Source organism: Macaca thibetana, chromosome 6, assembly GCF_024542745.1.
Source record: "Macaca thibetana thibetana isolate TM-01 chromosome 6, ASM2454274v1, whole genome shotgun sequence".
NCBI classification, from domain to species: Eukaryota; Metazoa; Chordata; class Mammalia; order Primates; family Cercopithecidae; genus Macaca; species Macaca thibetana.
Window position 1 is genome coordinate 143,844,787 of NC_065583.1, and position 134,804 is coordinate 143,979,590.

At 38.0% G+C, this 134,804-nt stretch overlaps 2 protein-coding genes and 2 pseudogenes across 4 annotated transcripts; 2 read left to right on the forward strand and 2 right to left on the reverse strand.

Moving 5' to 3' along the window:
- Positions 1 to 299: 299 nt before the first annotated feature.
- On the forward strand, positions 300 to 51,320 carry CCDC152 (coiled-coil domain containing 152). Of its 2 annotated transcripts, none has more exons than XM_050793477.1 (9): positions 300 to 378; positions 2,606 to 2,694; positions 5,920 to 6,025; positions 19,070 to 19,138; positions 29,128 to 29,192; positions 33,112 to 33,214; positions 46,087 to 46,214; positions 48,624 to 48,707; positions 48,918 to 51,320. In XM_050793477.1, the coding sequence occupies exons 2-9, from the start codon at positions 2,608 to 2,610 to the stop codon at positions 49,038 to 49,040; spliced, it is 765 nt and encodes a 254-aa protein (XP_050649434.1). In that variant the 5' UTR covers positions 300 to 378; positions 2,606 to 2,607; the 3' UTR covers positions 49,041 to 51,320. The 2 variants fall into 2 exon arrangements, with proteins under 2 accessions (XP_050649434.1, XP_050649433.1); XM_050793476.1 differs by lacking the exon at positions 300 to 378 and adding an exon at positions 407 to 795 and having other exon boundaries at positions 48,918 to 49,831.
- SELENOP (selenoprotein P) lies at positions 49,126 to 61,137 on the reverse strand. Of its 2 annotated transcripts, none has more exons than XM_050793469.1 (5): positions 61,083 to 61,137; positions 57,400 to 57,615; positions 56,149 to 56,361; positions 53,917 to 54,034; positions 49,126 to 50,578 (listed from the first exon to the last, which is right to left on the reverse strand). In XM_050793469.1, the coding sequence occupies exons 2-5, from the start codon at positions 57,600 to 57,602 to the stop codon at positions 49,967 to 49,969; spliced, it is 1,146 nt and encodes a 381-aa protein (XP_050649426.1). In that variant the 5' UTR covers positions 57,603 to 57,615; positions 61,083 to 61,137; the 3' UTR covers positions 49,126 to 49,966. The 2 variants fall into 2 exon arrangements, with proteins under 2 accessions (XP_050649426.1, XP_050649427.1); XM_050793470.1 differs by having other exon boundaries at positions 49,877 to 50,578.
- Positions 61,138 to 131,012: 69,875 nt separating this feature from the next.
- LOC126956496 (peptidyl-prolyl cis-trans isomerase A-like) lies at positions 131,013 to 131,587 on the reverse strand (annotated as a pseudogene).
- A 2,924-nt stretch (positions 131,588 to 134,511) lies between these two features.
- Positions 134,512 to 134,804, forward strand: part of LOC126956193 (PRELI domain containing protein 3B-like) — a 651-nt pseudogene continuing 358 nt past the window's right edge.

Below are 134,804 nucleotides of genomic sequence, written 5' to 3' on the forward strand. Positions count from 1 at the left end.
TGGAATTTTAAAAGTCAATTTTATAAGTTACAAAAATAGATATGGATAATTATTTATTCAGTGGCGCTGACTCACAATTCAAAACACCCAATGTGATTTATTCTTTGGTTGGGGAAACTATTATTGATCCGGTGTTGATTTGTGTTCTGGAAACCACATGAAAATACCTAAGCAGTCGCAGATGCTGAGGGGAGCTGGGCCAAGTTGGTAAGAACTGCTGGTGGTAGGAGCTCTGGCATAGTGCACAGGGCAGGCCCATAGAGAGGCGGGCCCATTGTTGGGGGATCCGGCTTCCGGAGGAGGGGACGACATTCAGGGTTGTATCAGGCCCCAGAGGCAGCGGCAAGGGAGACTGTGAGAAACTGGGAGCAACGGCAGGTACACTCCGAACTCTATTGACGGTTCGAAATTCCCGCTTTCTCCATAGAGATGCTTTTCTTCGTATTTCCTTACAGTGCTCTGGGTCCATACAGGCTTTTCTTTTCAGACACTTCCGTCACATCCGCGGGTCCTCGGCCTCCATCCTTTATTTTTGCTAGGCCGCTAAGGACGCTAGAAAGCAGTTCGAAACTCCCGCTTTTTCCATAGAGATACTTTTCTTCGTATCTCCTTACAGTGCTCTGGGTCTATACAGGTTTTTGTCTCAGGCACTTCTCTCACATCCGCGGGTGCTCGGCCCCATCCTTTATTTCTGCTAGGTCCCTAAGGACACTAGGATGCCGCGGAGGGAGCCAGGGGACCCAACCTTCAGGACTGAGAGTGAATTCTTGAGGGGAGGCGAGGAGGGAAGAAGAGGTGAGCAGAGCGTGGGGCGGGCGAGCGGCAAAGGACCAACCGTGTGGGGTAGGGGAGAGGAGGAGCTGTGGGACTCAAGCCAGCAGACAGGAGGACCCAAAAGGAAATGGAACTGTCACTGTCCTGTGGGGATGGTTGAAGCCAGCAGGCAAGAGGACAAAGAAGGAAATGGGACTGTCACTTGCCTGTGGGGACGGCTGAAACTGAGCCTTGAAGGTCACAAATCAGTCTATCCTGCTTACTAAGGAATTTTACAAGCACTGAATCACCAGCTTGTCACCGAATTTCACAGGGCAAGACTATATTCACTGAAAGGATCTTGACCTAGAAAATCAGAAGAGCAGACGATTAAGATACCTAGAAATGAATTGCCTGGCTCTGCCAGTATGGCAAAAGGGCTATCATGCAATGATAGCAAATGGAATATTAGTGATGGTTTTGTAAGGAAATAACAGGGTCTTATTTGGGGGAAGAAGTTGAGAGAAAATCAAGCTCAAATTTAAATGTATTTATTTCAAGAGCCAGATTTTGAGACAAAACCCTAGTAACACCTTTTATATTTAAAAGGTTAGGTACCAAAAAAAAAGTTGGGGGTGGAGAGAGCTTCCATTAACTACTTCAGATTACCATATAGCACTATTAAAAAATAACAGTACTATCAAATAGCAATTATTTTTAATTATTTTTAATTATTTTATCATGGGAGGCTATTACAAATATTTTTCTGCTGTAAGGATCAAGTTTTAACTATTTAAGGGATTTTATATATAGTTGTACTTGCATATATCATATATAAGATAATAATTTGAGATAATGATTCAAGAAACAAAATATGCAGCTAAAATTCTCTGAAATTTAAAAACCATTAATAATTGCTAACGCAAAATAATATTTCAAAAGAAGAAAATGAGATATCTTGATGAAGTAACATATTGTCAAGCAATGTCTGTTTGGGTTAACTTCCTTTTAAACAATAATATGCCCCCAAAATGCTTTGAGTAACTACATCAAGAATTTTACTTACATTTTACTTTAGACTAGTTACCACTTTCACACACCATACCTGGGTTCATGTTTTTTCCTCAACCTAACATCCCTAAATTTCAAACTTGTATTTTCGCTTTCTTCTTTGCTAGAGAAAAATCTAAAGACAAGTGTCTCATACTTGTTTACATTACATCTGAAGATGTAAACTCATCCAGTCAGAACAGATAAACTGACTTTTGCAAAGTAACTAGCATTTACATTCTGGGATTCTGAAGAATTTCTTATGATTGGTTTCATAGGACTAAAACTGAAACTCTCATTCTTCAGCAGTTAGCTGGCTATCCCCAAAGGTTAATCCCTTATACAAAACTACAAGACAATAGAAACGCAGAGAGATTGCTTTGAACACATTAATTTCCATGTGTCGTTTATTTACCAGTTTACCAAACAAAATATAAGAAATAAGCATAACAGCTGAAAATATTTGTGACATGATAGTTAAACAAGTATTTTTAACATCTTAATTTAAGAATAATTACAGTTAAAAGTCATGCCTCAGATTTAATATTGCATTAGGTTTTAATGCATTAAGGAAACAAATCTAAATAAGTCAACTGGGGTGTGGGTGGTAAGGAGTGGAAAAGACAATGCATTTGACCACTGTTAATATTGGTTATAACAAAAATTCTCTGAGTGCAATGGAGCCCAAGTAGATGCCCTATGAGTTGAATATAGAAATATTAGTATTTGAGCTATGAACACTATTGTGGTGCTTTAGATCTTATTTATTTATTTAACACTATCTACTGTTTACTACTTTCAGACATGGACCAAAGCAATGAAGGATGTATGAAAAAGATTAGCAGTGTGAATCTTGACAAACTTATTAATGACTTCTCACAGATAGAAAAGGTATGTAAAGATAGAAAACAATTGTAGTATATAGGGATACATGGAACAGATTTTGCCAAGGAAAGAAGTTGGGAAGAAAGAAAAATGTACCAAAAAATGATCAAGATAATAATATATTTTGCTATGCTCTTCTCTCTCACTTTAAAAATCCATGTTTAAAATATATCTGGCTTTGACTCATTTATACTAATACATCAAAATGTCCCTAGGACAGGGGAACAAATAATTTATGTACTTTTGCCAAAGTTAAACAGAAAATGCATATAGTAGTCCCCTTATCTGAGGTTTTGCTTTCTACAGTTTCAGCCACCTGAGGTCAACAGTGGTCCAAAAATATTAAATGGGAAATTCCCAAAATAAACAATTCATAAATTTTAAATTCTGCACCATTCTGAGTAGCATGATGAAATCTTCCATTGTCTCTCTCAGTCCTGCCCAGGATGTGATTCATCCTTTTGACCAGTGTATCCATGTTATATAGACCACTAGTCTATTAGTCCCTTGGTAGCCACCTTGGTTATCAGAAGCATGAGTACAGTACAATGAGATAATTTCAGAGAGAGAGAGACCACATTTATGTAACTTTTACTACAGTATGTTGTTCTATTTTATTAGTAGTTATTGTTAACATCTTACTGTGCCTAATTTATAAATTAAACTTTATCATAGTTAGATATGTAGAGGCAAAAATATAGTATATATAGAGTTCAGTACTATCTGTGGTTTCAGGCATCCACTGGAGGTCACGGAACATATCCCTCCATGAATAAAAGGGAATTGCTATACTTGAAAGCCTACATTGTCCAGGCCAGGCGCGGTGGCTTACGCCTGTAATCCCAGCACGTTGGCGGGCGAATCACGAGGTCAGATCGAGGCCATCCTGGCTACCATGGTGAAACCCTGTCTCTACTAAAAATACAAAAAGTTAGCCAGGCATGGTGGCGGGCTCCTCTATTCCCAGCTATTTGGGAGGCTGAGGCAAGAAAAGGGCGTGAACCCGGAAGGCGGAGCTTGCAGTGAGCCAAGATCGCGCCACTGTACTCCGGTCTGGGCGACAGAGCGAGACTTCGTCTCAAAAAAAAAAGAAAAGAAAAAGAAAGCCTACATTGTCCGTAAATTCAGGAATGGTTTTAGTAAACATTGAAGTAAATGCATATTTCAATCTGTTATTATAACTACTCATTTTTTAGTATTTCCTATTCTATCTGTTCCATTTTCCTTCTCTTTTGCCTAAAAGCAAAGCCATTTAGTCTCTCTCCCCAACTCTGGACAAATGGTAGACCAAACCCACAAGTGTATATTGGGTTTATCCTCCCCCCTCTGCCTTCAACAGCTGTTGAAAAATGTAGATGGTTAAATGAAAGAATTGGGGAGTGACTTTGTGAAGCAAGAGTGGGAGGGAGACTACTTCTATTTTCTCTTCTTTTCTTATAATTCTTTTCTATTCCTTCTTTTCCTCAGCACACACACACACACACACACACACACACACACACAAATGTCATAATGAAAGAATTTTTATGATCGTGGGTATTTTGAAGTAACATGAACTTTTTTTAAACAGTGAAGTTAAGTGTTCTTAACTGAGTGATTCCTAATATAACAAGAGATAAAAGAGAAAGGAATAAGCATTTTTGGTGGGAAAGGAGTTAGTGCAATGATTTTGCAAATTAATTTGGAAATATCTGTCATATTCTTAAACACTTTAAATAAGAAATAATTGTTCATTTTTGAAGTGATGATGGTATTGTGGCCATATTTTGAAACAGTCATCTCTTGTGGAGATGACATATGGAGATTACATATGGATGGTAACATTAACAGATGAAATAACATAATGTCAGAGAGTTGCTTTGAGATCAGTTCAAAAGTGGTGAGACTCGGGAAGTGGATAGAGATACAGATGACATAAGACTGTTCATGAGTTGATTCTTGAAGCTGTTTGAAGAGCATATGGAGGCTTATACTATTCAAAAAAACACCCAAGAGATATGGTCAAGAATGTTTATTCATTACAAAAAGTAGAATATGGCCTCTCTCTCTTTCTCTCTCTCTCAGTAAGAGACTGGTTAAATAAATTACAGCATATTCAAAAATGAAACTCAATGTAGCTGTTAAAAAGAATGAGGTAGGCCGGGTGCGGTGGTTCACGCCTGTAATCCCAGCACTTTGGTAGGCCGAGGCAGGTAGATTGCCTGAGCTCAGGATTTTGAGACCAGCCAAGGCAACATGGTGAAACCCTGTCTCTACTAAAATACAAAAAATAAGCTGGGTGTGGTGGTGTGCACCTGTAATCCCAGCTACTCAGGAGGCTGAGACAGGAGAATTGCTAGAGCCCAGGAGGCGGAGGTTGCAGTGAGCCAAGATTGCCCCACTGTACTCCAGCCTGGAAGACAGTGTGAGACTTCGTCTCAAAAAGAAAAGCAAAAACAAACAATGAGGTAGATCTATGTGGGTTTACATGACATCATCTCCCAGATAATAGTACTAAGCGGAACATCCAAGGCACAGAACAGAATATAATATGATTTCTTTCTATAGCTATACAGTCATAAAATATTTTGGAAACATATATAAGGAATTGTTAACCATGGGACTGAGAGTTGAATAGTTAGAAAGAAAATGGTTCAAGTTAGATCATATTTTTACTTTTCGTTTATAAATGCTAGTCTGTTTTAATATTCTACCATGTTACTTTTTCATTTAAAAATAAATTGGGAAGTGGGCTTATTTAAAATACAGTCATACATTGCTCAATGACAAGGATATGTTCCGAGAAATGCATTATTCGGCAATTTGGTCATTGTGTGAATGTTATGGAATATATTTACACAAACCTAAATGGTGTAGCCTACTACACACCTAGGCTTTATGGTATAGCCTATTGCTCCTAGGCTACAAACCTGGACAGCATGTTACTGTAATGACTATTGGAGGCAATTGTAACATAATGGTAAGTATTTGTATATCTAAACATAGAAAAGATACAGTAAAAATATGGTATAAAAGATAAAATTGGTACACTTGTAGAGGGCAACACCACTATTATATATGCAGTCTGTTCTTGATCAAAATATCTTTATGTAGTACATGACTGTATATGTATTTTTTATTAGACTTTCAAATATTAAGTGGTTTGTATTTTCATTAGTCTGTATATACTTAATAAAAAATTAAACTAGCAGCATTGATTTGTTAATAATAAGTATTCTATTTCTTCTACAGAAAATGATAGAAACCAATGGAAAGAACAATATACTGGATATTCAGTTGGAAAAGACAAACTGTCTATTAAAAGTAATGCAAGCAAAGGAGGTCTCAATTAAAGAAGGTTAGTTATTTGCTGCCTGAGGAATGCTAATTCTAATGAAAGTGTTTTTCAGTACAACAGTGATTGATATTACACCATATATTTGTAAAGTATTTTAAGTCCACATAGAGCTTTCCAGACTATCATCTCATTTATATCCTTATTATAGCCCTGAAAGACATGTAAGATGGGTATTATTACTCTGCCTCACCAATGAAGAAACATAGAATGAGACAAGTTAAATAATCTTTCTGAGGCCGCTCAACTTTCTGAGGTCAAAAGAAATGTCCAATTGAAGTCTCAATACAGGCCTATAAAAACCATGGGGAAAATAATTAAATTGAATTTATACCTTATAATTACATCAAAATAAATGTCAAATGTGTCAAAAATGTGTGTTAAAAGGGAAGTTGTACAAATATATTGATTTGCTCTGTCAACTGAGAGGGCCTAGAGGCAATAATTCCCCACTGACATTGAGCATTTCTGGTTCCCAGATCTTGGTTCCTTACACCATTCTCTAATAAAAGGAACCAAGATTTTTTTGAGACATGGCTGATTATAACACTGGGGCAGGAAAGATGCACAATAAGCTTCAAGTATCTTATAAGGGCAGAAAGTAAGAAAGTCCTCAAAAAGGAATAAACAAACAAAAAGCACCCCACAGTGATGGGAGTATGTTAAAAGGGAGATAAAAGCCAACTGAAAGAACCAATGCTGGAACAACCTGAGCTAGCCCAAAGTGTAAAATAAACATCCATGAATCCTTACTGATATAAATAAATGATTTAATAAATAAGCAATTGGGGAAGAAGAGACACATCTTCTGTGCAGAAGAATTGCAAATGACTTTTGTAGATATTTTGCCCTCAAGGAGGAAGAGCATGGCTCCACACTCATTAATCGTGGGCTCAGTATAGTCAGTTTCTTTACTATAGTGAAGACACAGTATGAAAAGGGTGAGGGTAGGGGAAAAGTAACTACAAAGTGGAGAAGCCTGACAAATACTACCTCAGTTACATGATTAAGGTCAACATAAATAGTTATATCATATTGATAGTATACACTCTTGATATGATATGATAAAGATGGCACTTCTGTGGTCTTCTTCCCAAAACCCATAACCCTAGTCTAATCATGAGATAAATATCAGAAAAATTCTCATAGAGAGACATTACAAAATACCTGATCAGTATTTGCAAAACTGTCAGAGTCATCAAAACTAAGGAAACTCTGAGAAATTATCACAGCCAAGGTTTGAAGATACAGCCCTAAAAAGTAAAGTTTATTAAAAGTTAAAAAGATGAAACCCCAGAAAAACTAGAAGAGAGATGTAGGGTTTTTATTTTTATAATGGAGAATGCCTTTCTAAGTGTATGACACAGCATATGGAAACAATAAAAGAAAGCATTTGTACTTTTGACTCTAAAAAATTAATAACTTTTTGGAACAGTTTTAAGTTGACAGAAAAAAATTGAGTGAAATTACAGAGAATTTCCGTATACTCTCTCACCCCACCACTTCCCTATTATTAATATCTTGCATTAGTATGATACATTTGTTATAGCAGATGTGCCAATTGATCCACTATTATTAACTAAATTTCGGCCAGACAGGGTGGCTCACACCTGTAATCCCAGCACTTTTGGAGGCTGAGGAGGGTGGATCATGAGGTCAGGAGTTCAAGACCAGACTGGCCAAGATGGTGAAACCTCGTCTCTACTGAAAATACAAAAATTAGCCAGGCACAGTGGTAGGCACCTGTAATACCAGCTACTCAGGAGACTGAGGCAGGAGAATTGCTTGTATATTCAAACATTTAAAGAAGAAATAATACCAATCCTACTCTAACTGTTCCTAAAAATTAAGGAGGAGGAGAGAATACTTTCACACTCATTCTACAAGGCCAGTATTACCCTGATACCAAAATCGGACAAAGACACATAAAAAATAATAATAATAACTACAGGCCAATATCTCTGATGAATACTGATGTAAAAATCCTCAAAGTGCTAGCAAACCAAATTCAACAATACATTAGAAAGATCTTTCATCATGACCAAGTGGGATTCATCCCTTGGATGCAAGGATGGTTCAACATATGCAAATCAATCAATGTGTTGCATCATCAACAGAATGAAGGCTAAAAATTATATGACCATTTCAAATGATGCTGAAAAAGGATTTGATAAAATTCAACATTCCTTCATGATAAAAACCCTCAAAAAACTGGGATAGAAGAAACATAACTCAACATAATAAAAGCAATATATGACAGACCCAAAGCTAGTACCATACTGAATGGGGAAAAACTGAAATCCTTTCCTCTAAGATCTGGAACATGACAAGAATTTCATCCACTGTCACACTGTTGTTCAACATAGTACTGGAAGTCCTAGCTAGAGCAATCAGACAAGAGAAAGATATAAAGGGCATCCAAATTGGAAAGGAAGAAGTCAAATTATTCTTGTATGCAGATGATATGGACTTATATTTGGAAAATCTAAAGACTCAACAGGAAAACTATTAGCATAAACAACTTCAGTAGAGTTGCAGAATACAAAATCAACATACAAAACTCTGTAACATTTTTATATGCCAACAGTGAACAACCTAAAATAGAAATTTAAAAAGTAATCCCATTTACAATAGCTACAAATAAAATTGCATACCTAGGAATTAACCAACAAGTGAAAGATCTCTATAATGAAAACTGTAAGACATTGATTAAAGAAATTGAAGAGGACACCAAAAAATGGAAAAATATTCCATGTTCTTGGATTGGAAGAATCAATATTGTTAAAATGCCCATACTATTCAAAGGAATCTACAGATTCAATGCGATGCCTATCAAAATACCAGTGACATTCTTCAAAGGAACAGAAAAAATGATCTGAAAATTTGTATTGAACCACAAAAGACCCGGAATAGCCAAAACTGTCCTAAGAAAATGAAAAAAAAAACTGGAGGAATCATATTACCTGACTTCAAATTATACTACAGAGCTACAGTAAGCAAAACAGTATGATACTGGCATAAAAACAGACACATAGACCAATGTAATAGAATAGAGAACCCATGAACAAATCCATACTGTATAGTGAGCTCATTTTTGACAAAGGTGCCAAGAACATACACTGGGGAAAAGACAGTCTTCAATAGCTGGTGCTGGGAAAACTGGATATTCATATGCAGAGGAATGAAACTAGATTACTGTCTCTCACCATATACAAAAATAAAATCAAAATGGATTAAAAACTTAAATCTAAGACCTCAAGCTATGAAACTGTTACAGGAAGACTTCAGGGAAAATCTCCAGAACATTGGTCTGGGCCAAGATTTCTTGAGCAATACCCCACAAGCACAAGCAACCAAAGCAAACATGGACAAATGGGATCATATCAAGTTTAAAAGCTTCTGCACAGCACAGGATACAACCAACAAAGTGAAGAGACAACCCACGGAATGGGAAAAAATATTTGCAAACTACCCCTCTGACAAGGGATTAAGAACTAGAATATGTAAGGAGCTCAAACACCCCTATAGGAAAAAAATATATATAATAATCCAATCCAAAAATGGGCAAAAGATTTGAATAGATATTTCTCAGAAGAAGACATACAAATGGTAAACAGGCATATGAAAAGGTGCTCAACAACATTGATCATCAGAGAAATGCAAATCAAAACTATAATGAAATCTCATCTCATCCCAGTTACAATGGCTTGTATACAAAAGACAGGCAATAACAAATGCTGGTGAGGATGTGGAGAAAAGGGAACCCTTGTATACTGTTGATGGGAAGGTAAATTAGTACAATCACTATAAAGAATAGCCTGGAGGCTCTTTGAAAAACTAAAAATAGAGCTACCATAGGAACCAGCAATTCCACTGCTGGGTATATACACAAAAGAAAGGAAATCAGTATGTCAAAGAGAGATCTGCACTCTTTGTTGCAGCACTGATTACAATAGCCAAGATTTGGAAGAAACCTAAATGTCCATCAACAGATGAATGAAGAAAGAAAATGTGGCACTCACAAACTATGGAGTATCATTCAACCATAAAAAAGAATGAGATCCTGCCATTTGCAACAACATAGATAGAACTGGAGATCATTATGTTAAGTGAAATAAGCCAGGCACAGACAGACAAACATCATATGTTCTCATTTATGGGATCTAAAAGTCAAAACAAACTCATGGACATAGAGAGTAGAAGGATGGTTACCACAGGCTGGGAAGGGTAGTGGGGGGCTGCAAGGGAGGTGGGGATGGTTAATGAGTACAAAAAAATAGAAAGAATGAATAAGACCTACTATTCGTTAGCACAATAAGGTGACTATAGTCAATAATAACTTAATTGTACATTTTTAAAGTAACTTAAAGAGTGTAACCGGATTGTTTATCACTCAGTTGATAAATGTTTGAAGGGCTAGATACCCCATTCCCCATGATGTGCTTATTTCACATTGCATACCTTTATCAAAACATCTCATGTACCCCATAAATATATACACCTGCTATGTAACCACGAACATTATTTTTAAGAAATACGATTATATTTATTCTAAATCTAATGTCGTTTCAGCTGGATAGTACTTAGCAAATATAAAAGAATGAATAAGAATGACAATGTATGGAGCCAAGTGTGTGATAATTCACTTAGGAAGGAAGGGCAAACTACACATGATCAAATTTATTCAACAACAAAGAATGATATATGGACATTTTATTTTCTACATTTGATGCCAGTCAGATAAAGAATTTCTTTGCCAGTTAAAGATAGTAATAATATTAGTATTGAGAACTAAGTACTACAGAAAACTCTTTACATGTATAATTGCTTTTAATATTTGCAACTATTGTATGAAATACATATTAATATTCATATTGATGAATATTATAATATTATGGGCTCATAATCTTAGAGCCCATATCTGAGCTCAAAATGATTATTGATTTACTAAATTATATAGTATAAGAAATAGCTTAATATTCTGACCTCTGGTTTTTAGTAAGAATTTAATAGACCAGCATTTTCAAATTACATAGTAAAGTCCAACAACAACAACAACAAAACAACAGTGTGGATTAAATTTTGCAAAGAGAATTAAAAGCCATTATTCAAAATTAGTGAATGATATTCTCGTGAAGAATTTATCTAGGTTCAGCCCGCGGCACCCAAGATGGCCAAATAGGAACAGCTCCAGCCTCCAGCTCCTAGCATGAGCGACACAGAAGACAGGTGATTTCTGCATTTTCAACTGAGGTACCAGATTCATCTCACTGGGGCATGTCGAACAGTCAATGCTGGTCAGCAGGTGCAGCCCAACCAGCGAGAGCTGAAGCAGGGTGAGGCATCACCTCACCTGGGAAGTGCAAGGGGGAAGGGAATTCCTTTTCCTAGCCAAGGGAAACTGAGACACACAATACCTGGAAAATTGGGTAACTCCCACCCTAATACTGTGCTTTACCAAGGATCTTAGCAAATGGCACACCAGGAGATTATATCCCACACCTGGCCCAGAGGGTCCCACGTCCATGGAGCCTCCCTCATTGCTAGCACAGCAGACTAAGATCTAACTGCAAGGCGGCAGCGAGGCTGGGGGAGGGGCACCCGCCATTGCTGAGGCTTAAGTAGTTAAACAAAGCCAATGGGAATCTCGAATTGGGTGGAGCCCACCGCAGCTCAAAGAGGCCTGCCTGCCTCTGTAGACTCCACCTCTGGGAACGGGGCATAGCTAAACAAAAAGCAGCAGAAACCTCTGCAGAAGTAAATGTCCCTGTCTGATAGCTTTGAAGAGAGCAGTGGTTTTCTCAGCACGGAGGTTGAGATCTGGGAATGTACAGACTGCCTGCTCAAGTGAGTCCCTGACCCCTGAGTAGCCTAACTGGGAGACATCCCCTACTGGGTGCAGACTGACACCTCACACCTCACATGGCTGGGTACACCTCTGAGACAAAGCTTCCAGAGCAAGAATCAGACAGCAACACTCGCTGTTCAGCAATATTCTGTCTTCTGCAGCCTCCACTGCTGATACCCAGGCAAACAGGGTCTGGAGTGGACCTCAGGCAAACTCCAATAGACCTGCAGCTGAGGGTCCTGACTGTTAGAAGGAAAACTAACAAACAGAAAGGAAACCCACATCAAAACGCCATCAGTACGTCACCATCATCAAAGACCAAAGGCAGATAAAACCACAAAGATGGGGAAAAAGCAGTGCAGAAAAGCTGGAAATTCAAAAAATCAGAGCACATCTCCCCTCCAAAGGAATGCAGCTCATTGCCAGCAATGGAACAAAGCTGGATGGAGAATGACTTTGACAAGTTGAGAGAAGAAGGCTTCAGTCGATCAAACTTCTCAGAGCTAAAGGAGGAACTACATAACCAGTGCAAAGAAACTAAAAACCTTGAAAAAAAAGAATGGATGAATGGATAACTAGAATAATCAACGCAGAGAAGACCATAAAAGAACTGATGGAGATGAAAACCATGACATGAGAACTACGTGACAAATGCACAAGCTTCAGTAACCGACTCAATCAACTGGAAGAAAGAGTATCAGTGATTGAAGATCAAATGAATGAAATGAAGCAAGAAGAGAAGTGTAGAGTAAAAGGAAATGAACAAAGCCTCCAAGAAATATGGGATTATGTGAAAAGACCAAATCTACGTCTGATTGGTGTGCCTGAAAGTGAGGGGGAAAATGGAACCAAGGTGGAAAACACTCTGCAGGATATCATCCAGGAGAACTTCCCCAACCTAGTAAGGCAGACCAACATTCAAATTCAGAAAATACAGAGAATGCCACAAAGATACTCCTCGAGAAGAGCAACTCCAAGACACATAATTGTCAGATTCACCAAAGTAGAAGTGAAGGAAAAAATGTTAAGGGCAGCCAGAGAGAAATGTCAGGTTACCCACAAAGGGAAGCCCATCAGACTAACAGCAGATCTCTTGGCAGAAACTCTCCAAGCCAGAAGAGAGTGGGGGCCAATATTCAACATTCTTAAAGAAAAGAATTTTAAACCCAGAATTTCATATCCAGCCAAACTAAGTTTCATAAGTGAAGGAGAAATAAAATCCTTTACAGACAAGCAAATGCTTAGAGGTTTTGTCACCACCAGGCCTCCCCTACAAGAGATCCTGAAGGAAGCACTAAACATGGAAAGGAACAACCAGTACCAGCCATTGCAAAAACATGCCAAAATGTAAAGACCATCAATGCTAGGAAGAAACTGAATCAACTAACGAGCAAAATAACCAGCTAATATGATAATCACAGGATCAAGTTCACACATAACAATATTAACCTTAAATGTAAATGGACTAAATGGTCCAATTAAAAGACACAGACTGGCAGATTGGATCAAGAGTCAAGACTCATCAGTTTGCTGTATTCAGGAGACCCATCTCACATGCAGAGATACACATAGGCTCAGACTCCCATACAATAATAATGGGAGACTTTAACACCTCACTGTCAACATTAGACAGATCAACAAGACAGAAAGTTAACAAGGATATCCAGGAATTGAACTCAACTCTGCACCAAGTGGACCTAATAGACATCTACAGAACTCTCCACCCCAAATCAACAGAATATACATTCTTCTCAGCACCACATCGCACTTATTCCAAAACTGACCACATAGTTGGAAGTAAAGCACTCCTCAGCAAATGCAAAAGAACAGAAATTATAACAAACTGTCTCTCAGACCACAGCGCAATCAAACTAGAACTCAGGACTAAGAAACTCAATCAAAACCACTCAACTACATGGAAACTGAACAACCCGTTCCTGAATGACTACTGGGTACATAACGAAATGAAGGCAGAAATAAAGATGTTCTTTGAAACCAATGAGAACAAAGATACAACATACCAGACTCTCTGGGACACATTTAAAGCAGTGTGTAGAGGGAAATTTGTAGCACTTAATGCCCACAAGGGAAAGCAGGAAAGATCTAAAATTGATACCCTAACATCACAATTAAAAGAACTAGATAAGCAAGAGCAAGCACATTCAAAAGCTAGCAGAAGGCAAGAAATAACTCAGAGCAGAGCAGAACTGAAGGAGATAGAGACACAAAAAAACCCTCCAAAAAATCAATGAATCCAGGAGCTGGTTTTTTGAAAAGATCAACAAAATTGATAGACCACTAGCAAGACTAATAAAGAAGACAAGTGAGAAGAATCAAATAGATGCAATAAAAAATGATAAAGGGGATATCACCACTGACCCCACAGAAATACAAACTACCATCAGAGAATACTATAAACACCTCTACACAAATAAACTAGAAAACCTAGAAGAAATGGATAATTTCCTGGACACTTACACTCTTCCAAGACTAAACCAGGAAGAAGTTGAATCCCTGAATAGACTAATAGCAGGCTCTGAAATTGAAGCAATAATTAATAGCCTACCAATCAAAAAAAGTCCAGGACCAGATGGATTCACAGACGAATTCTACCAGAGGTACAAAGAGGAGCTGGTACCATTCCTTCTGAAACTATTCCAATCAATAGAAAAAGAGGGAATCCTCCCTAACTCATTTTATGAAGCCAACATCATCCTGATACCAAAGCCTGGCAGAGACACAACAATAAAAGAGAATTTTAGACCAATATCCCTGATGAACATTGATTCAAAAGTCCTCAACAAAATATTGGCAAACTGAATCCAGCAGCACATCAAAAAGCTTATCCACCATGATCAAGTGGGCTTCATCCCTGGGATGCAAGGCTGATTCAATATACACAAATCAATAAACGTAATCCAGCATATAAACAGAACTAAAGACAAAAACCACATGATTTTCTCAATAGATGCAGAAAAGGCCTTCAACAAAATTCAACAGCCCTTCAAGCTAAAAACTCTCAATAAATTCGGTATTAATGGAACATATCTCAAAATAATAAGAACTATTTATGACAAACCCACAGCCAATATCATACTGAATGGGCAAAAACTGGAAGCATTCCCTTTGGAAACTGGCACAAGACAGGGATGCCCTCTCTCACCACTCCTATTCAACGTAGTGTTGGAAGTTCTGGCTAGGACAATCAGGTAAGAGAAAGAAATAAAGGGTATTCAATTAGGAAAAGAAGAAGTCAAATTGTCCCTGTTTGCGGATGACATGATTGTATATTTACCAAACCCCATCATCTCAGCCCAAAATCTCCTTAAGCTGATAAGCAACTTCAGCAAAGTCTCAGGATACAAACTCAACGTGCAAAACTCACAAGCATTATTATACACCAGTAACAGACAAACAGAGAGCCAAATCATGAATGAACTCCCATTCACAATAGCTTCAAAGAGAATAAAATACCTAGGAATCCAACTTACAAGGAGTGTAAAGGACCTCTTCAAGGAGAACTACAAACCACTGCTCAACGAAATAAAAGAGGACACAAACAAATGGAAGAACATACCATGCTCATGAATAGGAAGAATCAATACCGTGAAAATGGCCATACTGCCCAAGGTAATTTATAGATTCAATGCCATCCCCATGAAGCTACCAATGACTTTCTTCACAGAATTGGAAAAATCTGCTTTAAAGTTCATATGGAACCAAAAAAGAGCCTGCATTGCCAAGACAATCCTAAATCAAAAGAACAAAGCTGGAGGCATCACGCTACCTGACTTCAAACTATACTACAAGGCTACAGTAACCAAAACAGCATGGTACTGGCACTAAAACAGATATATAGACCAATGGAACAGAACAGAGCCCTCAGAAATAATACCACACATCTACAGCCATCTGATCTTTGACAAACATGACAAAAACAAGAAATGGGGAAAGGATTCCCTATTTAATAAATGGTGCTGGGAAAATTGGCTAGCCATAAGTAGAAAGCTGAAACTGGATCCTTTCCTTACTCCTTATATGAAAATTAATTCAAGATGGATTAGAGACTTAAATGTTAGACCTAAAACCATAAAAACCCTAGAAGAAAACCTAGGCAATACCATTCAGGACATAGGCATGGGCAAGGACTTCATGTCTAAAACACCAAAAGCAACGGTAACATAAGCCAAAATTGAGAAATGGGATCTAATTAAACTAAAGAGCTTCTGCACAGCAAAAGAAACTACCATCAGAGTGAACAGGCAACCTACAGAATGGGAGAAAATTGTTGCAATCTACTCATCTGACAAAGGGCTAATATCCAGAACCTACAAAGAACTCAAGCAAATGTACAAGAAAAAAACAAACAACCCCATCAAAGAATGGGCAAAGGATATGAACAGACACTTCTCAAAAGAAGACATTTATACAGCCAACAGACACATGAAAAAATGCTCATCATCACTGGCCATCAGAGAAATGCAAATCAAAACCACAATGAGATACCATCTCACACCAGTTAGAATGGCGATCATTAAAAAATCAGGAAACGACAGGTGCTGGAGAGGATGTGGAGAGACAGGAACACTTTTACACTGTTGGTGGGACTGTAAACTAGTTCAACCATTGTGGAAAACAATGTGGCGATTCCTCAAGGTGTAGAACTAGAAATACCATTTGACCCAGCCATCCCATTACTGGGTATACACCCAAAGGATTATAAATCAAGCTTCTATAATGACACATGCACACATATGTTTATTGCAGCACTATTCACAATAGCAAAGACTTGGAATCAACCCAAATTTCCATCAGTGACAGACTGGATTAAGAAAATGTGGCACATATACACCATGGAATACTATGCAGCCATAAAAAAGGATGAGTTCGTGTCCTTTGTAGGGACATGGATGCAGCTGGAAACCATCATTCTCAACAAACTATTGCAAGAACAGAAAACCAAACACCACATGTTCTCACTCATAGGTGGGAAATGAACAATGAGATCACTTGGACACAGGAAGGGGAACATCATACACCAGGGCCTATTGTGAGGAGAGGGGAGAGGGGAGGGATAGCATTAGGAGATATACTGAATGTAAATGACGAGTTAATGGGTGCAGCACACCAACATGGCACATGTATGCATATGTAACAAACCTGCACGTTGTGCACATGTACCCTAGAACTTAAAGTATAATAATGATTTTTTTTAAGTCAAAAAAAGAAAAAGAAAAAAAATGAGAAAATAATTTATCTAGGTTCCATTGTAGAAAATGTGGTGAGCGCGCCCCCTTGTGTTCAAGTTTTGAAAATACACATTTTTGAAACATTCAGTTGCAGAGTTCTGTTTTCAATTTACAGATTACTGAGGTATCTTCAGCTACTATATTCTATGAATCACTGGACTCATTACTCTAAAAGGCACAAAGACAAGTGATGGCAGAGTCTGTCTATGCCTCTTTAATATTTGAATTCTAGCAGCTAGCACAGTGACACTCATGAAGCAGATTCTCAGCTAATTTCTGTCAAATGTAATTTAACCATTATTCTCTTACTGGGAAATAGCAAGATAGAGAAAAGAGATGATGATGAGAACTTTGAGTAGATGGTGGGGATGGTGGGGATGGTAGGGATGGTAGGGAGAGCAGGGAGGAGTGAAGAGCCACAATAGCAAAACCTTGTATCATCACTAAGCTTTAAACTTCTGCAAAATACTTTCATTTCTGTCAGCATAGTTGAAAAAGTACATGAGACTGAGTGCAGAATCTCTAATTAAAAGGTGAAAAATTTTGAATTCTCCCTTCACAGTATTGGTTCATTCAATCGACAAAATATATGTTATTTTCATAACAGAGATTCTCTACTTACCCCTTATCTGCTTCAACTTACTGTTATATTACCTGTCAACCCAATTATCCCTGAACAAATATTTGTGGATTGCCTGCTATGGACCACAAGTGTTCTAAACAGTAGGAAGCAATGGTAAGCAAAACAAAAAATAGTCTCTGCTGTTGTAGCCCTAATAGCCAAGTGGACTTCTAAAGTAATAGAAATTACCACTACTGTTGCTGTCCATCTTGGCTGTTGCTGTTGGTAACCAATAGTCAAGGCTTGTATGTGCATGTCAAGGCTCTAATATTTGCAAGGAAACTTCTGTCTTCTATTATGTCAGCAGTCATTGGCAACAAAGTTGTTGAAGCCTTGGAACACTACTTATTGAGTTTTTACTCCTTTTATTGCTAATCTCTTGCTCTAAGACTCAAGCATAAGTACTAAGAGGACAGACTGGAAGACAGAGTAAGAAAAGCATTCTCTTATACCACACAATTGTACCACACATTGTCTTATACCAAAACAATATAATTTGACTCCCTTTCCTTAGGATGTTCTTTCATGGAAGATTTGCATGGACATTCTTCTTATAGTTCCCCAGACATATGCAGTTATGCCTTACTACTTAGGGCAGAGATTGCTTAGGCATATGGTAGGATCCATACTATTCTGTGCTTTAGGAAAGTCATTACCAAGTTTTGAAATTCATTTGGCTTAATGAGTGAGTTAAAAGTAAAGGCTCATACCTGTAGTCCCAGCACTTTAGGAGGCCAAGGGGGGTGGATCACCTGAGGCAGGTGGATTACTTGAGGTCAGGAGTTTGAGACTGGCATGGCAAACATGGTGAAACCCCGTCTCTACAAAAATACAAAAAGTAGCCAGGCATGATGACGCATGCCTGTAATCCCAGCTGCTCAGGAGGCTGAGGCAGGAGAATCACTTGAACCTGGGAGGCGGAGGTTGCAGTGAGCCAACATCATGCCACTGCACTTCAGCCTGGACGACAGGGCAAGACTTTGTCTCAAAAAAAAAAAAATGTGTTTTTCCTTTATATAATTTTCTTTAAGGTGCTTGGCTGCTTTATTAAGATCTTATAATTTCAAATTAAATATTATTATTATTATTTTTAGAGACAGGGTCTTGCTCTGTCACCCAGGCTGGAGTGCAATGGCGTGAGCATAGCCCCCTGCAGCCTTGAACTCTTGGGTTCAAGTGATCCTCCTGCCTCAGCCCGTTGAGTCTATAGGACTACAAGGCACACATCACCATTGCCTGGCTTAAATATTATTTTAATAATTTCAACTGAAAATAATTCCAAAATGAAAGCAAAGGATTTTAAAATAAATTTATCTTTTATGTTTTAGAATGTGCTACTCTTCATAATATAATTAAAGGGCTACAACAAACCATTGAATGTCAACAGAATTTGAAAGGTAAGTTAGAAAAAACAGTAAAATCTAAAAAAGCTTTGTTTATTTGAGCACTTTTAAAAATGGGAAGCTTTTACATTGTTGATAATAAGTTTCAATTTATCAGCTAAAAGTGGACATCTTACTACTTAAAAATATTTTCCTAGATTATTATGAAATAAGAAATGTTATGCTGAACGGAACAATTCAGTCATGTTCTATCTGATAGTGACATAAAGGGATGTTTTATATAGGTCATATAATTATTACCTTAAAAAGTTTAGAAATAGATTTATTCTCAGTAGCATTGTTGGTCTTTAATAACCTTGTGTTCAGTTTTGAAGAGTGGGTATTACTAGTTAAACCATAATTTTTTATTTAAACCACAGTGATAATTTACCATTTAATTTTTTTGTCATAGACTAAGACTGTATTTGTGCAAGTGAAGTCAACACATTCAGCTTACCTTATCTTTAACAAACATTTTAATCAAACAGGCCTACCATTCACAAAACAGACCAACCAAGTATTTTGTGCTGTTCTGACTCAGCTGTGACGGCTGTGAGATTTTTTTCTACTATATCAGAGATTAAACTAAATTGCCTTAAAGGCCCCTTCCACATAAAACTCACATCAAATAAGCATTTCTCATCTTAGACCTCTGCTTTTATTTTAAAACAAGCACCTTATATATGTGAGATAAAATATTGATCTTATATGTGATTCCTGTAATTTGGAGTGTTAAAAAAGGGCACTCGTTGAAACCCCGTCTCTACTAAAAAATACAAAAAACTAGCCGGGCGAGGTGGCGGGCGCCTGTAGTCCCAGCTACTCGGGAGGCTGAGGCAGGAGAATGGCGTGAACCCGGGAGGCAGAGCTTGCAGTGAGCCAAATTCTGGCCACTGCACTCCAGCCTGGGGGACAGAGCGAGACTCCGTCTCAAAAAAAAAAAAAAAAAAAAAAAAAAAGGGCACTCATGCTCCTATTTCAATGCCAGGGCTCAAAACAACTTTTCCCTTCCTTGTGACTAAAATACCACACCCAGCTGGGTTCTCTATTCTGTTCCATAATCTACATGTCTGTTTTTTTTTTAAACAGTGCTACTGTTCTGATTATTGTAGCTCCATAATATATTTTGAAATTAGGTAGTGCAATGGCTCCAGGTTTGTTCTTTTTACTCAAGATTTCTTGGGCTATTTGAGGTCTTTTGTGATTCCATATGAATTTTAAGATTGTTTTGTCTACTTCTGTAAAGAATGTCATTGGCATTTTGATAGTGACTGCATTAAATATGCAGATCATTTTAGATAGTATGGACATTTTAACAATATTTTAACAATTTTAACAATATTAATTCTTCTAATCTATTTATCTGTGTCTTCTTTCATTTCCTTCATCAATGTTTTATTACTTTCAGTGTACAAGATTCTCACCTTCTTTGGTTAATTCTTAAGTATTTTTATTGCCATTGTTAATAAGATTGTTTCTTAATTTCCTTTCCAGATATTTTGTAATTTGTATATAGAAATGTGACCGATTTTTGTATGTTGATTTTGTGTAGTGCAACTTTACTGAATCTGTTTATTAGTTCTAATAGGTTTTCTAAGTATATAGTCATGTCATCTGAGAATATAGATAATTTTCTTCTCTTCTGATTTGGATGCCCTTTATGTCTTTCTCTTTCCTAATTGCTCTGTCTAGGATTTCCAGCAAATATGTTGAAAAGAAGTGGCAAAAATACTAAACACGCTCCTGAACAATCATTGAGTCAAAGAATCAACCAAAGGAATTTTAAAATATCTGAGACAAATGAAAACACAACATACCAAAACCTATAGGATACAGCAAAAGACATTTTAATGGGGAAGTTTATGGCTGTAAAGCCTAAATTTAAAAGGAAAAATATATATAGCCAATAAGTAATCTATCTTTACGCCTCGAGGGACTAGGAAAAAAAAAAAAAACAAATTAAGCCCAAAGGTAATCAAAGGAAAGAAATAATGAAGATTATAGGAGAAAATAATCAAATAGAAGATTAAAAAAACAGAAAATTTAACAAAACTAAGAGTTTGTTTTTTTGAAAAAATAAAATTGACAAACCCTTGGCTACACTGAAAAAAAAAGAAAGATGTCAGTAAATAAAAGCAGAAATGAAAGAGAAAACGATACAACTGTTGTCTTAGGGGGCGTAAGGAGGATCATAAGGGATTATTAAGAGCATCTATATGCCAACAAACTGGATAACCTAGGAAAAATAGTCAAATACCTAGGAACATACAACCTGCCAAAACTGAGTCAGAAATAGTCAGAACACACCAACAGCAAATAAGGAGATTGAGTAAATAATCAAAAATCTCCCACCAAAAGAAGCCCAGGATGAGGTGGCTTCATGGGGAATTCCATTAAACACTCAGAGAAAAAGTAATACCAATTTTTCTTAAACTCTTTCAAACAATAAAAGCAAAGGGAACACTTCCAAATTCATCTATGAGGCCAGCATCACCCTGACACCAAAATCAGACAAAGACACTGCAAGGAAAGAAAATTACATCCCAATATCCCTGATAAACACAGACTCAAAAATCCTCAATAAAATACTATCAGATAAAATTCAACAGCCCATTAAAAAGATCATATATCCTAACCAAGTGGGATTTATCCCTGGGATGCAAGTATGGTTCTGTATACACAGATCAATCAATGTGATACACCATGTGATTTCTATTTATTATCAAAATGAGTAGGAAAAAAACACACGAACACCTCAATAGATACAGAAAAAGCATTTGACAAAATTCAACATCCACTGATGAATTAAAACTCTCACAAAATAGGTATAGATAGAGAAGATAATAGGCATGGAAGGATCTTGCCTTAACACAATAAAGGCCGTAAATGAAAAGCTCACAGCTAACATCATAAAGAATGGGAGAAAACAGAAAACTTTCTCTTTGAGATCCGGTACAAGGCAGGTACAAGTTTTAAAACAGCCATTCTTGGCCGGGCGCTGTGGCTCACGCCTATAATCCATATCCCAGCCAACATGGTGAAACCTCACCTCTACTAAAAAAAATACAAAAATTAGCTGGGTATGGTGGGCTTGCCTGTAATCCCAGCTACTCAAGAGGCTAAGGCAGGAGAATCACTTGAACCAAGGAGTTGGAGATTGCAGTGAGCCGAGATCACGCCACTGCACTCCAGCCTGGCCACAGAACGAGACTCTGTCTCAAATAATAAAAAAATAAAATAGCCATTCTTAAAAATGAATATTGTATGATGCCTCTTGCAAATAAATGATGATTCATTGAGTTCACTTTCCCAATGCTTTTACAAGCCTTGATTGAGCAAGATGATAGATAAGAACTATCTATATTTGACCATTTTCATCCAATTGATTGCCAAGATAGTATGATTAATCTGCTTATTTAAGCTACCCAGTGGTTTCCTTTCCAATAGCTCTTTTCTCTCCTTAATAGGAAACTGTTTTTCATTTTCAGACATTCACCGTTTATTCACTTAACCATATGCCTCAGGGAAAGCTGATTGCATCCAAACTCCAAGGGAGTTCTTTTGGAATAGTTTTCCTCTCTCCCAAGAGATGGACTGTGTTCTTCTGGTTGTTATAAGACTGTATATAATGCCTAAAATTGTTACAGATTTCTTGTTTCTAGTCTAAAATTCATGCCAGCAGGATGATTTTGGAGGACAGCAAGAAAAGTAAACTAAAAGGATCTGGTTTTTTGGTAACACTATTGAGCCAATTAATCAATTACCCTCTAGGTTTAAGAAACTTTTCAGTTACAATGAGAGAAATGCTACCTTCCTTTAGTCTTATCAATGAATCTTTCCAGTAGGGACTTATGGATTATGTAAAAGATAATTCAATGAGATGTAGAAAAAAATTACAATTCTTATTTATCTTTATTTTTATCTGAAAATTCAAAGCCAGTCATCTTACGAAAATTTAATAACTAGGATAATATTCCTTTTTCTATGTGTAAGTTAATTATATGTCATGCGTGATACACAAGGTTCTTCTTTCTCTGAGGAGAATGGGAGTTCTAAAACTGAACAATTGCATGTTTGCTTTTTCCTCTAGTTTCAGTGTATGGCCATGAAGTACAGTTTATATGTATCTAGATAAGAGGATTGATAGATAAAAGTAGCTAGTTCTAATCAAACTAATCCTTCCAAAATGGACAAGTAGTTTTAAAAAATAAAACATATATTGAGGACAATAATAATTACAATAATGCAAGCACAAGCCAACAATAAGAAATTATGAGAGCTGTCACTTCTCCTACCCCCATACAAGCTCTTTATCAGGCATATTAAGTTAAAAAGTAATCAAAGTCTATTAGACTTGATAAAATGTCAGCCAACAGTGGCCAATTAACTGATTTTGGAAAATTAATTTATGGAAAAACCATTGTATCTTTAGAAATGGTTCCACCATTAAGCAACTTCAGGGCTAAAAATGTGTCACTTTTAAGTATTCTCACTTGCACATAAAACTTGGAAATAGAATTCTAACTTTAATGAAAATCTTTCAAATGCACCTCATGTTTCTGGTAAAACATATAAGGATCTCGGAAGTTGTCATTCCCTGCTAACAAGTAAAACATTGAGCAAACTGAAAAATCAACAATTCTTAGACTCTTTTGATCACAGAAGTGAGGTCACAGGACAGATTGATGCACCTAGAATTGGAGACAGGGAGGCAGATTCAGAAAATCACAACTTACAAGAACAGAAACCTCCCTGTTTGTCAGACCGGGAAACCCTAAAATGTAATTTTGATGAATTGCAGGAGGCTCACCGTGGTCAAGTCTAAGAGATTAAAAATTTCAGGGGACCCAATCCCATAGGGGAGCCCCTACAGTTTTGTAAGTTTTACCTGTAAGAGCTCTGCTAAGATCTCACAGTTAAGATGTGGGGAAAATCCCCTCATGTTGTTGGCCAGAGGAGAGGAAAAGTAACCATTTTGAAATAATCAACAGCTTCTGGTCTTAAGAAAGCCTGACTCAAAAGAAGCTGTTTTATCTGAACCTAAACTACTGGGGTTTTAGCCAAGGATAAGCTGCCTTAGGGGAGGAAAATATCCTATTTCAGCTCCCCCTAGCCTTGCCGACTCCAGCCCACTCTAGTCATTCCATCTCACCAAAGGGGAGAGGGACTGAGAAGCATGAGGGTAGCTCACAGTCCAAAGACACAGGCTTACTGAAAGACTGAGACCTAATCATAGGACTATAGAATGCTTCTCCTTCGCCAACACCTTACCATCAAATCACTAAAGGCCTGTTTACTGGTACTTGGTCATGAGCTTTGTACAAAAATTTACAAGGCACACTTAAAAAAAAAAAAAAAGTAAACGGTTTGAAGAGACAGAGAAAGCATCAAAACCAGACACAGAAATGGCAGGGATATTGGAATTATTAGACCAGAAATTTTTTAAAAACTATGGTTAATATGCTAAAGGCTCTAAACACAAATGAAGAATGCCTTTGTTGGACTCATTAGTAGACTAGACATAGCCTAATGAAAAGAATTTTTCAGCATGAGGAAAGACTCTCTAAGCTTGAGAATATGTCAATAGTAACTTCCAAAACTGAAAAGAAAAAAAAAAAAAGACTAGGAAAAAAGTAACAAAATATCCAAAAACTGTGTAATAACTACAAAAGCTGTAACAAACACTTAATGGGAATACCAGAAGGAAAATAAAGAAAGAAAGGAACAGAAGAAACATCAGAAGCAATAATGACTGAGAATTTCCCCTAATTAATATCAGATACCAAACCACAGATCCAGGAAGCTCAGTGAACACCAAGCAGGGTAAATGTTCAAAAAACTACCCATAGGCATGTCATATTCAAATTGTAGAAAATAAAAAACAAAGAAAAAATTTTGAAACAAGAGTGAGGAAAATTCTTTACCTATAGAGGACCGACCAAAGATAAGAATTATACCCAGCTTCTTCTCAGGAACCATGCAAGCAGTAAAGGAGTAGAGTGAAATATTTAAAGTGCTGAGAGAGATAGAATAAAACGCCAACCAATAATTCTGCATCCTGCAAACTTATTGTCCAGAAAGGAGAAATAAAGACTTTATTAGACAAACAAAAATTGAGAGTATTTGTTGCAAGTATACCAGCCTTGCAGGAAGTGATGAAAGAGGAGAGAAGCAAAATGATATAGGCCAGAAACTTGGATATACATAGAAAGGAAGAACCTTACAGAAGGAATAAGTGAAGGCAAAATAAAAACTTTTATTTTTCTTATTCTCAATTGATCTAACAGATAACAGTTTATTCAAAATATAGCAACAATGTATTATTAAGTAATGATACTTAATGATACTTAAAAACTTATGCATAAGTGAAATATATGACATCAGTGACATAAGGAATGAGAGGAAGGAATTATGAATACTTTAGTATAAAAGACTTGTACTACCTGAGAAGCAGTATAATGGATTTGAAAGTGGACCTGAATTCATTGTAAACGTATATTGCAAACTCTAGGACAATCACTAAAAAAACTAAAAATTGAAGTATAACGGATTTGCTAAAAAAGAAGAGAAAATGAAATAACATAAAATACTCAAAACCACAAAAGGCAGACAAAGAATAGAAGACAAACATAGGATCAAAGAACAAGGTCTATGAATAGAAAACAGTGACAAATACGTTAGATATTAATCCAACTTTGTCAAAAATCACTTTGAAAATCAATAGCCTAATACACAGTTTACAAGACAGAGATTATCAGAGTGGATCAAAAAACATTACCCAACTATATGCTTTCTACAAAAAAGTCTACTTTAAATATAAAGGCACATATAGATTAAAAGCTAAGGGCTGGAGAAAGATATGCCGTGCTAACACTAAGAACACCGGAGTAGCTATATTCATTTCAAACAGCAGATTTTAGAGCATGAAAAATTATCCAGGATAAAAAGGGGTGTTACATAATGATAAAAGGATTAATTCTCCAAGAAGACAAAAAATTATTTTATATATGCATCTAGCAAAGGCATCAAAAATATGTGAGTCAAAGATTGATAGAACTGGAAGGAGAAATAGATGACTCCACTATTGTAGTTGAAGATTTCAACATTCTTCTATCAGGAAATCAGTAAGGACACAGTTGAAATCAACAATACCATCAATCAATTGACTATAATGGGACTATTTCATCCAACAACAGCAGAATACACATTCTCCTCAAACTTAGTGAATACTCACCAAGATAGATCCCATTGTGGCTTATAAAACACACCTTAACAAATTCGAAAGACCAGAAATCATACGGTGTCTGCTGTCAGGCCACAATGGAATTAAAGTAGACATCAAAAACAGAAAGATAGATGAAAAATCTGAAAATATATGCAGATTAAAGAATACTTTTAAATAATACAGTGGTCAAAAAATAAATATCAACAAATTTTAAAATATTTTGAACTAAATAAAACTGAAAATACAATTTATTAAAATTTGTGAAATGCAGCAAAAACAGTGCTTAAAGAGAAATTTATAGCATTAAATCGTGTATATGAGAAGACAAGAAAAAGCTAAAATTAATTTAAGCTTCCACTGTAGGAAATAAGAAAAAGGAGAACAAATTAAATCCAAGGTAAGTAATAAAAAGAAATAATAATAAAGCAGAAATTAGTAAAATTGAAAACAAGAAATCGATAGAGAGCAATGAAACTAAAAGCTGTTTTTTTGAAAAGATCAATAAAATTGACAAGTCTCTAGCCAGATGAACTAAGGAAATAGGAGAGATTACACAAGTTAATGATATCAGAAATGAAAGAAAGGACATCACTACAAATGTCATGTTCATTAAGAAGATAATAAAGGAGACCAGCCTGGCCAACATGGTGAAACCCCATCTCTACTAAAAATACAAAAATTAGCCAGCCGTGGTGGTACCCGCCTGTAATCCCAGCTATTCAGGGGCACAGGCAGGAGAATAGCTTGAACCCGGGAGGCGGAGGTTGCAGGGATCAAAGATCGCACCATCGCACTCCAGCCTGGGGGACAAGAGTGAAACTTCATCTCAATATTTAAAAAAAAAAAAAAAAAGAGGATAATAAAGGAATACTCTGAACAAATGATAACCTATGTGAAATGGACTAATTTCTTGAAAGACACAATCTGACAAACTGAAGCCATCATCAAGATTAAAATTTGTATTAAATATGACCCTTAAAAATGTAACACTTTTCCTATCATTTTCTCATCACAACCTTTGAAAACTAATTGATTTTAGATTTTTACTTAATTTTAATACTTTGATAGAATACCCCTGCAAGTTTTATATGTGGACCCTGTTTCCAAGGCTCTTCTCGATGTTACTGTACTACAGAACAAGCCTTCCTAAAGCGTTGTTCAGATAATGTCAAAAATCTTTACTGATTTGTTGTTGTTTTGTTTAGCTAATTCTTAGTTTTGTTTATAGTCAAGGTTTTAATTTTAATACTGTGATTTAATACCTCTGCAATAGTTTCATAAGTGGACTCTGTTTCCAAGGCTCCTCTCAGCGTTACTCTACTGCAAAAGAAACCTTCCTAAAAGAAGATAATGTCAAAAATCTTTACTGATTTGTTGTTTTGTTTAACTACTTCTTGGTTGTGTTTATAGTTAAGGTTGTAGAGGAGAAACTGTAATAGGATGTCTAGTGAGGCTTTTCCCGTTGACCTGGAATTAGTGACTAGGGCCCATGCCACAATTAACAATAAAATAGCTACATATTTCCATGTTCTAATGACATCTGCTAAAAGGTTGCCAAATGTTGGAGTGAGTCCAGACTCTGCATATATTTGCTACAAGCACCTAAAGGACTGGAACCTCGAAGTTAAATAGAGAATTTTTGCCTCTCCTTATTTCCTGTCTCCATCCCCCAAGAAATGACCCAGAGGAAAGACAGGAAAGAGCAACTGAGGAGCAAACTAAGACTTCTTTCCCACTTCTATTGACTCTTTACAGCTACTGATCTAGCCAGTTGGATAGGGATCATGAAAACTTTCAATCAAATAGGAAATTACAGTTTTAAATTGACCTGGATGTTTAGTAATCAAAATTAACCACAGGGTTTTTAAAATTTGTTAAAAATATTATAAAGGTATTGTTTTCAGTTACCCAAACCAGAAACCTTAAAAGAAAAGTTTCCCCCTTTCTCTTTTGCCTCCTTTAACTAAAGGGTCACTAAATTCCTAGATAATTCTATCATCTAAATAATAATTCTCCTCATTGCTTCCTTTTTTCCATACTGCCACTGACGTAATTTAGGTTCCTGTTATCTCTTACTTGACCTATACTTAGTGATATCCATTCCTCTAGGGTCAAAACGCTCTCATTCATCATCCACATTGCCAGATAATCGTTTTAGCATGTAACTCTCATTATTTCACTTCTGCACTATTCAAAGTTCTTTGATGACTCCCTGTAAATTAAAACCAAAATCCAAAATTGTTCATCTAGAATGTGTCTACCTAGTGATAGGATCCCAACCTATATAGCAGCTCCTGCTCACACTTTACACTTCAACAATACCGAACTTGAATTGTAGTTTTTCCAAGCTGTATTCACTCAAGCCCATGGTCTTCTGTGCAATTTTCTGTATTTAGAATGCTCTCTCTTAACATGGGGTAAGCCTATCACTTAAATCTCATCTCAAGTAGCTTTTCTTCTCCTTTCCTGACTTCAAGCTGCCCTGGGTTTTCTTTTTACAGGTTCCTGTAGTATTTCAGATATACTGCCATTAAAGAGTAATTATCATAGCATATTATAACTACTAACACATTTGACTCAGCACTAGGCTATAAGTTCTTTGAAGAGCAATAACTCTTTTCACTTTCATATTCTCAGTGTCTAGTGTGGTACCTGATGTGTAGCAGCTGCTGGATGCATGTTTGTTGAATGCATACATAATGGAAGCTAAAATGTTAAACATGTTTTCATATTAATTGGAAAGTGCTATATATTATGATCTTTGATTATTCTTACACAGGTGAAAATGAACAACTAAAAATAAGTGCTGATCTTATAAAAGAGAAGTTGAAGTCTCATGAACAGGTGAGTTTATGTATCATTCTATTCAGTCAAGTCCCTGTGGAGATTTATCTTTTCAAATTAGGGGGAAAAAAGAGGTTTTTAAATTAATAAACACAGCCAAGTATTTGTGGGTGTGGGTGTATGTGGAGATATGAGTATATATGCCAAAATCTGTAGTAAATGACAATTTGTTTTCAAAGCAATACAAGTTTTAAGAGTTTTATTTTTACAAAATATAATGTACTAACATATAACATGCATTACTTTTTCTTTCTACCAAAAAGAGATGCAGTTATTTTGCTACATATTTTTCAATTATGTTAATGGAGTTTTTACTCTAGTAAACTCTATTTGTTACTACTTGTGAACTTTTTTATTATAATGTAAATGAATCTGTACTCTTTATGATTTGGGTAATCATTATACCATTCAAATACAGGGGGCATTTCATGTGGATCACAAATTATTTATCTCCCAGGAGCCACCATACCCTCTGATACTTTTCCTTGTCTCCTGTAGGAACAGTGCAGTGATAGCAGTTGTAGAACACATGAACAGTGTCTAAAAATCATAAAAGATACTAAATAAATGTCAGTTCCCTCTACTCTTGGAGAGGTTCATTATACTACCTCATCGCTCAAGAGCTAATATGTCAAATTCTAGCAGACAAAAGATCCTCAAAACTCAATTTGAATCTACAGGAGCCTTCAACTTGAAGAATCTTCTCTAAATTCAGTCTGGTTCCTCATCTGAGGACCCTCTGAAGAAACCTGCCCAGAACTTCTGGTTAATACTCTACAGTAATAAGTAGCATTCTGGCTATGCTCTTAGAAAATGTAGCTTTTCATCACCAATTTTGAGATGGTTTTTAAGTATTTCTGGAATGAATCCTACCCTTTCTCCCCCTTTCTTGTCCTTTTTCCCTTTATTCTTTCCCAATCCCTTTCATATATTGACTCTAGATCTCAACAATAGATGCTAAAGTCAGGTTGTAATTGGGGTGGGGAACCAGGGGGAGAAAATTTTAGCACTTTTCTTTCTAAAACTTCAAGCACTAGGATACTGCTTTGTCATATCATAGGAATGTTCGGAGGGGAAGAAATTAAAGAGAAAACACCACAATCCAAGAGTCTGAATTTCTTACTTAGGGGCTGTCCAAAGCAAACTATGACAGTGCAGATTTGCTAATTCAAAACCTCTGAACACATCTAAAATTCTCCATTGTTCATAGAGAACAACTCCCCAGGAACAAACTCAGGAGGTACTCCATAGCAGTATTTGTGAGAGTAGAAGGATTTTGCAACTTGTATAGAGAGAATCATTGTTTTATATATCAAGAGTGAAACTAGAAGTTATTCCTTGGAATTTAAAGTTCCCAGAAAGCATATGAAAAGAAGACAACCAGTTGTAACCTATTAGGGATTAGTCTCCTTAGAAAAATGAAAAGATTACATTTTTTAGGAATGGCACAGGCTAAAATGGAAGAGAAGATCTAGTGAGATACAGCTTGACTTAACCCAGATAGAATAGTCTTCATGCCTGGAGGCTGGAATGCAAATCCTGGGTCTTACCAAATTACTGCATGCATTCCACTTTACTGGTGACATCTTCCTGTGGCAAAAATCAGTGGAGAGTAAAAAGGTACATAAGTTTGTCTCTTGTGATTTCTCAGAGCAGCAACAGCTTAGTGCACACAGTTGTCAGTAGTTTATAAAAGCTACTCTGTAGTTGCCCATCTAGAAATCTAGATACATAGAAAATGGCAATTTGTGGGATTGCCCACTGGGTTCATCTTCCCAGTTTTAATCAGAGCCAAGAAGTTGAATAGCTTTGTCCATTCCTACAAGTTGCCTGGCAGGATAAGTAGAACAAACAGGAATCCATACTAAATCTCTTGAACTGAGATAATATGGAGGAATGTATGCCTATTTTTAATAGTAGGCATATAAGCCAGTGTGTCTTGACCTGTTTAAAATTTTTTAACCTCCTCAATACCATGAAATATCTACTAAAAGCTATGAATCCTCACTGAGAAAAATGCATGCGTGCACACACACACACACACACAGACACACACACACACAAATAAATACGTGTATAATTTTACATTAAATTTTGGAAGTTGATCAAAAGCCTAATCATGGGATCCAGTTTAAGAGTTCTGACCAAAGTAATTCTTATTGGCACTCCCATTCATTCAAGAAATATACATCAAGATATATGTGTGTGTGTATATATATACATGTATTTACACACAATGAGTTGGGAATACAATGGTGAGCCCCAGCTTTTAGGTATTAGAGGCTTTTATTGACCTCTTGCCTTTATTATTGTCTTTTTACTACTATCATACTTAACTTTTATTCTTCCTGCTTTCCTTTTCTCTTGCCTACATTTTAGGCCTCTGAATAATTTCTTTATGTAGGACCATACCCCTGGTAAAGTTGTAAAATTTATCTTCACAATTGTAGTAAAATAACTGTCTTCCATCACCATTCTCAATGCTCCTCTCCCTGTTCTTAGCATAATAAATCACCCCTATCCTCCAAAAACCTCAGAAGCTAATCTCAGGCAGCTGTTAAGCACTTTGCAAATCCCAAATTCATCTTTCCTTCTATGCCTCCTCATAAAACATACCCTTACCACGGGGAATGCCTAATCTTGCTCTGGGAATTAGGAATATTTATATAATTTTTGGAAACAGAAGTTCAGCCTGCATTCAAAGAGACTCATCTTACATTATAGTAAGCTTGCTAGCTATTGAACAGTGCCTTTTGTTGGCTCTAGTGTGTAGTTTGGCTTATATTGAACATGCCTTAATTCTGTAGCGGCATTTATTCATTTAAATATTTTGAGCATACTTAATATTCTAAACTCTGGTGATGAGTATCCAGAGAGCAAAGATAAAAAAGACATTGTTTCTGTATTATCTTTATCTTATCTCCTTGGATCAGAAATTGATCTTTCTTATGGAATTCATGAAGCAAGAGTAGAGTGGTGGTTAGGCTGTGGTGGAGGGGGCAATTGGAGAGATGTTGATGAAAGGATAAAAATTTTAGTTGGAAAGGAGGAATAGACTCAGGAGAGCTACTGTACAATTTGGTGATTGTTATCAATAACGATGTATCATATACTTAAAAATTGCTAAGAGAGTAGTGTTTTAATGTTCTCACCACAAAAAAGTGATAAATATGTGAGGTATTTAACATATATTGAACATATCCATAATATAGATATGTTAATTGACTTGAGTTAGACATTCCACAATGTATACATATATTAAAACATCATGTTGTACATCACAAATATAATTTTTAATTTTCAAATTAAAATTTTAATTTTTTTTTGAGACGGAGTCTCACTCTGTTGCCCAGGCTGGAGTGCAGTGGTGCTATCTTGGCTCACTGCAAGCTCCAGGGCCTCCCAGGTTCACACCATTCTCCTGCCTCAGCCTCCCAAGTAGCAGGGACTACAGGTGCCCACCACTATGCCCAGCTAATATTTTTCGGATTTTTAGTAGAGACGGGGTTTCACCATGTTAGCCAGGATGGTCTCAATCTCCTGACCTCGTGATCCGCCTGCCTTAGCCTCCCAAAGTGCTGGGATTACAGGTGTGAGCCACCGCACCCAACCAAAAATGTAAATTTAAATTAAAAAATAAATACTTTATACATATAAAAAATAAAATAAAATGGGTCTACCTGAAAGCTGATTATTCAAACAATGAACAACATTTTTCCTTGTAGATATGATAGCTTTTAATTATTAGAAAGGTGAAATTGTTCATTTATATTACATTTATAGTACCTTTTTTAAAAGTAATATAAAATTTTTAAAGTATTTAAAAAGTAATATGAATGGAGAATTTCACCTTTCTAGGAATCAAAAGTTATATACACATATTTAAATTTTAAAAATTAATATATATTTTAATCTTTAGGAATATAAGAATAATATTGCCAAACTTGTAAGTGAAATGAAAATCAAAGAGGAGGGATATAAGACAGAAATAAGCAAACTTTATCAGGACATGCAGAAAAAAGGTAAGTTTAAAATAAACTTGCTTTTGTGTTATAGATTCAAGGGATATAATGTGCAGGTTTGTTTCATGAGTATATTGTGTAATGCTGGTGTTTGGGCTTCTAGTGAACTCATCAATTATATAGTGAACATAACTCATGGTAGGTCATTTTTCAACCTTCACCCCTCCCACCCTCTCTTCTTTTGGAGTTCCCAGTGTCTATGGTTTCTATCTTTATGTCCATAAGTATCCATTGTTTAGCTCCCACTTATAAGTGAGTACATGCAGTATTTGACTTTCTGTTTCTGAGTTATTTCACTTAGAATGATGCCCTCCAGCTCCAACCATGTTGGCAAATAATTCAGTTTTATTCTTTTTTATGACTGCATAGTATTTCATGGTGTATATATACCACATTTTCTCTATCCAATCCATCATTGATGTGCACTTAGGTTAATTCCATGACTTTGCTATTGTGAATAGAACTGTGATAAACATGCAAGTACAAGTGTCTTTTTGATAAAACAATTTATTTTCCTTTGGATAGATACCCAATAGTAGGATTACTGGGTTGAATAGTAATTCTATTTTTAGTTAATTGAGAAATCTTTGTAATGTTTTCCATAGGGGCAAAACTAATTTACATTCCCATTAACAGTGCATTGTTGTTCCCTTTACTCCACACCCCTGACAACATCTGTTATTTTTGTGACTTTTTAGTAATAGTCATTTTGACTGGTTTGAGAAGGTATATCATTGTTGTTTTAACTTGCATTTATCTGATAATTAGTAATGTTGAAAATTTTTTCATATGCTTGTCAGCTGTTTGTCTTCTTTTGAGAAGTGTCTGTTCAAGTCCTTTGCCCACTTTGTAATGGGGTTGTTTTTGTCTTGTTGATTTCTTTAACTTCTTTGTAGATTCTGGATATTAGTCCTTAGGTGGATACGCGGCTTGCAATTATTTTCTCCCATTCTGTAGGTTGTTTGTTTATGCTGTTGTTTCTTTTGCTCTACAGAAACTCTTTAAATCCGATTTGTCTATTTTTGGTTTTGATAAATTATTTGCCTAGGCCAATGACCAGAAGAGTTTTTCCTATGTTTTCTTTTAGGATTTTAATAGTTTAAGGTCTTACACTTAAGTCTTTAATCAATCTTGAGTTAATTTTTGCATATGGTAAGGAATGGAGGTCCAGTTTGATTCTTTTTCATATGGCTAACCAGTTTTCCCAGCACCATTTGTTTTAATAAATAGGGAATCTTTTCCCCATTGTTTATTTTTGTAGAATTTTTGAACATTAGTTTGTTGCAGGTGTGTGGCTTTATTTCTGGGTTCTTTATTCTGTTTTACAGATCTGTGTTTCCATTTTTGTACTAGGACCATGCTGTTTTGGCTATTATAACCTTGTAGAATAGTTTGAAGTAGGGTAATGTGATGCCTCCAGCTTTATTCTTTTTGCTTAGAATTACTTTGGCTATTCAGGCTCTGTTTTGGTTCCATATAAATTTTAAAACTGCTTTTTCAAATTATGTGAAAACTACATTGTTAATTTGATAGGAATTGAGTATGTAGAGTGCTTTGGGTAGTATAGTCATTTTGATGATATTGATTCTTCCTATCCATGAGCATGGAATGCTTTTTCATTTGTTTGTGTCATCTATGATTTATATTATCAAACTGTTTTGTTCTCCTTGTAGAGGTTTTTCACCTTCTTTATTAAATGTATTTCCAGGTAATTTTGAGTGTGTATGGTAATTCTTAATGGGATTGAGTTCTTGATTTGGTTCTCAGTTTGAGTGTTGTTGGTTTATAAAAATGCCACTGATTTTGATGCATTCATTTTGTATCCTGAAACTTTACTGAAGTCATTTGTTAGGTCTAGGAGGAATATTTAGGGTTTTCTAGGTGTAGAATCTTTTAAATTAATCTTTAGGGTTTTCTAGATGTAGAATCATATTATCAGCAAACAGATATAATTGGACTTCCCCTTTTCCAATTTGGATGTCTACTATTTATTTCTTTTCCCTGATTGCTCTAGCTACAGACTTTCAGTACTATGTTGAATAGGGGTGGTGACAATGGATATCTTTGTTTTGTTCCAGTTCTTAGGGGACATGCTTTCAACTTTTCCCCATTCGGTATGATGTTGGCTGTGGGTTTGTCATGTATGGCTCTTGTTATTTTGAGGTATGTTCCCTCAATGCCTATTTTTTAGGGTTTTTATTATAAAGGGTGTTGGATTTTACCAAATGCTTTTTCTGCATATACTGAAATGATCACACAGTTTTTGTTTTTAATTCTGTTTGTGTAACAAATCACATTTATTGACTTGTATATATTGAATCATCCTTGTACCCCTGAAATAAGGCCATTTGATCCTGATGAATTATCCTTTTGATGTGTTACTGGATTTTCTGTTTGCTAGTGTTTTGTTGGGGATTTCTGAATCTATTTTTATCAGGAATATTGGCCTGTTGTTTTATTTTTTATTGGGGGGTCCTTGCAGATTTTGGTATCAGCATGATACTGGTTTCATAGCATGAGTTAGAGAGGCCTCCCTCCTCCCCAACTTTTTGGAATAGCTTCAGTAATATTGGTACCAACTCTTCTTTGTACATCAGGTAGAATTTGGCTGGCCTGTAAATACTCTGGTCCTGGGATTTTGTTCTTGTTGTTGTTGGTATATTTTTTATTATTTATTCAATTTTATGGCACATTAATGGCCTGTTCAGAATTTCAATTTCTTCCTGGTTCAATCTCTGGAGGCTGTATGTTTCCAGGAATTTTTTCATTTGCTTTAGATTTTCTAGTTTGTGCACATAGAAATGTTCATAGTAGTCTCTGAAGATCTTTTGTCTTTCTGTGGTATTAGTTGCAATGTCAACTTTATCATTTCTGATTGTGCTTATCTGGAAACTTCTGTTTCTCTCTGTTTTCCTTGGTTAATCTAGCAAATGATCTATCACTTTTGTTTGTCCTTTCAAAAAACCCAGTTTTTGTCTCATTGATCCTTTGTATGGTTTTTTGGAGTTTGGTTTTCATCTCATTTTCATTTAGTTCTGCTCAGATCTTTGTTATTTCTTTTCTTCTGCTACCTTTGAGTTTGGTTTGGTCTTGTTTTTCTAGTTCATTTAGGTGCAACATTAGGTTGTTAACGTTACATCTATCTTCTTCAGGTAGGCATTTAGTGCTATAAACTTTCCTCCTAATACTACTTTTTCTGTATCCTAGAGGTTTTGACATGTTATGACTGCATTTTCTTTTGTTTCAAAATAAGTTTTTATTTCTGTTTTTTTGTTATTGTCTTTTACCCAAAAGTCAACCAGGAGCAAGTTTTTTGGTTTCAATGTATTTGTGCGGTTTTGCAAGTTTCTTTTGGTACGGATTTCTAATTTTATTCCATTATGGTCCATATATACATTTGATATAATTTTATTAAAAAATTATTGAGACTTGTTTTATGATCAAGCATATGGTCAATTTTAGAGAATGTTGTATGCACAGATGAGAAAAAATGTATATTCTGCAGTTGTTGAGTGGAGTGTTCTGTAGATGTCTATTAGGTTCATTTGGTCAAAAGTCCAATTTAAGTCCAGAGTTTCTTTATTATTTTTCAGCCTCCATGATCCAGTAGACTAGTCTCCAGGCTTTTAAATTATGCCTTCTGCTTGGTCTAGTCTGTTGCTAAAACTCTCAACTGTATTTTAAAATTCCTTTAGTGAATTTTTTAATTCCAGAAGTTTTTGTTTTCTTTTTCTTTTTAAAATGTAGCTACCTCCTCTTTCATATCCTGAATCATTTTCCTGGTTTCTCTATGTTGGTTTTCAACTTACTCTTGGATCTCTTTGAGTTTCCTTGCAATCCATATTTTGAATTCTTTATCTGTCAATGGGGCATTGATAACTCCACTACTATTGTATAGCTGTCTATCTATTTTCTTAGGTTTAGTAATATTCGTTTTATAAATCTGGGTGTTCCAGTGTTGGGCACAGTTAAATCTGCTTGTTAAATCTTCTTGTTGAATTGAAGTCTTTATCATTATATAATAGTAGTTACATAATTATATCTTGCTGAATTGAAGCAATTATCATTATATAATACCCTTCTTTGTCTTTTTTTTACTGTTGTTGGTTTAAAGTGTTTTAATTGATACAAGAATATCAACCCCTGTTCTTTTTCATTTTCTATTTGAATGGTAGATCTTTTGTCACCCCTTTACTTTGAACCTATGGTGTTATTACACATAGGATGAGTCTCTTGAAGTCAATAGATGGTTTAGTCTTGTTTTATTAACCCAATTTGCCAATCTGTATATTTTAAGTGGAATATTTAGGCTGTTTATGATTAATATTTATATGTGAGATTTTGTTCCCATTAGACTGTTGTTAGTGAGCTTTATAGTCTCAGTTGTTTAATTGCTTTATAGGATCTGTGAACTTTGTACTTATGCGTGCTTTTATGGTAGCAAGTGTTGTCCTTTTGTTTCCATGTTTAAAACTCCTTTGAGCATTTCTTGTAGGTCTGGTCTGGTAATGATGAATTCCTTTAGCACTTACTTATTGGGAAAAGACTTTATTTCTCCTCCCTTGTTTGGTGGATATAAAATTCTTGGATGGCGTTTTGTTGTTGTTATTGTTGTTTTCTTTAAGAAGGCTAAAATGAGGACCTCAGTCTCTTCTGACTTGTAAGGCTTCTGTAAGAAGTCTGCCATATAATCATTAGACTATTTAAGGTCAATGCCAAAAAAAAAAAAAAAACCCTCAAAGGCAGCTAGAGAAAATAGCCAAATTACCTATAAATGAAATCCAATCAGGCTAACACAGTAGGCTTCCTACAGAAGCCTTACAAGCCAGAAGAGACTGAGGTCCTCTTTTTAGACTTCTGAACTCAAACTCCCAACCTCAGGTAATCTGCCTGCCTTGGCCTTCCAAAGTGCTGGGACTACAGGCAAGAGCCACCATGCGTGGCCCTTCATCTGTATGTCTCTGGAATAGTAACTGTCCAGATATTTTTGCCATTTCCTTGTTGAGTTGTTTGACTTCTTCTTATTGAATTCTTAGTGTTCTTTATATATTTTTGGATATAAATCCTTTATCAAATATCCATTTGCAAGTCTATGGATTGTCTTTTCATTTTCTTAACAGTATTAAAGAACGTAATAACTTTGATGAAGTCCAATTTATAACTTTTGCCTTTATTGTTTGTGCTTTTTGTTGCTTTCCAAGAAGTTGTGCCTACATGGTCCTGTAGCTTCCATGGACCTGCTGGCTCCCCGTGCTTGCCAAACTCAGAGCAGGTTGTGGGGTATATTTGCAGGGGATTTGGTGGTATGGTGATGCAAAGACAGAGATCCCTTGGGCAGCAGCAGTGGCCCACAACAGGTTCACAACCAGTACAGCACCCACCATCTCAGTCCAGGCCTGAGGCATACACAGGCATGCCTACATGAGCTAGCCACCTGGTTTTCTTTCCTCAGGAAGTTCCTAAATGACCACCAACAGTATTGCCCAGTGTCACAAGGGCAGAGGACCTCCTTAGTAGTTTGACAGTCAGCAGATTGTTGCAGGAGTGAGGGAAGCCAAGAAGTACCCTCACTTACCCTTTCCCTCTGCAGGGCTCTGAGTTCCTTTGGTGTTGATCTCTGCTAGACTCTTGCTGCCTTCGTTTTCTGCACTTTGGCTTCTTCCTGTGGGCTCTCTGACAGGTACTGGCTCTCTCCCCTCAGTTTTCCTTTCAGAACACGTCCATTCACAAGTAACTTTGATCTTTTTGAGGAGAAGTAGCATCCAACATTCCTAGGCAGCCATGTTGGCCAGGGTGGTCTCGAACTCCCAACCTCAAGTAATGCACCTGCCTCAGCCTCCCAAAGCGCTGAGATTACAGGCATGAGTCACTGCACCTGGCCCCTCGATGCATTTTAATTTGGGATTTGTACCTTCCTATACATTTATGTATGTAAATACAACATTTCTAAATTTGGTTCCTAGTATTTACACTTAATGTTATCTAATGTGAAATAGTTTGTATTCTTATAAAATTAAAATTAGTATTAAATGTATAATTAATAATTTTTATGTATATGTAAAGCATATTGAATATAATTTCACTAATGAAATTTTCCTCCGTCAGTAAAGCAGATCTCATAAGCCTATGTTGAGGGTTAATTGGTTTTATATATATGGTTGTTGAAAACCTTCCTTAATGAGCCTATCTTTATGCACATCATATGCAACAATTAACTTAAAATGAGTAATAAGTTACATGTAAAACCTACATCTGTAAAATTACCAGAAGAAAGCATAAGAGATTATCTTTGTGATCTTGAGTTAGGCACAACTTCTTGGAAAGCAACAAAAAGCACAAACAATAAAGGCAAAAGTTATAAATTGGACTTCATCAAAGTTATTAATTTATGTTCTTTAATACTGTTAAGAAAATGAAAAGACAATCCATAGACTTGCAAATGGACATTTGATAAAGGATTTGTATCCAAAAATACATAAAGAACACTAAGAATTCAATAAGAAGAAGTCAACTCAACAAGGAAATGGCAAAAATATTTGAACAGTTACTATTCCAGAGACATACAGGTGAAGGGCTAGGCATGGTGGCTTACACCTGTAGTCCCAGCACTTTAGGAGGCCAAGGCCGGCAGATTACCTGAGTTCGGGAGTTCAAGTTCAGAGACAAACAGATAAAAAAATAAGCCGTGAAAAGATATTCAACATAATTAGTAGGTAGGGAAATGCAAATTAAAACCTCACATCTTTTAGAACAGGTAAAGTCTTAAAAATTATCAGTGCCATGTTGATAATGCCAAATGGAGCAACTGGAACTCTGAAACATTATTAGTGGCACTATAAAATGGTACAGTCACTTTAAAAATAGTTTGGCAGTTTTTAATAAATGCAATGAGTTAACTTGGGTCCTCTGTGAAACAGATGCCAAGACAGGGTTAGACATTTGAGAAGTTTATTGGGGAAAAAATTTGTGAGAGTAAATGGGAAGGGAACCAGGAGAGACTAGGTAAGCTGTCAGTCTGTAATACATGTTTAACCTCCGTGAAGAAGAGAAGAAAGGAAGGAATCTTGGGTAGGGAAAGTGTTAGATTGTGACATATTTCTATAAAAGTTTCAACAAAGTTGAGCCCAATTTGCCTATTAAATGAGTTCTGCAACTTTCAGGAATAAGCTTGCCTTCATAGCCCTATCAAGTTCAGTCATTGACTGGGAGTAGGTCTTGAGAAGTATGACCTCAGCATAAACATGGTCATGAACCCAGTGAGCCAGTTATGCTCTCTGAAATTGGAGATCTGAAAGGTGTATTATCATGGCTACAACACTCCACCTACTGTACTACACTAGTTTCTTCTCTACATGAGTTCATGTAGCAAGTCTTCTATAGTTCTTGTTGGCCTCTCTTCCTAAAGGGATACCTAGAAGTATTTAAGTGTTCTTCCTGGTGACCTGACCATATACTTAGCCAATGGGTTCCAGATCCCAAAATTGGGTCAGGTCTGGAAACCGAGAAAAGAATGATAATTTTTTAATTAAGGCATGTACCCTAAGCCTTGTGTTCTTCCATTTTTGATTTTTTTAAATTATAGTACCTGTTAAGCAGAATTGGTTGTCCATCTATTAACTATCTCTACAACTATCTTCACATCAAGTCTTTTTGGCTACTCTCCAGCCTTCCTGGTAATTTGGTAATTGTGGTCTCCTGCCTTTTGGCAGTTAAGCTCTATCATCTGGCATTTATTACTTTGTGGTGGAGAGGCATCCCATCCCCATGGATATTAATGAATCTAGCTCTATGGCAACCTATTTTACTGTCAACACTGGCTTGCAAAGGAGACTGACCACTGAATTTTTTGTGATACTTTTTTACCCCTCACCAGCACATTTCTGGTGGCCTCGGCTAATAATGTGTCTTCTGGACCATCCTGAAGAACATAATCCTTTTGTAGGTTGACTTACCTCATGTAATATATTCATACTAGCATGCCAACTTTCTACAGCCTCCTTATTTCTTTCTTTACTATCTGTCAGGCAGCTCAGATATTTTCACTTCACTCAGCTTTGATCATTGCTTTCTTTAGAGGTTTAAGGCCACTCTAGCAGAGCATTTGCCACATCTCCTGAGGCCCTTGCTAGGATGTTATGTCTGTTGTCCCTAAAGAGTAATGTTGAGTCAATGAATTCTTGCTTACCTAGTCTTACTTTCTATATTCTTTGATCCAGCAGCCTCAAAATCTGTTCTCAGGGGTACTCACATAGCTCTTCCTAATACAACCTAAATAATTCTTGTTGATACTTTTAGATATAATCACTTTTCTCCCTTATCTCCCAGCCAAGTTATGGTGCATCTTGACCCTAGTTATTGGCCTAGCAGCCAAAAGAGGAGATTGAGGCAGCTTCTGAGAGGAGCCTCTGCATCCTCCACCACAGGGGAATTGCTAGCTTTTACTAGGAAAGAGTGGGCCACCTCTTCAGACTCCAAGTGCTTAGGGAAATCTTTAGAGCTAGCATCCTCAGAGGCATCCATCCAAGTATTTCCATTCTGTTTTTCAGAATCTCAGGTCTTTCCAACCAGGGTCCAAATTTTATCATAGTAGACCTGCTTTGGCTAAGCATTTAAACATCTCTGGAGTTCTTCAAATCTATTAGATTTTTCTGTTGCTTAGTTGTGTTTGATGTTTCATTACCAGAGGTAAGAGCATGTTTGTAAGCTACCAAAGAGATCTCTCACTCTCACATTTATTCTTTAATTCTGTACCCTTTTGCTAGCAGCCCTCAATTTCTCATTATCCTTTAGTAGAACATCAGTTTAATTTAGCAGTAACCAGGTAACTCTACTGGCTTTGTGGGCATTATTTTCATCCATATTTCAAATGTCTTAATGATAATTAATGCCTTGCAAGGCATTCCCCACCACCACCAGGACATCTTTCCAGATTACTTCTAGTGAAATCTGTAGTAATTGTAACACCATTGTATACTAGGAACTACCAGTACTCCACATACCACTAAGGATGGCTTCCTCATTGCCCAGAAAGTGGTAAGTGAGCCAATCTTAGAACCCCATTATACCTGTTTCCTTGTGCTAGTTCAGGTCCTTAAAGAAGGAAACATCAAGATGGGAGTAGACATTCAAGAGATTTATTTTGGGAGGAATGCTTATGAGAAGAAATGGGGAGGGAATTAGAGAAAGCCAGGTAAGCTGCCAATCCATAATGCAGCTCTAACTTCTGTGAAGGAAAGAGAGAAAGAAAGATTAGGTTTTTAAAAGTCTTAGGCTACAGTGCGGTCCTAAGTTAGGTAAAGCCCCTGGAGAGTCATTGATCCAAATTCACCTGTGAATGAATCCCACATCTCTCAAGAATTGGCCCACAGTAATATTCCTTCCATACCTTGTCATTGACTAGTTGCAACCATAGAAGCATGGCCTCAGCTTAAATGTAGGAATGGATTTTAGAGTGCAGGAGCTGGGGCAAGTGATCAGTTAGGATTCCTGAGATCTGAGAGGCTCATTGTCATGGCTGCCACATAACACACCATCTGACCCAGCATTCGCACTCCTGGGTATTTACCCAAGAGGAATGAAAGCATATGTGTACACAAAGTCCTGCTTGTGAATGTTTACAGCAACTTTATTCATCATGGCCCAAACCTGAAATCGAGCAAATCCATTAACATAAATAAACAAATCATGGTACATCCATGTAATAGAAATTACTCAGCAATAAAAGGAACAAACTACTGATACATTCAACAATATGATCACTTCAGAAGCAATATGCTAAATCAAACAAGCCAGACACAAAAGTCCACACACTATATAATTCAGTTTATACAACATTCTTGAAAAAGAGAAAATTATGGTGACAAAAATCAGATCAAGGTTTGCCAGTATTTGAGCAAAAGGATAGATTATAAAGGGGCACAAGGGCTCCTTTTGAAATGACAGAAAAATTTTACCTGATTATGTTGATGGTTAGATTCTTGTATATGGTTCTTGAAACTCATCAAACTGTACACCTTTATATACAGAGAGAGATTTTGCTATATATGAATTATGCTGCAGTAAATCTGACTTTAAAAATATGAAAACCTAAGCAAGCTCAATTATAAACATTTTTAAAAGGAAATAAATTCATTTATGATCCAGATAATGGCATTATCAGATATATAATTTACAATGACTCTGATTAATATAATCAAAGAAGTAAAGAACTTGGGGATTTTTTTTTTTTTTTTTTTTTTTTGGAGACACAGTCTCACTCTGTCACCCAGGCTGGAGTGCAGTGTTACCATCTCAGCTCATTGCAACCTCCACCTCCCAGGTTCAAGCGATTCTTCTGCATCAGCCTCCCGAGTAGCTGGGCCCACAGGCACACATCACCATGCCCGGCTAATTTTTGTATTTTTAGTAGAGATAGAATTTCACCATGTTGGCCAGGCTGGTCTTGAACTCCTGACCTCAGGTGATCCACCCGCCTCAGCCTCCCAAAGTGCTGGGATTACAGGTGTCAGCCACCAAGCTCAACTGGACTTGGGGAATTTTTATGGAGAACTGAAAATTATGCTAGAGAAATAGATGGAAATGTAAGTGCTGAAAACATAGTAGGTAAAAATAAAGTTTCACTGTATTGGTTTAATAGCCAATTAGATACACTGAAGATAGAATTAGTAAGCTGGAGAACAGGTTAGAAGAAAATATCTACTTTGAGACAGGGAGAAGCAAGAAAACAACATATACAGAAAAGAGCATGTGAGACATAGGAACTGGTAGTAAAGTCTATGAAAGGCTGTTGTCTCTCGTCTAGTGTTGGGCCTAAAGTTGCAGTCAGAAAGGCCTGCAGGTAAAAAGAAAAGTTGGATGTCAAGTGGAAATACTGAGAACGAACTGGAATTTGCATCTTTCTTCTACCTCCTTCAACCTTAATGACATGACAACTTGCAGGAAAAGATGGTGCCCTACACCATTGAGCTTCAAGGACACCTGGCCTGAGACTTCTAGCAACTAAAAAAAGAAATCTGGTGGGAGCTTAAGAAGTTGTGGAACCAAATGTTTTTCCTTATCACTGAGATGATCCATTGATAAATGACAACTTGTATAAATTGCAGCGTTCCCTGGGGCTCTACACTGGCCTTCAAAAAATAATAGCTGCTGATTTGGTGAGCCAGAAGGCCAGCAACACCACGTGTGAACTGAAACACTGCCCAGCATCCTATACTAAACATCAGAGCAAATTAGTTCTTGCTATACTTCCATCTTTCAAATCTTGTGGACGTTTCTCTTATGGCTAACTCTACCTTAGAACATATAGAAAAAGGGAATTCTGGGAAACATAGTTCTAATTTAGCTAAATTAACATAGTACAAAAACACCAAAGATAAAAGGGGGAATAAATGGAGTTAAAGTTTTTAAGGTTTGTATCGTGTCCATAAAGTGATAAAACTACTAATTTTATTAAATTCTAATAAGTCAAGTATGCATGTTATAAACTCTAAGGTAACCACTAAAGAAAGAATAAAAGATTATTTATCAAGCTAATCATTATCAATCTAATAAAGGAGGAAAAAAGGAAGTAAAAATAGTTATTCTGTGCAAATGAAGATAAGAAAAGAGAGAGAAATGAACACAAAATGTAAAAGCCAACAAATAATAAGCTAGTTGATTTAAACCCAAATATATTACTAAATGCATTAAATTAAACTTGAATGAATTTCCAATTAAAAGACAAAGATTGCCAGATTGAATAAATATTAAAATCTGCTACTATGCTGCTTTCAATATACCTAAAATACAGAGCTATAGAAAGATTTAAAATAAAAGATGGAAAAGAATGTATCATGCAAATCATAGCCAACATGAAGCTGGCATAGCTATACTAATATTGGACAAAATATGCTTTAAAGCAAGAAGCAATACTAGAGCAAAAGGTGGATATTTTATGATGTAAAGTGTTCGATCTACCATGGAAATAAAACAACAATTCTAAATGTGTATGCACCAAATAAAATTTGCAGAACTAGTAGGTGACAGACAAATCCACAATCATAGAGACTTTAATTCACCTTTTAGTGGTAGAAAAGTACATACAAATATGCAAAATTAGTAATGATATAGAAAATTTAAACAACAAAATAAACAACTGATACTAATTGACATAAATAATATACCCAATAAGTGCAGAATATGTATTATTTTCAAGTGTGCATGGAACATTTAAGAAAGTTGACCATGTCATAAATGAAAAGGCAAATTTCAACCGATTTCAAAGGTCTTAAATCATACAGAGTAGAATCTACAAGTTTATTATCTAAATATATCAGAAAGCTAGGAAGCCCTTCATTTGTGGGGCTTATAGACTGTCTCCTTTCTCGTTAAAAATCAAAGATTTTCTTGAGCCTCTCATCCTAGATGTCATGGTGTCATTAACAGGAATAAGAAAGTTGGGAGAAGAAGAAATTTGATAAAGCATAAAGACATGATGTGAACATGAGAATGGCCTGATCATATGGAATAGTATAGCAGGGACTTCATGTAGCTCTGGTCATCCAGTAGTTTGAGCCTTCATACCTAGAAACTCAGGCTTTGTGTCCCTCTTCAACCACTGTATCTTCCATTTATTTTCTAGTACTTTGATGTTTAATAGTTTAAATTACCTTATTCATTCAAAAATATTTGGCAAGTGACCTGTGTGTCTCAAACATTATTCAGGGTCTTGTAAAAAATATAGAAAAGCTATTCTATACGTAAACCATTTCTAAAATATGTTTCACTAATAAAATTTACTTTCTTAGGAATGATTTTAAGCACTAAAGAAATACAAGCTTATAATACTTTTGAAATTTTTAATGAATGAATTTTATTTATTTCATTTTATCCAGTTGAATTAAACGAAGAAAAGCACAAAGAACTAATAGAGAAAAAGGAGATGGAAATTTCAGAGTTAAATGCAAAGCTAAGAAGTCAAGAAAAAGAAAAGCAAAATGAAATAATCAAGCTACAGCTAGAGGTAAGTGTTTGAGTCTGCTAAACTTGAGGACACACCCCTTAGTCTAAACTGTACTTTGATTGTTTTTCATCACAGTGAGATACATTTTAGGATTAGAAGCAATTCTGTGAGAGGGCTTCACACATGCTTATTCTCCATCAAATGATTGCAGTAATCACATACCATACAATTGTCATCTGCATTGCCTTTCAGTACTTGACCTGAAAGTGGACCCTTGAGTTGTTCCAAAGGTCCTGGTTTTTAGAAAGGATATTGCTTCCTCTGAGAACTTTTCTTCTCAGTGTTTCCCACTTGACATCCAACTTTTCTTTTTAACTGCAGGCCTTTCTGACTGCAGCAACTTTAGGCCCAACACTAGGTGAGAGACAACAGCCTTTCATAGACTTTACTACCAGTTCCTATATCTCATATGCTCTTTTCTGTATATGTCATTTTCTTGTTTTTCCCTGTCTCAGGGTAGATATTTTCTTCTAACCTATTCTCCAGCTTACTAATTCTATCTTCAGTGTATCTAATTGGCTATTAAACCAATACAGTGAAACTTTATTTTAGCTGTTGTATTTTTAGCACTCACATTTCTCCGACAGAAAACTCAAGGATTATCTGCATTTTATGGTAAATTCTATGCGGGTTTCATAATTTCTACCATTCCAGCATGGGAAGAATGTTTGTAGCGCTTCACATTATTCTCGTCCCAGCAGAAATTTTTCGAATCCCAGCAACCAACTAGAAATTTCTTTAGCTTTATTTCTCATAAAAAGGACAAATTTCTTCCTAATGACTTTCTGGAAGAATATATATCCTTGGGGCAAACAAACCAAATTCCTAAAAAAATTTCTTAAAGGGACTTCAAATAGGGCATCTCAAAGGCTGAGTCTCTAGCTCTTTGCTCAAGAGTCTTGAGTAAGTCGGCTGCGGTGGTTCACACCTTTAATCCCAGCACTTTGGCAGGCCGAGGCAGGAGGATCACCTGAGGTCAGGAGTTCCAGACCTACCTGGCCAACATGGTGAAAGCCGCCTGTACTAAAAAAATACAAAAAATAGCCAGGCATGATGGCGGACACCTGTAATCCCAGCTACTCAGGAGGCTGAGGCAGGAGAATCACTTGAACCTGGGAGGCAACTTAGCAGTGAGCTGAGATTACACCACTGCACTCCAACCTGGGCAACAGAACGAAACTCTGTCTCAAAAAACAAAACAAAAACAAAAACAAAAAAACAGTCTTGAGTAGTTCTCTTAACCAGATATCACAATCTCAAATGTACTTTGACAAAATATTTGTCCTTTAAATTTTTTCTAGACTCTATCAATCTACCCTTCCATCATTCTTCCGTTGCTTGCCCCCACCCCAGCTTTCATTTTACCTTGTAAGAATTCACAAGTCTTAATTAAAATCACATACTATTCATATTCCTGAAACTTTGGAATCCCCAGGGTACTTGGTGAGGTACCATGTGTAATCATTGGGCAGAAAGAGGACTGATGTTGACTTTAGATGCTCTTTGCTGCTGCTGCTACCACAAGTGTACCACAAACCACAGGAAAGGCTGAATGGCCAAATGAAATTAATAGGCCATGTTTCAAGATCTACCACCAACTTCTAATCCTCCTCTGTCTGGAAATTCGCATTTTGTTTGCCATTTGGGCCTTATCACTGGTCTATTATTTAACTAGTATACAGAGCTCCTTGTTATTTGTTTTCATTGTACCTAACCATTTCTCTCCTCAAACCAGAACATAATCTCAGAGTTTATTCTTAGTCCTCAGAGAGGCTATGTTAACTAAATCTGAAGAGAAGAGTTATACAATGGAATATTGTGCAAAAACAAAAAATCTGACCTGTAAGAATGGCCTATGAGAACTTTTTAAATCTGATTCAGTTTAATTCAAACCAGCAAGGGTTCAAACTATATCGACAAGATCGTATTCAAATTCTACTGTTTAGCCTCAAAGTTCCTGCAGAAAGCTATGTGAGGTTTTCTCCCATGACTGTTTATTACATTTTCTTCATAATGCACTCATTTTAATGTAAAAATATTTTTACCTATCTTTAAGTTAAACTAGATTCTAAACCCTGACTGCACTGTAGAATCACATGATGTTTTGAGAAAAAAATGATGCTAGCTGCACACCAGAATCTCTAAAGTAGTGCCCAGGCATTTGGTACTTTTAAAAAAAGAAAAGAAAAAAAAAACCTCTCCAGGTAATTTTACCATGCAATAATCTTGTTTTTCTGTTTTTCGCTCTTTCTGAAAAATTATTTCTTAAAGAAAGATTTTTCTATTGTCTATTGTTGTAATTTACACCTAAATTACAGATTACATGTCAAAGGATATCATGGACTATAATTATAGAAACAATTGTTTCTAATTGTCTAGAGTTTCAATAACTTTTTCAATTTGATTCAGTTTGATGCCAAACTAGCAAGAGTTCAGACTAAATCAAAATCATATCCGGATTCTACTGCTTTGCCACAAAGTATCTACAGAAGGGTATGTGAGTTTTCCTCTCATTATTCGTTGCTTAAGAAAACTTTCTAAGCATGTTTCTATAAAAATCATCTAATTCTTATTAACAATGTAAGGTATTTTTTTAAATACCAATTTATAGCAGAAGTGTATCTCTTTATTGTTATTTTGTTGTTCCTTGTACTAAATTTCATTATTTCTGAATTGTAATAACAAATTTTTTGTTTTGTTTAGAAACTGCAACATTTTCAAGAAGAAAAAAACAAGGAGATTGCAATTCTTCATAATACCATTCGAGATTTAGAGCAACGCCTTTCTGTTGACAAAGATTCTCACCTTAAGCGTAGACGGTTTTGAGCTTAGCAGTAAATTCATTAGTTGGTATTTATTTAAAAGCAATAGAAAGTTTCAATATACACATATAGCCTACATAACAAAAAAGTCAGCTTTAAGGTTTTTATTGAATTTATTTGGACAAATCCATACTGTATCCAATTGTGTACTGCATTCTTGCTTAATAGTATTAACCGTAAAGGAGGTCAGGTTTATAGGGTTTGGTTTACCTATTAAACCATCATTGACTATGGAAATACTTACTAAGCAATATAGAGACAGACAATATTCTTTATCTTTCCCCTTATATCTTTTAAGACAGCCACTCAAGTTTTAGATGAGTGTGATACAACATTAGAGAAAGAAAGAGACAAAGGCTTTGTTCATGTGTGATAGTAAAAATGATATAAGTCTTAGATATACAGAAGATAAATGGATATTTAAAACATAGTTATATATGCTTTTATAGCAAAATATTCATGTGCTAAGTATTTCTGGATCTTAAAATACAAAATCCACTTATTAGTTAAAAGTGTAAGATTGAAAAGACAAGGATAATATTGTTTTGAGAGATAAGTAAAGAAAAAAATGGAAAGCATGTCTTTGTTGTTCTTCCTCCATTCTAAATTGCTAACTATCCAACAGAAACCCCTAGGTCATAGTTTACGTTTCTATTCTCATTAAAGCAAATAGAACACTGGAAAAAGAAAAAAAAAGACATATTAACCAAAAGCTGCAATCACCTTTCAGTTGCCCCATCATAAAAAATATGGTTTGAGTCAATATTTCTATGACATAAAATTTAAAATCTGGAAGCCAATCCAGTAGATTTCTTCATGTTTGCACAAATCTAATTTCGATTTCTGGTTTACTAATTTGGTCGTTTCTAAAAGTGCTGGAAATGAAATTGTGTCTAGACTGATTTGGGGAGTATGTCCTATTTCAAATATTTAGTTTGAAGATCATTCTCACTTTTTTGCCTTACTCTTTCAGCGTCAATTGGTACTGACTTCTGTGGGTACAAGCTGCTGACTTATTTGTCAGGCAGCTGGAGGCAAACGTCACTGACAAGATTCAGTTATGTTCTCCTCTGCCAAAAGTCCCTGTCAGCTACATAAAGATGGGAGGTTTTCTTTACACTGTCAGGTGATTGCAGACCCTGTTTTTTCAAATATCAGATGTCGACAATGGCAGCATCAGCTCCTAGGAGCCAGCTCTGAATCTTTGGGCAATTTACAGAGTAATTGATTTATACATCTCTTTCGTCAGAGCTTCTTATGTAGATGTTGTAAACCTTCACTTCCTGGCATATCTCAGCTCTCTGGGTGACCCTGCCTATGTTGACCCTTGTGCTTATGGTGGTGATGAAGGCCTGGAGGAGCAGGATGAGTAGGAGCATCTGGTGCTCCTGGTTGCTGATTCTCTGAAAGCTCACTGCTGCCAAGGTGCTGATGTCCCTGATTGTGATGATGCTCATGATGGTAATGGGGCTGTGGAGCTTCAACTGTTTCATCCACAGTAGCCAAAGATACACTTTTACAAAAGTCTTCATCTTTGAGAGTCTGGAACAAATTTATAAATCACTTATTAGCAAGTTTATAGATATAGGAATAATGCATGAAAAATGATTTGTAGAGCTAACATATGTGAAATTCTAAGTAGTTAATTAGAATCGAGCTCGCTTTTTATTATATTAATGAGAAAGAGTCTGATGTTAGTCTCAACACCTAGACATTTTATTAAAGGCTTAAAAAGAAAGCCAAACCACTGTACTTATATTTGCAGAAGCAAATGAAGTAAACTGGCAAAAGGAACTTAGATTGCAGGAAAATCAATTTAATATCAAATCCTAAATTCAGTTGACCTGGGCCGAGCATGGTGGCTCATGCCTGTAATCCCAGCACTTTGGGAGGCCAAGGCGAGCAGATTGCTTGGGCTCAGGAGTCGGAGACCAGCCTGGGCAACATGGCGAGACCGCGTCTCTGCAAAATATACAAAAATTAGCTGGGCGTGGAGGCACATGCCTGTAGTCCCAGCTACTTGGGAGGCTGAGGTGGGAGGATTGTTTGAGCCCACAAGGTGGAGGTTGCAGTGAGCTCAGATGGTGCCACTGCACTCCAGCCTGGGTGACAGAGTCAGACCCTATCTCAAAAAAACAAAAAAAATAAGAAAATCAGTTGAACTCTATGGAAACTTCTGCACCTGTGTCAACAGTGCATCTCATCTAATACTATATGATACTGTAATCTAATATTAATTTATCTCTGATAATTCAAAAATGCTAATAAACTCTGCTCAAATGTGTTAGTTTTTCATACTTCATCCTATGCCAGGAAACGTTCTGAACTTCACCAAAGCTTTTCTAATGTCTCCCTACCATAAGGCTGTCAGCTGAAAATAGCAAATTACTGCCTGACTCCCACTGACCGTAATATCCATTCTGCATGATCCTAGTTCTTTAATTTACTGGAAGTCTTTATTGTTTTGTGGTACCTACCAATCAGAGAATCAAAACCTATAGATACAGAAATGTAACATTAAATCTCAATCTAAGACTAATTTGTAAATAAAATTGCAAAATCAACTTAGAAACCCAAAGACTCACTAAGTGATATGCTTTTGATGTTTTAAAGGTTTTAAAAGGTTATAAATTTAATTAAATTTTAGCATACAACTACTAAGTGGCACTTTATTTGGTTATTTCTGAATTACTTCTACATTAGAAGCTAATAGTGTTTGCTTCCAAAGTTATAAACAATTTGATATATGTTTAAAATATATTGTATAATGTTCAAAGTGTTCAAGGTTTAAACAAACACAAATACCCATAGTAGTAGTCTAATTTCTTTCGTTTATTTGCTTATTTATTTAGAGACAGATTCTGGCTTTTTCGCCAGGCTAGAGTGCAGTGGCACTACCTCGGCTCACTGCAACCTCCGCCTCCCAGGTTCAAGTGATTCTCCTGCCTCAGCCTCCCAAGCAGCTGGGATTACAGATATGTGCCGCCAGGCCCAGCTAATTTTTGTATTTTTAGAAGAGATGGCGTTTCACCATGTTGGCCAGGATGGTCTCGATCTCTTGATCTCGTGATTCATCCACCTCGGCCTCCCAAAGTGCTGGGATTACAGGCATGGGCCACCGCACCTTGCCAGTAGTCTAATTTCAGAAATGAATTACTATATTTTACTGATTCTGTGATGCTTATTTCTTTAGATTTTAATATCTCTAAAATTAGAATGTACCACACTGTTGGTGGTGTTTTCTCACTGTATCCTACTTTAATTAATTTAGCAGCTTTTTTTTTCCTAAATAGTACATAAGATAATATGTCATATAATCAGTGGTATCTAGGAGACAATGAAATAGAAAAACTCCAATTTGATTTGGCATATCAGATAATAATAGTGTCTCATCTGTAATTCGTATTTACAGATGATCCACACATTTTAAGCATATTTTGATAACTTGTACTGACTTTTTCAATATAACTGGGCATATTTATAACTATCAAGCATTTGCACAAATGAGAAATACAGAAATAATCCCAAAATACGAGGAATCATTATAGTTAGTATTTAATAAAAGCTTAGTACAGGTTGAGTTAGTACTTTTCTGTCATTACTCTTAGTATTTCTTCCATTACCTCAGTCTCCTCATCTTTAAAAGTAGTAAAATAACCCTCAAAAGATCATTATAAAGGTTAAAATGTGAAAATTACATAACTAGAGTAAGTAACTTGTTGTACTCCTTAACAACTTAATTAATTAATTAATTAAATTTGTTAAAAATTTGAGGCAGCTTTCTTTAGAGCTGGGGAAAATCTGAAGGAAATACAACCTACAAATAAAATTGAGAATTGTTTTTAAACCTAAGTTCAAATTTTCCCAATCTGACCTATCAATGGAACATTGTTTAGAATTATTTTCCTTTTTGTTATGAAGGAAAACAAGTCTAGTTAATACAAATTAAATTCTTTGAGTGCCTTTTATATTTAAAAAAGATTTAAATATAGTTCTCATAACAAGGAAGAAATATTTTCGTGGTTGTTAGGAAATAAATATCAGTAATGAGTAGAAAACTTATTCCATTCTGAAGTAAACTCAAACTGCAGATGGGCAGACAGTGGAAGGGCTTCAGGAAAAATGTGATAGTCTTGCATCTTCAATAAATTAAGTAGTCTCTGGCCCCAGTTCCATGCCAAGTAATGCTGTGGGTAAGCTTTGCTACTGCTACGTTCTTGTGCTAACAAGTTCAGGATACTACAATAATGTTGCTTTTTTGTGTTGACTAAATTCTTTGAGTGCTTATGCTCATGCAACATCATTTGGTGGTAACTGAAATACAATACATTGACTTTTAATTTCTAAAGCCCTTCTAGATAAAGGCATCAACATCGATCTTCAAAAGATATTTTAAAGTAGAGGTTAGGCCGGGCGCGGTGGCTCACGCCTGTAATCCCAGCACTTTGGGAGGCCCAGGCGGGCGTATCACAAGGTCTGGAGATCAAGACCATCCTGGCTAACAGGGTGAAACCCCGTCTCTACTAAAAATACAAAAAATTAGCCGAGTATAGTGGCAGGCACCTGTAGTCCCAGCTACTCGGGAGACTGAGGCAGGAGAGTTGGCGTGAACCCAGGAGGCGGAGCTTGCAGTGAGCCGAGATCACGCCACTGCACTCCAGCCTGGACGACAGAGCGAGACTCCCTCTCAAAAATAATAATAATAATAAATAAATAAAGTAAAGGTTAGATGACAGGATATGTGTTTAATTATAAAAATTATTGTTATTTATTTTAGTATGCCTGCAAAAGCATTGAGTTATCTAAATAAGTTAGTGTTTCATGATAATCTCTTAAAAGATTTCCTCTTTTCTCCCCAGAAAAATAATTCAGAAAAATACCGTGAGAGAGCAGTTTCCACATTTCTTTTCACAGTAAACAATCTTAATGGCTTCTTCTACATACGGCAAAGTTAGGAAGGAAAAAGGCAAACCAAGATGATATACAAGAAGGCCACATCTAAGAAAAAGGACAAATACAATGTCATTATAATATTTTCTGTATCATGATCTTACTCAAATACAGTCTGGGATAGGCGTTATAGGTTTAATGGTTATAACTAAGACCCTTTCACCCCTTTACTAAATTTCTTCGGGTGAGAGCTACAAATGAGCTCTCAGTCACTGCACACCAGGTCAGGTCGTAGCAACACTACATGCTAGTATTTTGAAGTTATAGATATGTCACTATATAATATCAAAAATGTCATCATTGTGACTTGGTCAAATACAATTTTGTGATTAACTTACAAATTCTACCAGTGCCCAAACCACTAACTTATAAATTAGGCTCTGAAAATCACTTGAGCTTGTCATAACTGCTAAGGCAGCACAAATTTGACACAACAAGAAATCATCACATAACAAAAAGATCTCCAAGCCTTGGCTAGTAGCCCATTTATTTAAAAATGTGTCTAATGCAATGAAAATTTCAGCACAATGAAAGTATTAGAATATGTGGCATTGTCAGAAATGGTGGGGTTAAAATGTTCTTCTTGCCCACATTTTACCTAGTATATATGGTTTTATGTGACTATCAAAAGATTATACTTTTAGGTTATCCTGATTTTAGAAGTTTAAAGGCCTAAAAGAATGAAATGTGAATTTTTTAAAATTTAGTATGAGACCAAGTAGGGCTCACCAGACTCTGGAGAGTCAAAGAAAACAAAGCACCAACTAAGAATGTTTATAATGGCATAATGCACGAATTGAGATTCCCTCAAAATATAAATGTTTTATTTGTTCATAGAATCAAAAGTAGATTTGTGCAGATCATGCTTAAATGATAACTCACTTTACAGTTCAGAAATTCAGGCATGTAGCCTTAAAATTATTTAGATTAAAATTAATTAGAAGATACAGTTATTAATTTGCAAAAGAATTAGGTTAGAATTGTACAGGATGTACAAATTGGTCATTCTTTTTATTTAACCAAAATGCCAATTTACAGGGATAATCAATTTTCTGTATTTTCCTCCTGGAATGGTGAAATCTTTTACATGCCTTACTTTTTAAAAAGTCATTTCAAAAATAAAAGTCATTTCAAAAAAAAATAAATGTGAATAAACAGTTTATAAACTATTTGACAATAAACAAAAGCAAATATATTATTTTAAATCACTTACTATTAAATACAAAACAAGAAGAAATCAAGTGAAGAGATTAGTGGAAAAATCTAGAGGAGTGGTCACTGGGAAGTAACTTGAGATAATAATTATGGATATGAGATAAATATACTCAAGATTAAGAACCCATAGAATTTGATTATTGACCTGAGATGGGAAGTGTGATGGAAGGAATCAGTAATACATTCCTGTCACACAGTTTTCTGAAGGGGTAGATGGCAGCAAGCTTGCCATACATGATGGTTTTTGTGACGTCCTGCAAAATGGTGGATGATGACTGGGAGTGCAGGGTCTGAAAATTATAGGATTATATGCCCTAGTGGTTGGCTGCATCTGCCTCCAATAGGTTGTATATAAAAATCACACAAAGGTGAAAGTATAAGCATGTTTTAGGAGAAGATAATCAATACAGATTTGAATAATTGAATTTAAGATGTTTGTGAATGTATCTATGAAGTAGATATACTGGTCTGGAGTTCAGTCATTGTGTTTCACCTTTGTGTATATATATATGGGATCATCCTACTATATGTTGTCATTGTAATCAAGGGATAGATGAGATTGCTCAGGTAAAATGTGCAGAGTGTCAACAGAAGGAAACCTATACAGCCCTGAATAACACAAACACATACAGAATAAACCAAGGAAGAATGTGGGAGGAAGAAAATAAGGAGGTGGAAGCGGAGGAAGTGTGGAGAAGGAGAAAGAAGAGGGATGTGGGGAAAACCAGCAGCGTATAGTGTCATAGAAATTTTTTAAAACGAGAGTATTTCAAAAATAAGGAGTTATTTTTACTTCTAAATGTTAAAGAGAAATTATATGAGATGAAGACTGAAATATGGCATTGTATTTAACAGTAAAGAAGATTATTATGTGTGATGGGAAGTAAATAAATAGATACGAAACAGTTATTTTTAAATTTGGGATGTGTTTGTCTGTATGTACGAACCTGTCATATATGAGGAAGTCATCTTTGCTTCCATTTAAAAGAGTCCAGACATCTGTTTGGTTTTCTTCTTGTTGATAAACAGGAATATGCTCTGAAACCTTATTCTTAAGATGTGTGTATTTTAATCGAGAAGAGATTCCTTGATGATTAACAACAATATAAGAAATATTAGAATATCCTTCTTTCTCCAGTTTTACTCGCAGTTCTTCCAATCTAAAATATTTGGGAAGAAACACATAAAATGAATAATCTCATTTGATTTGATTGGTGGTTTTTCCCTCTTCCTTAATTTTCTATGTGAAACTCTCCTTCTTATTTTTAACTAATCCATACTGCACCTATTTATATTATTGTGAAAGATTTTAAAACTTTAATTTTTAGAATTACTTAAAACTTGTGCTTAATTAAAACCTTATGCTTACACAAACATTGGCTCATTTAGTTCTCAAATTAGCACAATGAAGTGTATATATTTTAAATGTATCTTATAGGTAGAATGGATTCAACCAACCACAGATAAAAAATATTTGGAAAAAAAAAGATGGCTGCATCTATAGTAGTGAACATGTAGACTTTTTTAAATGTCATTCATTATTCACTAAACAATACAGTATAAAAATTACTTACATAGCATTTACATTCTGTTAGGTATTATAAGTAATCTAGAGATGATTAAAGCATGTGAAAATATGTGCATAGGTTATATATGCCATTTTATATAAGGGATTTGAGCTCCATGGATTTTGGTGTGTGAGGGGGATCCTGGAACCAATCCTGCACAGATACCATTGGATGACTGTAAGGAGAATTCCACCCAATCAATATCTGGTGAATAACTCAACAAATATATTTGATATTTATTTGTTAAATAACCCAAAACCTTTGATAGCAAGCCTAGTGTTCTTTCTACTCTGACAAAAGTCTTCTCTGCTTCTTGTATTGAAGTAACTGTTCTATTTGCAGAAGTACATTTTAGAACATTTTCATTACACAAGTAATACATATTTAGTAGGAAGTTATAAAATATAGGTCCACAAAAAGAAGAAAAAATTTCCATAACCCTAGGAAACCCACTGTAAACATTTTGGTGTCTATCATCCTAGTTTCTCTCTTCTAATATGTTCTGTGCAAACACATAGTTTTTCCAAAAGTGTGACTTAAATTATTGTTTACACTTTTATGTCTATATGCATGTGTGTATCTAATAACCTTCCCCTTAAGGTATTTTAAGCCACAGAAAGACTGTCTTACTTAGATGCCTGCAGTATGCACAGGTATCAGCTGGCTTGAAGAAGAGCGACCACAGTCACTGAACCATTGGAGTCTAGCATTGGATCTTGATCTCTTATGCTCCAGGCTGGGGGTTGCTTACAGAAGGAGCTTTGGTCCTGGCTCTCTGTTCCTCCCGATGGAAGGAGACAGAGAGCCAGGGCAAGCCCCAGACTTCTCCACATTGCTGGGGCTGTCCTGTAAAAGAGAAAACCTGTCAGTCTTCTTCATAGTTAACTTCACAGTCCTAACTATGAATTTCTATAAATCCTGCAGACATAATTCCACTCCCTAAAAATACCTAGCCCATGAATTCTGTCTCCAGAAAGTTATGCTCAGACTGTGGCTTATAGAAATAAGTCTGTAACTTACATAACATTCTGCAAACACAACCTGACTTTTGTTTGAGACACACCAAGTTCTGACTGTTCTTTCTATCCTCCAAGAAGAAAGGGATAGGCCGGCCGCGGTGGCTCGCGCCTGTAATCCCAGCACTTTGGGAGAACGAGGCGGGCGGGTCATGAGGTCAGGGGATCGAGACCTTCTTGACTAACATGGTGAAACTCTACTAAAAATAAAAAAATAAAAAAATAATTGGCCGGGCGTGGTGGCAGACGCCTGTAATCGCAGCTACTCAGAGGCTGAGGCAGGAGAATGGTGTGACCCCGGAAGGCGGAGCTTGTAGTGAGCCGAGATCGCGCTACTGCACTCCAGCCTGGGCAACAGAGCAGTCTCAAAAAAAAAAAAAAAAAGAAAGAAAGAAAAAAGAAAAGAAGAAAAAAGGGATAAATAGAGAATTCTGCACAGAAATGAAAAGAGCCAGCAAAAAAAGAGAACCAGGGAAGAAAGGTGATGGCAGAAAAGACAGTATACCAACATGAATGTGGCTCATGTCGGGCCCTTAGCTCTTCAAGTTCAAACATTCTATATTTATAAATCTCTTGGGTATGGCTCCCTTTTGTTTCTCTTATTCCTTGAAGTCTGGCTCTATGTATCTAACTAAGTAGAAATATCGCACATCACCGCCCCCTCTACCATATAAGACTCACTGAAATCCACACTCAATTAGCCTATTTATTGGAAAGTTCCTATGACTAGAAAATTCCTATGACTAGACAGCACTTTCTTTGGTAAAAAGATGCTTCCTCTGAGCAACGAAGTTAAAATGTTTTTAAATACCTGACTAGAAATATCCTGAAAACTAGGGCTAGCTCTCTAAACAGAGAGGTTCAAAAACAGGTGAACTGTAGACAGGTAATAAGAAAAAGGAACACATTCAGCAGAGAGGAGCAAAGAAAAATCCTCACAAGTAATTCAGGCTCATTTTGATCTAAGAGTCTGTGGGGAGAGATCAGGACACAATTTGAAAACTGGGAAGGCAATACATTTTCAAGCACTGATTTGAGATTTTTAAAAGCAGATGCATTTCTTTGGAGGTGGGGAGCTAATGGTAAATTACTTAGAGTGAGCCCAGAATTAAGAGGAGAATAGAAAAGCTAAAATCAGATTGATCTGGGCTTTAATGCACTGGAAGAATTTTTAACCCTGATTGTCTTTCACATTATTTAACACATGGAAACTCCTACCTGTATATGATATCTTGATAAGAACTTGACTAAAGGAAGAGAAAAAAACTAGACAGAGAGAGTGAGGTGAGAGGGAGATAGAGAGAGAGGACAAATTAACTTACTTATTTAAGGCCACCCCAACTACTTATTCTAACATTTAAAATATTCTAATATTTTAAGAAGAAGAAGATATATTTGGACTATTTCTAGAAAATTCCTCTAGAATGGTATTTACAATGATAATACAATTATCCTTATTATAGCTAACGTTTATTTAACTTTTATACAACTATATTCAGGTGGCTCTAAGCACTTTTATATATCATGTCAGTGAATCCTTAAAAGAATTATGTGACCATTATCCCCTTTTGCAGTTGAAAAAAACCATGGCTAAGAGTTTAGGTAGCTTGTCTACGATCACACAGAGAGTAAGTCAGTCACAAGAGAGACTGGATTAAAACTAGTTCCATCAAATCCAAAGCATGACATCTTAGCTACTGCAATATATTGAGAGTTTTTAGACAGATCACCTTGTAATAACTATAGCCGCCAACTATTTTTGTTTACGCACTAAGATGCCAAAGAGAACATAAAAATAATTCAAGCTGTTTTATTTCTTAATAGAATGGCTAGGGTTTCTCTGCTTCCTAGACTACAAATTCAGTAGTTATAGAACCTTGACAAAAATTCAGCATTTGATTTTTTCACTTTGCCACAGAGCACATATTTCCTTTTTTTTTTTTTTTTTTTTTTTTTTGAGACAGAGTCTTGCTCTGTCGCCCAGGCTGGAGTGCAATAGTGCAATCTCAGCTCACTGCAACCTTCACCTCCCCGGTTCAAGCAGTTCTCCTACCTCAGTCTCCCAAGTAGCTGGGATTACAGGCGCCCACCACCACGCCCAGCTAATTTTTGTATTTTTGGTAGAGACGGGCCAGGCTGGTCTCAAACTCCAGACCTCGTGATCCACCTGCCTCGGCCTCCCAAACTGCTGGAATTACAGGTGTGAGCCACCGTGCCCAGCCCAGAGCATGTATTTCAAGTAGCTGAATGGTGAATACAAATGAAAAGACTATTTCACTCATTTCCCTCATTTAGGTTTTTGATGAAAAAATAACCCATTGGCAGAGAGTTGTAGCTTAGAGTTCACACTTATGGATTTCTTCTGTCATTAGAATCAACAGGCTGCTCGATTTTGCTTTCTTAAAATTATTTCTTACACAATAAACCTTTAATAATTATAGTTGTCAGCTATACAAAAATAGTGAAGATAAATAACACAATTGGATTTTCTAGAAGCTAATCCAGTAAGAATTGAAAAAGTAGTTGTAAATTTCACTAACATCACCACTTTTCAATTGCAGAACTTAGATTTGATGGCCACATACAGGCCTACATTTATTTTAAATTCCTCATTAAAAAGCAGGAAATGCACAAACTTTCTCTGTCCTCCACCTCTGAACTTTAGGCCAGCATCTGAAAGCCCCTAATTCACCTGAATGCTCTCATTCACCATTTAAAATACAAAATTTTGCATTTAATCATAGACCACCTAATTGTGACATAGGTTTGAGCTTCTTTAACGGTGATCACTTTTGCACTGTGGACTGAACCTGCTGTACCCCACTCCACCACCACCTTTTTTTCTGAAACTGCTCACAATATCCCTGGACATTTCTACGACACTAGAATGAGCATATTTCAGTGTCTGCTCTTCCAATCCAAATGGCTGGGTTTTTTCCCTATTTGTTCTTACTCTGCCTTTCAGTGGAAAATATTTAAATTTGAACATATAATACTGCCTACATAACATCACAACAGATTATAGAATAAAACGTTTGGATTTTTCCAGCTTCCTCTGCTCTCAGCTGTGCAGAAGACAGGGCAGAAATCAAGAACTGTCAAATGTGCCCACTGGGAACTTCACCTACCACACCCAAGTTCAGACTTTTATCCTTTTTCTCTTTTATTTTTTTTATTTCCTCTACCCACCTGTTTTCTAAATCTATTCTATGGGAAAAAAACATTTTATCAGACTCAAAAAATATTTACCAAACTCTAAAAGAATAAAGTGTCAGAAAACACGAAGTTCCTACTTACACAACCCCTTCCAACGAGCCTGCTTCCTTGCTCTTTGCTTTACTCTGGCAGCTCCACAAAGCCACAGCCGCATACTCTGATATTTATAGTCCTGTTGTTTACCTCACCCCTCAGGTATAGTCCAAAGTTCAATGTTCATTCTTGCAGTGACCTTGCAACCAGAGCAAACCCCTGAGCTGATTGTTACCAACTTAAAAGAAAGTAGCAAGTCCTGCCATGCATAATATAGGGAAAACATTTTGACAATTACTTATTTATTCCCTATCCTTTTCAGTCACCCCAGTATCTAGGATTTAATGGTACAGTCGGGGGCGGGAGGAAGGGCTAAGGGTAAACAAGGCCTCCAAGTCTCGTTCTTCCCTAAACTGTAATAGGGAAAAACATTTGCTGAGCCAGCGAATTATGTTGCTGCTTTAAAAAAAAAGAAAAAGAAAAAGAAAATGGTTTTTTTTTTCCTTTTGTTTTGCTTCCTTTTGCAGTGATGAGGTGCTAGCTTAGCCCACACTGTGTGACCTTTGTTAGAAAAGTCACCTGCTGTTACAAGTTACTCTGGTCTCCTGTTGTTACAGACTTACCTCCATTGTGTTCTACATGTATAATTTGAATTCATATGGGATTTCACAGGACCCCTGCTCTTTTCTTTATAATTTAAGGAAATAGAAAAATAGACTTCCTATCTGAGGGATATCAGGCCTCATTTTTATTGTCACGGAAGTCATACTTCCTAGAAGACCTATGCATCCCACAGGATTTTTTGAGAATCGAATATAAAATCTTTACAAATGTAAGTACCATAAAAATAAAAATTAATGGTAGTAGTTGGGCATGGAAAAAGTGTGGAAATTTCAAGGTGTACAAATGAAATAGATAATTCCTACTATTTCAGAAGGGGGTAAATTCTTTCCGGTAACGCTTGTAAGTTGGCATGCTCACTGTAGGTGAGGTAAGGAGCAGTGTCAAATGATGTCATTCCTAGATAGCAATGGTTTTCGAGTAAGCCTTGCTTTTGTCATCAATTAATTTTTTTCCAAATAATCCCCTACTACTGATTACTATATGCTGAATACTGTTGTACAAGGTGCAGGAAATACAAAGACACTCAGATGTTATCCTTCCTTTCAAGAAACTTTATATCAAATTAGGAGGTTACCATTTGAAATCCAAGTTTTCTTTACTTGCCCTGAACAGTTGTTATTTGTCTTTTGGGGTCCCAGATCTCTTTGAGAATCCAGTTAAAATGCACTTATACATACTCATTTTTTTCAAAGAGTATCATTTAAAAATCTTTGTACAAAGCAGATATTCCTCCCTGTAGTTCATTTCCTTGACAAATTTAAGTAGTCGTATTGATCTATCTGCAACCAGAAAGCAGGTGTTTCACTATGTCCTCTTTTCATTACACGTGGGCTTAGCAGGAACCTCCTGACCCAAAAGAATTTCATCCAAGTGTTCAGTGGTTTCAAAAGAAAGTGCCAAGGATTATGTGTATTGAGACCAGTGTATGTCTAAAACCTCAGGTGGCAAAAGGAAAAGATGAGGAGCTTGTAATGTTTGAAAGGAATTTATTCTTAGAGGGCATGGTGTCTCATGCCTATAATCTTAGCTACTCAGGAGGTTGAGATGGGATCACTTGCACTCAGGAGTTCAAGGATGCAATGAGCTATGATTGTGAAGCAGGATTTTTTGCTTCTTAGCTCAGCTGAAATCTATGTTCTTGTCTCACCACCAGAAAAAATTAGGCATGCAGACACATTGGAAGGCAAGGAGAGTGGAATTTATTAAAAGAAAGCTCTCAGCAAAAAAAAAATAAAAATGGGAGGTTCCTGCTAACAGGCTTCCACCTCACAGATTGAATACCAGGCCACAACACAGCAGCTGAAGAGACTGCGCTCCCCCCCACTTCATAAGGCGAGTATTCCCAGTGGCTCCACCCCATTCTCCCAGTGCACAGAGGGGCCCCCAGTTGGTTATGGGCATCTTTAGGCAAGCCCCCTGTACACAATGACCTGGGCGGCATTTGGCTCTCTCCTGTTTCTATCAATTGCACCACTGAACTTCAGCCTGGGCGACAGAGCAAGACCACGTCTCTAAAAAAAGATAATAATAATAATAATAAAGAAATGGGCCGGGAGCGGTGGCTCACACCTGTAATCCCAGTACTTTGGTAGCCCAAGGCAGGCAGATCACCTGAGGTCAGGAGTTCAAGAACAGCCTGGCCAACATGGTGAAATCCCGTCTCTACTAAAAATACAAAAATTAGCCAGGCATGATGGCAGGCGCCTGTAATCCCAGTTACTTGGGAGGCTGAGGCAGGAGAATCACTTGAAACTGGGAAGCGGAGTTTGCAGTGAGCAGAGATCATGCCCTTGCACTCCAGCCTGGATGCCAAGAGAAACTCCATCAGAAAAGAAAAAAGAAAGAAAAAGAAAGAAAGAAAGAAAGAAAGAAAGAAAGAAAGAAAGAAAAGAAAGAAAGAAAGAAAGAAAGAAAGAAAAAGAAAGAAAGAAAGAAAGAAAGAAAGAAAAAGAAAGAAAAAGAAGGAAGGAAAGGAAGGAAAGAAGGAAGGAAAGAAGGAAGAAAGAAGGAAGAAAAGGAAGGAAAGAAAGAAAGAAAGAAAGAAAAAAAAGAAAGAAAGAAAGAAAGAAAGAAAAAAAAAGAAAGAAAGAAAAAGAAAGAAAGAAAGAAAGAAAGAAAGAAAGAAAGAAGAAAGAAAGAAAGAAAAAGAAAGAAAGAAAGAAAGAAAGAAAGAAAGAAAGAAAGAAAGAAAGAAAAGAAAGGAAGAAAGAAAGAAGGAAGAAAGAAGAAAAAGAAAAGGAAGAAAGAAAGAAAAAAGAAAGAAAGAAAGAAAGAAAGAAAGAAAGAAAGAAAGAAAAGAAAGAAAGAAAAGAAAGAAAGAAAGAAAGAAAGAAAGAAAGAAAGAAAGAAAGAAAGAAAGAAAGAAAGAAAGAAAGAAAGAAAGAAAGAAAGAGAGAGAAAAACAATTGATCCATTCCTTACAGTCTCTTCTGTGCTGAGCAACCTGGAACCAGTCAGCATGTTCAAGAAAGCAGAATTTCCAAACAAACATCAACTGGGTATTATACAAAATTTTATATTAAATCAAACAAATCAAATGAACATTCGTTGGCTGCTTATGTTAGGCACAATGCTAAATGTTGGGACTATAGAGATTTAAAAATAAAAACAAAAAAATGGTATTTCTTGTTTTCAGGGACCTCAAAATCTAATAGGGTAGAGAGACAAGTAAGCAGAAAAAGCAAAGTGTAAAGCTTGATCCCCTGTAGGATGAGTGTAAGCACAAGATTCTGTTGGAAACTTGGAAATGAAGACAGGAGCATTAAACCCAGCCTGGAGATAGGATCAGTATCAGGTTGGTGCACTTTCCATCAGGCATTATCTTGGATTTTACATTCCACCTACAGAATACTCAGCAAACTTGACCACAGCACTGCCTAGACCAGGGGTGTCCAATCTTTTGGCTTCCCTAGACCACATTGAAAGAATTGTCTTGAGCCACACATAGCTAACACTAACAATAGCTGATGAGCTACAAAAAAAATTTTTTTAAAAACACAGGTATAAATAAAGATGGTCATTCTCTATTTATTGTTCCACAGTGCTTTTTTTTTTGTTTTTTTTTTTTTTTTGAGACGGAGTCTCGCTCTGCCGCCCAGGCTGGAGTGCAGTGGCCGGATCTCAGCTCACTGCAAGCTCCGCCTCCCGGGTTCACGCCATTCTCCTGCCTCAGCCTCCCGAGTAGTTGGGACTACAGGCGCCCGCCACCGCGCCCGGCTAGTTTTTTGTATTTTTTAGTAGAGACGGGGTTTCACCGTGTTAGCCAGGATGGCCACAGTGCTTTTAATTTAAGCATCATGGACATCTTTCCGGGTCATAGACATTCTTCTGTGTTAGTGTGTATAGACTTACCTCATTCTTTTTTAAATGCACATTATTTTATTCTATGAATGGTCTGTAATGTGTATACTCACTTACCCTTTCTACTTGAAACACAGATTTTGTAAATAAGACATTCATTTTTATTTTACAGTTTTCTATGTTTATGTAACAGAAACATATAAATATTTAAACAAAGCAATCAAATTTAGAATATACACTTTTGCTGATCAGAGAATTAATGAAAAAATGGCAAAATATTTATTCTCTATGAAAAATGACTCAATCATCATTTAAGAGTTATCACTATTAAAAAAAGCCGTGACCTTCTAGGGCATAACTTAGTCATGAATACATATTTGTGCAGGATTATCTAAGTTGTGACTCAGAAAAACATACCCAAAATGAAGGCCGCAGAAGCAGCCTCAAAACAGAAATCTTTCTCTGACCTTCTCCTACTCTACTATCTCTCAGTCCCATTCTCTCTCAAGACTAGCCATAGAAACTAGAATCTTTCTCACTCGAGGTGGGTCATAGAAACTAAAACCCCTTTACCCAAAGCCAGCCATAAAATTTAAAAATTTTACTCTGACTGTCCCTCCACTATAACTGCACAAAAACTGGCCACTAAAAAATTAGATAACTAGATTTATCTTTTTTGATTATAGGTCACAAGACCCCCATTCCAGAGAGGGCCCTATGCCATATCCAGAAAAAGGAATACATGCTCAGAGAGACAAAGAAAAATCTAAACAGACAGACCTGAGTTTCCCCACTCAGTCTATTAACATTAGATCATATTTTTTGTCCAATAATATTTCTACATGCTGTCCATATTTTCCTAAACCTAAACATAAAAATGGACAATTTCCCCTGTATTTTTGGGTCTTAATTTTAAAGGCTCCCATGTACACATTAATAAATGTATATTCCTTTTCTCCTATTAATATGCCTCTTGTCAGTGATTTTCAGGGAATCTTTGGAGGACAAAGGGGAAGTTTTCCCCCTTTCCCCTATACTGATCATTAAGGCACATATTCTAACCTTTACAAGAAACATAAAAACATATGTGCAGGTATATTTGTGTGTATGTGCATGTGTACGTGTGCGTGCGCGTGCATTGGAAACCTAGGCCCTGGAGCATGACTCCAGAGTGAGAGTAAACAGAAGACAAGCACATGAACAAAGACTGGGAAGATATGCTCAGAATTAACAGTGGTTCTCCTTCAGAATAAACATGATTTTTAGTCTTCTTTGTATTTTTATGTGTTTTCTAGAAAGTCTAGAATAATAATAGCTATCATTTACTGGATGTTTACTATATACCAGTCATTTTAAGTCTTTTATAGGTAATAAATAGCACATTTAATCATCACAATAGTCATTACCTTGTGAGAAAATAAGTACAAAGATGTTAAGTAACTTGATCTATATTCACAGCTAGAAGAGAGAGAAGCTGGGATTCAAACCCAATGGTTTCGGAGCTTCAGAGTTTAACTGCAACAATAAACATGAATTTATTTTTCATCATAAATGTGGATATGTGTGTATGCACATACAAATATGTATATATATATATACACACACATTTATATATGTATGTATATAAAGGCTAGACACATGCCTACTGAGGCTTGGTACATTTGAATAAATGCATAACACCTTAAGTTGAATTCCATTCTCGTGGGTGCTGGAGAATAGTCATTATAACTATTCTTCAAAAGACCTCATTTGCTAGGCTTTTTCAAATGCACAAAGAAGAAACTTGAGTGAGGAGGACAAAGGCTCTACACAGCCTTTCCTACTACTGCCTAGCAGCAGACTCAGGGCTGCTGAGTCTGCAAGCAATAGGAAAGACTTTGCAGATTCAGGTTGCTTTTTGGAGATTACAATTCTGATCTATTTTGGATGGGCATACTGTACAATTATGAAATGCAGATTTGAAGTCATTTTAGTCAAACTTTATCCAAAAAGCAATTTTGAAATCTCTCTCCTCAACAATCTTCTAGCCTCTCTTTGAACACTACCAGGTCAGAAAGCCCACCACTCAAAGTGTGGCCATGTTCTCTTGCTGAGCCCCACATATTCTAAGTAAAGGTCTCCTTACACTAATCTGCCATCTCATGGTGCAAGCTCTGTACTAACAACGACACTGAAAACTATATAATCCAAAGCTGATGTGCTTCATCACTTTGCACAGCTCCTTCCATTTTAATTCTACCTATTTTTGTGTGTTCCCACTCCACTTACCCTGTGAGATAACAAAGGTAAAGCTAATATTTGAAAGTAAACATGTTTTCATGGAAAACATCTGTTTGTTTGGTGCTCTCATAGTCTGGGGTCATCTTATCCTCTTAAATGTTACAGTGTTTAAGGGTTAAGAACTAGTGCTAAATAATGTGCCAATAATATTCCTAAAGTGCTGGGATGTACTGCCATAAAACAATCAAGAACCTAGGTATGTAATATTCCCAGATTCTAATTCCCCAACTCTAACTCCGAACCATCAGACCCTGGCTTCCAGCTCATGTATCTTTGACTGCTGGACACATCTGGACTGCAGAACATCCTGGACCTAACCTTGGCTACTGCTTCTTAGGATGTTTTGCTTGATTTACCACACCCTGGGTTCTGGCTCTGCTCATATTTAACATCTCCTCATGCATTCTTGCCAATATTTGCCTATATATTGTCATTATTTCAATTTCAGGACCGACGCAGTTCATGTTCCTGAAGGTTTACCCAGGCAGACGGTATAAATCCAAATCACCTTCCCTCCTGACTTCTCTCCACTACTCAGGGTGGCTCCTTTATTTCAGCCTCAGGGCCTCTCTCACACATGATCAGCATCTAGGGTTCCAACATACATGCATGCACGTGTACACACATACACAAGCGCACACGCACACATGCACACACACACTGCACCTTTGTTAACACTATCTTCCTGTCACAAATTGCCTTTCCCTCTACTCTCAGATTCAAATCCTAGCACAGAGTTAAAAGTTCAGGCTCTGGAAATCAGGTTGCCTGTGTTTGTATCCAGCTTTTCTACATATTAACTAGATGACCTTGTGCAGGTTACTTAACTCTCAATGTCTAGGTTTCCTCATGCAAAATGAGAATAATAGTAGTACCTATCTGAGGTGGCACTGCTAAATGTCTATTTGATGTCCATTTCCTTCCTTCTTCACCAATATCCAACTCCATAGCTTTTTAGGCAGCTATGTTGTCAGATGAAAGAAAAACCAAAAGCCTTCATTTCTCAACCAGTTATGCCACTGGGTGTCCATGTGATATAGTTCTAACCAACGGGATGGAGTGGAAATCTGAAGTCTGCTAGAAAGTCTTAGGAAAGTGTTTCTTTCCATTTATTTGCACTTGTTGCTTTTGTTGTCTTTCTACTGGGATGCCAGTGCAATGCCTTAAGTGGACCACTCATTTTATAACCATGGGGCTAAAAAACACCCACGGAGCATGATGCAGCTGAAGGTTAGAGGAAGCTGGAAACTTGATGATTTCTCAAGTGTTTGTATCAGCCCCAGACTGCCTACTCCTGAACCTTACTATGTGAGGTAGGATGAGCCTTTACTTCATTATGCCACTGTGGTTATGATATGGACAAGAGGCAGGGAAATACTGGTTAAAAGAGAGTGTTTCCCTGGCAAAGGCCCCATCCTCTAGCCTGGAAACCTACAGCCCTAAATAGGAACAGGCATTCCTGTTTTCGTGCCAAATGTTGCCTTTTCCAAGACCACCCTGGCCTGCCACACCCCCACCCTGTACCCATAAAAACTCCAAACCTCAGGCTCCATGAGCAGAAGAGCAGCAAAGCAGTGTGGCAGAGAAGGAGAGAGGAGAAAGAGTGTCTGAACATCGAGAGGAGTTCAGCTGGGGACTGTCAAGAGAGATCATTCGTGGGATGGCCAAACTCCAGGGGAAGGTTATTTTCTCACTCCATCCTCTTTCCAGCTTCCCATCCATCCTGCTGAGAGCCACCTCCATCATTCAATAAAATCTCTGTATTCACCCTCCTTCAAGTCCGTAGGACCTGATTCTTCCTGGATGCCAGACAAAGACCTGGGTACCAAGACGACAGGATGTAAAAGGCTGTCACCCTGACTCTTCACTGAGCTGGTTTAACACTTAGCCATCCACGGACAGTAACTGCTAAAAGAGCATTAATTGTAACACACCCCTAGATGCCACCATGGGGCTAGAGCCCAAAAGCACTCATCCCGTCTCCTGCATCTGCCTGTCTGCGTGCTCCCCCTCCCTTAAGGGGTTTGAGTGTGCAGTGGCCAAGCGAACAAGCCACACCTCTGTTGCAAGTCCCATAAGAGGGTGAAGGAACTCTCTCATTTCAGTTAGGTTTCTGTTACTTAACAGTGTGTATGTGACTGTGAGGGTTGAAACACACATCAATGACTAGCAGAATGCCTGAATAATAAGTGCTTATAAGAGTGTTAGCTAGAGACTGGGCATGGTGGCTCATGCCTATAATCCCAGCACTTTGGTAGCCCAAGGTGGGCAGATTGCTTGAACCCAGGAGTTCAAGAACAGGCTGGACCAACATGGCAAACCTCTATCTCTAAAATGTGTGTATATATATGTATATATACACACACACACACATACACACACACACACACACATATATGTATATATAAAGATTGTTAGCTGGCATTGTTATTTCAAACCTCAACTCAGTGGCTTCAAAGCCCCTTCTGTGAGATCTCCCTTCTTGATATGGCACTTAAAATTTGCAGTACTCATTGGGCACATATCTTAAGTCCAATTCTCTTCTACTACTATGTGGCTTTTGTATTGTTGTTGTTAAACTTGTATTTCCTGAGATTTCCCACAATGCTTATCTGAATTCTATGCATATAGGTGCTACTCAGTAAATAAAATATGTATTCAGGAACTTTGAAACTGCTTCGGAAACATTTGAAAGGTCGTGTTCTCACATTTCTTGTTTTACTTTATGGCAAGAGTCTTTAAAACTAATAAATTCTCTAGCTGAATTAAACACCTGATTGTTTTTTATGGAACTATCTAGGTAATGAACTTCTACTTCCTTTTCTTAGCTTTTGATTACTGTAGAATTGACACTTTATCAAATGGTAGATTTTGAAAAGCTATTCATTCATACATTTTAATAGAATCATTAGCTATCTATACAAACTTTCTTATGCATCAAATAATACAATGTTTTAATAAGCTATTCTTACCCCAGGAACTGGACTATAAATAGACCTAAAGCTGCGAGAGAAAATGCACTGTTGTAGTGACTTCTTCACTTGCATAACTTGGACTACATGGCCCCTGAAAAACAACAGGTCCCCACCCTGGGAAGATGCGGGAATAGGGTGGTCCAGGAAATCCTTCCCTCCCTGGATCTTTCACAGCATTGTTTTAACATATTCCTCTACTATTTGTGTATTTTTAAACTATCCTTCCAGGCTACGAACTGTTAAGGGCCAAGAGTGTGTTTTACTCAGTTTTGTATACTCTACAGCTACCATCACAATACTTGCCACAAAAAAAGGTCCGCAGAAAACATTTATTATGTTTCATTAAGCTAAATTAAGCTGAAATTGGCCAGGAACAAGAAGTGGAAACTTATTTGCATCACAGTCAAGGGAAAAAAATGTTTCAAAGCATTAGAGACCTGTTTTCTATCTCCATTTGACGGCTATGTGAAAAGTTCTTTTTTTTAAATAGATCTGCTCTCCCAAATAATATTTTCTTCCTCCTGTTTCCCAGAAGTTGTATAAAAAGATGTATGGCAAAAATCCTAGGGAATCCCAGCAACAGAAGACATGTTGTTTGTAGTGTCTTGGTCACTGTCCTTAGGGTGTGTTTTTCTTAACTGAACAAGTAGTTCTTGAATATCTAAGCATTGGCATTGCTCTAAACACTTGAAAATACATCCCTATCCTTACGGAACTTATAGTTTAATGTTAGAATAAATGTCAATGAGTGTTAAAGTAGCAAAGAATGGAAAAATAGAGAAGTCACCCAGTTCATAGAAGTTGGCAAAAGCTTTCCTGGAGAGGTAAAAATTAGCAGCAATCATAAAGAAGTGTAAAATTAATCAGGTGGCATTGGAGGCAGATGTAAGAGGATTTGCAAGCACATGGTAGAAGGGAGAAGGACAGATTGAAGGAACTGAGCAAAGCTTATGTAGCTGGAGCCAAAGGTAAGCAATGAAATAGGAAACATGCACAGAGACTACACCATGCCAGGCCATGTAGACTTTGTGGGAGTCTGTGTGTAACATGATCAGATTTGTACTTTAAAAGATTCCTTTGGCGCATGGTGAGGAATGCATTGAAAGGCAGCAAAGCAGCAGTGTGTATCACAGATAGTCCAGAAAACCTCAAAATGCCAATTTCTGCCTTTTCAACCATCAGCTTTCTTCTTACAGATACCCAGTACAGATACTTTTTTTTTTAACTTTGAAGTTCAGGGGTACAAGTGCACGTTTGTTACACATGTAAACTTGTGTCATGGAGGTTTGTTGTACAGAGACTATTTCATCACCCATGTACTAAGCCTAGTCCATTAGTTATTTTTCCTGATCCTCTCCTTCCTCCCACCCTCCACCCTCCAATAAGCCTCTATGTGTCTACGTGTTCTCATCATTTAGCTCCCACTTGTAAGTGGGAACATGCAGTATATGTTTTTCTGTTTCTGTGTTAGTTTACTAAAAATAACGGCCTCCAGCTTCATCCATGTTCCTGCAAAGAACATGATCTCATTGTTTTTTATGGCTGTATAGTATTCCATGGTATATATGCACCACATTTTCTTTATCTGTCTATCGTTGATGGGCATTTAGGTTGATTTTATGTCTTTATAAAAGAAGCCTAGTGGGGCCATTTATGCACTGAGTCAGAATAGTTTGGGGTCAGACTCAATTTTAAAGTGTTGCTTTAAAATTGTTGCCCTATTCAATATTTAGGAAGACTCAAAATTCATGCCTTACCATCTTGGTGACCACAATTGTATATTATGCTTGGTTTTGTGTCCTGAGAAAAGGAAGCCAATTTTTTTCCCTTAAAGTAATGCAATCAGGGTCTCAACAAACAGTAAGGAGTGACTGATATGAGGAAAGAGTCAAGAGTCTTATGAGGATTGTGTTTGTGGATGTTTAAGTTCAGGGATTTGTGAGTTGGCATGACAGCCTAGGGGAAAAAAAAGCTTCATGATTGTCTTTCTGCCAGAAGCAGTTTTCAGCAGGCTCCCATCTTCCTGGGCTTCCACTGGCGGTGCCAAGACACAGCCCCTCAGGCCTGGGGCCAGGTAATCATAAGACTTCAGTCAAATCTTATTTGCATTTTCTCTGAGAAAAGCCTGAGGTTTCTTTTCTTGATCTTAGTCCAAGGGTAAGGTTTTCTGGAAAGTTTGAAAAGAAATTTATGCCTAGCAGTTGGAGGCCTATAGAAAGGGAAAATAATATGTTCTTATACGGCTATTTTTATTTTTTTGGCTGGAGAAAGCTCCAGGAAGCAGCCTTGTAATCCATTTCTTTGGCATACCTGAGCCCTTCCAGGATGCACATCGGCTATTTCATACTCACACAAAGAACATTACTTAGTACAATACTGACACCAAGAAAGCTGAATCTATATAAGATAGTAAAAGGTGCTAAGCAATAAAACTGGCTATATTCCTTCATTTATTTATTCATTTATTTCTAAATAAATGAGCATTGATTAAGCAGCCACACTGTGCTAGATAATGGGAATTACAGTGTCATTTATTTCACTAGGGTGTCACCAGGATAAATATCTTGTGAGCTCAGAGATCGAGATCCCTGAAAATGAGGGCCAAAGTGCAGACCTTAGCTCAAGCCATCAGGTTAGATTTGGCTTAGACCAAGTTCTCACAGTATTTTGGAGAAATAGATCTTCCCAGGGTCCAGGCAGTCTCCCCATCCTGGTAATGCCTAGGGCATGGGGATATCTGACCTCTACTGCTGAAATGGGCCAAATAGTCTCATAGACTTGTTTTTGGATAAACATAGAAATTGACCGTTCTTCTGTTTTTTTTGTTTTGTTTTGTTTTTTGTTTTTGTTTTTTGAGATGGAGTTTCACTCTTGTTGCCCAGGCTGGAGATCAATGGCACAATCTCGGCTCACCGCAAACTCCGCCTCCCAGATTCAAGTGATTCTCCTGCCACAGCCTCTTGAGTAGCTGGGATTACAGCCACGTGCCACCACACCTGGCTAATTTTGTATTTTTAGTAGAGACTGGGTTTCTCCATGTTGGTCAGGCTGGTCTCAAACTCCTGACCTCAAGTGATCCTCCTGCCTTGGCCTCCCAAAGTGCTGAGATTACAGGGGTGAGCCACTGCGCCCAGCCCCTTCTGCTGTTAAAGCTTGAAACTTGTATTTGTTTTATCTGAGCTCCTTCCTCAGGAAAGAACCCTCAGGCCTCTCAAAAAACAAAAAAGAGTAGTTCCTGTTTTCTTACACATTGTTACATTTCTCTCTTGTTATATAAACCCCTAGTTGTAGTCAGTTAGGGAGATGGATTTGAGGCTGAGCTTTCATCTCCTCAGCTACAACACTCAGTTAAAGCCTTCTTTCTAGACAATAATCGTCATCTCAGTGGTTGACTTTCTGTGTCCCAAGCAGCAGGACCTAGCCCAAACCCCTGGTGTTTTGGTAACAGTGCCACTTTCTGACTTGCTATCTGAGCTCCTGGAATCAGCTCTCAAGATGCAGACTATGTTTGTCCCAGAAGTCTTGCTGTGAGTTTACATGCCTACGGAGTCCCATTAATGGGCCTAGTGCCAGCTACCTACGTACCAGAGGCTCTAAACCCCAATAAAAATGTACATGTGTTTGTGTCTACCGATCTATTTCCCTCCCTATTACCTAACTGCCTGTCTCCCTCATATCATATCACTATGACAATAGGAAAAACTGAAGCTGTGGTCGTATTTGGAGAAGAGAATCTGGATAATAGCATGGAGGGAGACCTTGCTCTATGTGTCTTTGGTCTTTTTTGTATTCCTTAAGAGCACCTCTCCTTCTAGCTTCAGCTCATTTACTCCCTTTGCAGCAAATTGTCTCAAGTTTCTGTCTTCATGACTCCTTTCTACGTCTTCCTTTGTTTAAGTTGCCAATGGCTTTTATGTTACCAAGCCCAATTATCAGTTTTCTGTCTTCTTATGATTACTTATTAGTATCTGACTCAACAAACTCTTAGTTTTTCTTGACCAGTGTCTTCATTTAGCTTCTGGGACACTATACTTGAATGGTTTTATTTTCTCACCTCTCATTGTTCCTTCTCAGTCTCCCTTGTTAGCTCTTCTTCTTTTGTTTGACATCTGTATTTTGGATTGTCCAAGGGATCGGTCTTGGGTTCTCGTCTCTATCTACACATGCTGTATACATGGCTTTATTCATATTTATGGCTTAACAACACCGATGTATTAGCGATAGCAAGTTTATATCTCTAGTGCTACCTCACTTCTGCCAACTCACCATCTCCAGATGGATGTCCAGAGGCATCTCAAACATAACATATCCAGATCAAGACTTAAGACTTCTTGTGGTGACTCAAAATCTGATTTTCTCCCAGTGTTCCCCCATGTTGGTACTATATATACCCAATTGCACAGATCTCAAACCTAGGAGTTAGCTTTGATTTCTCCTTTGTCTCATTTCATGGTCAATCTTTCAGCAAGTTCTATAGACTCTATCTCCAAAACATGTCACAAAGACATTTATTTCTTCTCACATCTACTACTCCGGTCCAAACACTAATATTCTGTCTTCAAGGAAACTGCTGTAGCCTCTGAACTGGTCTCCGTCTTCAATCTTGCTCCACTACAATCTATTCTTCACATGAGAGTCCAGGTGGATTTTTTAAAAGTCAGTGGTTATTAATTGAGACAATTTTGCCCCCAAAGAGACATTTGGAAAGGTCTCGACACATTTTTGGTTATTACAACTCAGAGAAATACATGCCACTGGGTAGAGACCAGGGATGCTGCACAGGACAGCATCCCACAACAAAGAATTATCTGGCTAAGAATGTCAATAATGCCAAGTTGGAGAAACGTTCAAAATCTCATTCCCTGACTTCTCCTTGCACTTGGAGCAACTCTTTATATTGTTTTACAAAGTACTAGTAATCTGGCCTGTACCTGTCTGTGTTTCCGACTTCATCTTTTACTATCCTCCTCTTTACATTTTGATCCAGCCACGTTGATTTTCCTGTTTTCGAACATACCCAGCTCATTCTTCCCTTAAGGTCTTTGTGTCAGTTGCATCCTTTATCTGGAATATTTTTCTCTTTACTCCTCAAATGGTTATTGCTACTTATAATAATTGTTAACATTTATATAGTGTTTACAACATGCCAAGAATCCAAATTTTCTAAGCACTCTACAGATACTTACTTGTACATGCAACCCTACGAGCAGTTACACTGCCAGAAACTAAGGAACAGGGTTTAAATAATACGGCTGGGGTCACATGGCTAGTAAATGAGAGAAGTAGCTCCAAAGTCCCAGCTCTTAACCACTGCATGGTACTGTAAGGCAGACTTCAGCTTACGTCATCTCCTCAAAGAGACCTTCCTTTACTCACCTCTAAATTTGTCATCCAGGCCGGGCGTGGTGGCTCACCCCTAAAATCCCAGCACTTTGGGAGGCTGAAGTGCATGTATCACCTGAGGTCAGGAGTTCAAAACCAGACTGGCCAAAAAGGTGAAACCTCATGTCTACTAAAAGTAAAAAACTTAGCCGGGCATGGTGGCACACGCCTGTAGTCCCAGCTGCTCAGGAGGCTGAGGCAGGAGAATCGTTTGAACCCAAGAGGCGGAGGTTGCAGTGAGCCGAGATTGTGCCATTGCCCTCCAGCCTGGGCAACAGAGTGAGACTTCATCTCAAATAAATAAATAAATAAATAAATAAATAAATTTGTCATCCAGTTATTCTGTCACCTCATCTTACTTCAATCCATGGCATAGCTCAGACCATAATTGGATTTTCTGGGTTCTTATTTATGTGTTTGTTTATCACATGTCTCTTCCAGTTAAAATCAGGAATCATGGCTATCTTATTTATTCTGTATTCTCCATATATAAGAAAGTGCCTGGCACATAGCAGACATTCAAAAAATATTTTTGAATGAATGTTACTAAATTGTATTGTTAGAGAAGGCAATATAGCAAATTTATTAAAACCACATATTTTGGGGCCAAATCTTTGAATCTCACCTCTACCACATCATTTTATGTGATCTTTGGCAAAATGACCTAACCTTGTTAAGTCTCCATTTCTACATCTTGAAAATGGAGGTAGTAACTATCTCAGAAGGTTGACATAAGAATTAGGTAATGCTTATAAAGCTTTCAGATTTACCTGTTTAGTATGTGTTAGCTATTAATATTAGAGAAAATAAAAAAGACCTGATGATAGCCTAACTATACTCCTCCAAATTTACTTCTTTTTGTTTTTTTGTTTTTTTGTTTTTTGCCTAAAGGCCTACACTCATTTATCTATTATTGCCACAACAAGTGTCAGAGGCAGATCTTCAACATCCAGTTCTAATACTTCTGATCCTTGAGTAAGAGTTGCTAACTACCTATATTAATGGACTAGTATATGCTTAATTAGACATACTCTTGTCAGCTTTGAATTAACAACTAGAATTGATATTTCAGTAATTTGATGTTTCAAGAATAAGCTTTTCTTTTATTAACCCTAAAAATTACTTCAACCTAAATTAAGTTCATGCAGTAGTATTCTACAAAATCAAAGTTTTCCCATTATGGTTTCTGAAGAGACTTTAATAAGAGTTGGCCAGTTTCAAACCAGATGTTCTTTATAGTGACATAGTGGGAGAAATCTTATTTGAGGATAATGGGTCAATAAGAAACCCAGAATTATAGTATGGCCTACGGAGTAAAGAAAGCTAAAATTCCAGGGCAATCACTCAAAATAATAATGGAAGAATCCAAACAGTAACCAAAACACCATGGTACTAATACAAAAACAGACACATAGACCAATGGAACAGAATAGAGAGCCCAGAAATAAGGCTGCACACCTACAACCATCTGATCTTCAGCAAAGCTGACAAAAGCAATGAGGAAAGGACTCCCTATTCAATAAATGTGCTGTGATAACTGGCTGGCCATATGCAGAAGATAGAAACTGGACCTCTTCCTTACACCATATACAAAAATCAACTTAAGATGGATTACATGCTTACATGTAAAACCCAAAACTATAAAAACCTTGGTTGAGAACTAGGCAATATCATTCTGGAAATAGAAACGGGTAAAGATTCCATGACAAAGGCATCAAAAGCAATTGCAACAAAAATAAAAAATTGACGAATGGGATCTAATTAAACTTAAGAGCTTTTGCACAGCAAAAGAAACTATCAACAAAGTGTTTACAACCTACAGAATGGGAGAAAATATTTGCAAATTATGCGTCTGACAAGGGTCGAATATCTAGCCTCTGCAAGTAACTTAAACAAATTTACAAGAAAAAAAAAAGTGGGCAAAGGACACGAATAGACACTTTTCAAAAGAAGACATACATGCCACCAAAAAGCATACAAAAAAGGCTCAATATCATTGATTATTGTGGGATCTGGCCAGCAGCCCACAATGCAATGGGGCTCTTTCTTTGTTCCCAGGTGGATTGGCAGGTCAAGAAATAAAAGACACACACAAGATAATGAAAGCTGGGTCCGGGAAGTCACCGCCTTCTAGTCCTGCGATGCTGCCAATGCACTGGATATACCAGCATTTATTATTAAGTTTAGTGAGGGCAGGGGTAGGTTAGTGAGGGATTTAGGATCATTTGATTATGAGGTGAGATGGTCACATGGGGATGAAGTAATTCTTTAACATAACATCGGTATGCAGAAGTACAGTATATACAGAGATAAGAATTTACAATATAGTGTGTGCATCAGCAATTTCTAACAGAGCCTTAAAACAGAAACACAGTCTTTCCATAACCTGTGATTAGCAAGATGTTAATCAGCAGTAACAGTTGCAGCAAAGGCTGGTTACAAACAATCAATAGAAACAGGACATAAAGCTAGACAACTGTTAGACCAGAAATTCTCAGATGGGAGTATGCCTTAACCCTAAAGAGGCCTCGAAGAGCCATGGCAAGATAAGGGCGTTTATAGCCCTATCTTATCCATATGAACAGGTGCCCCTCATGCATCCATTTATTGGTTCTCCAAAAGGGTCACATTCCATTCCCAAAGTTATGAACATCTGCCTTCCTGGGATAGGAATCTTGGTGACGTGAAACCTCCCTGACTGCACGTCCGTTTATAGGCTCTCTGCAGGGGGAAGCACATCATGCGCTGTTGGCTCATTCTGGTAGCCCAACCTGGCATTGTCTTTACACAATCTTGCATGCAATTTTGTAGTTACAATAATCAGGGACATTTCATCTTTTATTCTGTGGCAATAGTTTCAGGGGGTCTCCCTACAATTGACCATTAGAGAAATACAAATCAAAACCACAATGAGTTACCATCTCACACCAGTCAGAACATGTATTATTAAAATGTCAAAAAATAACAGAGGCCAGCAAGGTTGCAAAGAAAAGGGAACCCTTATACACTATTAGTGGGAGCATAAGTTAATTCAACCATTGTGGAAAGAAGTGTGGTGATTCCTCAAAGAACTAAATACAGAACTACCATTGGACCCAGATATTTTGTTACTAGGTATACACTCAAAGAAATATAAATCGTTCTATCATAAAGACACATGCACATGAATGTTCACTGCAGCACTATTCACAATAGCAAAGACATGAAATCAACCTAAATGCCTATCAATGACAGATTGGATAAAGAGAATGTAGTACATATACCCCATGGAATACTATGTAGCCATAAAAAAGAACAAGATTATGTCTTTTGCGGGAACATGGATGGAGCTAGAGGCCATTATCCTTAGCAAACTAATGCAGGAACAGAAAACAAAATAGTGTATATTGTCACTTGTAAGTGGAAGAGAACACATGAACATATAGAGGTGAACAGCAGACGTTGGAGCCTACCGGGGGTGGGAGGAGGGGGAGGATCAGAAAAAAATAACTAGTGGGTACTAGGCTTAGTACCTGAGTGATGAAATAATTTGTACAACAAACCTCTGTGACACAAGTTTACCTATATAACAAACCTGTACGTGTACCCTGAACCTAAAATACAAGTTTTCTTAAAAAAAAAAAAAAAAAAAAAAAAAGCCCAATCAATGGAATGAAAATAAAAATAAAAGAGCAGCAGGAGCAAATGTTTGAATCTTTCTGAGACCTTTTAAAATTAAAGTAATAGTTACACAATCAACTTTTGGGTTTATATCCAGCCCAGAGTTGAGGCTCTAGGAACCATGTTCCAGGGGATTATAGCTGACTTCCTGGAAAAAAAAAAAACAACATAGTATTAAGTGCAGCAAGAAAAAAAGCAGATTGAAAGTGGGACTGTGGAAGGCTGGTTCTAAGAATACCCCCAATGATTCCTTCCTCCTGATATCCATGTCCTTGTGTAATCACTTCTTGTTGAGAGTAGGTGGGACATAGTGACTCATTTCTAAGGAATAAAATATAGCAAAATAATGAGCTGTCACTTCCCAGACTCTAATTTCCATCCTTCTTCCCTCTTCCATTTTCTCTCTGGCTCTCAGCAAAGCCAGCTGCTAGACTGTGAGCTTCCCTATGGAGAAGTACATGTGACAAAGAACTGAAGGAAGCCTTCAATGCAATAGCCAGGAAAGAAATGAATTATGTCAACAACTACATGAATGAGCTTGGAACAAGAACCTGCCTCCATTGAACCTTCAAATGAGATTGCAGCCCCAGCTGCCATTTTGACTGCAGCTTTATGAGAGACTTTGAGGGAGATATATTTCAGCTAAGCTGCTTCCAGATTCCTGATCCAGAAACTGTAAGATAATAAATGTTTATTGTTTTAAGTGGCTAAGTTCTGAGATCATTTATTAGACAGTAATAGATTATTAATACAGAAACTGTGTCAAAAGTAAGAACTCCATTAATTCATTCATTTGTTCACCTAACACTTATTTTTTGAGCATTGGTGAGATAAAACCATCCCAAGGACAAAAAGAGTTATCTGTCTTTGAAAAGTTTCATTTTATAGAAGGCCACAAACATCTAGAAAGGGTAGAAGTATTGAAGGCCCAGTCAGGGAAGGCATTCCAGAGAAGGTAAACTGAGCTCTTGGCCAGACCTTGTTGGATAGATAGTATTCAACAGGCAGGTAGAATGGGGACAAAACAAGTGAAGAAGTGAAAGAATGGTGGTAGACAGGAAACAGATCTAGAATCTGAGACTCTACAGGTTAGTGAAAAGTATGAGGGGAAAAAACACGAAGAGAAAGAGCAAGGCTCATTTAAACTTTCCTTTCTGGACAATCATCACCAGCATCAGGGACTCTGTGGAAAAAAAGACCATCCTCTGCTGACCCTAATATTCTACATACAACTTGTTAATTCTGTCAAAGATGGGAATGCAGAGGACATAATTTCTTCATTTGGTTTATTGTGCCATTTCTGATGAGACCATTGTTATACTACTATATTGTTCCTAAGCTTGAATGAACTGTTTATCACTAAAAATGAGGGAGAAACAAAACAAACAAACAAAAAAATTTCAGATGCAACGTCTCAAGGATTTATATCTTATCAGCTAGATTCTAGAAATTTAGCTAAAATGTTGTATGTGTGTCATGAAATGTAGGAAGAGAGATATTTTTAAGCCACAAATGCAAAACACCATTGGAAAAGATGGCAGAATGATGACTGTCATAGAGTTTTGAATTCCAGATATACAACAAGTGCACATCTATGTTATTGGCATTAGGCCTTTCCATGGCTCTTTCTGGAGTGTTTGGAAAAAATCTTATAAGCTTTACTCTGAAACTATTCTTTATTTCAGAAGTGAAGCGTTTGAAGAGAAGCTATAGGATCCTCTCAAGCGTCAAGCATCTGTTAATGTTGTTTTTATCACTGGCATCAATTTTTAATGTCTTGAGTTATTTAAGTTAGACATTTCAATGATTAACATTGTTATGGAGGCTGAATTGTGTCCCCTCTAAAATTCATATGTTGATATTTTATCCCCTAATACTCATAGCATGATGGTATTTGGAAATAGGGACTTGAAAGAAGTAATTAAGGTAAAATGAGGTTATATGAGTGGGCATTTATCCAATGTAAGTGGTTTCCTTATAAGGAGACTAGGACATAAACACGCACAGAGGATCATGTGAAGAAAGAGAGAAGATGGTCATCTACACACCAAGTTGAACAATCTTCATTAGAACCCAACCCTACAAACAACTTGATCTTGAACTTCTAGCTTTCAGACCTGTGAGAAAATAAATTGCTGTTGTTTAAATTACCCAATCTGTGGTAATTTATGGCAGCTCCAGCAGACTAATTCAGCAGTCTTTATAGTTTCACAAACAGAATAAACAGAAAAAAAAAGAATTCACTCAAATTTGTTATCATCTAACAGTAAATATATTTAACTCATCTATACACAGTTTCACATAATTTTCTCACTTAAAAAGAAACTTCTGTTAACAAAAGACATTCATTGGAGATGCATTTTAAAATATACATAATTTAAATTTAAAAATTAAAGAGTCATTATCCTTAACCAGTTAATATTACAGCTTATGCCAGTGGTTTTTCTTTACAAACACATATACTAATGGTTCAAAATATCCTAATGCATCATGGATATTTTTTACATATTGTCAATGTGACTTTGGGCAGATTGGTTAACCTCCATACACCTCAGTTTTGTCATCAGTAAAATGAGGATAATAAGAACTCTTCAGGTTTTTGTTAATGATTTATAGTAAAGTGCTATATACAAGGCACTTAATAAAGTGCCTGGCACCTAGTAAGCAAAAAATAAATGGTCTGTATATATTTGCATGTCCTGCATTTTACCAAGAGATGGTCATTCTGCATGTTATTTTCCAATCTGCTTTTTTTCATATTCTATATAGCTATTACTAGTTATTTGTTACATTATGATTCTGGGCATAAAAGTGACCTACACATAAGAATGTCCTTTCCTGGTCTCATGGAGTTTTTGTTTGAACAGCCTTTCTTCAAGACTCTTGGTGTAGAATTTAATGCAGTTTTAAGACTCTTGTTCTTTTAGCAATCTCCTTTTGTCTAGCAAAATTTCTAAAAGCATAGTTGGGGTCGAGAACTCACTCAAATTTGAGACGTTGCCAGCCAGTAAAGGAAAAAAAAAACACTTCCTGCTGACTCTGCATCACAGCTGCCAGATGCCTTGGTTAACTTGTGGAAAGGGAAACAAAATGGAATTGCGAAATGAAATGCTTTGGAGACCACAAAATGGTGGAGGCAGAATTGAAGTTTACCCTTCTGGTACTTTTAGTAACAGTTCTAAGGGTCATCTACATGCCAAGCCCACAGGTCTGAGTCAGTGGCAGACTGCCAGGGGGTGGAATGCACTGATAGGAAGAGACTGCAGTCAGGGTACCAAGTGTACCAGGAAGCCACCTCTTCCATGCCCCCTACATCACCACTGCCACCAAAAAGTAACCTCCTTCACCTGAAGTTTTGCTCATTGAGCTTTCCTAAAAGGCATAAACTCACAAGAGAATTTCAACCTGAATTTTTTAGGATGAATGAGTTTCTAGTTCTTTTTCAAAGTGGGTTTTCATGGGGGGAAGGAAATACCTTGAGAGAACACTCAGCCCATGTGGGTAAGAGAGACACCAGCTCCAAAGGGTGAAACAAATAAAAGGAAAGCTGGAGGCTGAAGCTTTAAGCCGACTCAGTTAAGTCTTGTTTACCTCCAGCTGTGCAAGGGCCAGTCGAAGCTGTGCAGGGGAAGGGGTGGTGTGATAGGTAATCAATGTCGCTTACAAACACCCTGTAGCTATCATGAGGAAAAACTGCATCCTAACAGAGCATCAAGATACCACCTTTGTACATGCAGGATAACGCTGTCTGCATATAAAAAACACCTGTTTTTATCCAGTGGCACTTTATGGAGCAGCCTTGGGCCCTACCGAAAGACACAAGACAGGAAGTGTGGTGAGCTCCTGCCTGTCAACAGTAGTTCTTTCTTCCAGTGCGTCCATTATCACATCAAATCAAACCAACTTATCTTTGCCAGGTGTCCAGTATGGGCAGGACCTGGCATGAAGGTAGCTCTGCCAAATGAAGGTCGCTCTGGAAAGCTGGCAACTCTTTTTTGTATCAGAGGAGTTTGGCCTGGGAGGCTATGAGGAAGCCAGTGATAGGAAGAGTGGAGGAGAGATTCACATCTTATACCCAAATGGTCAATTGCCACATATGTCTACATTGAAAAAGAAGCACATGATATCACAGGCTGACCCAGTAGAGCTTTCCTGCCAACTAACTTTCTTTAAAAAGACAAAATTAGAGTGTCTCTGATGAGAATAAATAATTTAACATGGATCTTTGAATAACCCTAAGAATCAGATGTGACTTTATTTCATAAGAAATAAATTTCATGGAACAATATGTTCAAGAAGGTGGGTCAATGGCAAAATATTGTTGCAGCTGATTGTATTTATTTTAATATTGTTCTTTTCTGCTGGTTTTTGTACCAGAGTTTGAAAGCATGGAACACTGTCAGCATAAACTTTGTGCTATAAAGATGGTTGCAGTAGGACCCCTAAAATAACACAATTCCCAGACTCCTGTTGACAAGTACAACTAAACAATTTCACTAATTTTTTGTCAGTATGCCTGAAAACATGAGTTCTTCATTTCTTTGTCTGAAAAATGAACATTGTACTGCCAGATAGATAACGATGCATCCCAAGCCTATAGTCTCCTTCTAAAGAAAACTGCCAGCTAGAACCCTATGGAGGAAAATTGCAGCAGACCATTGGTCCTAATTCTGGCTGCACATTAGAATCACTGGAGAATTTTTAAAACTTGTAACTGTCCAGGCCAGGTACGGTGGCTCACACCTGTAATCCCAGCACTTTGGGAGGCCGAGACAGGCAGATCACAAGGTCAGGAGACCGAGGTCATCCTGGCTAACATAGTGAAACCACATCTCTACTAAAAATACAAAAAAAAAAAAAAAATTAGCTGGGCGTGGTGGCACACGCCTGTAGTCCCAGCTACTCTGGAGGTTGAGGCAGGAGAATTGCTTGAACCTGGGAGGCAGAGGTTGCAGTGAGCTGAGATCATGCCACTGCATTCCAGCCTGGGTGACAGAGCAAGACTCTGTCTCAAAAAAAAAAAAAAAAAAGACTTGTCACTGTCCAGAACCTACCCGCAGATTCTAATTCCAAGATTATAATTAATCTTGGAGGGGATCCAATTTATAAAGACATTATAGAAGATTCTGTTTTGCAGCCAGAGTTGAGAGCCACCGCTCGAGACTATTCCATAAGCTGGGGTGGCTGGGTTAAGTAAGACTCTAGTTGCTCTCCCCTATATGCAATTAATCTTGTTAATTAATTGAAATGGCCTGTGTCAGGATCTTCAAGATCATCCCCATATTCAGAGATTTGCTGGAAGGACTCATGGGACTCAGGAAATCGCCTTGTAGCTAGGATTTATTACACGGATGAAATAACAAGAGTACACAGTGAGATCACAACGGAAAAAGACACAGAATTTAGAGAAATCCATGCACAGGCTTCCTATGCTCTCTCCTTCTGTAAAGGGAGACACCATGTGAGTGACCTACTTCCTTCAGCAATTAAAAATGCTGTACCATGTATACAATGTTTCTGCCCAGGAAATCCCACTAGAGACTCAGCGTTCAACATTTTTATTGGGGGCTGATCACATCTACTCTCTGCCTAACACATGCCAAAATTCCAGACTTGCAGAAGGAAAGCAGGTGTTCAGCATAAATCACATTTTCGCAGTCTAGGCCCAGTGAAACTTCTTTATCAGTGGTGGAAATTACTGTGCTAAGGGCCAACCTTGCAGGCAGGCCCTACTAAAAATAGCAGCCTTAGACCTGCTATGTTGACATTCTGCCCATGGCCCAAAACAGAGATGATGAATATCAGCTAGACTAATAAATTCTCTCTCAGGAATTTGACTTGAAAAATACAAAGAGCCTCAGGCAGTTGATTTGGAAATAAGTGAGCAGACACAGAGGAGAGAAGTGAAAATTAAGAGAAAATTAAGAGAATGTGTCCCAAATACTATTTCTCTTTATTCCCTGAAACCTGTCACCCCACTTATTCCTTGTTCTCCATGAATTTTCCGTTTCTTAGAGCCACTTTTGTCCTCTCTGTAAATCTCAATAATTTTCTCCTTTGTACAAACCTCAATTATTCAGCCAGAGTGAGTTTTTAACCCTTTGAACAGAAAGCGCTAACATGTCCACTCATCACCTGATAGTAAGCCAGGACCACCCCTGACACAGGCTGGGCAGAGCAACCACTGACATCCTCAAAGAAGAGAAAAAGAGGAGTATCAGCTTGCCTCCCAGAATGGGCTTCACAAACCCACAACCATCATTTTTAGCAACATGCTGGCTTCCACACTAATCAGACTTTTAGCTGAATTGGTTAATTAATAACCTTGCAGAAATTGTTGAAAAACTTTGGTCATGGAGATCATAGAGATTTAGTCCCTGTGGATCCAGCATAAAAGGCAAATAATTGAGAACTGTGCAAGAATGTCTAGTTTTACACCAGGCACAGTGCTTCACATTTGTAACCCCAGCACTTTGGAAGACTGAGGCAGGAGGATCATTTGAGGGCCATGAGTTTGAGACCAGTCAGGGCAACAAAATGAAACCCTGTTTCTAAAAAAAAAAAAATCTTAGTTCTATGTAACTCATCCATTTATACCTTTGTCTCATTCAATGTTTAGATGGACATATCTATGAACTTCAAAATCTTTTTAAACAGTGAAATGATCACAAAACTATTGAGTTCAGATTATATGAAATGCAAGTTTTCAGGTTAAAGTATTAAGCCTTCCTCTATCAAAAGATCATTTGTTCAGGGAGAAGTTCTTCTTCCCTGAAAAAAAAAAAAAAAAAAATCATGCCTTTATTCCCCTCCATTCTACAGCCCATTTTTCTAGTGCTGACACTTTCCACTATCATTACGTATTCTCTCTACCACAGTTGTTGTTGATTTAAATAAATAGTAGAATCTTAAAACAGGAAAAGGCATTATCAATCATCAGAAATTTAAGCCTCTGAGGCCGGGCATGGTGGCTCACCCCTGTAATCCCAGCACTTTGGGAGGCCAAGGTGGGCCTGAGGTAAGGAGTTCAAGACCAACCTGGCCAACATGGTGAAACCCTGTCTCTACTAAAAATACAAAACTTAGCCAAGAGTGCTGGCAGGCACCTGTAATCCAAGCTACTCAGGAGGCTGAGGCAGGAGAATCGCTTGAGTCCTGAAGATGGAGGTTGCAGTGAGCCCAGATCACCCCATTGCACTCCAGCCTGGACTATGAGTGAAACTCGGTCTCAAAAAAAAAACAAAAATCAAGCCTTTGGCTTTAAATATGAGGATTTGGAGACCCAGCAAGATTTTAGGCTTACTCAAAATCTCACAGTTGACTAAAACCAGAGCCAGAACTAGAGAACTCTGATCTTCTGACTTTCAGGCTAATTTATTACCACTCTAGCTCCTTATCTTATTTGTTTGTTTTTTCCTGTGCAATTGAATTTAGGCTTCAAAACTTTGGGTAACTAAGGACTGTCTCTAAAGCTTTTGTCTTTTCATAAGTCTGTTCTCATTCCCAGATAATATTAACGTTCACAAGGCTGTAAATTTGTGATTGTGCAATAAATAAATAATTCAAAACTCTCCAGTTTGCTAGTGCTTGCTGACTAAGACTATGTGTTTCTAAAGAACAGGAAGCTGTACTCAAAATTTGTACTTTTCAGTCTAAGAACAAGTCAGCACGATGTCTTGTTTGTCATAGTTAATACCTAAAAGAGAACATAACCCTCACTCACTTGTTTATTTTTAAAACTGTATCACATGACAGTGTTCAACTCAAAGGTAAATGTTGCTGGGAGTGGTGGTTCACGCATGTAATCCCAGCACTTTGGAAGGCCGAGGCGGGTGGATCACGAGGTCAGGAGATCAAGACCATCCTGGCTAACATGGTGAAAGCCTGTCTCTACTAAAAATACAAAAAAAAACTTAGCCGGGGGTAGTGGCAGGCCCCTGTAGTCCCAGCTACTTGGGAGGAGAGGCTGAGGCAGGAGAATGGCGTGAACTCAGGGGGCGGAGCTTGCAGTGAGCAGAGATCACGCCACTGCACTCCAGCCTGGGAGACAGGGTGAGACTCTGTCTCAAAAAAAAAAAAAAAGACGGTAAATGTTACCTGTACAGCAACTGCTTTACTCAGAAGTCAGGCGTCAGTTAATCTATCAGTAATCAATAGAGAAGAACTTAGCTAACCATTATTAGAGTCACAAATCAAGATGCTCTCAGAGCATCTAATGAAATGTAGAAATATATTAATAATGCACAGGAAAACAGAAAGTGAAATGCATGTTAATAATATATGTTATGAAATAATATAACATATGAAATAATATGTTAATAATATATAGGAAAATATTTAAAACAATAAGCACTAGATCATATAATAAATCTTTCAATGTCATAAAAACTCATGCATGAGAGAGATCAGCAGAGATAGAGCTGGTCCAATTAATATTTTCTAACTAGGCATTTGTGCTTGAAAGTAGTTAAACTAGAACATTTTTGCCCCTGAGGCATATTAGAAAACCAAGACAGCTTTGGGGTCCAGCAGATTCTTCTATTTCTTCCATTTGTACAATGAATATCATACTATTATATAATGAATATTGTATTAATATTATTGAACACATCCTTATGTGCTAGAAAAATTAAACATCTATATGCAAAAAAAAAAAAAAGAAAAGCCTCAACTTTATTTCACACCATAAACAAAAATCAACTCAAGATGGATCATGGATCTAAAACTATTATACTTCTGGAAGAAAACACAGGAGAAAATCTTTGTGACCTTGACTTAGACAAAGTCTTTTAGACACAAAATGCACAAAAATTTCTGCTCTTCAAAAATCACTACAAAAACAATGAAAAGACAAAGCAACAAACTACCAAAAGAAAATGCAAAAAAGGATATCTGATAAAGAACTTATACCTAAATATTAAGAAATCAAATAATAGTAAAAACAACCCAATTTTAAATGGGTAAAAGATTTGAACATGTGACTGGAGAAGAGATACAAATACAAAAGGCATATAAGCACATGAAAAGAAGTTCAAAATCATTAGTTATTAGGAAAATAAAAAGTAAAACCACAATAAGATATTATAATTTTCTTACTAGAATGGCTAAAATTTTGTAGAAGGATATCTAGTGCTAACAAAGCTACAGAGCAACTAAAACTCTCAATATTGCTGGACAGAATGTAAAATGGTACATTCACTTTGAAAAATGGCTCAACAATTTAATATAAATTTAAATATAGACGTACCATATAATCCAGCAATCCCACTCCTAGGTATTTACCCAAGTGAAATAAAAACTTATGTTGGACTACCTCACATCCTCTAAGATGGCCATAATAAACAAAACAAAACAGAAAATAACAAATGTTGGCAAGGATGTGGAGAAGTTAGAACCCCAGTGCACTGTGAAATGTAATGTAAGATGTTGCAGCTGCCTGTAGAAAACAGTATGGTGGGTGCTCGAAAAATTAAAAATAGAATTACCATATGATCTTGCAATTTCACTTCCATGTATATGCCCAAAATAATTGAAAGCAAAGTCTCAGTGAGATATTGGTACACTCATGTTCATAGCAGGATTATTCACAATAGCTAAAACATGGATTCAACCCAAATGTTCATCGGTGGGTAGATGGATAAGCAAAGTGTGGTATATACATACCGTGGAATATCATTAGGCTTAAAACGAAGGGAATTCTGACACACGCTACAACATGAATGAATCTTAAGAATATTATGCTAAATGAAATAAGTCAGTCATATAAAAACAAATACTGTATGATTCCACTTACCTGAGGTACTTAGAGTAGTCAAATTCACGGGGACAGGAAGTAGCATAGTGGTTACTATGAGCTAGTGGAAAGGGGAATGAACTGTTTAATAGGTGTAGAGTTTCTGTTTTCCAAGATGAAAAAAGTTATGGAGATGGATGATGATGATGGCTGAACAGCATTATGAATTTGTTTAATACTACTGAACTGTACACTTAAAATTGGTTACGTGGTAAATTTTATTTTGTTTATTTTACTACAATAAAAGAATATGGCTGAGAAAGGAAGTTTTGTTTTGTTTTGTTTTGTTTTTTGAGACAGAGTCTCACTTTATCTCCAGGTTGCAGTGCGCCACTGCACTGCAGCCTCCGCCTCCCGGATTCAAGAGGTTCTCCTGCGTCAGCCTCCCGAGTAGCTGAGACTACAGGCACATGCCACCAAGCCCAGCTAATTTTTTGTATTTTTAGTAGAGATGGGGTTTCACCATGTTGGCCAGGATGGTCTCAATCTCTTGACCTCATGATCCACCACCCTTGGCCTCCCAAAGTTCTGGGATTACAGGTGTGAGTCACCGTGGAAGATTAAGAAATTTTCTTAAAGTGTTGTAACTGAATGGAAACCTCAAGGTAGAGACAAAAATTTTTATTTTGGACAAAGAGAATATTTTTATAGCCTGTGAGGTAGGATCCAGTAGAGGGAAAGAAGCTGAAAGTACTAGAGGAAAAAGTAAATATTGAAAATTACAGAGGAGATGGACAGTGTACATTGGTGTGAAAATGTATCTTGAGTAGATGATAATAACTGTTTTCATTATTCCATTATATTGAGTGCTTACTATACCACTTACCCAACTAAGTGTTATGTATGTTATCTTATTTTGTCCTCACAACAACTTTAAGTGGTATATATTCTTTTTTTTCCTCCATTTAGCATCTGTTCGAATCTAAAACTGAGGTTGGGAATATATAATATGAATGGAACACAAATGTAAACATAAGTTTCATACCAAAACCTGTGTCTTAATGCCTATGTGAAACCGAAGTAAAGAAATAAGAAAAGAGGTGGTATGTGCCTGTAGTCCCAGACTACTCAGGAGGCTGAGGCAGGAGAATCCCTTCATTCTAGAAATTTCAGTCCAGCTGAGGCAACATAGTGAGACTCTGTCTCTACAATTTTTTATTTTAATTTAAAAAAGAAAATAAATAAGTAGAGGTGCATATATTGAAACATTTGCAGGATATTGAGGAAGAAATTTGTGAGAGTTTGTGTTGGATAGAATTAATGTTCATGAATCCTATGAAATTAACTATTGAGATGGAGGATATCAGACTATATATCTAGAAAAGTTACAAAGGAAGAAATAGATTAATTGGGGAAGAGGTAATATTTGATGAGAATTTTTCAGAAGCAGTGGAAGAATTTAATTCTCAAGTATAAGAAATTCATTGACCACTAAGCTAAACAAATAAAAATTAATTCACACCTAGACACATCAGAATAAAACTGTAAAACACCGTAAATAATGAAAAAAACTTGACAGTAGCTAGAATGAAAATATAGATTACCTACAAAGTGACCGTTAAAGTTGACTTCTCAATAGAAAAAAAATAAAAATATGAAAATAATATAATAATATCTCCAGAGTACTAAGGAAAAATATCAGCTAAATTATCATTCAAGGGAGAGATAAAATAAAATAAAATAAAATAAATCTGAATGTGTATGCCGTATGCAATGAGCAGTAAGGATTCTCAAATGGTTCTTGAAAGAACTATTATATAAAGTAAGTACTTTAGAAAGAAGAAATTCAACTGAAAAGAAAAGAGTTGGGTATGAAAAAAACAGTATGTATCAAATAATTTGGTAAATATTTGAGTAAATAAAACTTGGCTATTGAAAAACAACAATGACTACTAGAAAGAGGAATTTTAATGAGATGAAACTAAAATATTAAACAAAAATGGAAAGTGGAGAAGGTGATTAGAACTAAAGAGTCCTAAAGTTCATTGTTTTGTTCACAAAAATGTAGATATATTAACTTTTGGCTTTTTACGGGTATGTTTTTTAACTTTTTGCTTTTTATTTTTTTGTAGAGGTGGAGTCTTGCTATGTTGCATAGGCTGGTCTCAAATTCCTGGCCTCAAGTGATCCTCCCACCTTGGCCTCCAAAAGTGCTGGGAATATAGGCATGAGACACCACACCTGGCCTGTTTCCTTTTCTTTTTTTTTAAGCCAGATTTTATTTGTATTTAAAAAAAAAAAAAAAAAATCCTCAGGAGACTTAAAAGTTCCAAAGACCTGAAGATATCAAGGTTCAATGTACAGCTACAGCAAGGTGCTCACGATCAGTAACTGAGTCATGGAAGGTTCTGTAGTGCCTTGAGGACTTCCGCTCCTTCATATCACTCCTAGTCTTAGTCTCATGGTTTTCTGCAAGTTCTCCTCCTAGACGTAACTTTGTAACTTTACACAGGGCTGTCATTCCAGTAAGGACAAAAAAAAAAAAAGAAAACATGCCTGCGGCTGGCTATCTTTGTTAATCCAGTAGGGAAACCACAGTCACAGGGGTCATGTACAATAATGATTCCCAGAATCACAGTGGATAACCTTAAGCAGGTGACAAGCAGACATTCAAAGCAAGACAAGCATCAGAACTCCTGTTTTCCCGGTAGTCCCATCCATGGATAAGCTTGGACAAGTTGGTACACGGTGATTTTTTTTTTTTTTTTTTTTTTTTTTTTTGAGACAGAGTCTTGCTCTGTCGCCCAGACTGGAGTGCAGTGGCGTGATCGTGGCTTACTGCAACGTCCACTTCCCGGATTCAAGCAATTCTCCTGCCTCAGCCTCCTGAGTAGCTGGGATTACAGGCACATGCCACCTCGTCTGGCTAATTTTTGTATTTTTAGTAGAGACGGGGATACATGGTGATTTTTCGCTGGCACAGCAGGCAGGTAGCTTTTCAAGAAGATCAAGAATAGTTCCCCCAAAACAACCAGATGCCCTCCATCAAGACAAACTGTTTTTGGATAAAAAGATCCTGATTTCTTTCTTTAATGTAAAGGTAACTATTATAGGAATAAAATTACAATCTCTAATTTCAAAGGAAGAGACAAGAAATGCTTGAATCCAGTACAACAGGAGCTGACAATTTTTTTCTGAAATGTCCTGATGGTAAATATTTTAGTCTCTACAGACCATATAATTTCTGTTGCAACTATACAGCTCTACCATTGTAGTATGAAAGCAACTATGTGCTATATATAATTGAATGAGTGTGGCTACGTTCCAATAAAACTTTATTTATATAAAATAGTTTGCCAATAACCCCTACAAAATTAAGGAGAAAAATAAAAACTTTATTTATATAAAATAGTTTGCTGATCCCTATAATCTTAAGGAGAAAAAAAGGCACAGAGAGGAAAAAATGCCTGCCAAATAGAAACACAGCAGAATGTAAGTAATAGAAATATAATTATAATAAATATAAATTCATCAAAATTCCTGGTGAAACATACAGTAATTCATAAAATTGACACACACACACAAAAAAAAGTCCAACTGTGTGTTGATCATGTGAAAGAAAATTAAATTTTGGGACCCCAAACTCATTTAGCCAAACAGAAAAGTCAAGCTAGGAACTGGGTCACGAAAACTTGCCTCACCATTTTGGTTCCTAAATACAATGACCACAAGATGAAAAGCTACACACCACCTCCCCCACATTTTGCCCACAAGGAAATTCCTAGTGAGCTGCAAGATCTTTTTTTTTTTTTTTTTTTTTTTTTTTTTTTTTTGAGACGGAGTCTCCCTGTGTTGCCCAGGCTGGAGTGCAGTGGCCGGATCTCAGCTCACTGCAAGCTCCACCTCCCGGGTTGACGCCATTCTCCTGCCTCAGCCTCCCGAGTAGCTGGGACTACAGGCTCCCACCACCTCGCCCGGCTAGTTTTTTGTATTTTTTAGTAGAGACGGGGTTTCACCAGGTTAGCCAGGATGGTCTCGATCTCCTGACCTTGTGATCCGCCCGTCTCAGCCTCCCAAAGCGCTGGGATTATAGGCTTGAGCCACCACGCCTGGCCTTGCAAGATCTTTTAAGGTGTTTCTGTTAAAATTCCACCATGGCAATGTAAATTGATAGCTTATCTTTATAGGTTCAGTCACTCCTAGTCCACCAGTCACAAATGCATATCTGATTGTTCCCCTGTCCCATTTTGTCTATGTTATCCCTGCATTTTTCCTCTGCCCCATTTGTTCATGTCATTTTATGTAAAAAACAAAAAAAATGCAGATTCATTAGCCAAAGGCATGAATAACTATCTTTCCCTACCTCCTCTTACATAAAAATTGTGTACTTCTCAATATCACGGCCTTTCCCCTTTCTTCAGAGAAAGGCACATAGACCTGTCTCCAAGGAGGCATGCATCCCTAACTTCGGCAAACAAACCTGCTAAAATGATAGAGACTTGTCTCATCATTTTTCTGAATTGACAATCACAAGAGACACATTAAATCATAACTACACCAAAAAGTTTGAGAGAAAGTGGATAAGAAAAGTTAGAACAGGAAAAAAAAAAAAACTGAGTAAATTATATTAGTAGAAGACAAAATCAAAATAGACATTAAGGGAAAATGTATTATTTGAGATAAAGATATACGCCCCCTGAAGCTATACGCACTTAACAATATAGCCTCAAAATATAAAAATCAAAACTGACAGCCTGAAAAGGAAACAATGATAAATCTACAATTACACATTTCTTTCAGAAATTTATCAAGAAGACAAAAACCTAATAGAAGATTTTAACCAAAAAATTTAACAAACTTGATTTGGAGACATATACAGAAGTCTGCACTCAATAATTAGGTAATACTCCTTCTTCTCAAACAAATATGAAACATTTAGCAAAAGTTAGTCATGTACTAGGTCACAAAACCAGTCTCAATAAACAGAAAGCATCAGTAGCAATCATACCACATTTTCAGACCACACTGCAGTAAAACTCAATGATTTGTAACCAAAGTATTTGAACTAATTAGAGAATTCAGTAATGAGATAAGGACTTGGTGGTTTATATGGGAAGTGATCTCAGGAAACAGAGCAAAGAGGCAAACAGAGTGAGGCAAGGAAGGAAGCAAGGCAAATACAGGATGTTTTATTGTGTTTGTTATCGCTTTGAGAAACTGTGATACGATCCTGCTTTGGGACCTCTAAGGAATAGTATGGACTGTGCCTCATAATTTTTCATGAAGAGAACAAGAGCCTGGAAAATTTATCCCTTGACTCTACTGCTCATTAGTTCAGGGTTGCTCCAAGTATTACTCTTCCACAGTTGTAGTCTGTGCCTGTGCAGCCAAGGAACCTCCAGGTCTTCAGGGAAAACTCTGATGTAGAAGAGCAGAGTTTCACTGAAAATTGCTTGAAGGGGACCTGGCAGCATTCATGCAACTGTCCCCTACATGTTCCTTAAAATCCATTGGCTTGAGGGAATTTAGCAACTGCTACAAATCGCATCCCTGAAAAATTACAACAAAATGATTGTATGCATTATTTAAGATACATAAGTATGTGTAAAACTGTCAAAAATATTCAAGGGAATAATATAAACTACTTCAAAATAGTTTTGGGGTGGATGTAAGAATGAGTGTGACTTCAACTGTAGATATAATTTCTATAGAGAAAAAATGAATCTAAAGGAAACATCACAAAATGTTAATATTTATTAATTCAATAGATATGGGTATCTAGTTATTATTTTCCGTATTTTTTATATATTCTACAATTAAATATTGTTTTGAAAGAATAAGTTCCTGGTGCTTTCAATAGAAAGATTTTGCTTGCTAATACATGCCATAATCGCTGACCCTTCATTAAATAAAGAAGCTGAACTAGCAAAGCTCAGTTTTGTTTAGGTAGGCCCTGGCCTCCTCCAGAAGTGGAATTAAATGTTATGTTGTTGTCTGTTTCTTTAGGGGAAGTGTCCCTTTAAGGCTTTGAACTTTGAGCACATGAGTCAAGCTCAAACAACAGTTTTCAGTCACAAGCTGTCTCAGCAGGTCACGGTGGCCTCCATCTTTCAGTTTGTGGTTATCACTTAAATTATCCTGGAAGAGTATTCTTAGCAATCTTTCAAATTCCTTTCCAAGTCCCTGTCAATTTAGGTTTTTCATTTTTATGGTCTAATTGGTTAATTATCATAAAATGATACACAGTGTCCATGCGATCATGCTTTATAGCTGTTATAAAAATAGATTATCACTCTAATTCTGTCTGGCCACAGGTGAGTTTGTTTTAATGGATTGCAACAAGATTAGATTAGATTATCAGTCTAATTTTTTCAATTTACAGAAAATGAGACCTAGAAAAATCAGATTTTTTTGTACTTAGTAACTAGTAGGTGACAAAGTTGAAAATCAAATTTTGGACCCATCATTATCATCATTCTATGAGATAATATCTACATTCCTTAGAGGTTACAGAATAAAACAAGTTATCTGTGAAGATCTAAAAGTATCACTCATTAAGACAACACAATTTATAGCCACTTGATTTAATCACTGTGGATAGCATAAGCGTAATGCATCTGGCACTAAGAGCCATGCTCCTGGGTGGTATTCATGTCCAGCCTGTGCCTGTCTAATGCACTTATGCCCCTGGGATCTTCAGAGACAAATACCTTGCATGATTTCATGGTGTGTTAAGGCGGATCTCATATATGGATATCATCTATAACAGCCTTAGCAAAAGTCATAACATCACTAATGTGATTAGGCACACCCCATCAGAATTATCAAAATTGCCCAGATCATTTGCCATTGGGTTAAAGAACCACTAGACTGGAGAGGACTTTGAGAAGTCACATAGGGCACCTGTATCTAATACAGTGTTTCTCAAACTTCAATGTGTATATTAATCACACAAGGAGCTTGTTAATGCAGATTCTGATTAAGTAGGTTTGTGGTATGGCCTGAAATTCTTCATTTCTAACAAAGGTAATATCAACACTGCTAGTCTTAGGACCAGCCTTGAAGTAGCAAAGCGTTTTCCTGTGCTTAAAAATTGCCCAGAGTCTATGACAAAGAAGCTGTGCTTCTCTGAGACAGAACACTGAGGGCCGGAGAGGGTTGGTGGCATGTGTTTTGCGTAAGCAACACTCACAAAGCTAGTTATGTGCTATCTAAATGCTTGTCTATACTAGTCAGAAACAGACTATTTGGCACTGCCAAAGTGCTTGACCCTGAAGTTTGCATTGGAGCATCTAGAGACTTAGAGCGAGTAATTTTGCAAACAGCAAATTTCCCCACTCCTTAATTTAGAAAGAATGCATCATGGTCTATCAGCCTAAAAAAGTAGATTGAAGAGGGGAAAAAAATACAACTTAGAATGACAGGGTTCAGATCTGGTATCAAACTCCAGCTCTTTCATTTACCTCCTGTGTGACCTTGGGTAAGTTGCTTAAAGCCTTTGACACTCAATTTCCACAAGTCTAAAAAGAAAATAGTATTAATAATAACCAAGTCACAAAGATTTTGCACATTAAACAAGATGATGATTTGAAAAGTCCTTTTGTAAACTAAGTGTTCTACATGTAATAGTTTCATTAAAAGGTAATAGTTTTAAAAGAATAGATAAATCCTAATGATACCCCCATTGAATTTTAAAGGCTTCAGCAACTGCATTTTAGAAAACAGCCAATATTTCATTCTTTATCTATCCCTAGTGAGTCTAATGTCAGAGACAGAGCAAATGGGCAGTTTTCTCAGGGTCTCAGCCAAAATGGTCACTGTTTAACTTCTCCCAATATTCCTTCCACATACCTGTAGTTATACTTGGGAGAATGCTCTTATGCTGTTTAAACACAAGGTGATGCTTATTACAAAATGATGAAGTTCCCCTAAATGTTCTTTAGGTCCTAAATTTATCAGGTGTTCTCTTCACTACCATCTACCCTAATCATAACATGAAACATGTAATGGCGTACAAATTAGATCAACTTAGGTACACATACATAGTATGTGTTTAGGGTTTTCACTTTTTGTACCATTGTTTAGGGTTTTATACTTCATACTGTGTTTTCGTATATGTACCTAATTTGATTCTCTTAGCTATCTATAACTTGATTGTTATTAGTACCTAAGGATTATACATTACTCCAAATATATATCAAAATAAGTTGTAAATGTCTTTTGCTATAAAATATGATGCTTGTATATTGCAATGGATACTGTGGTTGCCTCCCCTTCTCTTGGTAACAACTCCGTGTTTATTTGGTATTCACACCCCTTTATGAAGCCTACATACTTAGAACAGGGGGTCTCCCCTGGGAGCTATTTTTGCCCCCACACCCAGGATGTTTGGCAATGTCTGGGGACGTTTTTAATTGTCACAATTTGGATAGGCAACTTCTGGCAACTCATGAGTAAAGGACAGGAATGCTGCTAAATATCCTACAGTACATAGGACAGCCCCTCACACCAAAGAATTATCCAGCCCACAATGTCACTATTGCTCAAGGTGAGAAGCTGACTTAGAGGAAAGCTAACTCTACCTCTAACTCTAGCAGTGGCACAGGTAGTTCAAGCCTTCTTAAAAATCACAGTCCCATCTTACAAGAATTATAGATTTAGGGTAAACACATGACCTTAAATGGTCAATGAACCTGAAGAAGACATTTCCAGAGGGTTTTTGGAATAAGAAAGTTTCCTTAATCTTTTGAGAGAGGTATTGGAAGTGGCTCTTGTTGGTTCCACTTCCAGCTAGGATGAATTAGCAAGGACCAATTTTATCCATCTGTTGGAAGTAACTGGAAAGCAGGAAAAAATATAAGCCACATAGGACATTAGACTGTGCAGGACAATGATCCCTGAAAAAGAGAAAAAACTCAAAAATAAAAAGAGAGCATCAGTGAGCCATGGAACAACTTCAAACAAGCTAATAACATGTGTTACTAGATTAACCAGGGTGGGATGGGGACAGAAAAATATTTGAAGCAATAATGGTTAAAACTTTTCCAAATTCTAGAAACTCAAGATCTAAGAATCTCTATGAGCCCTAAGGACAAGAAAAAAAATAAAAGAAAGAGAGACTATCATTATAGTAAAATAAATTTAAGTCAGTTGTGGAAATCTATAAACTATTTCCCTTAAAAGAGATCTATATGTTAAACAGTTTTGTAAAACCTGTTTTAAATACATTTGCATTTCTTCTGTAAATCAGTACTACAATAGAAATACTTTGATTTTGCTTTTAGCAGAACTCAAAACTAGCTTGGATATGTCAGTAGATCTCATTGTTCTGCCAACGCATTATTCATCAGGGTCACTTGGTCAGGCCAGACCGAGCTTAGAAGGCAGCCAGAAACTCTGCCCAATTCAATTATCTGTTTCACCACAGCTACAAATCATGTACTTCCTTAATGTATGTGTTTAGGGGCTTGACTCCCATCCCATTCTCCATTTAGAGACACGCAAAGCCAATGTAGTCTATGACCTCCTGCAAACTTCCGTACCTGCCTTTGACCAGTGGCAGTGACTCCCTGCCTTTCTTCCTCTCAGGCAGGCCCAGCTAGGTTTCCACTGGCTATTTTTAAACTCTGAGTAGCTAAATGAATTAACTCAATTTGTAGAAGAAAAGACAAGGAAGCTGTGTTTTGGCATTTAATCCATGAATCATTCTTCCATCCAGCTTTTCCATTAATAAAACTGGTACTTTAAACCTCCACTTTTTAAAAAAAAAATTGTACCATTTACACAGTCATGAAAAAAAAAAAAAAATCAACAAGCCTTAAACTATCAACATGCTGACTTTCTGGTTACTTGCTAAGAAACCCCAAAAGACAAACTGCAGACACATTCTGAAAATATTTCCTCAAGAACATGGGGCACATTATTCTTGTCACATCCTTACTGCCAGGAGAAGCTACATCCCTCTCCCCAAGTGGAACTGCCAGGAATGAAAGCTGAGAAGACCCATTGTCTGCCTGTGGAACTCGGCCCAGTCACTGCTTGGTATTCCTGGGTCCGTGAGCACAGGCTTGGCTTTCTTGTTTTGTTTTGTTTTGTTTTTAATAACGTACATGTCCATGTATTGTTTGCCAACTCTTAGGGCCCCTTTCCCTTGCGTCTCGGCCTGAGCACTTGTTTATTGTGCACACTAAAAAGTATGGTCTGTTGAAGAGAAACAAGGCAGTTTCTAAAAACAAAGCCAGGCTGGAACAGTCTGTGTTCAAAACATAGAGTTTTTGATCTTTTTGTCTTACTTGTCTGTTTTTTTTAATTTATTTTTAATTTCAGTGAGTGTTTAGGAAGCAGGTGGTGTTTGATTACATGAATAAGTTATTTAGGGATGATTTCTGAGATTTTGGTGCACCCATCATGCGAGCACTGTACCCAATGTGTAGTCTTTTATCCCTCACCCACCCCCTGCCATTTCCCCAAGTCCCCAAAGTACAATATATCATTCTTATGCCTTTGTGTCCTCATAGCTTAGCTCCCACATGTATGTGAGAACATTCAATGTTTGGCTTTCCACTCCTGAGTTACTTCACTGAGAATAATAGTCTCCAATTCCATCCAGATTGCTACAAATGCCATTATTTCCTTCCTTCTGATGGCTGAGTAGTATTCCATGGTGTGTGTGTGTGTGTGTGTGTATACATGTATGTGTGTGTGTGTGTGTGTGTATATATATATATAAAAAACATTTTCTTTATCCACATCCACTTGTTGATTGATGGTCATTTGTGCTGGTACCATATTTTTGAAATTGCAAATTGTGCTGCTAGAAACATGCGTGTGCAAGTATTTTTTTCATATAATGACTTCTTTTCCCTCGGGTAGATACTTAGTAGTGGGATTGCTGGATCAAACGGTAGATCTACTTTTGATCTACTACAGTGGAGTATTCTTTAGGGACTCTCCACACTGTTTCCCATAATGGTTGTACTAGTTTACATTTCCACCAACAGTGTAAAAGTGTTCCCTTTTCACTGCATATATGACAACATCTATTATTTTTGGATTTTTTTGTTAAGGCCATTCTTGCAGGAGGGAGGTGGCATTGCATTGTGGTTTTGATTTGCAGGTTTCTGTTAATTAGTGATACTGAGCATTTTTCCATATGCTTGTTGGCCATTTGTATACCTTCTTTTGAGAATTGTCCAATCATGTTCTTAGCCCACTTTTTGATGGGATTGTTTGTCTTTTTCTTGCTGATTTGTTTGAGTTCCTTGTGGATTCTAAATATTAGTCCTTTGTTGGATGTATAGATTGTGAAGATTTTCTCCCACTCTGTGGGTTGTCTGTTAACTCTGCCAATTATTTCTTTTGCTGTGCAGAAGTTTTTTTTAGTTTAGTTAAATTCCATCTATTTATCTTTGTTTTGTTGCATTTGCTTTTGGTTTCTTGGTCATGAAGTCTTTGCCTAAGCCAACGTCAAGGAGGGTTTTTCCGATGTTATCTTCTAGAGTTTTTATGGGTTCAGGTCTTACATTTAAGTCTTTGATCCATCTTGAGTTGATTTTTGTAAAAGGTGAGAGATGAGGATCCAGTTTTATTCTTCTACTCGTGGCTGGCCAATTATCCCAGCACCATGGTGTCGTTTCCGCACTCTATGTTTTTGCTTGCTTAGTCGAAGATCAGTTGGCTGTAATATTTGAGTTTATTTCTGAGTTCTCTGTTCTGCTCCATTGGTCTGCATGCCTATTTTTATACCAGTACCATGCTGCTTTGGTGACTATGGCCTTGTAGTATAGTTTGAAGTCTGGTAATATGATAGCGCCAGATTTGCTCTTTTTTGCTTACTCTTGTTTTGGTTATTCAGGCTCCTTTTTGGTTCCATATGAATTTTAGGACTTTTTTTTCTAGTTCTGTGAAGAATGATGGTGGTATTTTGATGAGAATTGCATTGAATTTGTAGATCGTTTTTGGCAGTATGGTCATTTTCACAATATTGATTGTATTCATCCATGAGCATGGAATGTGTTTCCATTTGATTGTGTCATCTATGATTTCCTTCAACAGTGTTTTGAGTTTTCCTTGTAGAGGTCTTTCACGTCCTTAGTTAGGTATATTCCTAAGTTTTTTTTTTTTTTTTTTTTTTTTTTGCAACTATTGTAAAAAGGGTTAAGTTCTTGATTTGATTCTCAGTTTGGTCACTGTTGGCATATAGCAGAGTTACTAACTTGTGTACGTTAATTTTGTATCTTGAAATTTTGCTGAACTGGAAGGCGGCAGCGAGGCTGGGTGAGGGGCATCCACCATTGCTGAAGCTTGAGTAGGTAAACAAAGAAGCTGGGAATTTCACACTGGGTGGAGCCCACTGCAGATCAAGGGGCCTACCTGCCTGTGTAGGCTCCACCTCTGGGAGCAGAGCATAACTGAACAAAAGGCAGCAGAAATTTCTGCAGACTTAAACGTCCCTGTCTGACAGCTTTGAAGAGACTAATGGTTCTCCCAGCATGGATTTTGGGATCTGAGAACGGACAGACTGCCTCCTCAAGTAGGTCCTTGACCCCCAGGTAGCCTAACTGGGAGACACCTCCCAGTAGGAGCTGACTGACACCTCATACAGCAGGGTGCCCTTCTGAGATGAAGCTTCCAGAGGAAGGATCAAGCAGCATTTGCTGTTCTGCAATATTTGCTGTTCTGCAGCCTCCACTGGTGATACCCAGGAAAACGGTGTCTGGAGTGGACCTCCAGCAAACTCCAAAGGACCTGCAGCTGAGGGTCCTGACTGTTAGAAGGAAAACTAACAAACATAAAGGACATGCACATGAAAATCTCATCTCTAGATCACCATAATCAAAGACCAAAGGTAGATAAAACCTCAAAGATGGGGAGAAACCAGAGGAGAAAAGCTGAAAATTCTGAAAATCAGAGTGGCTCTTCTCCTCCAAAGGACACAGCTCCTTGCCAGCAAAGGATCAAAGCTGGATGGAGAATGACTTTGAGAAGTTGAAAGAAGTAGGCCTCAGAATATCAGTAAAAACAAACTTCTCCGAGCTAAAGGAGGATGTTCGGACCCATTGCAAAGAAGCTAAAAACTTTGAAGAAAAGATTAGACGAATGGCTAACTAGAATAAGCAGCACAGAGAACACCTTCAATGACCCGATGGAGCTGAAAACCATGGCACAAGAACTACATGATGCATGCACAAGCTTCAGTAGCCGATTCGATCAAGTGGAAGAAAGGGTATCAGTGATTGAACACCAAATGAATGAAATGAAGCGAGAAGAGAAGTGTAGAGAAAAAAGAGTAAAAAGAAATGAACAAAGCCTCAAAGAAATATGGGACTATGTGAAAAGACCAATCTACATCTGATTGGTGTACCTGAAAGTGATGGGGAAAATGGAACCAAGTTGGAAAATACTCTTCAGGATATTATCCAGGAGAACTTCCCCAACCTAGCAAGGCATGCCAACATTCAAATTCAGGAGATACAGAGAATGCCACAAAGATGCTCCTCGAGAAGAGCAGCTCCATGACACAAAACTGCCAGATTCACCAAAGTTGAAATGCAGGAAAAAATGTTAAGGCCAGCCAGAGAGAAAGGTCGGGTTACCCACGAAGGGAAGCCCATCAGACTAATAGCGGATCTCTTGGCAGAAACTCTACAAGCCAGAAGAGAGTGGAGGCCAATATTGAACATTCTTAAAGAAAAGAATTTTCAACCCAGAATTTCATATCCAGCCAAAGTAAGCTTCATAAGTGAAGGAGAAATAAAATCCTTTACCAACAAGCAAATGCTGAAAGATTTTGTCACCACCAGGCCTGCCTTACAAGAGCTCCTGTAGGAAGCACTAAACGTAGAAAGGAACAACCGCTACCAGCCACTGCAAAAACATGCCAAATTGTAAAGACCGTCGATGTGAGGAAGAAACTGCATCAACTAATGAGCAAAATAACCAACTAACATCATAATGACAGGATCAAATTCACACATAACAGTATTAACCTTAAATGTAATTGGGCTAAATGGTAGAATTAAAAGACATAGATTGGCAAATTGGATAAAGAGTCAAGACCCATCAGTGTGCTGGATTCAGGAGACACCTCTCATGTGCAGAGACACATATAGGCTCAAAATAAAGGGATGGAGGAAGATCTACCAAGCACATGGAAAAAAAAAAAAAAAGCAGGGGTTGCAATCCTAGTCTCTGATAAAACAGACTTTAAGCCAACAAAGATCAAAAGAGACAAAGAAGGCCATTACATAATGGTAAAGGGATCAATTCACCAAGAAAAGCTAACTATCCTAAACATATATACACCCAATACAGGAGCACCCAGATTCATAAAGCAAGTCCTTAGAGACCTACAAAGAGACTTAGACTCCCACACAATAATAATGGGAGATTTTAACACCCCACTGTCAACATTAGACAGATCAATGAGACAGAAAGTTAACAAGGATATCTAGGACTTGAACTCAGCTCTGCACCAAAGAGACCTAATAGACATCTACAGAACTGTCCACCCCAAATCAACAGAATATAAATTCTTCTCAGCACCACATCACACTTATTCCAAAATTGACCACATAGTTGGAAGTAAAGCACTCCTCAGCAAATGTGAAAGAGCAGAAACTATAACAAACTTTCTCTCAGACCACAGTGCAATCAAATCAGAACTCAGGATTAAGAAACTCACTCAAAACCACATAACTACATGGAAACTGAACAACCTGATCCTGAATTACTACCGGGTACATAACGAAATGAAGGCAGAAATAAAGATGTTCTTTGAAACCAATGAGAACAAAGATACAACATACCAGAATCTCTGGGACACATTTAAAGCAGTGTGTAGAGGGAAATTTGTAGCATGAAATGCCCACAAGAGAAAGTAGGAAAGATCTAAAATTGACACCCTAACATCACAATTAAAAGAACTAGAGAAGCAATAGAAAACACATTCAAAAGCTAGCAGATGGCAAGAAATAACTAAGATCAGAGCAGAACTGAAGGAGACAGAGACACAAAAAAACCCTTCCAAATATCAACGAATCCAGGAGCTGGTTTTTTTGAAAAGATAAACAAAACTGATAGACCACAAGCAAGCCTAATAAAGAAGAAAAGAGAGAAGCATCAAATAGGCACAATAAAAAATGATAAAAGGGGTTATCACCACCAATCCCACAGAAATACAAACTACCATCAGAGAGTACTACAAACACCTCTATGCAAATAAATTAGAAAATTTAGAAGAAATTAATAAATTCCTGGACACATACACCCTCCCAAAACTAAACCAGGGAGAAGTTGAATCCCTGAATAGACCAATAACAGCCTCTGTAATTGAGGTGATAATTAATAGCCTACCAATAACAAAAAGTCCAAGACCAGAAGGATTCACAGTCGAATTCTACGAGAGGTACAAAGACGAGCTCATACCATTCCTTCTGAAACTGTTCCAATCAATAGAAAAAGAGGGAATCCTCCCTAACTCATTTTACAAGGCCAGCATTATCCTGATACCAAAGCCTGGCAGAGACACAACAAAAAAAGAGAATTTTAGGCCAACATCCCTGATGAACATCAATGCAAACATCCTCAATAAAATACTGGCAAACCAAAACCAGCAGCACATCAAAAAGCTTAGCGACCATGATCAAGTTGGCTTCATCCCTGGGATGCAAGGCTGGTTCAACACATGCAAATCAATAAACGTAATCCAGCATATAAACAGAACCAAAGACAAAAACCACATGATTATCTCAGTAGATGCAGAAAAGGCCTTCAACAAAATTCAACAGCCCTTCGTGCTAAAAACTCTCAATAAATTCGGTATTGATGGGATGTATCTCAAAATCATAAGAGCTATTTATGACAAACCCACAGCCAATATCATACTCAATGGGCAAAAGCTGCAAGCATTCCCTCTGAAAGCTGGCACAAGACAGGGATGCCCTCTCTCACCACTCCTATTCAACGTAGTGTTGGAAGTTCTGGCCAGGGCAATCAGGCAGGAGTAAGAAATAAAGGGTATTCAATTAGGAAAAGAGGAAGTCAAATTGTCCCTGTTGGCAGGTGACATGATTGTATATTTAGAAAACCCCATCATCTCAGCCCAAAATCTCCTTAAGCTCATAAGCAACTTCAGCAAAGTCTCAGGACACAAAATCAATGTGCAAAAATCACAGCATAACTATACACCAATAACAGACAAACAGAGAGCCAAATCATGAGTGAACTCCCATTCACAATTGCTTCAAAGAGAATAAAATACCTAGGAATCCAACTTACAAGGGATGTGAAGGACCTCATCAAGGAGAATTACAAACCACTGCTCAACGAAATAAAAGAGGACACAAACAAATGGAAGAACATTCCATGCTCATGGATAGGAAGAATCAATATCGTGAAAATGACCATACTGCCCAAGGTAATTTATAGATTCGATGCCATCCCCATAAAGCTACCAATGACTTTCTTCACAGAATTGGAAAAAACTACTTTAAAGTTCATATGGAACCAAAAAAGAGCCCACATTGCCCAAATAATCCTAAGGCAAAGAACAAAACTGGAGGCATCACACTAAATGACTTCAAACTGTACTACAAGGCTACAGTAACCAAAACAGCATGGTACTGGTACCAAAACAGATATATAGACCATTGGAACAGAACAGAGCCCTCAGAAATAATACCACACATCTACAACCATCTGATCTTTGACAAACCTGACAAAAAAAAGGAATGAGGAAAGGATTCCCTATTTAATAAATGGTGCTGGGAAAACTGGCTAGCCATATGTAGAAAGCTGAAACTGGATCCCTTCCTTACACCTTATACAAAAATTAATTCAAGATGGATTAAAGACTTAAATGTTAGACCTAAAACCACAAAAGCCCTAGAAGAAAACCTAGGCAATTCTTCAGGACATAGGCATGGGCAAGGACTTCATGACTAAAACACCAAAAGCAATGGCAACAAAAGCCAAAATTGACAAATGGGATCTAATTAAACTAAAGAGCTTCTGCAGAGCAAAAAAAACTATCATCAGACTGAACAGGCAACCTACAGAATGGGAGAAAATTCTTGCAATGTACCCATCTGACAAAGGGCTAATATCCAGAATCTACCAAGAACTTTTAAAAATTTACAAGAAAAAATCAAACAGCCCCATCAAAAAGTGGGTGAAGGATATGAATAGACACTTCTCAAAAGAAGACATTTATGCAGCCAACAGACACATGAAAAAATACTCATCATCACTGGCCATCAGAGAAATGCAAATCAAAACCACAATGAGATACCATCTCACACCAGTTAGAATGGCAATCATTAAAAAGTCAGGAAAAAACAGGTGCTGGAGAGGATGTGGAGAAATAGGAATGCTTTTACACTGTTGGTGGGACTGTAAACTAGTTCAACCATTGTGGAAGACAGTGTGACGATTCCTCAAGGATCTAGAACTAGAAATATCACTTGACCCAGCCATCCCATTACTGGATATACACCCAAAGGATTGTAAATCATGCTACTATAAAGACATGTGCACATGTATGTTTATTGCGGCACTATTCACAATAGCAAAGACTTGGAACCAACCCAAATGTCCATCAATGATAGACTGGATAAAGAAATTGTGGCACATATGCACTATGGAATACTATGCAGCCATAAAAAGGATGAGTTCATATACTTTGTAGGGACATGGATGAAGCTGGAAACCATCATTCTGAGCAAACTATCACAAGGACAGAAAACCAAACACCACGTGTTCTCACTCATAGGTGGGAATTGAACAATGAGAACACTTGGACACAGGGTGGGGAACATCACACACTGGGGCCTGTTGTGGGGTTGGGAGAGAGGGGAGGGATAACTTTAAGAGAAATACCTAATGTGAATGACAAGTTAATAAGTGCTGCACACCAACATGGCACATGTATACATATGTAACAAACCTGCACATTGTGCACATGTACCCTATAACTTAAAGTATAATAATAAAAAAAAAAGAATAGCTACTCCTGCTCCCCTTTGGTGTCCATTTGCATGGGATATCTTTTTCCACCTCTTTACCTTAAGTTTATGTAAGTCCTTATGTGTTAGATGAGTCTCTTGAAGACAGCAGAAACTTGATTGGTTAATTCTTGTCCATTCTGCCATTTTGTATCTTTTAAGTGGTGTATTTAGGCCATTTACATTCAACATTAATATTGAGATGTCAGGTACTATTCTATTCATCATGCTATTTGATGCCTGAGTACCTTGTTTTTTTTGTTTTGTTTTGTTTCCATTGTATTATTGTTATATAGGTCCTGTGAGATTTATGCTTTAAGGAGGTTCTGTTTTGGTGTATTTTGAGGATTTATTTCAGGATTTAGAGCTCCTTTTAGCAGTTCTTGTAGTGTTTGCTTGCTGGTGGCAAATTCTCTCAGCATTTGTTTGTTTGGAAAAGACTGTATCTTTCCTTCATTTATGATGCTTAGTTTCACTGGATACAAAATTCTTGGCTGATAGTTGTTTTGTTTAAGGGGGCTAAAAATGGGGACCCCAATCCCTTCTAGCTTATGGGGTTCCTGCTGAGAAATCTGCTGTTAATCTGATAGGCTTCCCTTTATAGGTTACCTGATGCTTTTGCTTCACAGCTCTTAATATTTTTACCTTCATCTTGATGTTAGATAACCTGATGACTATGTGCCTAGGTAATGATCTTCTTGTGATGAATTTCCCAGGTGTTCTTTGAGCTTCTTGTATTTAGATGTCTAGATCTCTCACAAGACTGGGGATGTTTTCCTTGATTATTCCCTCAAATATGTTTTCCAAACTTTTAGATTTCTCTTCTTTCTCAGGAACACCAATTATTCTTAGGTTTGGATTTTTAACATAGTCCCAAACTTCTTGGAGGCTTTCTTCTTCTTTTCATTCTTTTTTCTTTGTCTTTGATGGGTTGGGTTAATTCAAAAGCTTTGTCTTCAAGCTCTGAAGTTCTTTCATCTGCTTGTTCATCGATTCTGTGACTGAGACTTTCCAGTACATTTGCATTTCTCTAAATGTGTCCTTGATTTCCGGAAGTTGTGATTGTTTTTTATTTATGCTGTCTATTTCACCGAAGATCTTTCCTTTCATATCCTATATCATGTTCTTTATTTCTTTAAGTTGGATTTCACCTTTCTCTGGTACCTCCTTGATTAGCTTAATAATCGACCTTCTGAATTCTTTTTCTGGCAATTCAAATGTTGTCTTGATTTAGACCCATTACTGGTGTGCTGGTGTGATCTTTTGGGGGTGTTAAAGAACTTTGCTTTTTCATACTCCTAGAGTTGTTTTTCTGGTTCCTTCTCATTTGGGAAGACTATGTTAGAGGGAAGATCCAGGACTCAAGGGCTGCTGTTCAGATTCTTTTGTCCCACAGGGTGCTCCCTTGATGTGGTGTTCTCCCTCTTCCCTTAGGAATGGGGGTTCCTGAGAGCCAAGCTGTAGTGATTGTTTTTCCTCTTCTGGGTCTAGCCACCCAGTGGAGCTACCAAGCTCCTGGCTGGTACTGGGGAGTGTCTACAAAGAGTCCTGTGATGTGATCCATCTTCAGGTCTTTCAGCCATGGATACCAGCACCGGCTCCGGTGCAGGTAGCTGGGGAGTGAAGTGGACTCTGTGAGGGTCGTGGGTTGTATTTTTGTTTAGTGTACTAGTTTCTGTTGGTTGGCCTCCAGCCAGGAGGTGGTGCTTTCAATAACACATCAGCTGTGGTAATATAGGGAGGATGCAAACTTGCCCTGGGGCCACCTGTTTAAGTATTCAGGTTTCTCAGGTGGTGGGCAGGGCCGTAGAACTCCCAAGAGATTATGACCTTTGTCTCCTGCTGGCAGGTGGGTAGAGAGAGACCATGAGGTAACAGCAGGGATAGCCTTGTCTGAGCTCAGACTCTCCTTGGGCAGGGCTTGCTGTGGATGCTGTGGGGGATGGGGGTGTGGTTCCCAGGCTAATGGAGTTAGATTCTCAGGGAATTCTAAGCTGCCTCTGTTGAGTCATGGAGGTTGCCAGGGAAGTGGGAGAAGGCCAGCATCACAGGCCTCACCCTGCTCCCATGCACCCGACAGTCCTAAAGGCTGGTCTCACTCCCACTGTGCCTCCCCAGTAGTGCTGAGTTTATTTCCAGGCAGACGATGCCCAGGGCTCAGAATTTGCCCCAGATCATGAGCTTCCCTGCTGAGAAAGCAAGCCTATTCTTAGTTTTCTGGTGTCTCAGGAAGCAGGAATCTGCAACAGTGATCCAGTTCTTTAGATTTTCTCGGCACTCCTGGGATGTTCCTGCAGTAGTTCCTGGAGGAAAAGTTCATGATGTGAACTTTTCTCCACATGCTGCTCTGTCTATCTGAGGAGGAGCTGCAAACTAGTCCTGCCTCCTATCTGTCATCTTCCACTATCTCCTTTTATTTGCCTGCTTTGGAGGAGCTTGTAAATGTCATCTCTGTCCAGTTTTGCTTTGCAAAGGGAGGTTCCTTAACACCTACCCACTTTCCCAGGGACTCCCACACGGGAGCAATACTGCCAAAACAAGCTTTGGCTTCTTCTTTAGACAAACCCTTTACCTTGAAAGACTGATTCTCATAGAGGGTCAATAAACAATTTTCTTTCTTCTACAATGAAATAATTTAGTTTCAAATTCTTAGAAAAATCAAGTCAAAATCATGGGCTCCTACAGTCTCTGCAAGATGTTTCATCCACATATATCCTGCCTTTGGCTGATTTTTAAAAATCAATAGATCTTTTCTGGCTAAAATAATTCCTTTCACACTTCTGTTTTAGTAAGAAATTACTTGAATTCTTCCTCATTCTCCAAGTAGAGTTTTAAGTGGAGATTGAACTGCAGAATGAAAGATGAAATTCCTTACCCACTTTCACTGGGCAGCCAATCTCACAGGGAGTCAGAGAACCAGCAAGTCAGACAAACCCCTAGATTTCCTGGGACCTGCACTCTGAGGTCGTCAGCCTCTACAGAACAGGGGCTATGGATACTAAGGTGATGAGAGCCCTACCATCCCCAACGTAGGCTGTGCTTCCACTCCGCATCTACTCCCATGACAATAGGGACTTACTGAGATGAAAAGGGGATAATCTAACGCAGGAGTGGATCCATATAGCCCTCATCATTTATCTTTGTTTTCAGTGTTTAAAATCACACACACAGGATGGGCGCGGTGGCTCATGCCTATAATCCCAGCACTTTGGGAGGCCAAGGTGGGCAGATTACAAGGTTAGGAGATTGAGACCATCCTGGCTAACACAGTGAAACCCCGTCTCTACTAAAAATACAAAAAATTAGCTGGGCATGGTGGCACGTGCCTATAGTCCCAGCTACTCAGGAGGCTGAAGCAGGAGAATGGTGTGAACCCGGGAGACAGAGGCTGCAGTGAGCCGAGATCGCACCACGGCACTCCAGCCTGGGCAACAGAGCAAGACTCCATCTCAGAAAAAAAAAAAAAAAAAATCACACACACAAACACACACACATATGTGATGTTTACTCTGCTGCCAAACACATAGAGCTGTGACTCAGGTTTCATATTTAAGTAGCTGATGTTGGGTACCATCACGTTTCGTGGTTAACCATGTTTTGTAGAGTTGCCAATTGTTTTCCCCCTTTTGAGATGACAGGACACCAATTTGGTGTGGCACATGAGTTGGGCATGGAGTGTGGAAGGATGCCTCTTCCTCGCTGCTACATTAATATAAACACCTTTTAACGCTGTTAGTGAAATGGTTTATACCTACGAAGACACCACATTACTGAATAGCATAAAGGTCAGGGTCTTCATTTCCCTTACAGGAGCCTGTCAGAGAAAGAGACAAGAATGGTATTGCCTATCAATGCTAGGGTTTTGGTGCAGAGGCTACTGTTGCATAAAATGTATACTATTTATAAAGATTTCAATTTCTAGACTGTTTTTAAACTGTCATTTGTTCTTCATCATAAAAGACAGTAACTATCTCTGTTTGCCCTCCAAATCTGCTCTCCGCCCTTCTCCACCATTTTGCACCCTGCTCCACATCATGAGGGGGCCCTTTTCTTCAGCTTCTGATTTGATTTTGCCAGTGGAAAGTACCAGCAGGAGATTGAAGGGACTGAGGAAGGATCAGGGCCACTTTCTGCCAGGCTTTGCTTTGGCAGTGGCCACACTCCCTTGCTGAAGGTCACCATGGTCAGCAAGTAGCCTCTCCTTCACCTGAAGCTCTCACTCAGGCTCCCTGGGAATTGCATCTTTCCTTTCCCCTCAGGCCTAGGGTACAAAGACCCCTTCTGCTCCCCTCTGTGTGCCTCTTCATCCTTTGTCAATGTCCTTTCATCATGCCCTGCTTTTATAGATACTCTCCATTCAACTCTGTTTATTCACCCCTTTAAACAAATGCTCTTTCATGTGTTTTATGATAGGACCCTAATCAATGAGGATGCTGGTAAAGATTTATGACAATGCATAGAATTTTCTTCAACATGATATGATTCAGGAAAACATCTAGGTGACAACTCAGAGATGAAAGCTGTCAAAGTCTTTTCAGGAGCATGGCTCTTGAAAAGTAGACTTCACCTTGAATCCCAGCTCTGCAATTTGCTAGCTTGTGATAGCTTGTAGGATAAGGTATCCATGAGTCCCCTAACCGCATCCCAGATGGTTACTCTTGGCCAAGCAAACAATACTGGTCACTCACCCTGCAGTATTAGAGAAACTCCTTGAGGCTGGAAGATTCTACAGTCAGTCCTGAATTCTGGTAGCTCCCATTTTTACACACACACACATACACATAGTCACACATATATCCCCTCTTACAATACGTACACTCACACACGTACACACATATACACATTCATATATATTCACACACACACAGACTCACATACACTTTCACACTTTTCCTCCAAAATGTCTCAGGAAGACGCAAGCAGGAGGGACTTCCAGCCTCAACTAACTGTTACATTCAGACACACACCTGCTTACACTCATGATCTTCCCCAGCCTCAAAAGTTGAGAAAGCATAGGGCACCACCACGTTTCCTGCTGCAATACAAATAACATTTACTTCAGACAACAATCCCACCCAGATACCGTCTTCATTGAAATTATTTCAAAATACATACGTTATGAAAGGTTAAAGGATTATGTTTTAGATGTTTCTGTCTTCTTTCATGGAACTAAAATATAACTGTATCCACACAATTTCAAGTAGCTGGACAAATTCTTTTTAAATGCTAAATCTTTCTAATATTTTGCAACTCATCTGTTGTTCAATCCTATCAGGATTTCACTCTGTCTCTTTATGGGAGGATAAAGTGATGTAGTCTCTATGTCACTGCACACTCAGGTCAGGGCAGCTCAGAAAGCATCCTGAAATAAGTATATTTACCCACCAAGTTAATTGAATTTTAGTGAAAGGAGAGGAAGAGCAATCAGTGCCCAAAGGCAGTTACTCTATTTCTGATCCTGTATCCTGTTTCTCATGGCCACAAAAACTGGGTTTGCATTTCCCTGGCACTTTACGGTTTATAGAATATTAGCAAATGCTGGGGAATCTTGGTGTTGGAATTTAACAGTGAGTGTGGATTATTAGAACAGCATCCTGGAAATTGGTAACATGCCCCAATTTACAGTTTTCCTTGGATTTTCCAACAGCCTTGTGCTTCATTATTTCCATGTCATACATGAGCATATGGAACAAATGATAAGATGTGCGTGTCTTAGGTTGTATTCCCTAGAAGCATAGTCTGAGATGGGTGGTGTGTCATGAATTTGCTGAGGGAGTGTTCTCAGGGGAAACCTGCATGGAGTGAGGGAAGCCGCAAAAGTGGGGCAAGCCGCCAGGCAAAGGTGTGTGCTCAGCTGAAGTCCAGCCTCAGCCTCAGCCTACAGAGAGCCCTGAGGCATGAAGGACTCCACAGCATTGTTCCACCTTAAGGCAAGGGAGGGAGACGGCCCATGGCTTCTCTGGACAAGGAGGTCCCCAAAAGCTATGGACAAAGCTCTGGATAAAGGGACAGCTATGACCTGCAAGTGGCCAACACTGAGAGCAGTAGGATGAGGGAGGGGGTGCAGTGACCACTCCAGCCAGCAAAGGGGTTCTGAGTGGGCACCCACAGCATCTACTACACAGAGCATTTGCAAATTTGGGAGTCATCAAGTTCTTAATTTTTGTCTCTTGCATGTGTGAAGAAATGTTTGTATTTTCCAAACTGTGCTTCCAAAGTCCACCAGGAAGCTGGAGCTGGGATAAGCAAGCAGAACTTTAACCCCTGCTCCCATTTCCTTTTTATTTATTTTACACGTTGGATTTCTAGGTAAGATTACAACTGAACAAAAGGTCACCTCATTCTTTAAAAAATGAAAAATACTGATGCACTGTGGAATATAAATGGCCTTGATGTCAGGGTCCTTGTCTGTCTTGTTCACTGAGAGACCCCAAAGGCTGCATAACAATGAGCAAAATTCAATCCCTTGATAAATAATTTGAAAAAAAAAAGAAAATATAATTTTCTTTTTTTAATCCTCATGACAATTTAATCCTCATGACAACCTTATAAGGAAGACAAAGCAGATATTTTCTCCCACACATTACATAGGAGAAAACCCAGTTTCACACACTTGTCCAAGCTCACACAGGTCACTTGCACTGATCTAAGTACCACTGGTATATTGAGAGTAAATATGCCTGGGCATGGGGCTGGGATATATTCATATCCCTTCATCCTACCTGTGTTAAAAGGTGCCCATAAATAAATAAATAGGAGAAATGAATTGGAACATTTGAGAACTTCATGCTTTGGACAATCAACAAATCTAAAGTTAACTTGGTGGAAAATTCATGTAAAATTCCTCGTTAGACCTGAGGGTACCCTCATAGACCAGTATGTCAGGACAGATGTCATTCCCTTCCCCTCCTTCACTGGGTCTGGAACACAGGTTTTCCAGCCCTAAGTATGATGCTATAGCCTCTTTTACCAGACCCTTTGGTCTGATGGATTTATTTCCTCCCATACCCTTTCCTCTGCCCCCAGATTCCCAAACATTCAAGATTCAGTGAGCGTCCCCAGTGAGGACAGCTGAGCCAACTACCTACACCTTTGGACTTGGACAGTTTCTGTTTCCTCTGAGGAGTCAACCTTCCTCTTTCTGGAGTCACAGAGAAGATGGAGGAAGCAGAGCCCTGGGGTTGGAGCTTCACCCCAAGCTGAAAACAGGAAACTGATTAAGCAGAGGACTCAGTCTGCAGAGGGGTCAAAAACCAGGAGTCAGTTCAGGGAAAGCAACCTTGATGACCAGACTAGTAAGCTTAAAAGTCATTCCTGTGGAGGCCTGAGCCACCTGCCTCCTCTGTAACACAGAAGGTAATTGGAAGACTACTCACTCGTAAAGCACGTGGATGCCCACTTGGTGTGTGATTTCAGAGGAATCCGAAAACTTTCCCAGCCTGAAGCCCGACCAATTACAAGTTCTTTTGGGATTGATAACTTTCCTTTAAAACCCCTATTATTAAAAGGGAGAGATAAACAGACAATTACATGGCATTACATTAGCAAAAAGTAGGCTTTCAACCTATGAGGTAAGGCAAATAGGAAAATCAGAACTTTTGTGCTTTGCTCAAGAAAAAAGAAAAAGAGTGTCTGTCCCATTAGTAATCTCATGTGCTCAAATTTAACATAAAAACAATGATAAGGAGAACAGGAAAATTCTTGAAGCACTCCATAATTTGAGGTCTTTTACTGTTTACACCATAGAGGAAAAGAAAGCACAACAAACACAAAACCAGGCAGTCAAATAAAGCAGCCTGGTCGCTATGACGACGTTTGTCATAATGTCATATTTCTTCCTTTCTAGCAGTAAGCTGAGACCTACTACATAGAGGGGTCATGAATGAGATGAGAAAAGAGGCCATTGTGAAATAGCGGTTCAGTAAATGTATCTCCCAGTTCATCCAGGATGATTATGACTTCGAGTGTTCTGTTAGGGGACATCATATGTGCACTGAATCTGATCAACGCATGTGCTTTCATTTTCAATTAAGAAAGCAAGTTCATGATAAATAGCCTTGGAAGGGCAATGCTTTTGTTTCAAGCAGGAAAACTGCATTTAATGATGTCTCTGCTTGTTACTAGCTGAATAACTTTGTAAAACTCATTTAAACTCTCTGAGCAACAATTTCCTTATAAGCAAATGGGATAATGACAGCTGACTAAGAGGGTGGTGAGGAATAAAAAAAAAAGTTAGATAACTTGTCTAAGGCTGCTACTAAAATGTCTGAGACTTTAACAGACCTTCAACAAATGATATTTTTTATTATCTGAGCATTCAGAGAGCAACCCATAAGCATGTGACACCATCTTTAGGAAAAAGTTGTACTGAAATGAGTTGTATACATGCATGCAGAAAGGCTTAGAGGCAGGTAAGCCCCCTGCACTGTCCTGGGGAAGTTCAGGTGACAAGACCAGGAGTGGTAAGAAAAGTAAGAAAAGAGGACTCCTTCAGCATAGGTTTATGAAACTCCAAATAATGGAAAGATCTGGCTCTCAATGGCTAGAAGAATCCATCTGGGTGAAGTCCAGAGCTCCATACTCTCCTTCCTCCGCAGCCTACACCCTGCCCTAGGCATCTGTGCCTCCCATTTGAGGGGTACAGAGCTTGTAGGGACCTCAGGTAAAGGCCAGGTGCATTAGAGGGTAGAAGAAGAAGGAAATGGGTAATGAGTGCTTTGGAGACATTTGCAACAAGAGCTCAGAACAGGGGCTCAACTACAGAAAACAGAGGCAGCTCTCACTCCACCAATTAAAGTCAAAAGGACAATTATCCTAGGCAATGTAGTCAGACTTGTCTACGCTCTGCCTCAGACATATATTCATCTACAATATGCAGTGTCCAGGCTAAACCTCCAAGTTTACAGGAAATCCTGATTTCCCTTCTCTCCATTATTTAATCTTTCCCTAACCCAGGATCTAACTGGTTTAATTCCTCCTTCTTCCCTTTGTCTAGAATCAGGGAATACCAGGACCTTGGTCTGGTGACGGGCCTTAGTTGTGACTGACCTTCACGTTGTAAAGCAGTCACTGGCACTCTAAAAGGTTAGGAGACTTGCCTCCATTACACACCTAAGCGATGGCACAGTCCAGACCTGAACACAGTATTTTATTCTACTTTATTATGCTGCATGTGGGTACTTATACTACAATCCCTGGGTAAACTGTTCATTCTTGCAGTATCATATAGTGAACTAACTTTTAAGACTGAAATCAAACATGTCTGGGCTCAAATCCAGGCTCTAATAGCTGAATGATCTTGGGCAAGCAACTGAACTTTACAGAACCTCAGCTTCGTGGTTCACAAATTAAAATAATGCTCTACATCAGTTACCTTGAGGATGAAAAGAGATAGCGTGCAACATAGCTAGTGTGTGCCTCCAACACCACAGGTGCTCAATGCTGCTTAATGTTATCATTAATTAAGCTGTGATCAGTCACTAAACTTCAGATTGCTGCAAAGGGCTAAAGTGTCCAGAAGCCTTGAGAAAGAAGACCCTTCTGAGGAGGAGAAAGTGGAGATTGGTCAGCTTCGTGTCTTTGGTAATTCAGAGGCCTGTTAAACTCAAGAGCATATGGAGGGGGCTGGGACAAAGGCCAGAGGGGAACAGAGAGCTCAAACCTTTGAGTCCCTCTTGGCTGTTTTATCAAGTTCTCTTTAAAGCAAGTGACCTTCTAACCATTGAGGACTCAAGGCCAGTAGGAAGAGCACAGGAAGTGAAAGGCATCGAGTTGTCCTTGGGCTGAAAGCAGAATCTCTGTGATGGTAGTGTTCTTGCTGGGGCAGTCATATCAGTAATATCCCTAAAAGTCCTCATACCGTGACTCTAAACTTAAAAAAAATAAAATAGAGACAAAAAAAGAAAGGGACGAGGAAGAAAGCTAACCCTGAAAATTTTTCGGTATCGAATTATAGCAACAGACCTTTTGTCCACCATAGAGTTAAGAAAACTAAACAAACACTATGGTTACACAGAAACCAAATGCCTCTGCTCCACTGACACTGACAGGCTGCATGCTGGAATTCCAGCTGCTATTCTGTTGACCAAGATACATATTCATACATTGTTTGAATTATAATCCTCAAGTGAATTGCCCAAAATGCTAAAGGAACTGCTTTTCGGGTGTTTTTTAAAAAAGGTAAGTTAGGATAAAAAAGTTACCAGTTTTATTTTCAGAACTAAAGCCAGCTACTTAAAAGTCTGAGTATTAGGATCTAAAAACGATAAGCTGGCTTCACTATAAAAAGTGTGAATTCAGCATTTAGTTTTTTCAATAAGAAAGAAGAAAAGACTAAGAAAAAGAAGAGAATATGTTTGTCCTGATATTTAACTCTTCTGTAGGTATAAACCACATCTGAAATCATTAGATGTCAAAAACAAAAAAGCATTTTGTAGGCCTGTGCTCAGGGAGCTGTATCAATAAGTCTGTAAGTCTATTTTCTGCTCATGCATGTGTGTGCATGTGTGTGTGTTGAGAGAGAGAGAAGCTAAGAATGGGCTTTCATGTTATTTACTTCCCTCCTCTAAAGAGCAACGTGTGTGTGTGTGTGTGTGTGTGTGTGTGTGTGTGTGTGTGTGTGTGTGTGTGTGTGTGTGTGTGTGTTTAGGTTGGATTTTTGGTGGATTTCCATTTCCATGGGGATGGTGGGTAGTCTGGAAAGCAGAAAATCTAAAATTCTCTGTCTTGGAACTTAAGTAAAGCTTTCTGGTGATCTACTGCCAAGCTTATGATCAGGCCTCAGCACAGGCAGGAACAGCAGACAGTCCAATTCTGACCTCACAAAGGGAAACTTCATTCTATAAATGCTAATCAATCATATCACCCTGCAGGATCCACTTGTAAGAGAATTGCCTCTAGAGTGGACTTTGCTACGAACTCATCTCTGAGACTGTTTTATGATCTTCATGATAGTGAGGTATTGGGAGGGTGATCATTTTAGATTACCAGGACCATAGCCTTGATTTGTACCATATGACCCAGGCAGATCTCCAAGAGAAAGAAACTGTAATCCAAACCAGTGGTTCTTAATCTAGAGTTTTCAGATACTCAAAGTGTCCTTGAAAGTAGTAATAAAAGTCTGAGAAGTTTCATAAGATAGTGTTTTCTAAAAAGCGTATCTTCATTTGCTCACTATAATGCTGCAAATGCTTGCTAGATCCCCAAGTTTCTATGCTTTTAGCTAAAATGATGTTATTCATTTTAGAAACAGAAGTAATTTGTCATTGACCACAAAAGTCAATATGTGAAAAATCTAAGCACAAATTAGACTGGTTCCTTATATGATAGAAGTATTTTCTACTTCACTAAAATATTTGCAATGTTTACATATTAGCATTTTCTTATATATTTTATCTTAACCTTTTACTACATATTGAGTCACTATAAGCTTATAGTTATAATTCTACCAATTTCCTTGAGAAGTGTGTTTTCAGTTAAGTTCCCAAACAAACAAGTGTTTTAACAGACAGCTGGGCTAAGAGATTGGCTAGTCGTTCTTTTTGTAAGTTGAGAATTTTAATGAGGTAAAAATATAAATTTAAAACTGTTTCATCTCTGCATGAATAAATGGACTTACTCTTCCACCATTTTAAAGTGATTGTAAACAATGATAGAATGTTGATTTATTCAGAATTTTTCGTGTACATTTCTACTGCATAAAGTGTACACACAATTTGTAAAAATTGAGGATAAAGAGGATTAATGGAGTAGCTGTCTTCCTTCCCCTCCTCCCATATGCCCAAAGTAATTTACAGTTGATTTGAAGCCACTTCTCTAGCAATTGGACTTGCATAGAATCGTGGGGGCTCACACATGGCCAGCCCAGGAAACTTCAGGCAGTCCTTTGTTACTCTGTCTATTGAAATTGACATATCAGCAAGTTCATTATCCTGAATAGTAACTTTGAATAGTTATTATCCTGAATAGTAGTTTTGGCAGTGATAATTGTAGTCAACGTATAATCCTTCTTGTTCAAATGGCCACACAGATTTCCTTAATGGCTTGACCTGCCAAAGAGCTGGAGGCCTTCATCATCGCAGGAAAGAGGATGCCAAATACAGAGGATCTTAATTACTCTCATTTTCTTGGAGGAAAATCTCTTACAATCTTTGTTTGTTTGTTTTTTCTTTTTTTTCCTTTTTTTTAATTTTTTATTATTATTATACTTTAAGTTCTAGGGTACATGTGCGTAACGTGCAGGTTTGTTACATATGTATACTTGTGCCATGTTGCTGTGCTGCACCCATCAACTCGTCAGCACCCATCAACTCGTCATTTACATCAGGTATAACTCCCAATGCAATCCCTCCCCCCTCCCCCCTTCCCATGATAGGCCCCGGTGTGTGATGTTCCCCTTCCCGAGTCCAAGTGATCTCATTGTTCAGTTCCCACCTATGAGTGAGAACATGCGGTGTTTGGTTTTCTGTTCTTGTGACTATATAGCTTAGAACATTCCATATCTGAAAAGTAATGTTTTCTGTTAGCATCTATTGTGCAATTGGTTATAATATGTTTACTAAAGGAAATATGGAGATGGCTTTTAACTAATTCAAAAACACAGTAAGACAGGGTATATACACAATATTACATTTACTTAGTATGACAGTAAAGAATCTTTGTTCCCTTTTCTGGGACTTTGAGTTTAGTTCAACAAGATGATTGCTACATAATTGTTTAAAATATTGATGCTATGTAATTTTAAAAAACATTTTTAAAGGGTGATTTGTTTTGTATTTCCTTGAACTCAGAACCCTGAGACAAGGACTAGGTACAAGCAGTTTATTTAAAAAGATCTACTAGGGAGCCAGATCAAGGGAGCTTGGAGAGGTATATGAGGAAGCAGGGAGAGCTAATGTAAGGATGCATTACTGCGATCAGCAATGGATATTCAATTCTGCTGGGACTTCTGAGTGGTGTACAAACTTTCTCTGAATGGTTCACCTGAAAGATGGAAGATGGAACAAATACTCCAAGGCCATTCTCCCAAGGGTTGGTCTCAAGGACTTTAACCCCTGGCACTTCTGAGCTGCTCTTGCACAAGCCAAAGATGTTCCCAGGGCCTAAGAGATGACCTGGGGCATAATGTGGAAAGACAAAAAGCAGGAGCATCTTTTATTTTATATTTTATTTTGTGATAAGAGCACTTAGGATCTATGCTCTTAGAAAATTAGGTATTCAATACAGTACCTTTAACTACAGGTGCTATGCTATACAGTAGGTCTCTGGGACTTATTTATCTTATATAACTGAAGTTGTGTGCCCTTTGACCAACATCTTCCCTCTAGCAGACAGCTTGACTGCAAACTCATGACAGAACATGGTTACCCAGACAGAACTACCCAGCTAAGCCACTCTGGTGTTCCTGACACTGAGAAACAATAGGATATAATAAATTTTTTGTTGTTTTATGCTGTTGAGGGTAATTTATTTTGTAGCAATTGATAACCAGTAGACTGTCCGTATAAAGTAGGATGTTGTGTGGTAATAAAATATCAGATTTTCAAAGAATTTTTGAGGATATGGAAAAGTGATGAGTATACAACATTAAGTGAAAACAGCAGGAAGCAGAACTATGCAGTGCGTGTTAATCATATCTGTTGTTTACTTCAGATCAGCATATATTTTTCCCCTCCTTCTTCTGCTAATAGAACTTCCCTTTCCTATGGGAAAAACATCTCACATGTTTCAAGTGGTGCTTTGACTCCAACCCACATAGGTCAAAAAAGTTAATTAGATTAAATTAAGGTAACTCATTTCCTTGGTACATCATAAAAGACAGCCTAATGAAAACAAGTCCTGGACCTTTTCTTCCTAGAACTTGGTTAAGGAAAAGAAAGGCCTTAACTCCCAAATAAAGATGGTGAAGATATCAGACACCCTAGATTGAGTAGTTATTAAAGTCAGAACCAACTTTAGACTTCTCAGTCATAAGCCAATAAACTCTCTATTTGCTTAAGCTAATTGGGCTTGGGGTTCTGTATGAATACAAATACAATATACAATATTATCCCATAATTGTATATAAAATGAATAAATAAAATTATTCACAAAGAATAATTTGGGGTAAAATCTACCAAACGTTATCACTAGTTCTAGCTAGATTTCATATTAGTGAAGTTGCCATATCGGAAATGTTTAAAACAAAGCTTCTTAGTCCTCACAGTTCGAAGCTTTGACTCAGTAGTTCTGGATTACAGACTAGATCTTTTATTGAATATTTCCATGTGTTTGTGAGTTTTCCAAAATTTCTCTTGATTTCTAGTTTTAAATCATTCTGTTCAAAAAAAAATTTGATATGATCTCAATCTCCTTAAATTTGCTAAGACATATTTTGTGACATATATGATTATTTATTATCTATCCTGGAGAATGTTCCTTTTGTGCTTAAGAAGAATGTGTATTCTGCTGCTATTGCAAGGAATGTCCTGTATATATCTGTTAGGTCCATTTGGTCTAAGGTATAGTCTAAGGCTAGTGTTTCCTTACTGATTTTCTCTCTGGATGATCTGTCCATTGCTAAAAGTTAAGTACAGCAATTTCTTACTATTATTGTGTTATAGTCTATCTCTTCCTTCAGATCTATTACTATTTGCTGTATATATTTAGGTGCTTTTATGTGGGCATGTATACATTTACATTTGTTATGTCCTTTGGATAAATTAACCTCTTATCATTACATAATGACCTTCTTTGTTTCATTTTACACTTTTTGACTTAAAATTTATTTTACCTGTTGTAAGTATAGCTATTCCTGCTTTCTCTTGGTTTCCATTTATATCACTTTCAGTCTATGTGTTGTATTCTTACAGATGAAGTGAGTCTCTTCTAGGCAGGATATGATTGGGTCTTTTTTTATTCATTCAGCCACTCTATGACTTTTGATGGAAGAATTTAATTATTTAAAACTCAAGATAATTATCGATAGATAAGGATTTGCTATTGCCATTTTTTACATAGTTTTCTGGTTGCTCTGTAGATCCTTTGTTTTTTTCTTCTCTTGTTGGTCTTCCTTTGTGATTTAGAAATTTCCTCCAGTGTTATGCTTATATGTTTTTATTTCTTTTTTAAAAAATCCTTTTTTACTTACTATAGGTTTTTGCTTTGTGGTTACCATGAGCACCATGAGGCTTACAAAAAAATCTTACAATGGTGATAAGCTGATAACAACTTGATTTGATAGCATTAAAAAACTCTACACTTTTACTCCACCTCTCCTTACATTTACAATTTTTGATGTCACAATTTCCCAGTTTTTATTCATGAGGTAAATTTCAGCCACCTGTTTTAAAATGGGAAAAGAAGAGAAGTATAAAACCTGTACACCAAAATTAAAAATGTAAGCACTCCCCCGCCCCCCCACCAACCATCTTAATGGACCCCTCCTCTAGACCTGGGCACTCCAAACTTAACCTGAAAAGCTGATTTAGGCCATGGTGAGAAGTAGGGGTCAGACATGGCTCATTATACCCTCTTCCCTTTTGGAATTCAGGAAAACCCAGCCAGCGTTTAATATCAACACAGATCTTAAGTCTGATGAGAAACATTTAAAATCTGTTATCTCTGAAGCCTGCTACCTGGAGGCTTCATTTGCAAGATAATTTGGTCTCCACAACCCTTTATCATAACCCAGACATTTCTTTTTATTGATAATAACTATTTCAATCAACTGCCAATCAGAAAAACTTTAAATCTACCTATAACCTGAAATCCTTCTCCGCCTCACAATTCCCTGCTTCGAGTTGTCCTGCCTTTCTGGACCAAACTAATTTACATCTTAAATGTGGTTGATTGATGTCTCATGTTTCCAAAAATGTATACAACTAGGCTATGCTTTGACCGCCTTGGGCACATGTCCTCAGAATCTCCTGAGGGCTGTGTCACAGGCCATTGGTCACTCATATTTGAATCAAAATAAATCTCCTCAAATGTTTTACAGAGTTTGACTCTTTTTGTTTACATCAGGATAGGTCAGTTCATGTTAACTTACTTTCCTGGTGGGATGGTGTCGAAGAGAGCCTGAGCACTTCTCAAAAACAAGGAAGAAAAGGTAACAGCAGGCAAAAAAAAAAAAGACAGAATAGCATCAATAGGTTCTCCTTTGCTATCCCCATCTTGAGAAGGGGGCACACGGATTTGCCCTTTGATCTTGCACTCTCACCTAGAACACAACCACACTGGCCTATTACACTCCATAGACCTCAAACCACACTAATCCACTATTTACATTCACTTTCACCAATTACCAGGGGAAAATAGCACATGTGGGGTTACCAAAGGCTACATGATTGGACTGCCCAATTAGAACTTAACTGTGAAACTTCAGGACAAAATGCAGATCTGAAGATCATTCCAAAATGCCCAATAATGTTGGCTATACGGACCCCAGCTGCTGGACTCCATTCCTTCTATGCAAGCTAAGTTGTCAGGCAAAAGTTTCTTGGAGTGTTTCTGCAGGGAACAGAGAGCAAGCTTTGCCCTCCAAGTTCTATATCTTTGCCCTTAAAACTAAGCTCTTAAAAGGGAACCATACAATATTTCTGTAATATCTCTCATAAACAAGTAAAGATCCCTCCTCAGACTCCCTTGATTCACCTCCAACTACTGCTTTGTTTCTCAGCAACGCTTTAGAGAAAAATCTCTAAATAGAGTTGTCTATTCTTACTGTCTTCACTTCCTTGGCTCTCTTTGTGGTTTCAGCACACACTGATTGAGTATTCACTGCTCTCAATCCCCTGAACTTGGCCTTGTCCCGATCCCAGTGATCTCCATCTTAATTTACCTATAACCATCATTGAAGCGGGTTATCACCCCCTTTCCCTTGAAAATTCTTCAGATCTCACTGGACATCTCCATTCTGCCTCTATTGACGACTCCTTTACCTTCTTCCAACATTTTACCTCAGTCTTCAACACTCTTGTCTATCTACTCCCCGCTCCTTGGTGGTCTCACTCAGCTCCATGGCTTTACATACATCTAGATATTGAAGAATCTCAAACCTACATCTTTACATTGGCTTAAATCTCCAGCTGCTTACTTGACCTCTATGCTTGGTGAACCCTAGTCAGCCTCTCCACCCTTCCTTGTTTCAATAAATGGCCCCAATACTCACCTAGTTTTTCAAACTCAAGACATAGGAGATATTTTTACTCTTCTTTACACCACACATCGAACCCATTAGAAAGTTCCATTTATTCCGCCTTCAAAATTTATTTCAAACTTCACCACTGTTTACACTTTCACTGCTACTATCTATACCAAAGAAACCATCGTTGTTCACCTAAATCCCTCAGTAGCCTTGCACCTGGACTCCCTGATTCCTTTTATACTCTTAAGTGGTCAAGTCTCCAGATAGCAACTAGAATGATGTGCCTAAAACATAAATCAGATAATGCCTCACCCCTGCCTCAATGTCCTACCATAACACTTTGGATTTTTGTTGTTGTTTTTGTTTTGTTTTTTGAGATAAGGTCTTGCTCTGTCACACAGGGTAGAGTACAGTGGCATAATCGCAGTTTACTGCAGCCTCGACCTCCCGGCTCAAGCAGTCCTCCTGCCTCAGCAACCTGAGTAGCTGGGACTACAAGTGTGCAACATCAAGCCAGGCTAATTTTTTATTTTTGGTAGAGATGGCAGTCTCACTACATTGCCCAGGCTGTCCTCCAACTCCTAGGTGCAAGCAATCCTCCTGCCTTGACCTCCCAAAATTTTGTGATTACAAGAGTGAGCCACCATAACCGGCTTCCCATAATACTGTGAATGAAACCCAAATTCCTTACCATGTCTATAAGGTCTAAAATAACTGGCTTTTGCCTATTTCTCCAGCTTCAGCTCTTTTTATTTTCTGGCTCACTTCTGCCAGTTTGACAAAATTGACCTTCTTCCTTTTCCTACAGCAGATCAAGCTCATTCTGTGCTGGATTGTCACTCTGTCTAGAACACTCTTCTGCCTAGACATTCATATGGCTCACACTCTCCCATCTTTCCAGTGTCTGCTCTATTGTCACCTTCCCAGAGAGATCTCCCATGACACCTTCGTCTTAAATAACCACCCTCTCCATCTCCTTACTCTCCAGCCTATTAACATGTTGTTATATTTCTTTGTACTTTTCCTAACAGTATATTACACATGTATTTCTTTATTGTTCTTCCTCCTCTCTCCTACATGAAAACAAGGAAATTGTTCATTGTTAAATTCTATATGCCCAGCATCTAGAACTAAGCCAAGCACTTAGCATGAGTTCAACAAAAATTTGCTGAGTGAATGAGTGAATTGAGCATGGGCGACTCAATTCATTGCTAAGTGAATGAGTGAATTGAGCATGGGTGACTGAAAGATAAAGGTAAAGGCGGCTTGGAAAGTATATCCCAGAAAGAAGTGAATTTCTTTAAGCAAGTCTCCTTAAAGAAACTGACCTTCTCTCTGATTTTCAGACTATAGGAAGCCATTACTGAAATGTCACCTGGGGATTGCTAGTGACTGTTCTTTAAACCTGTCTGAATAGTTGCTAAAAGTCAAGCTTTTAAATACCATTTTCAGATAATAACAGGAAGTAGAAGAGGCAGTCAGGTGACCAGTATCAGAACAGCTCTGTAGCAAAAGGCATGTGAGAAAGGACCCATGCATGTTCCAATTTGAGTTTATCCTAGGATTTAACAAAGTGAAGAAAATAACACAGGAAAATTAGCAACATACCAGAGAGAGGGGGAAAAAAAAAAAAACAGAGCAACACAGACAATAAATAAAAACAAATTAAATCTGTGTTTAAAATGTTTAATTTGCATAAATATTTTAAGTAGTGATGCTTAGCTTTCGCATCCATTTCATATGCTCTTTCATGTTGTCCACATGAAGGTAAGTCAGATTATTACGGATCAAAATATGAGGGCACAGAATGGTGTGCCTGCTGCTGGATAGTCACGGGGGAGTTGCTGGCTGCTGTCAATAGGATCACAAGAGAAAGGACAGTTGTCATAGTGTTTTTGCACAGACAGGGTGTGGCGCTCACCTGAATGGAGATTGGATTTTATGAGGCACTGACATGGCTCCTGACGCTGAGTCAGATGTCTCACCCCAGCCTTGATGACCTCTCTTCCTCGTCATGCTCCTGCCTCTCCCTGCAGGAACTCCAGCCTCTTATGTAATATCTAGCCCAGATCTTCCTTCTGGTTATGACTTCCTCAACGTCCTGATTTTCCACATGAAATGTCACAAAGCATTTTTTCTGATTTTTCTAATATAATGTCTTTCCATAAAGCAATGAATACTTCCAGGTCTAAATGTGGGCTGTGTGGCTGTGTAATACAGTAGCCACTAGCCGTATGTGGCTATTTAAATGTGAATTTATCAACATTAAACAAAATTTAAAATTCCTAGTCACAGCATCACATTTCAAGTGCTCACTATCCTGGTGGTAAAGGACTACTGTATTGTACAGTGCAAGTAGAGAATGCTTCCATGAGACAAAATAGTAAATGCAAGAAGCTGTGTTTGCTCATTCTTCTTGCCAGCAGAATTTCACATAATCACTTGCCAGCAGAATTTCACAGAGCCCCTGACTCGATGACTGAGCACAGCCCTCCAAAAGAATGCCTTGAAAATGGTAAAAAGGGGAAAGCACGGGTTCCCACATCTCTTGCCTGAATCAGTGCATTTTTTAGAAAAGATAAGTTCAGTGATTCTGGTCCTTGCCTTTTTCTGTACAAAAGATAATGTGCAATGGGATTAATGATTATGCCTCTGTAATCTATAACCAGATGTACCCTCACATCCAAACTTTGATGAGATTTTGTTTGTTTGTAACTTCTGAGCACATGTAAAAAGACATTTTTTTCTACATGTGCACATTTGATGCAACTTCTGAGCACATATTGAGCTGCCACCACCTGTATATAAACAGTGGATTGAAGCACTACTTTGGTGCAGTCTAACAGAAACTCCTTGAAAGACTCCTACGATATTGCAATTCTCAGTAAGTCCACAATTCTACTACCTCCAAAGTTATTTTATATAGTACTGTCTTAGATTAAATGGCAGTAAATGTATGGGGTAAAAACAAACAAAAAAAAATTACTGAAAAAAATGATATGTTATCCTGCAAACAGTGAGGGATAAAAAGAACTGAAGATATTATCCTGAATAATGCTGGAATATAAGAACTCGACCCAGAAACTGAGACTAGCAAATGACAAGGAATAGCAATTGGGATAGAAAGAAAAGCATAAGAATATGATGTCACAGATGCAGAGGAAAGAAGAGCTTTCAGGAAGGAGAGAGTGTGCAGTAATTTCAGTGCTGTTGAGAAGTCAAGTGAGATAATGATTGAAAGTATGCATTAGATGTAGTGATTAGGAAGAGATGTTGGTGATTTGAAGAAGAGAAGCTTTTGAGAAATTGTGGGGGCATAAGCCGGACTGCAATGGGTAGGAATGTTACTGGGAAAGGGAAAAAGAAGAGGGCAAATATAGACAACTCTGCAAAAATAATAGTAATAATAATGGTTATGAAATACAGGAGAAATGGGAAAGTTGAAGAATGATACAGTCTAGGATAATAGTTTTAATGAGAAAATATGACTACGTTACAAGTTAATATGAGAACTCCTTTTTTTTTTTTTTTTTTTTTTTTTTTTTTGAGACAGAACCTTACTCTGTCGCCCAGGCTGGTGGGCATTAGTGCAATCCTGGCTCACTGCAACCTCTGGCTCGCCTCCCCAGTAGCTGGGATTACAGGTGTGCACCACGACGACAGGCTGGTCTTGAACTCCTGGCCTCAAGCAATCTGTCCCCCTCAGCCTCCCAAGGTGCTGGTATTGTAAGTGTGAGCCACTGCGCCCGAGAAGTTAATATGAGAACTCTTCTAAGCAAAATGAAGTAAATCCTGTAAACCAATGTTTCACTGTAAGAATTGGGAAAAGCTGGAAATTTAAAACTATCATATTTTTAGGGGATTTGGAGACCTGTAGAATCAAAGAGAACTAGATAAACTAAAATGCCAGGGTTAAGAAAACTGTTTCAAGATGAATCACAAATGGTCAGCCCATCCTCCCGCACCCCCTACCCCTGTCCCACATACACATAACAGTTTAACAAAAAAAAAAAAGAAAATATTTTGGAGGCTTTACTATACAAATTATCTCATAACCCATGTTTTCCTCTGGCTATGCATCCAGCACCTTACGCAGAAGATAAGGAATCTCACCTGGTCCTATCGCTCCACCTAGTGGCAACCATTAGGAAGCAATTTAACTGCCTTGAGACCAGCTATAGAGGTTCGTTGGGAATGATGGGTTTGCTTTACTGTCTTGCCTTCCTCTTCTAGGAGATCATGATTAGCAGCCTTAAAGAAGAGTCTGTGATTAATTAGACCTGAACCTCTCCTCACAGGAAACGAGTGAGAACATTTTCGTTCCCAAGGGATAAAAAGGAATCCCATATTGTTTCTTGGGAGCTGGGTATGTAGGTAGTATATGAGTGGATCTGCGTGGGAAAGGGGGTGGACTGTTTTGAGACACAAACTTATACATCTTTTCAATGACTTTTCTTTCTCCCTCTTGGTCTAATGCTACTTTTGGTCTTGTGTGGAACATTTCCCCACCAAGTATGGGAGCTGATGTCCAGAAAGGTCCGGAGACTGAATGTGACCATCCAGAAGTGAAGGACTTAGCTCCTCGGAGGGTAAAATATGACCAATGAAGAATAGAGACCAAGCAAATAAGCGACTTCTTTTTTTCTTCAGTGGGCAGTCCAACGTATGGCTTTTTCTTACAATCCAGCTGGAGAAGCCCTGCTCCGAGTAGCCACCTGCTGACTTCTTGGCTTGTGAAGGCAGAGGCAGCAAAGTGGCACTCATCACATCACACTGCTTAGCATCTTCCCTTCGCTCACCTCCTTCCCTCCTTTCCAATAACTGACCTGAGTGTGCACAACCCAAATGAGATGCTGGCATCTTAATCCTAGCTTCAGCCTCTACCTTCTAACGAATCTGCCTAAAACAGTCTCTCTCTATATATATACACACACATATCTGTAACTATAGATGTGTACATATGTATGTGTGTACAGATAGATATAGATATATGTTTAGGCAGGGTCTTGCTCTGTCACTCAAACTGGAATGTAGTGGTGCCATCATAGTTCACTGCAGCCTTGAACTCCTGGGTTCCAGCAACCTCCTTCATCAGTCCCCTGTGTAGCTAAGACTACAGGTGCATGCCACCACACCTGGCTAATTTTTAAAAAATATATTTCTTATAGAAATAGGGACTTGCTATGTTGCCCAGGGTGGTCTCTAACTCCTAGCCTCAAAAAAAATTGCCCTGCCTCAGCCTCCCAAAGTGTTAGGATTACGGACATTCAATGCACCTGGTCTCTCTCTCTCTCTTTTTAAAAAATCTGTAATAGTCTCCCCTCCACTTTTTCCTTAAAATGTATTTGTTAAAGAAATTCTGTTGTAAGTTTGACATTATGGGTTTGACTAATTACATCCCCAGGATGTAATTCTCTTGGCTGGTAGTTACAACTGAAGCTACATCAAATTGAAGTTTGAGCTTTTTTGGCAATAATACTTTTTAGATTGAGCGGGAGAACTCACATTGTATCATTTTATCGTCTGGTTGTCTCCACTTAGTGGTTTTAAAAGTGTCAACCCAATCCATTTATTATAAAGTTCCCCATCAGATTTTTACCTGATGATTTCAGGAGCCATTGAAGGACATTATCTAGATTCATTACTTCATTAGGGATTACAAATGGTGATACTATGATTTTCTTATTCCTGTATTAGATAGACGTCTTATAAAAGGAGGGACATTTTCTTATCAACTATTTGTTTATCCTGAAATACAGTTGTGCAAGAAAATCAGCATAAATATTTAATGTTTTCTTTTATTTACCAGTTTCCCAATAATTTTTGTGTGTCCTAAAAACTTTCCATGTGTACAATGAGTTATTTTGTAGTATCATTGTGGATTTTCACGTATTTAATATGTTTCTATTTTCAGCTATATGGAGGAAACAGCAGAGAAGGGCAAATTTTAAAAGTGGCAGAAAACTGGTATGCATATTTTCAACCAAGTGAAAACATCAAGGAGGTTAAAGTAATCAACTGGGTCAAACGCTGGTGAGAGGTCAAATAAGGTAAGATGAGGACTTGAAGCTGGTGACCATACATTTAAAGTGAAGTCAGTGGGTATGGTGGGATGTGTTTTGTTGTGGTGGTGGTTGTTGTTGTTGTTTGTTTTTGTTTTTGTTTTTGTTTTGAGATAGAGTCTTGCTTTGTCACCCAGGCTGAAGTACAGTGGCGTGATCTTGGCTCACTGCAATCTCCACCTCCTGGATTCAAGCGATTCTCCTGCCTCAGCCTCCCAAGTAGCTGGGATTACAGGTGCACACCACCACGCCCAACTATTTTGTATTTTTAGTAGAGAAAGCATTTCACCATTTTATTTCAGTACTCTAAAATTATCTTAGTCTGCATGCAAAAATGAGTAAATTTCCCATAAACAAAAGTAGAGTTAGTGCTGTTGGCTATTTTGCTGTTTCACTTTTACAGTAGTACTAGAGAAGAGAATAAACCCAGGCCTATGGAGAAGAGGAATGTTTATTTATGGAAGTAAGAGCGGGGTGGTGGTGTTTGGATTAAAAGAGAATGGAAGGGAAACCCAAAGGGTGGTTTTAGGGGGAGCCTGGTTGGGAAGGAGAAGTCACTCAATTTTTCACCTCTATTCAGTTTACTAGTTTTGTCTTCTGTTGTTCAACTGGACATTTCACTTCTTTTTATTTGCTTGTTATTTAGTTTTTATTTCATAATCATAAACTTAACTCTGCAATTCAGCTAGGCATGGAAGGGAACAAGGAAAACATGGAACCCAAAGGGAACTGCAGCGAGAGCACAAAGACTATAGGATACTGCAAGCAAATGGGTTGGAGGGGCCCTCTCCTGAGCTACAGAAGGAATGGTCTGGTTGTTAAGATAAAACATAAGTCAAACTTGCTAGAATTGTCCACAGTCAGCAATGGTGGTCTTCTTGCTGGTCTTGCCATTCCTGTATCCAAAGTGCTCCATAACCTCCACAATATTCATGCCTTCTTTCACCTTGCCAAAGACCACATGCTTGCCATCCAACCACTCGTCTTGGCAGTGCAGATGAAAAACTGGGAACAATTTGTGTTGGGCCCAGCATTTGCCATGGACAAGATGCCAGGACCTGAATGCTTTAGGATGAAGTTCTCATCATCAAATTTCTCCCCATAGATGGACTTGCCACCAGTGCCATTATGGCGTGTGAAGTCACCACCCTGACACATAAACCCTGGAATAATTTTGTGAAAGCAGGAACTCTTATAACCAAATCATTTCTCTCCACTGCTCAGAACACGAAAGTTTTCTGCTGTCTTTGGAACGTTGTCTGCAAACAGCTCAAAGGAGATGCAGTCCAAGGGCTTGCCGTTGACAGCAATGTCAATGTCGAAGAACATGATGGGGTTGACCATGGCTGATAGTACAGGACTTCCGGCAGCGGCAGCGTCTGCAAAGCCCATTTCACTCTTAAAATGCATTCTTGAATAAAACAATCTCACATGGGTGTCTACCTCAGTAATGTTTCCTTGGGAAGCCAGGCCATTAAATATGCCTCTCTGCTTACCTCATGTGCCTCAGTGTTCTTCCCCTGCAGGAGGAATCCTCAACAATTCACTCTGGGTTAAAATTTGCTTCAGGGTGCTTTCAAAAATAGAATGACTTAGGCCAATCTTGCCTTTTGAAATGCTCCAAATGAGACATGTTTCCTGTATCTGAAAAGTCTTTGACTGAGTAGGACAGCCACAGGAAAGACCTTTTAAATATTGACAAGTTTAAGTATTAATAAGCCCATTTCATGCATCACTCTAGTGCCCCTCCTCAGTTTTTTTGATCAGCCAATATCTCTCCCAATCAGAGAGCAAAATCGTAAACGACATGTTAGTATTCTGAATCCAGTGCTTTTTAAAAAGTGTGTTATAATCTAATAGTGTTTGTCAGGAACTCATCATTGGTTGGGCATTTGAAAATCAATCAAAGTTATTCCCCAAGTTAACAGCAGAAAAAATATATAATAATCTCAGTAGATACCAAAAAAAGTTTTAATTCAACCCTGTATCTTATTAATGCAAAAATCATCTCAGCAAATTAGAAACAGTGAATTCCCTTAATTTGATACATGATATCTGTAAGAGATGTACATCTAACATCTCACCAAATTGTAAAATATTAAAATACTGAAAACTAACAATTTCTTATTGAAATAGGAAAACTGCCAATAACTGGACCCATTCTCTCACCCCCTGCCCCACGCTTTTACCACCTCATCCAATAAAAACCCAAGGAGTTTCAATAGTGCCTTCTGGAATGATAAAATTTTCACCATAATCCTATCACCGCCCAAAGCAATTAGCAAGGTAAATAAGTGTTAGTCCCCACATGACTGGATTCTGGTATCCGACTTCTTGTACAAGACAGAATGCTATAAAAACCTACAGTCAGGGATGAACTGAGCCATTTGCTCTTTTCCTAGACTAGCTATGTGCCTGGGGCGGTCAAGCCTTGGGAAGCTGAAGCTATGGAGTTCCATCCATCAATCATGGAAGAGCTGTCTTGGAGGCAGGCAGGTCCAGAGGCCCACATGCCATGACACCTGAACCAAGAGCAAGCCTGAGCCTGGGCACTGGATAACTTCCCTGTGCTGAACCGCCACTCCTGCCAATGTTATCAGCTCTGCGGGAGCTCTGCTGCGCGCTGGCTGCTGCACTGCACCTGCACAGGACACAGAGCCCTTCCCAGAGATGAGAGGGGCCAAAAACGCCCTCGAGACTCCCATGTCCAGGAGTCAATGGCTGAAACCACAAACAGGCTCCAGTCGCCTCAAGAAGACGCAGATGCTACCGACGGTGGGGTCCAAAGCGTCCTGAACCAGCCTGGAGATGCCAGCGCCTGCGGAGGTGGAAGGACACACGCCCAGGGCGCCCTCTGCAGTCCAGGCCGCCCACGGAAGCTGCTGAAACTCCACGATTCCATCAGAAGGAACCCTGAAAGGAGAGGAACCCCAGCCTTTCTGCAGACCTGCAGCACGCCGCGCTTAACTGCTGCCTGGGAAGGTGTCCGAGGCACCCCAGTGGGGACCCTCTTGCCGTCCCTGAGGACATTTGCACTGGAACTGTGCCCTGCACGCATAAGAGCCTTGAGGTCTCTGCTGTGGAGATCAGAACATACTAAACATTTTTCATTTAGAAAAACTCTCTTCATGGAATGAATAATATGTAATATGCTTAGGAACTGTTCTTTTTAGATCTACTCAAAATTGCTATGGTTCCTCCATTGAAACTGTACACTCACTTTGATTAAAGACTTTCCCTTATCCTCCACCTGTGGAATTGATTTTGAGCTAGTAAATCAAGATTGGTTTAAATGGGCTGGGCGCAGTGGCTCAAGCCTGTAATCCCAGCATTTTGGGAGGCTGAGGCAGGAGGATCACGAGGTTCGGAGATCGAGACCATCCTGGCTAACACGGTGAAACCCCATCTATACTAAAAATACAAAAAATTACCCGGGCTTGGTGGCAGGCGCCTCTAGTCCCAGCTACTCGAGAGGCTGAGGCAGGAGACTGGCGTGAACCGGGAGGTGGAGCTTCCAGTGAGCCGAGATTGTGCCACTGCGCTCCAGCCTGGGCGACAGAGAGAAACTCTGTCTCTCAAAAAAAAAAAAAAAAAGAAAAAAGATTGGTATAGATTGGTATAAATGGGCCTAAAGCAGACAGAAAGGGGGCAGGGATCCAGCTCAGGGCATTTTTTTTCTTTTTTGAGATGGTGTCTTCCTGGGTGGCCCAGGCTGGCATGCAATGGTATGATCATGCTTTAGTCTAAATTCCAGGGGGCCTTTGAGGAGCTGTGAATACTAACAAAGTGGGAGGGGACGGCTGGGTGGATCACTTGCTGGAGTCGCTTCAGAACTGACCGTGACCCTCCATATGAAGTCAGGGAACAGGCATTAACAGTGTTCTTTAAATCAGGGGTCCCCAGCATTTTTGGCACCAGGGACTGGTTGTGTGGAAAATAATTTTTCCATGGGTGGCGGGTGGGGAGACAAGGATGGTTTTAGGATGAAGCTGTTCTACCTCAGGTCATGAAGCATCAGATTCTCAGCAGGACGGCGCAAGTTCACAATAGGGTTGGCGCTCCTATGAGAATCTAATGTCTCGGTTGATCTGACAGGAGGCGGATGCTCGCTTGCCTGCCACTCACTTCCTGCTGTGCTGTAGGGTCCCTAAAGGGCCGCTAGACCCGAACTGATCCGCTGCCTGGGAAGTTGGGGACCCCTGCTTTAAACGTTACATTGTAATAAGGGGTGGAGGCTGGGGTTGGGAAGTCCTTAGCGTGGAATCGATGGCGCCTGTGCACTGCAAAGTATTTTGGGCTGTAATGGGTGGAGTGGGGCAGGTGTAGCCTTTTAATGTAATTGTTCCCTGTGCTGCCCACACATCTCTCAGACTGCCTGCACCATCAAGATCTGGACTTCAGAGCACCTCTTTGACCACTTGTGGGAAACTGTTACAACAGTTGCAATGCACAAATACCCAAACCCTATGAACCTGAGCATGGTGCGGGTTGATGTGTTGGAGAGACTTATAAAATCCCTCTGGAGAGCTGCACAGCCACAGGCTTCTCCGCAAAGAGTGAGAACTGCAAGACTTTTATTGGTGCAGCAAAAAACAGAACGTATGTGCTAGAATATTCTGTAGTTAAT

Bases quoted from the DNA above. Each gene is read 5' to 3' on its own strand.
- CCDC152 (XM_050793476.1), top strand. From the start codon at position 717: ATGCCGCGGAGGGAGCCAGGGGACCCAACCTTCAGGACTGAGAGTGAA. The intron at 19,139-29,127 runs GTAAGTTAGAAA...ATTCTTACACAG, and splicing joins ATGTCAACAGAATTTGAAAG to GTGAAAATGAACAACTAAAA. The intron at 29,193-33,111 runs GTGAGTTTATGT...TTTAATCTTTAG, and splicing joins AGTTGAAGTCTCATGAACAG to GAATATAAGAATAATATTGC.